This window comes from Serinus canaria, chromosome 20 (assembly GCF_022539315.1).
Source record: "Serinus canaria isolate serCan28SL12 chromosome 20, serCan2020, whole genome shotgun sequence".
Lineage (NCBI taxonomy): Eukaryota > Metazoa > Chordata > Aves > Passeriformes > Fringillidae > Serinus > Serinus canaria.
This window is the reverse complement of record NC_066333.1, coordinates 13549830-13691890: the sequence shown is the minus strand read 5'-3', so window position 1 is coordinate 13691890 and position 142061 is coordinate 13549830. Positions and strand designations below refer to the sequence as shown.

Genomic DNA, 142061 nt, shown 5'->3' with positions numbered 1-142061 from the left:
CCAGGGCTGAGGGCTGACTTTGGAGCCTCCTGGCTCTGCTTCTCCTGCACCTCACTCGGGTTCATTTCATTTCCCACACAGCTTCTGTGAGAGCAGCATCAGCTGTGGGTGATGCTGGCTCCAAGCACTGGCTGAGCCTCAGGGGTTCTGCAGGTGACTTTAAATCAGAATTGTGTGTGCTCCTTGCATCTCCAGGAATGTTCTCCTTCCTGCTGCCCCCTGCCAGGCAAGGCTGAGTTCAGGAGGTCCTGGGTGGGCTGGGGATGGGATTCCTGCCCCTCCTGTGCTGCCAGAGCTCTGGGGAAGGAGCTGCTCCTGAGGGATGCTGAGGGAGGGGAAGGTCACAGCCAAACCTGTGGGGAGCTGCCAGGCAGGAGGAACTGCAGCAGCTCTGCAGAGCTCAGCCTGGGCTTTGCAGGAGGATGGGAAGAGCAGAGCTGCTGCAAGGGGCTCTGAGGGAAGCCATTGCTCCAGGGGAAAGGCAGCCCTCTGGAATGTTCCTGACTTCTGACAGGCTGAGTGTTTCCCGTGGTTGTGAGGGGCTGGTTTGGCCCTTGTGGAGCTGCAGTTGACTCCTCCAGCACCTCTGCCTGCAGAGCACTGGCTTTGGGAGCCTGCCCAGCCCTCAGTCCTGGCTCCATCCTCCTGCAGAGGTGGTGGCAGTGCATGTTCATTGCCTGCTGATGCTCTCTGCAGCTCTGAGCTCAGACTGGCAGGGTGAAGCCCTTGTTCTGCTCTTACAGAACCTCCTCAGCTTTACAGAAAGCCCTGAAGTCTTTGGAATGATGGCTGTCTGAGCCTCACACCTTCAATAGTAATGAAAATCATTCAGAAATGGGTCAGAAACAAATAATATTCTGTTTGCAAGCTGCACTGGGTTATTGGATCTGACTTGATTCTGGGACTTGAGTAGCACTGAAGAGATCAAACCATTCCCACAGAGAATTCTGGCTGAAAACCACTTACAAGCCTCAAATCCAATAACATGAGTAGAAGTTTGTCTTTAGCAGGGGGTGTGTTTGCCAGCCCACAGTCCTTGCTGTGCTGCAGGGCAGCAGCTCCCAGCAGCATTGGTGTTTTCACCCTGACCCAAGTGCTGCAGGCTCTGTCACTGTGCCAGGGTCCTTCCTGCCCTCAGTGCAGGCTGGATCTTGGCCTGGGGTCTCCAGGGTGTGTTACACACAGCAGCTCAGTGTGCTGCCAGCCCCTCCTCTGTGCCAGGGAAGGCTCCCTTGGGCTCTCAGAGCAGATGGAATTGGGGTGCAGCTCTGTGCTCAACCCCTCTGAGTGTCCCCCTGGGTGGCTCCTGGCTGTGACAAGGGAATGCCAGCCTCAGGTGGGCTCTGGCTGGGAGCTCACAGTGCTGGCCTGTCCTGTGCCAGGAGGATGGGAAGGCACAGCAGTTCAGCCTCTCAGTTCATTTCCATGAGGAGCTCCCCCCAGATTTGGGCAGAACTGGCTGTTGTGTTTGAGACCCTGTCTGGAACTGGCTCTGGGTTTGATCAGTGCCAGTGCAAGGGGCTTCTGGCAGCATTCTGGTGGTGCTGGCCCTGAGCTCTGGAGCTGCCAGCAGTGAGCAGGCTCTGGGATGGCCCTGGCAGAGCTGGCTGGGTCTGGGTGCTGCTGGTGCTGTGTTCTGCTGGGAGGGATCGTGGCAGCCCCATCTGCTGCTTGCAGAGCCCTGAGCAGGGAAAGCACTGGGGTCTGCAGGCACGAGAAGGAAAACCACATGGCTTTGGGTTGGCAAAATCCTCTGGCACAGAGGAGTCTAAGGAGGAGAGCTTGGGCTGTCTGGAAACTTGTAATGAGATCTGTCATCCTGGGCTGCCACACCTCAGTGGGGCTGAGCCAAGTGACAGCACAGAGAGGCTCTGAGTGGGGAAAACCTGCAGAAACCAACAGCAGCACCCAAAGAGCAGCTCTGAAAGCAGCCCAGAGCTGGGACAGGGCACCAGGCAGGAGCCTGGCCCTGGGATTAGGTTCTAGCAAGCCAGACTAACTCAGTGCTCAGCACTGACCCTTTCCAGAGGACACCTGGAAAGGGTCAGTGCACACCAGTGCCCTGCAGTGCCTGGTGTGCAGTCCCTGGGTGCCACAGGCTCTGCCCAAGGTGAGGGAGGACCTCTGGCCTGGCAGCTCTCACTGTGGCAAGCTCAGCCTGGGCTCTGTAGGAGTTCAGGGTGCCATTCCAAGCCCTCAGAGCCCAGGGAGCACCCAGCACCCTTGGGGCAGCCAGCCCTGGTTCAGAGCAGAGCTGTCCAACTCCTGTCTCAGCAATGACAAAGGCATGTGCTCACTAACAACTTGTCTGGGCCAGGAGCCAGCGGAGGAGCTCCAGGAGCTGTGACAACAGTGTTGGGGCTCCTGGGGAAAAAATATCTCCTGAAAATGAAGAGGCTGTACCAAACTGAAAATGGGGAAGAAATGCAGTTGGAAAGTGAGGAATCCATTCTTGGATTCCTTCATCCAACCACCAGAGCTTGGTGTTTCTTGAGCACCTGCTCTGGCCCCTCCAAGGCCAGGTCCTGCTCCCCTCTGGTGACTTCCACACCTCTGGTGCTTGATGCATTCTGCCCTTTCACCATTCACCTGCAAACCCCCAGGTGTGTTTCTGAGCCTGATGCCATAGAGAAATGGGCAGCTTCTGTTGTGTAAATAACATCTGTTTATTTTTTAAGGAAATCCTCAGATGTTTTCAAAACCCAGTTTATTAAAATAGACATTCTGCACTCAAACTGAGCAGAGAGAAGGCTTGTAGTAAATTTCTTAGTGCCATCAATGAGTTTTGTGTCTTGCCAGGGCTTCACCCACTGTAATGTGAAACACAGTGAGTGTTGTACAGGGTGCAAGGCAGGGAGTGGTTTTGGATCCTGGGAGCAGCTGAAGCCAGGAGCCATCCCCCAGCTTTGGGCACACAGAAAGCAGTGCCAGCAGAGGGTTTCTGGGTGCTTTGGGCACGCAGAAAGCAGTGCCAGCAGAGGGTTTCTGGGTGCTTTGGGCACGCAGAAAGCAGTGCCAGCAGAGGGTTTCTGGGTGCTTTGGGCACACAGAAAGCAGTGCCAGCAGAGGGTTTCTGGGTGCTTTGGGCACACAGAAAGCAGTGCCAGCAGAGGGTTTCTGGGTGCTTTGGGCACACAGAAAGCAGTGCCAGCAGAGGGTTTCTGGGTGCTTTGGGCACACAGAAAGCAGTGCCAGCAGAGGGTTTCTGGGTGCTTTGGGCACACAGAAAGCAGTGCCAGCAGAGGGTTTCTGGGTGCTTTGGGCACGCAGAAAGCAGTGCCAGCAGAGGGTTTCTGGGTGCTTTGGGCACACAGAAAGCAGTGCCAGCAGAGGGTTTCTGGGTGCTTTGGGCACACAGAAAGCAGTGCCAGCAGAGGGTTTCTGGGTGCTTTGGGCACAGCAGAAAGCAGTGCCAGCAGAGGGTTTCTGGGTGCTTTGGGCACGCAGAAAGCAGTGCCAGCAGAGGGTTTCTGGGTGCTTTGGGCACACAGAAAGCAGTGCCAGCAGAGGGTTTCTGGGTGCTTTGGGCACACAGAAAGCAGTGCCAGCAGAGGGTTTCTGGGTGCTTTGGGCACACAGAAAGCAGTGCCAGCAGAGGGTTTCTGGGTGCTTTGGGCACGCAGAAAGCAGTGCCAGCAGAGGGTTCTGGGTGCTGGGAGTGCAGAGGGTTTGGGGCATGCAGAAAGCAGTGCCAGCAGAGGGTTTCTGGGTGCTTTGGGCACACAGAAAGCAGTGCCAGCAGAGGGTTTCTGGGTGCTTTGGGCACACAGAAAGCAGTGCCAGCAGAGGGTTTCTGGGGTGCTTTGGGCACAGAAAGCAGTGCCAGCAGAGGGTTCTGGGTGCTTTGGGCATGCAGAAGCAGTGCCAGCAGAGGGTTTCTGGGTGCTTTGGGCACACAGAAAGCAGTGCCAGCAGAGGGTTTCTGGGTGCTTTGGGCACACAGAAAGCAGTGCCAGCAGAGGGTTTCTGGGTGCTTTGGGCACACAGAAAGCAGTGCCAGCAGAGGGTTTCTGGGTGCTTTGGGCACGCAGAAAGCAGTGCCAGCAGAGGGTTTCTGGGTGCTTTGGGCACAGAGAAAGCAGTGCCAGCAGAGGGTTTCTGGGTGCTTTGGGCACACAGAAAGCAGTGCCAGCAGAGGGTTTCGGGGTGCTTTGTGCTTGTGTGAAGCTGCCTGCACCTGGCCTTGGCTCACTGGGGGTTTCTCAGCTCTTCTGGGTCTGGCAGGGCTGAGATCTGCCTGGGATTTTTGGGAAGAGCCCCAGTGGGCCCTGGCACTGCAGAAGCCCCCTGGGAGCTGGGCCAGCCCAGAGGGGGTGGCTCTGTCCCTGCCCAGGAACCCCAGCAGTCGGGGGGTCAGGAGCTGCCCACAGACCCTGCAGGGCTGGGAGAGCCTTTCCTGGCCCCTTGTCTGTAAGCAAACCACACATTTGGGTCTGGAAGGGAGTATGTTAAACCTTGATTCCAGGTGAAGCTGGATGCTTAAAATAGACACTGACAGACCCAACGTGTGGTGAGCTTCTGGGGAAGATTTCAGTGCCCAGGTACATTGGGCAATACTTGAAAAGTTAATAAATTCTAGTGCACGTCAGTGCTGCTGAAAGCCTAAGTAAATATTAAGACTCCACTTTCATGAATAACTCCTGGCTAGGATATTATTTCTAATTCAAGAAACCACCCCTTTCATCTCCTACCTAAACACTTTTTATATTTGGATCAAGGTTATGTTTTACTACACACTGCACAAATGTTTGAGAAGATAGAGTTTCTTCACTGAGAAGCTGACAGTTTTCTCCATAAATCCAGCGTTGCTAGGTTTATAGAAAAATATTTATCTGCTGAAGAGAACCTGAGCTGATCACAGTCACTGGCACGGACAGCTGTGGCACCATTAATAACCATTGGTTTAATATGCCAGAAAATTAATTGTCAGATAAGGCAGAGGTGGGGAGGGGAGAGCACCTGGCTGTGGTGAATCTCCCGGTGAGAGCAGCAGGGCTGGGGTGGCAGCAGGGGACAATGCCAGGCTGTGACACCTGTGCCCAGTGTCAGTGCTTTCCCCTCTGGCTGTGCATCACCAGAGCTCCTCTGGGTGTGGTATCGCCCACAAGGCTCCCAGGGTGAGGGAAGAGACAAGAAAATTGACTCCATCTTCAGAAGGCTGATTTATTATTTTATGATAGATAATATATTAAAACTATAGTAAAAGAATAGAGGAAAGGATTCCATCAGAAGGCTAAGCTAAGAATAGAAAAGGAATGAATGACAAAGGCTTGTCTCTGACCAGTCTGGGCAGGTGATCTGTGATTTGTCATTATTTGGAAACAACCAGATGAGACCAATCCCAGACCCACCTGGTGCATCCCACAGCAGCAGATAAGAATTGTTTACAGTTTGTTCCTGAGGCCTCTCAGCTTCTCAGGAGGGAAAAATCCTAAGGAAAGGATTTTTCACAGAACATGTTGGTGACACTCTGGGCCCAGGGCAGAGCAGAGCTGCTGGGGGATGCAGGCACTGCACGGGCCCTGCAGATGGAATTGTTTGTTTTCCCCTTACACCTGCACTGACCATATTGATCCCCAGGAAAATTAGGTTTCTGAAAGTTCAGGAGTGGTTGAATGTCCCAGAGTGCCATGGATCTCCTCCTGCAGCCCCAGCTGCTCAGTGACCACTCTGTGCAGCTTTACCCTGCAGCCAGAACAATCTGTGCTTCACCCAGGGCACAGTGACCCCTGGGGAAGAGTCAGCTGCACAAATCCTGCTCTGGCAGGGAAACTTTGGGCAATTCCTGTGTCTGCTTTATTTGCTCACAAGATATCCCAGTGATGACAGATCTGGCTGCTCATTTCGTGTTGCTGTGGCACAAGCAGCTGTAAAAACCAGGAAAACGAGCACGCTGCTTGAATCCTGAATTTTCTGGAAGAAGAGATCTCCTGGGGGGTGAGTGGGTGTTTCTGGGCCCCTCTGGTTGCTCCAGCAGGACCTGAGGCTTCTGGGGGCCAGAATAACACACTGGGAAGGACAGATGATATTCCATCTTCTTGAGACTGAATTACTTTTCTAAAAGTGGTTGCTAATGCTCTCTTGCTGTGGTATTTTAAGACTTACTCAGATGAATAACTGCTGTACTGCAGAGACTTAATTACTGGAAGATAATCCAATAATGATTCAGTGAATGACCTGTTCCATGAGATGGTAAAGTTCAATATGGTGAAAGATCTTGTTGGGTTTTTTTCCTCATAAACACAAATTACTTAAGGTTGGTTTCATGCAAATGAAAAATCACCAACAAATTATTGCCAGAGAAGCCTAATGTATGGATTTCCCCCATCTGTTAAGAAATAGCTTATCTATATAAATATATAAATGAGATTATACATAAGCAGCACAAGGTTCTTTGTGAGGTGCAGCTCTTCTTGATGAAACTCAGCCCCTGGATTTTCTCCTGGGCATATTTTGCCAGACATTGTGTCCTGCCTCTTGCAGAGCTTTGTGTCCCCAGGTGCTGGGATGATGAATGCCCATGGATTATCATCTGTCTCAGGTTTTGACACCTGCACTTTTTGCTGTAATATAAAAGGTAATTGTGGGCCTCCCAGGGCCTGTGTTAGTTGCACAACACTAAAACCCAACGCTGTAACTAAACTGGGACAAATCCTTTTAGATAATGAATCATTTTGCTGCCTCACCACACCAGTCCTGAGGCTGCTGTTCCCTCTCCTGGGCTGGGGCTGCCCTGGCTCTCTTGGCTGCTTTAGTGCCAGTTCTGCTCAGCCAGGGGCAAGGGTTGGGGTCCAGGGCACTGAAAATAAAACCTGCAACTCTTCCAGTGCCTCGTGTCAGGGGACAGGTCTGCCAAGGAATAAAGCTGGCCCTTCTCCATCTCACCTCAGAAGGAATCTCTGCTTGGGGCATGCTCAGCATCCCCTTTGTGCCATCACAAATTGCTCTTGCAGAGCCCAGTGCTCTGTGCATTTCTGTCCCAGTCATTCCTAGCTGCATCTGCTCTCCCTTTCAGCTGTTCTTCACCTCTTGGAATACATTTAACATTCCCCATCCTCACTCTGGAGAATGAACCTTTTCCAGACAATTGCTCCCACTCATCTCCAGAGCAATCGATAGAGCGAATAAACCGGGAGGCTGCCAGGGCTTTAGTTCAGTCCCATTTTCTAGAAAATGCTTGGAAAGTCAATAGAATGGCCCTCAGTGCAGGGCTGGGTTGATGAAGGGCTGCTGGGGCAGCAGGGATTTCCTCTGGAGCTGTCTGTGCCCTGGACCAGCCCAGGAACAGTGAGTGGGGAGTGGCAGCTGCCCCTCAGCTCTGTTCAGGTCTAGGGCTGGGTGGGGAGGGCAGGGGGGGCACCAGAGCTCTTTGCTGCCCTTCCCCTGCCAGGGAGAACTCCTCAAAAGGCCTATCCAAGAGCACCAGAGTTACCAGGAGTGAACTGGACTGGTGGATCATGGGTGACATGGAGAATTTCACCCTTCTGATGTCTCTTCTCCTGCCCTGGTGCCATGTGGGCAGCTTTTCATGGCCAATAAACACCCCCAGGAGAAAAAAGGAACGTGCTGTAAGGCAGGAAATCTCCTTCTGCAACAGCTCCTCTCCTTCCTCGCAGGAGTTTGGTGCAGTTTGGTTGCTGAGTGTGCCAGCTAAACTCAATCAGATGAATTATTAATGCTTTGCAGGCTGCCTCTTTCAAGTGGCTGAGCTTCGGTGGGGCGTGTGTAACTTCAGCTCTCAGCAGCAAAAATAGACTGCAGGCCTCAGAGGAATGGGAAGCTTAACAGACTATTTTTGTCAGCACAGTTTTAGTTCTATTATGTGTTATTTTGTCAGAGTGGATGGGGTGGATTGTTATTTTGGACGTGGTGGGTGCTCTGACTGAAACACCGCTCCTGTTTCCTCTCTATATGTCACAAGCTGCTGCGAGTTAGGAGCCCCACATTCCCATATTTCCTGGTTGTATCCATGGCCAGGAGGAGATAAACAGGATGCTGTGGCTGCTCTGCAGGTTCTCCTGCAGACTGTCTCGAGCAGCCACCTTTCCCAGGGAGAGGATTTGCACCTCATTAACGACTCAAGGTCAAGGTGGTTGAAAATCTTTCTCTTTATTTACCTTTCCCAGTGCTGATGTTTAATTGGATTAATTAATTTGAGCACACACCCCCTCCCCTAACACTCTGCAGTCCCTCTGCTGCGCCCCTGCCTGGGGGTGATGCTCTGCCAGAGCTCCTCAGACCCTCAGCCCAACGAATAAATGCAGGGTCAGGAGGAAAAATGCTTGTAGAAGGGTCCAAGGGTCTTACCAGAGAGTTTATTTGCTGGGGCTGTTTCCTGCACAGGACAAATGCTTGTCTGCACCCTTGGCTGCCTTCGTTCTGGCAGACTGGGGCAGGTTTTGTCCAGCTCTTTACTGAGATCACTGCCTAGGCTGAGGATTTTGCTGTTGGCATCAAGCTGGCATAGCAATGAATTCATACACATTTCCTGTGCTTCCATGAGTGCATGGAAATGCATTTGGCAAAGCCAGTGGGCAAAGCACTTTCTAGTTGCTCTGAATGGTGCATTTCGTGTGTGAATAAAAATCAATATTTGGGAATTTGTCCTGTTGGCAGTTCCAAGGGACTGCCTGCTCTGCAGCACGTGGGTGGGGGTGATGCTGAACACACTGACCTTGTCACACCCAGGTGAGCCCAGACTGGCCCTGGAGATTTCTTAATGCTCTGTTTTAGTTCATGGCACTCTTGTGCTCTGCCATGCTCGAGATGCTGCTCTGGAGCACTCCACCTCTCCTTTGGGCTAGATGGTGGCAGAGAAAATCTCAGTTTGTTTTGTCTTTGGTGCGTTGTATTCCTTTCCTTCCCGGGCTCTCAGATTTATGGGCACTGGTGGGATAATTTCCTGCCATGCTGTGCTTTGCCAGAGCCTTGCCCTTCTCCTGGTGCACTGCATCATCCCCTGCAGGTTTTGTGACATCTGGTGGCTGACATATTTTGAGATATTTCAAAATTCCACATGAATCATTTTATTTGCTTCCTTGTAATTTTGGATGTGCCATCTTGTCAGTGGTGCTAACATTTAAGCTCTCTTTTAATTTACACTATTAAGCCACAAGGAAAACAATCAAATACAGCAACTAAATGTGGATTGTCTTTATCTTCAGCTTCTGTGTTTGCTGATAAATTCACTTACAAGCTATTCCAGTCAAGACATGACCTTTTTCTTTCCCTGTGCTTATTAAATGGCACAAATAATAAAAGTTCATGAACTCCCAAAATACTGCTACAAGTAATTTTTTTTTTTAATGAATAAACAACTTTGCCCTGGATGGAGGGACATGGAGAACAGGAACTCCATTTTGCACATGAGGAAGCTCTGCACACTAATTTTAGTTATTTAATCTCCCTGTAACAGTAACCTGTCTCCCCCCAGGCAAGGACAACTGTGATAAAAATTAGAAAACACCTTGTTTGTTTCCACTTCCTGCGTCTTTATTGTCAGCTCCACCTCCCACTTTTGTTCTCCCTGAATTTCAAGGCTTCACATCTGGTCTTGTGTTAATTGCCCCTAAAAAAAAAAAAATCTGTCTTTATTGGAGGAATCACAAATCTTGTAATCCACCATAGCTGCTAATTAAATTACAGCTGACTTTTGATGTTACAGAAATAAACATTTCCCTTGCACTTTATTCTCTCTCTTCTAAATGAGCTATGGAGTAGTCCTGGCAGAGGCAGATTTCAGCTGCAAATGCTATGGAATAATTTTACATTGAAATTATTTCTTTCAAGGCAAAAATTATCTTCAAAGTTGAGGTGCAGAGAGAATTTGGAGAGGGATGTAACAGCTGAGTTGGGTTGGGTTTGTTTGTTGAGGGATTTTTTTTGTTGTTGTTGGTTGGGTTTTTCTCTTCTTTTTGGTAAGAATGAGCACTTTCTCTTTGCAGACTTTCCTTTCTTTTCATGGTTTCATGTGCCTGGCTTTCTTCTGCTGGGCTTGCTGTTCCAGGGGAGATGTTTAGAGCCAAATCAATATCAGAATATTCCTTTGAACTCTGGGGTCTGAGATGAGGAGAGCTCCTGTCTGATTACCAGGGGCTTTGCAAAATCCAGACCTGACATGGGTTGGACTCGTTGCTCACATTGATCTGGGGAAGTTTTTGTTTCTCTCCGAGCTGTGACCTGAAGTTTCAGAGCTGTCTCTGCTCCTCACCATCCTCAGATCAGATCTATAACCATTATTAGTCAGGGAAAATGCATCCCACAATTATAACAACATTTAGTCATGGTTTTTTCCTTTCTCTCCAAGAATGTTTGCTGATAAACACATGGTTTAACCACTCCCTTGGAGGGTTCATAGGCACAGCTGCAGCAGTGGCTTGAGCTGTGCCTTCCCTGCCCTGGAAGGAGCTGTGAGCTCTCAGGGGCCCTGGGGGTGCCTGCAGGAGCTGGGGGGATGGAGCCCTGAGCATTCAGGAGCTCCCCTCTCCAGGGAAAGCCCTGCCAGGCTCAGTGGGAGGAGAAGTTTGTGGCAGCACATCATCAGCAGAGGGCAAGGCTGGACCCTGCTGCTCTGGGGAGGCCCCTTCACAAAGCTCATTCCTCACCAGGGGGCTGGGGAGCTCATCTGGCCTGGGTGTCCCTGGCACTGTGCCCTGGAATTTGCTGGTTGTGTCCAGGGGAGCTGCTTTGGCCCTCAAGTGCCAACTTCCACTTGGGAGCATGCAAGGATGATCCAGGAACCAAAATGTCACTGCCCAGAGGGACAGCACTGCTGGCAGTGGTGTGCCAGTGCTCCCTGGCAGTGTTGGGGCAGTGTTCCCTGGCAGTGGTGTGCCAGTGCTGGGGCAGTGCTGTTCTGCTGGCAGTGGTGTGCCAGTGTTCCCTGGCAGTGTTGGGGCAGTGTTCCCTGGCAGTGGTGTGCCAGTGTTGCGGCAGTGCTGTTCTGCTGGCAGTGGTGTGCCAGTGTTCCCTGGCAGTGTTGGGGCAGTGTTCCCTGGCAGTGGTGTGCCAGTGTTGTTCTGCTGGCAGTGGTGTGCCAGTGTTCCCTGGCAGTGGTGTGCCAGTGTTGTTCCCTGGCAGTGGTGTGCCAGTGTTCCCTGGCAGTGGTGTGCCAGTGTTGCTCTGCTGGCAGTGGTGTGCCAGTGTTGTTCCCTGGCAGTGGTGTGCCAGTGTTGTTCCCTGGCAGTGGTGTGCCAGTGTTCCCTGGCAGTGTTGGGGCACTGTTGTTCTGCTGGCAGTGGTGAGCCAGTGCTCCCTGGCAGTGTTGGGGCAGTGTTCCCTGGCAGTGGTGTGCCAGTGTTCCCTGGCAGTGTTGGGGCACTGTTGTTCTGCTGTCACTTATTTACCAGTTTTCCACGCAGTTCCCAGCCCCCAGCCCAGGTTTCCCTGTGCCCAGGGGAGGATTTCTGCTGCTGAGGAGAGCAGGGCTGGAGGCTGTGCCCCCCATGGGTCGTTGTCCCCAGGAGCCAGAGGACGTGGGGCTCTGCTAATGAGCTCTTCCAGCTGCTTAGAGCTGATGGTTTATTTTTATCTCTCCTTACCACGTTCCTGTGGCAATGCAAGTGCCTTTTGAAAGTCCTGTGATATCACCCCTCCGACCCAGCACTGTATTTCATTGTAATTTTAATGCACAACATATTCTGCCCGCCCTTTCTAGGTTTCTCTTGCAGAAATCAAGTAACAAATCCCAGCCCAGAAGTCTCTCTCTTTTGAGATCCATCGATTTAGCTCTCATTATGTATCTTGGAAAAGCTCTTCAGCAGCCCTTGGGATGAAAATCTCTTGAATATATAGAGAAATGATTTTGCTGTTGCTTCACATGCTTGACTTCAGTTGGCTTTAAGCATCAGTGGAAGTTGCAGCTGCTTGAGAAATGAGGGTTCAGGATTTTCAGCTCAGTCTCCCTTGCTCCCACACCTGCACTCTGATTTTTTCCTGCCATTTTTCAGTAAAACATTCACATCATTCCTCGCCTCATCGACAGGAGGAGTTAATGGCATTGAATGCACAAGTGGTGTTGCTGTGGGTAAAGAAGAAAAAGCCATTTGTGGGCGTGCAGGGCACACAAATGAGGAGCCTCAGCATGTGCCAAGGTTGTACCCTCACGTGGAGGCCTGAGAGGTCCCAAATCAGAGACACAAATCTGGGAACCAGCTCTCTGCAGGTGGGATTTGGGAATTTACTGCCCTGTAATCACAGGGGTTTGTCATGATACACATTTATTTAGGCTCAGAATAAAGAAAACCAGATGAGTGAGGGGGCTGAAAACAGAATTTGAAGAATATTTGAATGAAAAATGAGATTATAAAAAGCTGTTTTTGTCAACTTCCCAGGCAACTGGAATATGAAATGGTCTAATGTCTACATGTATTAAATGAGATTAAGAGCAGAGTTTGAAATGGAATCAATAGAGATTTCAGGGGATAAAAGGATTATAATCAATGAAAAACAAAGCCAAAGGTGCCAAGTAAATAAAACACTTCCAAAAAACAGACTGAAATTTACATTGCTATGGACTTTCTGCCAGAGGGTTTTATCTTTTGGTTGGCTAACTGTACCCATTAATTACATTTAGAGGCAGTGGGAAATGCAGGGTGTTGTTCATTTTGAGGTTTAGCCCAGCACCAGTAGGATCAAAGCAGCTGCAGGAGCACTGGGGACACCCCCAGGTCCTTGGGAAGCATTTCATTTTTATTTCATTTTTATTTCCTGCATGTCTGCCTGCAGGACCTGTGCAGCTGAGAGGTCCTGGCTGGGCAGGGAAGGCAGCAAGGGCTGAACACCAGCAGTAGCTCTGGCATTTAGACAGAAAAACGGGTTTGAGGCCCTGGCAGGGTGTTGTGCAGGGGCTGGCTGGCACCTCTGCGGGCACAGGGGCAGTGGGAGGTGGGCAGGGCACCAGAGCCAACCCCAAAGCTCTGCTGTGATTTCCTGGTGTTCCCTCAGAGCAGGAGAGCTCCAGGGAGCAGCCCCGTGCCTGCCTGGTGGATGGGTCTCATTCTGGGTGTTATTTTTGGTTGTGTGCTTATTCTGGCTCTTTTCTGGTTTGTTTCCCTTGCCAACAGCCCCCAGGTTCCTGCCAGTGCCAGGGGCAGCTGACAGCAGCCCAGGCTGTGATGCTGAGGGGCTGCAGAGCTGGGCACGGGGATTTTCCTCTACAAATGGCTCGGAGGGAGGGAGGGAGGGAGGGTTTACTCTTGTGATGTGCTCCGAGGGGGAGAGAAAAGAGCAAATGATCAAATAAGGACTGCAAAGTCTCTTCCCTTTGATCCTGACACAGGCTGGGGCATCCTTGGTGTGAAACTTTCCCCTTGAGATCTTTTCCTGTGCCCTTTGCCAGGGTTTCTGATCGTCCTCTGCATGGGTGTGTGCCAGAAACACGGTCAGTGTAATTTCCCACTGCTGCTGCATCCCTGCCAGGGGATGCTGTGCCCATCCTTCCTGCTCCACTGATCCCAAGGCCCCTGGGAGTCTTGAATTCAATGGGGAGGAAGAGATCAGCAATGGAATACCATTCTGCTTGGGATCCAGGGACATCCAGGCTGCCTTTGGGCTCTTCTTTCTAAAAACAGATCAGCTGCCTGCTCCTCCCTTTCCTCCTCCTCCTCCTCTCCCCAGCTTGGCTGTTTTCCTCTTCCCTGTTTTGGAATGGAGATCAGGCTGAGTCAGAGTGAAGTTTCTCAGATTCTGAGGAAAATAACTCCCAGCAGCCCGGGCCTGGCTCAGGAGGGAACAGTGGCACTGAGGGGGAGAGCTGCTGGCACTGATGGGCAGCAGCCTTTGCTTCACCTCTGAGCCCGAGTTCAAACTGGATGGCACTCAGACCTCCCAAAGCCTCAAAAATCTGTGCCAAAAACCTGAGCTGCCCTGGCATCTTTCAGGCCCCTGTCTTAGCCAGATCCTTGTGGCTGTGCAGACTGAGCAGGTGAAAATTCACAGGGCTTGGATGGTGCTGGGGAGCAGGAGTGATGTTGGCATCACGGGCTGCCAGCCAAAACATGCCAGGAATGTGGCAGGTTTGAGGCTGGGCTTTGCAGCCAACGGGCTGTGAGGTTTCTGGGTGACAGGAGCCAGGCCAGGGAAGGGCCCTGTGACCTCCAGCCTTCTGCAGGAGATCCCTGATGGTTCTTAAAATACGGGAAAAACTATGTTTGACACAGACCCCTGGGATGGAGAGGCTGCAGTGAGCACAGGGTGAGTAACCTGTGTGCAGAGTAACTCCTGTAGCACGGTGTGAGTAACCTGTGTGCAGAGTAACTCCTGCGGTATGGTGAGAGTAACCCGTGTGCAGAGTAACTCCTGCGGTATGGTGAGAGTAACCCATGTGCAGAGTAACTCCTGTGGTATGGTGTGAGTAACCTATGTGCAGAGTAACTCCTGTGGTATGGTGTGAGTAACCTGTGTGCAGAGTAACCTGTGTGCAGAGTAACTCTTGTGGCACAGGGTGAGTAACCTGTGTGCAGAGTAACTCCTGTGGTACAGGGTGAGTAACCTGTGTGCTGAGTAACTCCTGTGGTATGGTGTGAGTAACCCGTGTGCAGAGTAACTCCTGTGGCACAGGGTGAGTAACCTGTGTGCAGAGTAACTCTTGTGGCACAGGGTGAGTAACCTGTGTGCAGAGTAACTCTTGTGGCACAGGGTGAGTAACCTGTGTGCGGAGTAACTCCTGTAGCATGGTGTGAGTAACCTGTGTGCAGAGTAACTCCTGGAGCACGGTGTGAGTAGCTCAGTGCAGCTCCCTGGCAGGGCTCTGCTGCTCCCAGGACTGTGAGTAGCAGCACACCCTCACGGCTGGGCTGTGTTTTACTCCAGTGTCCCCAGCTCCCAAGAGCAGCTGTGCTTGTGGCCACGCTGAGGCTCTCTGCATTCATTGAAAGAAAAAGCACTTCATAAATATTGGATTGAGCTGCTACCTGCAGCACGCTTGGTGTGTGATGGTGATCTGGAAATAAATTGGTAGGAATTAGGTGATTATCACTGGTGGTATTCATGAGAGTTTCCAGGCAAATAAATAATGGATAGAAATGTCACTTACTCAGCTTTAAACCTGAGAACAGCATCCTCATTATTCTGTTGACTCAGTAAGAGGGAAGAGCTGCATGAGGGAAGAAAATGGAAAGCTGAAGACAATCAAAGCATTTCAGAAGCCTCCTAAACTCCCCAGTCACAGCAATTTAGGGATGGAGAGCCCAGGAGGGATCGGTGCTGGCTAAGAGGTTATTCAGACTCTCGTCACAGCACTTGCATTGATCTGGTCTAAGAACAGAAAATATTGTTTCTCAGGTGGCAGACCTGCCCTCCTGGCCCAGAGCTGCCTGCTGCTGCCCCTGGCAGTGGTACCAGCCTCCTGGGAGCTGCCCCATCGCTGCCACCCTGGCACTGCTGCCCTGATGGCCAGGGCTGAGGTGCTGCACAAAACCAGACCCTTCATAACGCCCAGGGCTGCTGGTTCCTGGGGAGGAGACTGAAACCCAGGGCTGTGTTCTGCAGAGCAAAGCACAGCACCAGTTTTGGGGTGGTTTCCCTGGGTTTTGGGCGGGCACTGGGAGCAGCAGTGCCTCAGCCAGGCGTTTCTCAGGGTCTGGGGGCCACCAGAGGGGTCTGGCAGCTCCGTGGTTGTCACAGCATCCCTTTCAGTGTCAGAGTTTGGCCTTGGCCTGCTTCCCTCCCCGCTCTGCCTGCTGGGGAAGTTCCATTACTCAAACACTGATAAAAACGCTGAGCTCTGTAGCTATCTGCTGTCAGGTAATAGTTTTTGCTATCTCCCTTTCCTTCCACTGCTGATTTGTGACTCGCTTCTCCAGCTATTCATTTTCTGAGCCCTAGCATCAGTGGGACAACCTCTAGGACAAAATGAGGACAGTATTTGTGCAGTGCCATTATTTGTCTAAAAATCCATTTTAATGCTTAAAAAAAAAAAAAGTGGCACTAGATATTTTCCTTTGAAGTGTGTTTGTCCTTGGGAACCCCCCCCCCCCATTTCCAAAAGCATGTTCAAAGCATGTTCTCCCCCTGGCAGCGTGTGCTGAGTTAAAGTGAGGACAGGAACATCTCAGCATCTCTATTTGTGCAGCTCATGCTCAGTGACTTCCACTGGGCTGGAGGTAAAAGGCTCTGCCTGATGCTTTAAATCCCACTGAGGTCCTGTTGCAGCTGCATGGGGTCATTTGGGGTCAAACAAAATTAGTAATTTTCTCCTATTCTTTTATATAAAATGCCCTGTCCTCATTAAGAAGCTTATATATATATATTATTTTTTTAAAACCCTGTCCTTTGTATTTTGTGGTCAGTGGCTTTTCTTTTGCAGTGGGCGCTGAGATGTGTCACTGCTGTCACAGGCTGGGTGAGCTTTAGGGCTGGACTTTAATTGGTGGGTCACGTTACTCTCTGGAACAGAGAAAATAATCCCTGTCTCTGTGGCCTGCCTTACAGCAAGTCACGGAAGTACTGGGAATTCAGGGAGTAAAAGTGGCTTTTTTGGCTTTCATCACCAATGAAATATGAGTGATGGCACCGTTATTTCAGTGCAGCTGCATTCTCAGACAGTTGCTGGACTTGTGAGGAAAGGGTGAATTAAGGTGTTTGTCCTGTTGGAAATGCAGCATTCCAAAGGTGCCATTGCCAGGCTGGGTGTCCATTTCTCTGTAGAGGAAACCCAGGAGGAAATTCACCTTGCAGGTGAAGCCTCTGAGGGAGGGGTGGCTGTGCACTGAGTCAATCTCCTCGTGGTAAAATTCCAGAGTGAACCAGTTCTGTCTAGTTAATATTCCTCCATGCTTTCCTGCAGAAGAAGGATATTCTCAGTGTTCCAGCATTTAGCCTTTAATAGTGATGCTATTTTAGCACCTGGGAATGGAGCAGAGGGACCTTAAACCCCTCAGCAAACGGGATCAGCCCTGGCCCCGTGTGGAACCCCCAGACCCCGCAGAGCAGCAGCAGCAGCCCTGCTGGGCTCTGTGCCTGGGTGATGTGTGGGTGCTGGGGGCTCCCTGCTGCCCCTGGGGAGCTCTGGGGGGACATCTGGGTCACCTGAGCCCCGCAGTGGAGGGGACCTGGTGGGGCTGGGACAAACTGCCCTGCCCTGCTGGTGGCAGTGCCCTCAGGCCAGGTGAGCCCTCCCCTCCAGGTGTTGGTGTGGGGAGCTCCAGCAAAGGCAGTCGAGTAGCCCAGCTGGGTGTGATGAGTCCCAGCTCAGACATCTGAGCCCTGAAGAGTTTCAGAGCTTTCCCAGGTGCTGTTGTGCTGGCAGAGCTGGAGTCTCTCCTTTCCAAGGCGTAGGTGGCAGCAGGAGGGGGCACACTGCAGAAACCCAACCTTACAAACTGCTACTGCAGCTGGCTCGGAGCTGTGACCCCCCCAGACTTCAGCCCTGTCATTTGTGGGAGTTCTCAGTCCTCAGGGTGGCCTTTCCTGCTTGCCTGGGTGGGATATTGGGGTAAATGTCCCTGCACAGCCAGCACTGCTCCGTGCTGTGCGCGCTGCCCTCTGCAAGGGCTCGGCTTTCAATGCACTTGGCACTCCCAAACTGGGCCACTGAGAGATTTCCCTGCAATGAGACAGATCCAAAAGGGAAATATCTATTTTCTCCTTTGGTTTTGGGCCCAGGGGACACTGGGCACAGCCATCCTTTTTCTCCCCACAACGACGACAGTTGTTCTGACAATCGAGAATTTTCTCCCCCTCTCATCCTATTAAACAGCACAGACTTAGTTGCTGTTTTGGTTTGGTTCATTTCATGTTATTTTTTTTCCCCTGTCTTGAAAATTCCATTTATAGAGTGGCTGGCACAATTCTGCTGCCACTTATCACGACTAGCTGAGCTGATGGCACATTCACAGGTCTGGAATGCACGCTGAGAGGATGGAGAGCAAAACGCCCATGAGGGTTCTTGGTACCTCCTCACCCAAAGGAGCCCCTGGTGATCAGTTCTGATTTGGTGTGAGCTGGGGGGGAGCACCTTGCTGGTCAGGGAAAGTGGCAGAAAATCAAAGCTGCAGTTCAGAGCCAACATCTTAATGTGGGATCTCAGATTGCAATTTCTATTCTCACACGTGGTCATTTTTATCCCCATGGAGCATCTGATGGAAACAAGAGTTGCTGTAATTGGATTCTCTTACCCTTCCTGTTACTGGTCAGGAATTTAATTGAAATTCTGGTCTTTTTAATAACTATTGAGAAATCATCCTTTTTTTTCCCCGTTATGGAGGCTTCTAATGTGAACACGATGTTCATGTAAAAATTGAATTTAAAAACTCTCCTTCTGGAGCATGTCTGAGTTAATCAGTTAAAACTATCCTTTCATGCTGAGCAGAAGAAAATACTCTGCTGTTTAAGGGTAAAGCTCTGTCCAGCACTGAAGAATTAAATAAAGTAAAGGCTCTCAGTCGAGTGGAAGAGTGAAGGAAAGCTGGATACAAGCCAAGCATGGGGTCTGTGCCACGTGTAATTTTTAATTACTGAAACGTAGGGGATGAAGGCTCTGGAAGTCTGAAGAGGTCAGAGAGGTGGGAGCTCTCACACCACCATCAGGGGGTGTTTGTTGAGGTCAGTGGTTTAGAACCAGTGACACCAGTGTCACATTCTTAAAGGACAGTCCTGAGCTCCAGCTGGGGCACAAAAGGTGCCAGAAGTGGGGATTTGGGCTTTGTGTTCCTGGTTTCTGGTCCCAGGCTGTGCTGCATTCTAACAGCAATCTTTTGAAGGAGCGAGTGAAGGGAAAGGTGAGGAGGAGTCTCATCCTGCTCCCTGCTCTGGGAATGTCTCTGATGCAGCTGCTGAGGCACAGCCAGGGAAAAGACCAGGGTCCCTGGCCAAAACCCTAGAACACAGCCAAGCTCCTCCTCATTGACAGGGCTTCTGTCAGAAAACCATGGCTTTTAGGGAAGGTGACTCTCTGAACTTCAGCAGCTGTGGCTGGTCCTGTCTCAAGCATCCCCCAGCAGTTTTCCCTCCCCGAGCCCCCTTGGCACCAAGGGAGGGGAAGGGGCTGCTGAGGCACACAGGCAGCTCTCTCTTCTCCCTCAGGCGTGGCTGGAAGTGCTTCCTAGGGGTTGTCACAGCCAACAACCCCAGGGCTGAGCTCTGGGAGCAGCCCTGCTGCCCCAGAAGGAGCTGGCAGCCCTGGAGCCCGTTCCTTGGGCAGGCTGAGAGTGGCAGGGCTGAGTGTGGCACAGCCTCTGCTGGGGGCTGCTGCAGCTTGGGCTGAATCTCAAAGACAAGGGATCAGGAAGATGGTAGCCAGTATCCCAGAGTGCTGCTGCCAGAGCTCAGGCTGTAGCTCCCTGTAATCAAACACTCTCCAGGAGTTGGGCTTGAATAAAATAGGAACTGGTGACTCATGCCTTCATCTTAAACTCTGAATGAACCTAGGCGTGAAATTAAAACATGAGTAGCTTTTCCCCCTCCTTTAATTATTTCCACATTTCTCTGTAAATCTTGATTCCTACCCAGGCTGGAAGTGGAGATTCTCTTACCACAGGAAAACCTGTGCTCCCAGTGCATCTGGAAGCAGAAAATTCATAAACCTGTGTAAGAAAGTTTGTTCCCAGGAGAATCCTGCTCTGTGAAGGGCCACTGTCCATTTTCTTCTTCCATTGTGTGAAATATTTAATCCTACAAGTGCTACCAAGTTGTTTTTTGTAAGGACTAAAACCACGTGGGTAATTACACCTGGTATTATTAGAAGCTGATCAGAATTCGCCCATCATTTTTAATAAGGCTGCAGAAATCTCCGAGCCCATCTCAAGAGTTATTCAGGCAATATTTCTTCTGATTTCATCAGCTCTGTTTTCCTGATGAGCTCTGATGAAGGGCTGAGGGTGAGTGCAGTGATTGCAGGAGGGTTGCAAGGTGCCATTCCCTGGGCTGCTCCCTCTGCCTGTGCTGGCCCCGCAGCTGGGCTTTGTCTCCTGGGCTGTTTGGAGTGGAAGGAGCTTTGCTGTGAGCAGGAGCCAGCCCTGCACCTCTGCAGCCTCCTCCAGGGGCAGAGCAGACCACCAGCACAGATTTTCTGTGCCTGCCTGTTTCTCACTGCCATTCCTGACTTTCCTTCCCTTGGCCAGGAGTGCCCAGGGTCAGGACGCCCCCCTGGCCCACATTCCCACCTCCACAAGGTCCTGGATGGAGAGTTAGCTGTGTCCAAGGTCACTGCCCAGTTTTGGTGCCTAGCTGAGAGCTCAGGCCTTTCTCCCTGTGCTCCCTGTGCCCCTTCCATGGTGGATGTGCCTCAGGGATGCAGCCACAGCCTTCTCCAGGCTCTTCTCCAGCCCCACACTGCCCTGGCCCTGCTGCTTTTCTGCAGAGCCTGGGACTGTCTGCCTGCACACCCCTGCCCTGCTGTCAGGTGTAGGGCAGAGCCCTCTCCTCTGCAGTGCCTGATGCATGGGGACTTCCCTTCCATTGAAATGCCTTCCTGGCACTGCTTGTGATTCCAAATCTCACCTGAAAATCTCTTCAATTACCTGTTTAATTTCCTTTATTTTCTCCCTCCCCCCACCCTCTTTCGCTACCGTTACGCTGACTTTGTAACTCTGTTATTTAAGTCTAAAGAACATTTTAGGTAGAATTTGATGAAAGCCATGCCTTGGCATGCCTTTAAAAAAAAAAACAAACAAAGTCCCAAACGAGATTTGTATGTGATATGGAATTACAAAGATTACACTGCATCTAGATTTAAATTAAGACTAAGAACCTGTTGTTCATCAAAATGAACAGGAGCCAGAAAGTGCCAGAGGGGCAGAATGAAACCCCAGCATTGAGAGGAGAGGGTGAAGTCCATAATGAGAGCACAACTTTATCCTTGTGAACATTATTTGCTATTTCTCCTCTGGCTTTGCCCAATTTAATAAAATCTTGGAGAACTTTCAACCCTGCACAACGGCAGATTTTTAATGAAAAAAGATGAAAGAGATCAGGGATCTCTGTACTTGCAATCTCCTAAGTGAACCTCTGTTCATCAGAAACTCTGCCTGCATAAAAATGCCTGTGAAAGGTAATTTTTAAAGAAATCCCCATAAAGTTTATTCTTGTTTTATTGGATATTAAACCTAATACTCCCTGTATGCTCCTGGCTTCATGCTTGCCCTGGAAGCCAGAGGCTTTCAAGGCATCTCTCTTCATTTCTGGCTGAGGGTGGGGCAGTGTCCTGGGCCCTGCTGGGATTTGTGTCTGGGCACTGAGACCATGCTCAGGGAGCACCTGGAGCTGCCCAGGTTCCAGGTGGGCCCAAAGCCCCCAGTGCTCCTGTAAGCCCTGGGGGTTTGGAGGGGCCAGGCCGGGCACAGAAATGTCTGCAGCCATATCTTCCTCCTCTGGAGGCTGGGAAAAGCTGTGTTTGTTTGTTTGTTTGTTTGTTTGTTTGTTTGTTTGTTTGTTTGTTTGCTCCTCTCTGCCCCATCAGTGGAGCTCAGGGATGCTCTGGGAAGGGCTCTGGCCCTGCCTGTTCCTCATGGAGCTCCCCTGGGCCCCAGGATGATCCCAGCCCTTCCCTCCCTTCCCAGTTTTGAGGCTGGGAAGCTCCAGGCTCCAGTCCCTGCTCCCCAGCTGCTGGGCACCACATCTGGGCAGCTGTGCAGCCCTGGAGCCAGGGGGATGGGGGGGCTGGGGATGGTCAGGAGGGGCACAGAGCATTCCCACCCTCCCTGCTCCCAGCCCCAACCCTCCTGGCAGCTCCCACGAGCAGGGGGCTGCTCCCTGACAGCTTCCTGACCTGTACAGCAAATTCCTGCCTTGCAGGATCTCCCCTGGCTGGAGAATTGAAAATACACCTTGAGCCACCAGGGCTGGGCGTGGGCTGAGCTCCTGCTGGCCCCAGGACATTCCAGGGGGGCTCTTTGGGTCCTGCCCACAGGGAAGGGGTCCCTGGGACCCCCCAGCTCAGCCACCTCCAGGAGCTCTGCCCTTGCTGCTCTCCCTGCAGGGCTGGGGGTGATTCCCAGCTCTGCTGGAGTTTTTGACTTGCCTGTCCTTAGGGAAGAGCCCTGAGGTGTCCCAGGGACAGCAGGGTGGGTGTCACAGCCCTGGGGGCTCCCAGCAGCTCCCACTCTCCTCCTGCCTGGCCTCTCTCACACTCCTGATGGAATCCTGAACCTGCAGGCAGAGGCAGAAGTGTGGAAGTGAAGCGTGGAAATGCAGATTGCCAATTTCCGTGTTCCAGGTGTGGTTCTGCCTGGGAAATGTTTACAGCTGTAACAAACCCAAACAGAGTGGCTCAGGTTATTAAGCCAGAGGCAAATGTAAATGATGAAAGGCTGCTGTGTAGGAGAGCATTAAACACATCCCATTACATGATGCAAACCACATTATGTGGCTGCTTAAACATAATGCTCCTTTCATTCCTCTGATTCCTCAGCGATTTAAATTTCTATATTTTATGAGGTAGCAAAATAAGAAAATATTAATTGCACTTGTGCATGCTAATGTTGTGTTATCCATAAAAAAATGAGAGGTAATGTCTCCAGGAGGGATGCAGATCTCTAAATTTCTGCTGTCAGGAAGGGAGGATCTCTTTGCACCCTGGGCTGACTGAGGGGGTGACCCCACCTTGGTGTTTGCAAGTGTTCCAGAATGTTCTGCACAGCTCTGGGTGCAGAGATCAGCCCTGTTGGCACTGCCAGGCACCCAGGGCAGTGCCCAGGGCCTGGCCTGGGAGGGGTCAGTGCTCCTGGGGCTCTGTCAGGGCCATGGGCTGGCTCTGCTCTCCCTGCTGCCTTGCCCTGCCCTGCAGCACAGCTGGGAGAGCAGAGCAGGGCTGTGCCAGTCCCTGCTGCACCCCAGCTCCTGCTCCTCTCTCAGTCAGCTTTTCAGGGTGCAGAGGAGCAGAAGCCTCCAGAGCACGAAGGAAACAGTAGGTGGGTTTGTTCTGCCTTGCTGGTTAAAAACGGAGTTGGGAAGGAAATCGATTTCCAGCCCAAAGAATTACATTTGCTGTGGCATGAAAGGCATTTGGGCTGTGCTGGAGGGGAGGCTGGAGCCCTGCACAGCCCAGAGGAGAGCCAGGGCTGTGCCAAAGGTGTGGGCACCCCTCGGGGCTGATCCCCAGGGAAAAGGAGCCTGGCTGTGTGTGCAGACAGCCCTGGCAGCAGGGCAGGCATGGCACAGCCCCTGAGCTCCCTGAAAGCCCTCCCAGGGTCTCAAATGTGTCCAGGGATCCCTTTTCAAACCTGGATCCATTTCTCTGCTTTTTGAGAAAGTGGCACTTTCTGAGGGATGGGTTTTCTCCCCAGCAGAGCAAAGGCAATCAAATTCTGTTGTGCCAGAGCAGAGAGACTCATTTTGAAGAGAGATATATTATTTGTGGAGAGAAAAGTATTGCCATTTATTCTCCACTATTTATGGTGCTCTCACACCCTGGTCCTTGTTAGTGAGCATCCAGTGGAAGCCATCAGCAGCTCCAGGGATGAAGTGCTGATCCCAAACCCCAGCAGGGCACAGCACACATAACTCACAGCACCAATTAACAATATTTACTGCACTGCACTTCCTATGTGACGTTTAAACACAGCTTTTTCATCTTCTCAGGGTTCTGCTCTGCATAAATTTGATTACAGTTTGCAGTTCCCAAAGGCAGGAGCAGCAGTGATGCCTGGAATGTGCCAGAAGGGATTTGGAGGCATCACAGCTCTGTCCATTTGTCCACCTCTGCTCTCACCCCACACTCTCATTTTCCAGGCATCTGGGGCTTTGGCAAATACCCAGAATCACAGAATCTCCTGGGAGGGAGCCACGGGGTCACTGGTCCAAGGCAGGCCCTGCACAGACCCAGCAATCCCACCCTGAGCCTGGGGGCATTGTCCAAACCCCCGCTGGAGCTGTGGAATTCCCAGCCCAGGGGGGCAGAGGGAGCTCGGAGGAGCAGATGAAATGGAGGTTTGGGGTTTGTTCAGTTAGCACTATGGAATCACCATTTAAATTTTAGCTTGCAGAATTATGTGTTGAATTTTAATCTTTTTTTTTCAGAAACCTCTGCCATGGTGCAAAGGGCAGAGGAAAATGCCAATTTCTGAAGCTTCTTGAGATAAAGGACAGCACCAGGAGAGGACCAGGGAATGCAGAAACCCTGCTGGCAATCCACACCCACTTCATCACCACATCAGCTTGGCAGGCTATTTATTCTGCATCATGCTCCACAGAGGGGGCATCCCCCTCCCCTCTTGGGGCATCCCCCTCCCCTCCTGGCCATCCCCCTCCCCTGCTGGCCATCCCCATCCCCTCCTGGCCATCCCCCTCCCCTCCTGGGCCATCCCCATCCCCTCCTGGCCATCCCCTCCCCTCCTGGGCCATCCCCATCCCCTCCTGGCCATCCCCCTCCCCTCCTGGGCCATCCCCATCCCCTCCTGGGCCATCCCCCTCCCCTCCTGGCCATCCCCCTCCCCTCCTGGCCATCCCCTCCCCTCCTGGGCCATCCCCCTCCCCTCCTGGCCATCCCCCTCCCTTCCTGGCCATCCCCTCCCCTCCTGGCCATCCCCCTCCCCTGCTGGCCATCCCCTCCCCTCCTGGCCATCCCCCTCCCCTGCTGGCCATCCCCCTCCCCTACTGGCCATCCCTCCCCTCCTGGCCATCCCCCTCCCTGCTGGCCATCCCCTCCCTCTTGGGCATCCCCTCCCCTCCTGGCCATCCCCCCCTCCTGGCCATCCCCTCCCCTCTTGGGGCATCCCCCTCCCCTGCTGGCCATCCCCTCCCCTGCTGGCCATCCCCCTCCCTGCTGGCCATCCCCTCCCCTCCTGGGCCATCCTCCTCCCCTGCTGGCCATCCCCATCCCCTCCTGGCCATCCCCCTCCCCTGCTGGCCATCCCCCTCCCCTCCTGGGCCATCCCCCTCCCCTCCTGGCCATCCCCCTCCCCTCCTGGGCCATCCCCTCCCCTCCTGGTGCAATCCCTCCTGCATCTCCCAAGGAAGGGCTTTTCAGGAGAGCTGCCTGAGCAGTGAGGACTGAACAGTGCCACAGGCTCAAGCCCCCAGCCCCAGTGGCCCGGGAGCTCTGCAGAGCGAGGCTGTGTCCCCAGGGGAGAGAAGGGCTCTTGTCCCCCCTCTGAGGGTTCCTCTTGCTGAGGAGGGATGGGATCTCAGTGCTCAGAGCCCTGGCCCCAGCAGGGAGGGTTGGCACAAGGCCTGTCGCACACAGTCTGCATTCACACCCCTGCCTCTGAAGGGCTCTTTAAGGTTCTGTCCAGAATGTCAGGAACCTTTCCAAGAGCTGCTAACCTGCAGCGAGTTTTAACCTTGGCTGGCACAAACCACAGCAGAAACTTCCAGGAAGTTCTAGCAGCAGCTGGAGGAGCCCGAGGGCAGTGCTGCTCACAGCCCTTGGCTACATCTAAATTAGACTTGGAAACAGCTCTCCCTTCACTTTAATCCCCCTGTGTTTTATGGATGCAAATCCCTTTTAGGTCCTTTTCTGAGGAGGATCTGCACTTAAGCCTGGTGTAATCCTGGCTGGTCCTGGGCCCCAGAGGGTCCCACAGGGCCCCCAGCTCCTCCCTGCCCTTGCTGGGGCTGGGGGCATCCAGCAGGGACAGGGACCCTGAGCTCAGGGGGCCCCTGGGACCCCTCTGCTGTCTTTGCCCCCAGGATGCTGAGGGGGCCCAGGAAGGAGTTTGCAGAGGGTGATTTTGCTCAGCTCCTCTCAGTATTTTTGTGCACCTCCCATTATAGTCATTAGGCTTGTGTGCCTGTTCAACCCCTACATGCTCCACATTTGTGTTTTCCTCCTACCTTTTCAAAAATAGATATTTCGGTGATCTGCAGCATCACATTTGTTGCTGTGGAGACGATTGTGATGTTGCCAATGGAGATGTGACTTCACTGAGGAGCTCTGAGGAAGGGCAGGAACACGAAGTGGGCTCTGCTTCCCTCCTGCCCCGTCCCTGCTCACCCCCTTCCCTCCCCTCTTCCCCCTGCTGCACCTTGAGCCTCAAGTGATGCTCAGCTCCATCTCCTTCCTCAGCCTGAGCTGCTTTTGGCACCAGGATGTGTACGTAGCAGATGCAAATTGCCTCTAATTAGAGGCAGAACACAGGACCGGATTAATGATTTGTGGATTCTTGCCACACTCTTAACAACTTTGCCGACACCCTTTGGGCTGTAATTGTGTAGGAAGAGCCCTCCGAAGGTACAGGCACGGATCAATGGTCTGGTATTCAGGGAAATGGCAGCAATTTCCCGGTTCTTTGCGTGGGCAAGCCCGAAGCAAAGTGACAGGTTGGAGGGAGGGAAGGGGAGAGGGATGGGCAGAGTGACAAGCCATTATTGCTCCTGCTGCTCCTGCTGAACGTCTGGCAGGAGCACAAACGCTGCTCCCCACCTTGCTGCTGCCCCTCGGTGTGCCTGGTGGGAGCTGGTGGGAGCAGGCTGGGCAGCAGAGAGGGCAGGAGAGAGGAGGGGGTTGGCCCGGGCTGGGCAGGGGGCTCTGCGGGCTCTGGTGGCAGCTCTGGTGATGCTGGGATGCAGGGCCCAGCTCAGGGAGCAGCTGCTCTGGGAAGGGCAATGACCACTTTCCTCTGCAGGAAGTTTTGTAGAAAATTCCAGAACAAATTCCCTGCTTGCCCCCGGGGAGATGCAGGGCTCTGTCTCTCCCTGGCAGCCCCAGGCTGGCCCAGAAGTGGTTGGTGCTGTGATGGTAATTGGGTTTCAGCTGATTGCAGCAAAACTATGAATCAACTGCAGCCCGTTTTTAATAATGAAAAACTGAAACATAATCAGAAATATTCACAGTGCTACAGCTTTCAGTGATTATATGCAGCAACTGGTGCCTGCAGCCTCTTTTTGGACTCATATTCTATTTTTTTTAAATTTTTTTTATTAAGTTTAAGCATCAGAAAAGAATCCAATATTCAGAGCAGCTGATTTGGCCTGAGATGGAGCTGAGTGCAAGGATTCACAGTGCTCCATTCTGTGCTCCAGTGCAGGCTCAGTTCTGATGCCCTGCCCGGGGGCAGCTTCCTCTCCCTGCCCCGGGCCCAGGTCCTCAGCAGCAGAGAATTTGGCAAGGCAGGGTGGGCTCCTGAGATCACTTGTGAGAGTGGTGCAGTGACCTTGAGTGCTGATAGGGGAAAGTGGATTTTCCCTCTGCTGAGTGCAGCCCTGACAGGAGGATAAGTTACTATGGTGATGAAGGCTATAAACCAGATGGAAATAAATATATGTACAATGCCTTTTAGGAATGATCTGACAAAAAAGTGGTGCCCTGGCTCCGTGGGACTCGGTGGAGATGGGAGTGTGCTCCCACTGGTACTTGTGGAAGTCAGGAGTGATGGATGAGGGCCTGTGATTTCTGTCAGAACAGCTCTGCCAGGTGCCAGGGCTGCAGCAGCAGCTCCAGGATCTCACGTTTCTCCCCTGGTCACTGCAGGCCTTGTCCCCTCCCCTGCAGCTCTGGGGCTGTGCTCCCAGCACTGGCAGCTCCCCATCCTGCACACCCTGGGCTGTGCTCCCACCTCCCCATCCTGCACACCCGGGGCTGTGCTCCCAGCTCCCCATCCTGCACACCCGGGGCTGTGCTCCCAGCTCCCCATCCTGCACACCTGGGCTGTGCTCCCAGCTCCCCATCCTGCACACCCTGGGCTGTGCTCACAGCTCCCCATCCTGCACACCCTGGGCTGTGCTCCCAGCTCCCCATCCTGCACACCCGGGGCTGTGCTCCCAGCTCCCCATCCTGCACACCTGGGCTGTGCTCCCAGCTCCCCATCCTGCACACCCGGGGCTGTGCTCACACGGACAAATGACAGGGGCACAACTCTGGTTCCTCACAGCCCCGGCTCTGGAGGCTTCAGGTCCATACATTTTCTGGGGGAAAAAAGGGAATTCCTTTCCCTGCCTTCCAGCTCTCCCTGCCCGCAGGTCCCTGGATCGTTTCCAGCTGACCCGCGGTAATGGTTTGTTTTTCTCCTTCCATAATCTCTCCCAGCCCGAGGCAGAGTGGCCACTCGGACTCTCTGTGCCCCTTATCTCCATCAGAGTGAGTTACAGGGAGAGCTTGGCCAGCACCAGGGTGATGGGAGCATTACACAGATGCGTTTTGGAGCCTGTTTTGCTTCCAGAGTTTGGTTCATGACTCATGTTTGTTCACAGGAGGTGATTACAGAAGTTTTTGGAGCAATGGCATGTGTGCATTGGGGAAGGGCTGCTTTAAAGGGGACCTGGCAGAGGAGGAGCTAAAGGTGGGCTCTCACAGGAGACACAGGAGTTTGGTTTTCTCCCAGCTGGCTCTGTGTGCCTGCAAGTGCCATTCTTCAGAGTGAGCTCTGGCAGGGATGCTGGGCTGCTCCTGGGCTGCAGGCTGGGATCTGCTCCTGGGCTGTAGGCTGCCCTGCAGGCTGGGATGTGATCCCTGGGCTGCTCCTGGGCTGCCCTGCAGGCTGGGATGTGATCCCTGGGCTGCCCTGCAGGCTGGGATGTGATCCCTGGGCTGCTCCTGGGCTGCAGGCTGGGATGTGATCCCTGGGCTGCTCCTGGGCTGCCCTGCAGGCTGAGCAGCTGCAAAAGCTGCTTTGGTCAGGAAAACCCAGGGAGATGAGTCAAGGGGCAAAGCAGGAGCTGAGTGAGCTGCTCTGCTGCCCTGTGGCAGGGTTTCAGGTGGGCTGGCAGGAGCAGTGATGCCTGCTGAGCCCTCACAGCCCCCTCACACCCCCCACAGCCTGCCCACCTCCTCCCCAGAGAGCAGCCAGGGCTCACTCTTTGGAGCAGTGGGTGGTTTAAGGGAGCACAGCAGCTCCCAAAGTGCTCAACTCCAGCCCTGCTGCTCCAGGTCCAGCACACAAAAGGCAGATATTTATCTGGGTTTTAGTTCCCCATTCAGAATTTTGTTCTCCCAGAAAAGCTTCTGGTAGGCTGTGCCACCAGCATTTCATGGGAGTGCTCCAGCCTCCCTGGCAGTGCCAGCACAGTGCCCAGTGCCTGGCTGGGAGTGCTCCAGCCTCCCTGGCAGTGCCAGCAGTGCCCAGTGCCTGGCTGGGAGTGCTCCAGCCTCCCTGGCAGTGCCAGCACAGTGCCCAGTGCCTGGCTGGGAGTGCTCCAGCCTCCCTGGCAGTGCCAGCACAGTGCCCAGTGCCTGGCTGGGAGTGCTCCAGCCTCCCTGGCAGTGCCAGCACAGTGCCCAGTGCCTGGCTGGGAGTGCTCCAGCCTCCCTGGCAGTGCCAGCAGTGCCCAGTGCCTGGCTGGGAGTGCTCCAGCCTCCCTGGCAGTGCCAGCACAGTGCCCAGTGCCTGGCTGGGAGTGCTCCAGCCTCCCTGGCAGTGCCAGCAGTGCCCAGTGCCTGGCTGGGAGTGCTCCAGCCTCCCTGGCAGTGCCAGCAGTGCCCAGTGCCTGGCTGGGCAGCTGCTGGCACTGTCCTGCTGCCCTGGGTCCCTGGCAGTGCCAGCAGGGCTCTGTGCCCCCTGTGCTGGCAGAGCTTGCCCTGGGCACACACCCAGAGCTCTGTGCTGCCAGGGGGCTCTGCCAGCCCTGGGGGCAGTTCCAGAGGGTGCCAGGAAGACAGGGAGGGTCTGGCTGAGCCCAGAGCAAGCAGGAGCTCAGTTTGCCCAGCAGTGCAGAGCCTGGCTGCACCCGGGGGTTGGTTCAGCTGTGCCTGGGCATGGTCAGTGCTTGGGCTGACCCCGAGCTGCTGTGGCCTGAGCCAGCTCTGATTTATCCCTGCACTGGCACTCCCTGGGCAGATGAATCAGAGGAATGTTTGCATTCCCTAAATTTAGCGTCTGCAGCTCTGTAGCCAGCCCCTGTGCCTGTTTTCATTTGCATTTTGTCACATTTAGCTGAGGGAGGTGCAGAACATTTTGGGTTGAGCAGGACCCCTCGTGGCCACTCCACCAAAACCCGGCATTCCCAAACCCCGCTCAGCCTCCCCTGGGGTTCGCTTGCAAGGGAAAACTTCTCCAGTTGTGCCAACAAAGTTTAAGAAGTGCATGAAAAGATCCCAATTCCCCAGAGTTTACAGCTCAGTTCCCCTCCCCAAGAGCTGCTCTGGTGTAATTGCTCCAGCCTGAATCCACAAACCAGCTCAGCAGAGTTTCCTCTGCAAGCAGCCTTTAAATCCCTCCAGTGCTGCTTCCAAACTGCCCATTAGAGTTTGCTCCCACTTCCACTAAATGTCATTACTGGGTATCAAACATTGCCCAGCCAGCAGGGGCCTCCCGTGGAGCCACCCCTGCCCTGGCACTGTCCTGGTGCCCCTGCCACGGGCACAGCTGGGTCCTGCCTGAAGCTGGCTGCTCACAGTCCCTGCTGCTCCTCCTCAGGGGGCAGCAGGCTCTGGATCCTGCTGGAGGCACCAGGGATGCACAGGAGGAACCACAACAGGCTGGGATGTGATCCCTGGGCTGCTCTGCAGACTGGGATGTGATCCCTGGGCTGCTCTGCAGACTGGGATGTGATCCCTGGGCTGCCCGGCAGGCTCCAAGTCCTGGAGCTCTCATCCCCCATCTCCATTGGCACAAAGGTTTTATCTCACCATCTGATCTCATTTTCGGTCCCGAGGGTGGAAGGAGGCTCACAGGGGTCTGGGCTGTTTTTGAGGAAATTAATTCCCATTTTCATCTCTGCTCACTGCTGTGATCTGAAGTTATTGAAGCACTGGCAGAAGAAATGGCAATGTTTGGGTGCACCAGGAATGTACCCCACTAAATGAAAGTTTCCCTTTCCAAGGGAGCCCAGCAAGTCCTGCTCCTGCTGCTGGCTTTTGCTGCTCGCTGTGTTCTGTTTGCCACCCTGGCAGAGGAGCTGAGGGGTGCCAGGGTGCTGGGCACATCTCTGGGAGCAGGGAAGCTCACTGGCCCTAAAAAAGATGTTAATGAAGCTTGAAATCACATTTGCATTGCAAATGACACAATTTGTTCTGGCTTTATAGGGAATTAGTGCGAGCTGTTTGCTCTTTGTTCCAATTGTGATGTGAATAATGCTGCAGTTCCGTGGCTCAGCATGGTGAAGATCTTAGTCACAAACAAGGCAGGGGAAATTAAAAATATGCTGTGTTGAACAGATCAGCTATTCAACTTCCTGGCTTCTTTTTTATCAGCCACCTTCAAATTACCAGGCCACAAAGGAGTCCTGTTCTCCTCAGAGCCTGAAGGACTGATGCTGATTTGCTCGGTTCCAGGCAGATTTTTAATTACAGCTGCATTAGAGATTACCTGAGGGGTTAATCCAAGCTCCTGACGTGGTTCATGAGCTCCCTTGGGCAGACAGAGCAGAGAGGGGTGAGGTTTGCCAGGCTGGGAGCAGGTCTCCCCACGCAGTGCATGGACAAAGCTCCTGTCTGCTCCTCCTCAGAAGTTGTAATTTCATGGCAAATTTCTCTCTGGGCATGTGGAGGGGCTGAGGGTAATGACTGGGTCATTCCCCCTGCTGAACAGGCAGGGAGCCTCGGGAGCAGAGCTGATCTGGGCCAGAATCTCAGCTGGGCTGGCAGAGAAGCCAGGGGGGACTCCTGGGGCCAAGCCCTGATCCTGGTGCTCTCATTCCAAACGCCCTGGAAATGTGGAGATGGCATTTGCTGGGTGTTTGTGGGTCTGTGCACACAGTGCTGCTGGGGCAGTGAAGCCCTTTGGGGGTGGTTTCCTGCCCCGGGCAGGTTTGGGAGGCACATTTGGGTCAGAATCAGCTGGCTGTGACACAGAGCAGCCCTGGAGAGCAGGCTGGGGGCTTGGCAGAGCCAGGGGAGCTGCAGCAGGCTGCACAGCTCCCTGCCAGCCTGGGGCTGCCTCTGACAGATGGGCAGCAGCCCCTGGAGCAGGCAGAGCCCTGAGCTGGTGCTCAGCAGCTGGGGAGGCACTGGGGCCCAGCAGGGCACAGACCTGGGGGAGCCTTTGGCTTGGTCTGAGCTTTGAGAAGTCCCTGAGGGCTCAGGAGCAGCTCCCACTCTTCCTGAGAAGGGATGCTGCTGTTCAGGGTGTGTTTCATGAACTTGGGCAGGAGGGCTGTGAGTTCAGGTGCTGGCATGGTGACAGCCCTGCCTTCCTCTGCTGGGATGGGCAGAGGGGGAGGCAGAGCTGGGGCTCTCTCAGTGCCTCAGCACAGGGAGCTGCTCCCTCCCCTCCCCTCCAGAGCAGCCACCCCTACCCAGGCAGGAGAAAAGCAGCCCAGGTGGTCCCACAGTCAGCACCCACCCTCTGAAGTGCTGCCTTCCTTTCCCCCCACTGCTCGAGTGTGCTTTTTCCTTTTAGTGCTATTAGTTACAGTTTTGTTTTAAAGGGAGCTCTGTGCTGCCTCAGCCTGACAGCAGGAACACCTCAAGGCTTCGCTGTGGTTCAGCTGAATGCCAGTGTGATAAATGTTCGCAAAGTTGTTTTCAAAAGGGTGCAAAGAAAATCTATTCCATCTCCTCGTGCAGGAGGGAGTTGATGTCAGTGGATTTCAGATCTCTCCATCCTTTAGCAGCTGTAGCAAAACGTGTCCTGAGTCTGTGGCCTTCCCAACCTGGTGCCTGTCTGCCTCAGTTGGCATTTCCAGGACTTTCTGAAGAGATTTTTGGGCAGTTTAGAGAGGTTCAGCTTCCTCTGCATACAGGGACATTGCTTTTTTTGGCTCTCTGCAAACAGAGGCTTCAGAACAGTCACATCCACAAATTATTTAACTTTCAAATGCTCATTAAATCCCTGGCTCTTTCTGCAGGCTCTGCAAGTGCCACAGACAAAATTCTGGGATGAAGAAGGCTTTTCCTCCCCTCTGCTGAGCTGGGCTGTGCTGCTGCTCTGTCCCTCAGCTCTGGGGTCCCCCAGTGCCCAGGAGAGCTGAGGCAGCTCCAGCAGCCCAGAGCTGAGCCCAGACAAAGCAGAGGGGCTGGGCAGCTCTGAGGAGGATTCTGCTCCAGCTCCAGGGGTTCAGTGTGCAGCAGAGCACCCTGAAACAGAGCTGGAGCCTCAGTGCCCTGATGGGCCTCACCTGGTTAAAGCAGAATTATTCTGATGATAATACACTTCTCACACTTTTCACCATCTATGTCTTGTTTTCATTCCTGCTGCGTGGTTTCAGCAGGAAAAATGAAAGAAAAATTGCCGTCATAAAAGCCTCGTCTGCTTGCCACTGACATTTAAGGATGGCACACATTAAAACACTCCTGTGCACTACAGAGGAGCCTGGAGCTAGAGATCTGGAAAAAAGGGAGATCTGGTGATCCAGCCACCCTGGGTGGGGGTGAGGCAGGCCTGGCATGGAGAGTGATCCCCCTGCATGGCACCTGTGCCTGAGTGCCAGGGAGCCCAGCTGCAGGGCAGGGCTGTGCCCAGAGCAGCTTTTATTTCCCCTGTGTCTGTGTTTGCAGCCCTCAGGCAGGGCTGGGCAGCACCAGGGGCAGAGCACTCACCTGGGCCAGGTCTGCAGTGCCCTCTGCCCTGCCCTGCAGTGCACACCTGCTGAGGAGCTGTTCCTGGGAATTGGGCAATCCAGTGCCTCCCTCCCCTGGCACCTGCCAGCCCCTGGGCTCCTGGAGCAGCAGCACTCGTGGCAGTGGGGTTGGTGCTCTGGGTGGCAGGTGTTTGGGAGCCTTTCCTCTGGGCACTGCCCAGGGAAAGGAGGAGCTCTCTGGGGTTGTGCATTGCACACTGCAGCACTTGGGGAGCCTGCAGAGCATTTTGCAGCTTGCATTGGTTGCCCAGAGCATCGTGCTCTGAGCTCTGAGTGGTTTGCTTCCCAGCTAGCTGGATGCTTTGGAGGTGGGTTCTGTCCCTGGCACTGTCCCTTTCCCTGCCAGCAGTGCTGGCTGCAGTGGTGCTGCCTGGTGGGATTATTTGGTTGGAGGCAGGACAGGCTCTCTTCTGCTCTTTTTTCTGTATCAGGGTCATCTTGGACCCCTGTCATCCCAGCAATCCAGTGTAGTCTGTATATAAATTTGGAATAGATATGGAAAATGTCTAACTCCAAAGCACATGGACTTGGTTTGGACACAGGATGGCTTGGGATAAATAACATTTATGTTCTCTACAGGAAGATATTTTTAGTATTTTATTAATGTCTTTGTCAATCAAAGTTTAAAAGTTATTTTTATAGGAAAACCATCCTATGCTAAATGTTTGAAGCTTCCACAGTAAGTAATGGTGTGCATATTGCTACTGCTATTTAAAAACTAATTGCTAAGGTTTATTGGAGAACTGTGAATATTAAAGGCCAGAGTTGTCCTGTCTCATACCATGCAAGTCTCATTAAATCTGTGATCAGAATCTGATCCAATAAAGAAACTTTTCTCCACTGATCCTGAGCACACCTTTTAAGACAATTAACTTGGCTGGGTGTTCTGATTTGATCTTCAACAGGAACGTGTTCTTTGAAAACGATTTATTGCATCCATTTGAATCAATAGTGCTGCTAAAAGAACACTGGGAAAGAAAAGCACAAATGTCATACCAGGTAAAGCAGTGAAAGAGGACAGTAAATTTAATAGAAAAATGCAGGAATGACAATTGACAGTGCCAGTCCCAGCCAGGGCCTGGGGTGGGTGCAGACATGGAGAGTCTGAGGATTAATCAGAACAGCTGAAACCCTCCTGCAGGACACAGAGCACAGCAGAGCTGAGAGCAGGCAGTGAGGGGAAGGAGCCTGGCAGCTCCCGAGCCCTTGGAGAGCTCTGTGTGCTGCTCAGGTGTGAGAGCAGAGCTGCCCTGGCAGGCAGGCTCACCTGCCCTGGCTCCTGGGCCACAGGGGACAGTCCCTGGTGCCTGGCACTGCCTCTTGCTGCCAGCCCTGGGCAGCTGGGGCCTCACCTGGCTGCCCCACCCAACCTCACTGATGGCTTCCCACCCTCCACGGGAAACACCGGAGATCATCGAGCCCAGGCAGACCCGAGCAGCAGGAGAGGAAGGGAAAGCAGGAGGGGAGGGAGGAGGAGCAGCAGGGCCAGGAGCAGCAGCAGGCTGCCCAGGTGTGCTCTCGCAGGGCTCAGCCCAAAAGGAGGTCTGGCAGTGCTTTGGGGGTGCCAGGCTGGGCTGTGCCCGGGGCTCTGCTGCTGGCAGGTTGTCCCATGGGGCTGTGAAATTGTCCTGCTCCTGTGAAATGTCCCTAATGACTGGAGCAGCACGTGGAGCTGGTTGAGCTGCGGGTGGAAGCCTCATCTCTGAGCAGGGAGCTGCTCTTGGCGTTATTGTCAACAGTTTCGTGCCAGAGTGACCCCTTTCCTTCAGGTGCCACCATCAGCCCCATGCTTCCCTGGTCCAGCTCTTCTCCCTGCAGTCGTGTGCCCCTCAGGCACCCCGGGCACCCCAAGGTGAGGCTTTGGCACCACAGATGTGCTGAGACTTTGGGCAGAGCTTCCCTGGGCACCTCCAGAGCACGCGGAGCCCTGGCCAGGCTGAGCACAGGAGCTGTGCCCCCCCAAATTCCACACCACGCTGAAAGCCCAGCCGGTCTGTGACTCCAAACAGAGACAGCTGGCAGTCTTTGACTTGCAGACATCAAACAGCCTTGTGTTTGCTCGGATTTCCCCTCCAGCTAATCAGTTAATTGGAGTTAAGTACTCGAGACGTTAGACATCCCTCTTCTCCTAATGAAGAGGCGCTGCCAGCCGGGCTCCAGGGTCCAGCACTCCTGCCCTCCAACGTGCCTGGAATGGCAAGCTCAGGAGACACAGACAGGACAGGGGCAGTGCCTTCAGCCTGGCACAGAGCAGGCTGAGGGCAGGGATTAGGAAGGAATTGTTCCCTGGCAGGGTGGGCAGGCCCTGGCACAGGTGCCCAGAGCAGCTGGGGCTGCCCCTGGATCCCTGGCAGTGCCAAGGCCAGGCTGGACACTGGGACACCCTGGGACAGTGGGACACCCTGCCGTGGGTGATGCTCAGTGTGCCCTGCAGCCCCAGGCTCTGTGAGCTCCTGCTCTGTGCCATGCCTGAAATGCTCTGCAGCTCCTCTGAGGCTGCCGTTACTTTCTTATGAAGACCAAATTAATTCAGAAATATGAAAAGAATGGAAATAGGCACAAATATGCCAATTTATGCATTTAGCTCCCCCCAGCATTTTTGATTTTCCTCTCCTTCTTCTTTCCCCCATCCCCTTGAGCAACTCAGGATGGCTGTGTCTCAGTACCAGCTCGAATGCCTGTGAATTCTTCCAGAGCAGCCTCATAAATTCTCATCCTGCTCTTCCCAGATGCACAACTGGCTTTTAAGTGCAGTATAGAGGTTTATCCTCATTTAACCACTCGTCTCTCCATTTCTGATCTCTGAAGGCTGAGTTTTCAATATTAAACAAGGTTACAAACCTTTGTTTTTCTGAGCTTTCCCAAGCCCCAAACATTTGCTGCCTTACCATTGCACAGAGACCCTAGACCTTGCTGGAGATCAGTTCCCAAAAGCCAAGAAAGTTGCTCAGCCAGTTCTTTGAGAGTTGGTTCTTTCATAAAACTTTATTTCTAGAATTCTGTTTGGGTTTTTTATTTTCCAGTTGAATCCTGGTAGGATGTTTTAGGCAGCTGCATTTTAATCTTTAGCATTAATTAACTTGGTAAAGTATAAAGTAGCAGAAGCCTGGATGACAATACTAATGAAAGTAATAAAATCAGAATAATGGCTAAATCCAAAGAAACAGAACCCTCTGTCTCCCTGCAGACATGGATATTAATGAGATTCCCTTTGTTTCTCTTCAAGGGTGGGCAGCTTCTCCCACCCCACAAATCTCTGCAAGTGCCAAAGTGTTTTGATATTTTGTGCCTGGTTCCAGTTAGAGCTGCAGGCAGGAACTGGTAAAGACAGTGAAATATTGTTAGAAACAGGGCTTTCTGACCTGGCAGCAAAAGTGCCAAACCAATAGCATTAATAGGGCTCTCTCTTCTGTCTGGAGCTGACCAGAGAAGAAGAGGGGCTTTGCTCCTTGGTGTTTGTACAAAGTGAAGTTCTGAGGTTGCTTTGCTGGGGTGGGAGAGAAAAACATAAAGTGAACCGAGAGCGCTCAGCACACATCGATAACTAGTGCGGGTATGAGCGGGCCGGATCGGTTTCAATGGGCTGCGGGAAGGCATCGACTGGCTTGGGAAGCGGGGCCAAACCTCCTGCTCGGCCGCGGAGCTGCCTCTCCCTCTGCCAGGCTTCCCGTGCGCTGGCCAGGTGAAGAGACTGTCCCGAGTTTACAGAAGGAAAAGGCTCCCCTCTCGCGGCTGCCAGGGAAAACGGCATTTTCTGCACCGCGCTCTGCACTTCTGAGCTGCGGAGAAACAGAAACCAGTGACAGAATTCTAACTATTCTATTCTAGTCTAGTCTAGTCTAGTCTAGTCTGGTCTGGTCTGGTCTGGTCTAGTCTAGTCTAGTCTAGTCTAGTCTAGTCTAGTCTAGTCTAGTCTAGTCTAGTCAATATAATATAATATAATATAATATAATATAATATAATATAATATAATATAATATAATATAATATAATATAATATAATATAATATAATATAATATAATATAATATAATATAATATAATATACTATAATATATATTATATTATATAATATATTATTTTATATTGCATATTTTATATTCTATATATACATATATAATATATATTAACATTATAATTATAGAATATATTATATATTGCTTATATTATATTATATTCCATTAGACTCCATTCCATTATATTCCATTCCATTATATTATATATTATATTCCATTATATTCCATTATATTCCATTATATTATATTATATTATATTATATATATTATCTTATATTATATTATATTACTATTATATTATCATTATATTATATTATCTTATATTCTATTATATTATATTATATTATCTTATATTATATTATATTATATTAATCGTTCCCAGAGCCTGCCAGCTGTGCTGCAGCAGGGGCTCAGCAGCCTCTGCCCTGTTTGCTTCAGGGAAAGGGAAATATTTGAAAGGAGTTGACTGAAGTTATTTAAATGACAACTAAAAGTCATGATCTATATCAACAGTCAGAAACATTAGAGGTGAAGAGCAGATTTAGAGCTGTTTTGCATTTGCTCTTCTAACATGCTTTCTTGGTAAATGTTGACTTTTATGTGTTGGATTTATTTTGCTCTATAAAGTCTGCTCTTGGAGAGGAGACCTGATAGATAAATGTTCAATCCGTTCTGTAAATCAGGAGGCACCCGTTCAGACGAGCAGATTTCCTGTTTTTATTAGGTTAGAAATGCTGGAAAGCATCTGTTATTTACAGGACACCTGGTTCCACTTCCAGTTGGTGTGAAACTGCTTTTGAATAAAACCTGAAACTCAATTTAAAAGCTTTAAAAACAGCAGCTTGAAATTATTAGTTAGAAGCTGTCTTGAAATGCTCTGGCTGCATCAGGAAGAGAAGCTCACACAGGCACGAGTTCCAATTAAAATCAGGTTTTATGGAGCAAGGGAAGCCTTCCCCAGGAAAGCCAAGTGCTTGTTCCTCATCCCTGTGTCTGTCAGAGGTTTGGAGCTCACAGACTCGGCCTCTCACGCCTCCTTTGTGTGCACAAATGGCAAGAAGAAGAGAAGTTTCCTTGCTTTTCCAGTTCCTTGTTGGTCTCTCAGTGTTGAAGGATCTCTCATGGAGCACAGATGTACTGGAGCTCAAATACACTGAATTTCCTTTTCTCCCTGCTCCTGCTCCAAGTAAAGCTCATTTAACTGTCCAGCTTCCTGGAGAATTACTCCCTTGACTTCCTCTACAATATCAGCAGCAGTGATGCACTATCTGAGAATATAGAAATAGCTCATATCAAATTTAAAATAGCTGGTGTTTAATTTATGCCCCACTCTGAGCTGTTATTATTTCATATTTCCTCTTTAAATTTGCATATTCTTAAAACCCACAGATTATATCAAATAATCTGAAGGGTTTTTCTTGAATAAGTATTTGATCTATTGCAGAGACACTTAAATTCCAGGGAATAATTTGATCCTTGGGATTTGATGCTGGACCTACAGGGAAATAGAAAAAGGTTTGGATTCAAGGCTACGATATTGGACAACTCTCAAAAGGAAATATAGAAAAATGTAGCGTGCCGCGCTGCTGCGTCGAGTGCACTTCACTCCCCTGAGAGCGGGGGAAGGCGGCGCCGGCTAGCTGGGAGCACAGCAGCAGCTGGGGGCACTGCCTGGATGCGTCTGGGACGTCTGGGCAGCGCCTTCGACCGGGCAGCAACAATCTCGAGAGGAGCGGCAAAGGCGGAGAAGCCAGAGAGAAAAGAGGTCTTAACTCGCCTGGTGCAATCCAGAGATTTATTGTCTCATTGTGTCCAGGGGATCCAGGCGGGAAAAGGCAGAGAACAAAGGGCAACAGCAGTATATAGTGGAACATAGATACAAGAACCAATGGGGGAAACTGAGGAGGGGAATTGAATATAACTGACATGGACAAGAACTAATGATATAAAAGCTAGGGAGGGGCTCGAGGCACCTGCCCAATCACTTTCTGAGGAAGGGAGAAGTTTCTGGAGAAATGGGCAGGGCCCCGAGAGATGGACAGGGCTCTGGAAGAGGGGAAAATGTAACAAGTGGGGTGGCTGCTAAGGGAACGGGGGTGGAGACAAGGGCTTGGCAGCTTTCTCAGAACAGCGGGGAACCAACTCAGGGAGAGGGGGAAACCAGGGCTGAACCATCAACATAGGCTTAGGGATGCAAAATGGGGAGAACAACATCAACGGGGAAAACAATACAAATGGAAACTGAACCCACACCACAACAGTAGTGCAGGAAAGAGGCAGCCTGAAATTTTTGGGAACTGTTGTTAACACAAATAGAACAGATTTGGATCTTGGTCCTTACCCTGGTTCTATTTTTATACTAAAAGCAGGTTAAAAAGGGGAAGTATTTTATCTAATGAAAATCCAAATAGAAACAATGCTTTTTTGATTTCTAGATTTTTCTCTTGAGGAGATTGTATGATTTTCAAATAATTAAAATCATCAAAATTAGCATTATCACTGTTACTACTGTTATTTCACATGGGCTGTACTAGGCCCAGTGCTTTGACACACAGCAGATCTGTTCATTTTTAATTATTGCTTTGTGGAGCTGAACCCTGTCATTTTTTCCTGATGTTGAGCAGGTCTGTTCAGAAGACCTGAAAATGGGATGGGACTGGAGTTGATCTCAGAGCCAGAGCAGGACCAGAGGAGCTGCCAGCCCTGGTGTGAGTGCCACGTCTCAGAGCTGCTGAGAATCTGGCTTTGCTCTGCCTCGCTGCCCTGCCTTTGGCCATGGTCTGCCCTGGGGCCCTTCAATTCCAGTTTGATTTTCACTGGGCTGAGGCAGGGCAGGGCCACGGGGCCCTGAGTGCTGCTCTGTGTTTGCCTAACAGAACATCTGGAGCTGGAAACACCTCCAGATGTGCTTGCTGTGTTCAGCCCAGGGGCACTGGGCACGTCCTCAGCTCTCTGGGGGCTGCTCAGGAGGTGCAGCCAGGATCTGTTCTCCCCCTGAATGCCAAACACAGCCAGGGAGGGCACAGCCAGGGAGGGCACCTGCAGCCAGCTCAGCACCCCCAGCAGGGAAGGGCACCACGGAGGACTGGGGAGCTCCTGTGCTCGTCCCCTGCCACCCTGAGCAGGATTGCAGCAGGAATTCCCCCATGGAAAGGGGGCTCAGGCACTGGCACTGCCCAGGGAGGGGTGCAGTGCCCATCCTGGAGGTGTCCCGGGAATTCCTGGGGGTGGCACTCAGAGCTCTGGGCTGGGGACAGGCTGGGCACTGGGCACAGCTTGGAATGGATGGGCTGGGAGGGCTTTTGCAGCCCAAATGATTCTGTGATTCTGAGAGCTTTATTTATTGAAGAAACAACGTGCAGAGGACTCAGATCCTCTCTGAAAGTGGAAACCAGCAGCCTTTGGGCATGGGAGAGGTGGGGAGGGCTGGGTGCTTCCCTTCTGCCACAAACACCCTCCCCACCCACTCCTGCTGCTCAGCATCCCCCTCAAAACCTTTTTGGGGGTAAAAGTTGTATTTAAGCCATCCAGCTTGGAGATCTGGGTTTGCCCCTTCATGCTTTGTGAAAGGTGAAACCTGTGCTGTGCTCGGTGCTCACTGCTGTGCTCAGGGACACACGAGGTGTGGCTGGGGCTCCTCGGGGTGAAATGAGCCACAGAACACAAGCTGCTCTTCTGCTCTACACTGAAGCAATAATTTATGATTCTAATTAGGCTCTGGTTTGCAAGAATTATGAATATTCACATTTTAAATGGCTGAGAAATATTAGAAATGTCTGACAGCTTTATTTGTGCCAGCTCTGAGGGCTGTGGGGGAGGTTTTCCTCAAGGTGCTCAGCATCCCTTCTGCCCCATCCCTGGCACTGCCCAAGACCAGGCTGGACAGGGCTTGGAGCAGCCTGGGACAGTGGACCTGTCCATGGCAGGGCTTGGAATGAGGTCCCTTCCAGCCTTTGAGCTCCTTCAAAAGGGTTGAGCCATCTCTGGAAAACATTTTCTGTTGGCCAACCCCGTCCCAGGCCGGCTGTCCCAGGCTGGGGCAGGACAGCTCTGAGCTGATGCATTTTCCACCTAAGTGGATGAGACAGACCAAAGGGGAGCGTGAGGAAGTGTCATTATCCCTGCTCCATGGGCTGGGAATGGCAGGCAGTTGCTCATTCAAATCACACAATAGATGTGTGGGTGCCAGATGCTGGAGATGCCAGAGATGGGATTTCAACCCAGATGTCCTGAGTGCCAGCTCAGCACTAAATTCGTGGTTATCCCTCCTCTCAAATATCCAAGAACCTTTCTGATGCATCCAGTACTCAGAACACTTTGCCTGCTGTGGGGACACCTCAGAGAACTCTGCAGTTACTAATGTGAAAGATGCCTTGCTGTCCTTTTTATCTTCTTTAGATAATGGAGAGTTCATCCATCTATGAGGTAAGAGAGGAGCAAAAGAACAACTACAGAGCTTTTCAGAAGTTGCTGTTCCATTGAGTCTGAAATCACTTGCCAGTAACAGCTGAGAATTCTTTGTTAGGAGAAATGAATCTGGTCCCACTTGATCCTGTAGTGATCTCAGGTACCCTTCTGTAATATTCTGTTCCTCGCTTTCCCTTCATCCTTTGATGCATTTTTAAATGTTGCAGATCATAAAAATCATATTGTTTTCAGATAGATCAAACCCCTTCCTTGGAGCAGAATAAATGGAGCCTCTCTGGTGGATGCAATTGGTCTGATGCACAGCAAAGGAGCAGCTTAGAAAGGAAACCACTACCTCCAAAAAACCCAGCAAGGAAAGGAGGGGCAGTGTGAGTTCTGAGGGCTGTAAGCTTTGGAGCATAAATTACAATGGAAGTTTATGGAGGCTCTTGGATTAAACCAAAAGCCAGCCCCATTAAACCAAATGGAGCATTCCTAATCTGACATGTTGACAAGGACAACCCTGCCTCTTCCAAAAGGGAGTTTCAAATGAATCCAGATTTATCTGATGTTCCCAACAGGGGCTGGGCTGGCTCCAAAGGAAGTGATCCAGGCCAAAAGTAAACAAGATGCACATGAAGCAGTTTGTGCCACAAGGAAAACTTCCAGGGAATATGCAGGGAGGAGAAGGGGAGCCAGCAGAACCCCAGCCCAAGATGTCTTTCCTGTCTCCTCCTTATGTGCTGTTCCTGTTCCTTTGGGCAGTGTAAATCAGAGCTTCTGCCCCAGGAGATCCCTGCTCCTCCTGCTCCCTCTGCTCCTCTTTGCTCCCCCCAAGGAGGCTCCATGTGAGTCTCTCCCCCTGTGCTGCAGCTCCAGGGAGCAGCCAGGGGTGCTCCGTGGGAATGGGGTCATGCTGAGAGCACACCCAGCCTTTTCCAGCTGCTCTCCCTGTGGCAGACACGTGGCACAGGCACTGCAGGGAGCAGGGCAAGCACCTTCTGCATTTGCCTTTTGTCCAGCTGGGACCAACCTCTTCATTTTCAGAGAGACCCTGGGAGAGCTGTCCTGGAGGTTTGGGGTTGTTCAGCCTGCAGAGGAGCAGCTCTGGGGTCACCCAGTTGTGACCTCCCCGTACAAAAAAGATGGACAGAGACTGTTTACAAGGACCTAGAGTGACAGGACAGTGCTTTGGAAGTCAGACATCTGTTCCAGAGATGCGTGTTGCCTTCCACCCCTTTAACATTTAAATTTTGTGTGTGTCACATCCAACAGCAGCAGTGCTGTTTGTCCCTGAACTGTGTCACTTGCTGTCCCCAGTGATAACTGGATGATAATGGCCATATTCTGGGCGAGTGTGACACTATAAGTAAATACTCTAAGAGACTTAAATGTGAAAAACAGATTACTGGTGCCCCTTGCAAAGAGATGGCACAGGATATGGCTCCAGAATGGAAAGTGGAGACGCTGCTCATAAAGCTGAAAAGAGACAATCAGTGATTTTATGTGTGTGTTCCCCACAGTCACGTTTACTTTAATGGCAGTTTTAGGTACTGCCAAGAAGATTTTTTTATCATATATTCCCAAATAGCTGTATTTATAGATCTCCATGTACATGAGCAGAGAGATGTGTGTGCATTTGTGTATAAAACCCCACAAAACCACAGCTGCTTGTTCTGTCTGGGGGAGATTTATTCTGATAATTCTACAGCTGCGTCTTCCAAGGCATTTTTGTTTGTTTGTGCTTTTTGTAGGTACTACAAAAGTAGCTGGATTTGGGGATTCAAGCAGATGCAAAAATCTGAGGTTGGCCAGATCAGAACTTCAGCTTGAGAGGTGTGAAATAGAGAGAGGATCCTTCCTTCCTCAGCCTTGGCAGGAAACTCCCATTGGAGGCTTTGGCTCTCCTTCCAGGGGGGAATGTTGAGGCCAGCACGGACACTGGAATCTCCCAGTTCCTGAGGAGCCAGCAGAGTCCTGGGTGTGACTGGAGGGGCTGTTTTGGAATGGTTTAGAGCAAGGGTGCAGCTGGGACTTGGGGTGGGCATGCAGGGACAGCAGGGACCCCGAGTGCCCGGGGAGGGCAGCTCCTGCTGGCCGGGGCACTCTGCAGAGCCCAGGGGTGCTGGCCTTGGCCACAGCCCATCAGCCTCTCCCGGGGAGGGGATGCAGGCAGGGAGGGATGGGGTGACTCACGCAGGGTCTGAATCACCGGGGCTTCCCCGGGCGAGGCAGGGCTGGGCTCGGGATGGACGGGAGCAGCTCTCAGCCCCCCCGGGAGCAGGGACAGCCTCCCTCCCTGGGGCTGGCAGCGCCCACCGGTGACAGCAGGGAAGGGAGCTCAGTGCTGCACCACTTGTGTGGTTCCTGTGAGCTGTGCTCGCTCTCCTGTTCAGGGCAGGGCAGGTTCCCTGCAGGGTCTGGGAGCTGCTCTGCTCTCCTGGCATCACCCCCTGCTTCCACCCACCCCTGCAAACCATCTCTGGCCCAAATTGGAGCTGTGAGCTGTACCACATGCTCTAAATGAAGTGCTAATTAAATACTTGTACTTAATGTAGACAGCATTTCTTTGAGCAGGCTGTAATGCAGTGCAGATGTGCCAGTCCCTCTGAGAGCAGCACAGAGCAGCGTGGGGGACACAGCGAGCTCCTTGTGCCCCTCTGAGCCAGGGATGAGCCCGGGGGGCTGGGGCTGGCACAGCCCTTGGCTGACCCAAACTCCCTCCCACGGGGACCTCGGGACAGGAATGCTGCAGGTGCTGCCATTGGGGGGGGGGCACACCTGGGGAGGAATGGGGCAGCTGCTGAGCCAGAGGGGCACTCGAGTCCTGGGGGGCCAGGTGAGAGCTGCTGGGTCCTGGGGGGTCCAGGTGAGAGCTGCTGGGTCCTGGAGGGGCCAGGTGGTTCCTGGCTGGGGCAGCCCCAGTGCAGACAGAACTGCACAACAGAGGAGCTGGGAGGTTTTGGGTTCAGCACTAAACCCTTCTGGCAGCAGGAGAAAGGCTGAGAAGGCAGCTCTGCAGTAGCTGGAGGGCTCTGCTGAGGTTCTTGCCCCTGGAATCATGGCTGCTCCTTGGGTTCCAGGGCCAGCAGGCCCTGGGCTCAGGACAGCCACCCTGCCCAGGCTCTGGGGTGTGCTGGGCCATCAGAGGACAGTGTCCAAGCCCATTTCCAGCCCAGACTGCCCCTGCAGCTGGTTCCTGTGAGGGCTCTGCTGGGCTGCACTCCAGCTCCAGCTCCAGCTCTGTCTGCAGGGAAGGGCTGGAGCAGAATGGGAGCCTTTGTGCAGAGCCAGAGGGGCTCAGTGGGACAAACACAGGGCTGTGTGTGCAGGGCTCCACTTCCAGCAGGGGTTGTGCTTACTGTGCACCGTTAGACTGTTGGGTTTGATTTGTTTATTGTATTTATTGTTATTATTTAGTGGAGCCAGCGTGTTCCTCGCTGGAGGAAGGACCAGCATGGGCTGTGCTGCACTGGGATCCTGCCTCCAGAGCCCAAGCCTGCAGGTCAGAGAGTGTAAAGAGGTAAAAGCTGCTCCTGTTAAGATTCCTGGACTATGTCCTCAGTTCTTTGAGGATGGTTCTGCAGTGCTGGGAGTGCTTTTCAGGGTTCTGTGCTCTCTTGGGAGAAAAGAGGCAGAAATTCAAGGTGCTGCAGGAATGAGAGAAAGGGGGAAGAGAGAGCAGATGGTGAGGTGGAGAGTTCCCCTTAACCAAGTGTTGCACATCGAGGATGGGAATTCAATTGCCTGTTGCTATTTATTGTGACCACATAAAATTCAAAGTACTTGGGTATTTAAATCACTGTAGATTCAGAGATGAGTCATGAAGCAGAGCTGATGTTTTATCTGGGGCCATGGTGAGTGGTTTCTTAGCAAGAATCTCATTCCCACCTTCTCTCTTTTAATGGCATTGCCATTCTCAGATTATTTTATTTTAGAGAAAAGGACAAAATGAGTAAAACTAATGCTCCTGAGGCTCTCTGTTGTGGCAGGCTCCCACCCTGCTGCCCAGTACTGCAGAGATATTCCAGGTTTTCACTGTCCAGAGAGAGCTATCAGAGAGAGGGTCACCTCCTCCCTCTGCTTCTGTGGGACACCTGTAGGGGAGTTTTCACTGCTGCTGGTGAGCAGGTCTGAGTCAGGCCTCCTTTGGCACAACTTTGGCCAAGAGACAAAGAGTCATTGGTGTGGTGGGCACTGCAGGCATCCTGCAGCAGGGGCTGTTTGGGTGGCAGTGCAGGGGAGTGCTCCCAGTGCTGAGAACTTCAAAAAAAAAAAAAAGCAAACAGAAAAAAGAATCCTGCAAAGTTCAGTTCTGCATGTGGAAGGGGATCTGATTTTCAAGGTCACTTCTAATATTTCTGGGTAGGGCAAGCTGGAACGGGCTGAAATTCGTGCTGTAAATGGGATCATTCACATGGGATGTACTGTGACTCAAAACTCTGTCCTGCCCAGAGGCCAGGCAGCCCCTCAGCCCTGGAACCCTTTGTCGTGGTGCTTTTCTCTTCCCCCAAGGAAGAGTCACGTTTGAGAGAAGACAGATCCTTGTCCCAAGGATGATCCTGGAGCCAGGGACCTCGAACAGAGGCTGCTTTTGGAGCAGGGATGTGGAGGGTTGTTAATGCTGAGAGGGAACTGACTCATCACATCATCAATTCTGCTCCTCTGCCAGCACAGCACAAAACCTCTTTTATCATCTCACTTCTTCTCCAGCTCTCTTAAAGGAGTTTAGAGCTGCTCAGTGCTCCTCCTGCCCAGCCTGTGTCAGCTCTCTGCTGGCTGGCTGCACTCTGGGGTGATGCAGCCCTGAGCAGGAGGGCTCTGCCCACCCTGGCACAAGGCAGGGCTGAATTTCAGCTGCTCACTCTGTGGGCACAGAGCCCCTCTGGGCAGGAGGGCCCTGCCCACCCTGGCACAAGGCAGGGCTGAATTTCAGCTGCTCACTCTGGGGGCACAGAGCCCCTCTGGGCAGGAGGGCTCTGCCCACCCTGGCACAAGGCAGGGCTGAATTTCAGCTGCACCCCGACCCCTCAGGTGTAAGGAAACTCAGCTTGCCCCTGAGCTCTTTGGCTCAGCCCTGCTGTGTGAGCTCAGCAGGCTCTCTTGGGGACAGCAGGGACACAGGAGGGTCTGGCCATGGGGTGGCCCTGGGGCCCAGCCCGTTCCCTTTGCTGGAGATTCTCAGAGTGTGCCAGGGACTGCTGGGAGAGCTGGAGCTGCTGCTCTGCCCTCACATCTGCCTTTGATTTTCAATCAGAGCTGCCTGGGGAAAAGCCAACTCATCTACAGTGCTCAGGGAGGGTTTTTGTTTGGTTTAAAGGGGCTGCTTTGAGCCAACTTCAGTACCACAGAATTAGTTTTTAATACACTTTTTTTCCCCCCTGAATTATAAGTACTTTTGGCTATAGGGTATTTCACATGGATCTTATGGGGGAATTATTATTCACCGTGATTTGTTTGTATGTTAAAAAGGGCCAAGGCCTCCTGTACCAGGGCACAGCAAAATGGGAAACCCAGTGGTCCCCATGGTGCCAGGGATGCTTCTGGGGAGGTGCTGCCTCTGCTCCTCCCTCTGGAGCCAGGGAACCTGAAATTTTCACTTCTGTGAGAAGCAGAGGAGGAATTGTCCCAGGTTTTATATGAAACTTCTGGCACTTTGTTGGGGCTGGTGTCACATCCTCTGCCATTTGTGCTGTTGTGGCAGATGAGGAATTGGCTTTGTACTGAAGATCCATGAAAAGTCACTGTTTAATCAGGAACTTCAAAGGAGCTGGAAAAGGATCCATCTGGGATTCAACCATCTTGAGCTTTAGGGGACAAGTCTGGTACCAAAAAGAAAAACAACAGAAGGTCTCAGATCACAGAGTTTTCACTCTTTTATGGCAATTTCTCTGTGAATTGCAGTAACAGAAAGACTGGCCTGGAACTAACCCAGGCTGCAGAAGGACCTCTGGTATTTCTTGCTGGCCTTTATTTATCCAGGGCTTCATTTGATACTTAACACAATTTGAAAAGAATTCTCTGAGTGGAGCATGCAGTAACTGCTGGGAATGGCTGAGCAGTAACCCTGGACAGGAGCTGCCCTGGGTGTGGGGCAGGGAGCACATCAATCACTGCCCAAGAAGGAGCAGAGCAGGTACAGCCAGCCCTGGGGCACAGCAGTGGGCTGAGCACTCACAGTCACACCTCTGGGCTTTGTGCCTGGCTTTTAGTGTCAATTAGGGCAAACCCAGGGGGAAAATCCTGCACCCTCCCAGCCTTGGTACTCCTGGACCCCAGCACCATTTTACCATGGATAAATGTGACCTTTCAGTCTGCTGAAGTTACACTCCTTTTTTTATTTTTTTTTAATTGTTATTACTCTCTAGCTGGTGATTTATATTTTCTGTAGCTGGTGATTTTTTGGCTAAAGGTGCAAGGTTTAGTGATGAAATCCCAGCCTTGCTGGGCCAGCAGGTGGGGCAGGCAATGGCTTGGCCTGTCAGAGAACTGGTTTCAATATCTGAAAATAATGACTGTGCTTGCAGAGCAAAGCCCAGCCTGCAGGAGCCCCCACCTCCTTCTGCTGTATGCAGAAGCCTCAAAGGGCCCTAAGTAGTGGACAAGCTAAAAATCCATCATTCCTTTCTTGTCTTTTTGTCCTCCAAGGTTGTAACTGCAGGGGCAGGCTCCTCTCTGCCTCCCGTGGACAGTGGGACACTCAGAATTTCCATCCCTGCTTGGTTCAGCCTTTCTGGGGCATTTTTAGGGAGCTGGGATGGCTTGGCCTGTCTCCTGTGCTGTATGGGGTGGCATTACCAATGTAAGATGAGCAATTTTAGCTTTTTAAGGTTCTTAATTGCAATTTAAGGTTTTTTATTGAAATTTCTTTCCTTCCTCCATGCTTGGCCTTCCGAAAATGGGTTCCTTTTTAAAATTCTTTTTTTAGGAAGGAAGGAAAAGCGTTGAGCTTGTGTCTGGCCCATTCTGTTTGAACAGAGCCCTGTGTGTTACCCCCCAGCACACAAAGGGGCTCTGTGCAGGGAGAGCTGCTGAGAGGCTCCTTGTTCAGGATCCTCCATCCCTCGTGCAGATGGGGCAGATTTGCACCAGTGGAGCTGGGGAAGGGAGCAGCAGGCCCTGCTGGGAGGGAGGGCTGGGGCTGTTGGTGAAGGCATGCTGAGCAGCACAGGAAGATCTGCCAGGCTGGCTCTGCAGGGTCCTGGTGGCAGGTGGCAGTGTCAGGGCTCAGTGTCACAGCCCAGAGCTCCTCAGGTGTCCTGGACACTGGAGTCCCCTTTGGAAGATGGGACTTGGGAAGGGAATCCAATGGTGAGACACTTCTTGGACAATAAAATCACCTCAAGGAGATAATGCTCTGGCTGCACCTGCTGATATGAAGCCTCAGGACCTTCACCAGGCCAGGAAGCCATGGGAGCAGTTTGAGATCCCACCTGGCCATGGGGGCAGTTTCAGATCCCACCTGGCCATGGGAGCAGTTTCAGATCCCACCTGGCCATGGGGGCAGTTTCAGATCTCACCTGGCCATGGGAGCAGTTTCAGATCCCACCTGGCCATGGGAGCAGTTTCAGATCTCACCTGGCCATGGGAGCAGTTTCAGATCTCACCTGGCCATGGGAGCAGTTTCAGATCCCACCTGGCTCATTTTCAAGCAAAACAAATGCCAAAGGCATCAGGGGGGACGCAGGGATGAATGGGGAACATGTGTTGTGGCCCAGCAATTCCTCCTCCTCCTGGAGGGTCTCAGACCTTCCCCTTCCCTGGTGGCTGTGCTGGTTTAGTGGAGCCCAGAGCCAGGCTGGGGTGAGCTGTGCCAGGAGCAGCCTGGGCTGTGCTGTGCTGGGCTCGGGGTGGGCAGTGTCTGCTGCTCCCCCCCAGACCTGCAGTTTTCCTGGCAATATCTGCTCAGCAGCCAGGTCATGAGGAAGCCTCTCCCACTCGCTGTGTCCTGGTGGTTTGTGTTAGAGGAGGAATTGCAGCTCTTGGCTCTGGTGGAGAGGAGCTGCTCTGCTTTCCGAGGCGTTGCTCCTCGGTGAGTGTCTCCAGCTGCTGCTCTCCCCTCAGCCCGGGCACTGACTCATGCTTTTTGCCATCACAATAAGTCTGTTTTCATAAACAAAATTAAGTGTGCTGTGTTTATTCATTAGGCAGATTTGAAGTCTCTCAGCAACCAAGAAATATACTTCGTGGCATGATCTCCTCTCCCTATTCCCCCTTTTGTCTTTTAACAGCTAAGTTGGAAAAAAAGCTTTGGGAAAGCCCTGTGTGAGGCTCTGTGGGTCAGTGTGTGCTGCTGATGTGCAGGGAGCCTCAGTCACTGTCAGCTGCCTCTGCACAGCTCAGGACTCGGGCTCCAGAGAGGGACATTGCAAACGGCCCAGAGAAATGGGGCAGTGAAAGAGGCAGTGAAAGAGGCAGGCTTTGAGCAGCCCTGCAGGTGAGCAGTGCAGGGAGGGTCCTGGGCAGTGCCAGCTGCTGCCCACGGGGCTGTGCCATGGTTGGGCCAGCCCTGCTCCCTCAGTGTGGGAAATGGATTTGTAGAGAATTGTTGAAGTCTGGCAGAAGGCTCACAAGGTGTGTATTTGAATGGGAACTTCAAGATAAGAAATGGTAACTCAGAAATGCCATGGAATAGGATAGGGATTGTTGAGAGAGAAATGGAACTAGAAACAAGTTTCAAAGATGTAAATAAGAGTGGATGCTTTGGAGAATTGAACTGTGAAAGATGCATTGTGGTAGCACCCATGAGGGGCAATTTTAGATGATTGGCTTTAAGGCATCTACAGCATGGCCTGGCTAAATATAGGCTGAGAAACACTTAAAATGTACTTAGGAAATAGTTGGGTTTTGATTGTGATGGTGTGAATTATAACATCTGTATTGTCTCACCCTTCACAGGAGACTGGAAATGGAATCAAAGTTTTTAGAACACCTCTCAGTTGCCCCATCTCTGGGTCAGAAAAGGGCACAATCCAACACCCCAGGGTCCCTCCATGGCCAGGCCAGCCCTGCTCCCCGGGGTCCCTCAGGTGGGCTCCCCGCCAGGCTGTGGCTCAGCTCCCTGCAGATGGCACTGCCACCCTGTGCTGCAGCAGCCCAAGGAAATGCATCCTTCTGCTGTTTGTGGCTACGGCTGAGCAACAGAGAATGGTTTTGTTTTAGTGGCTGCCCCCGTGCCTCCTGGATTTGGCTGTAGAATAAATAAATAAATTTGGTCTGTGGAATAAAGAGGTGCCTTTGGGCTGCAGTCACCTCCGGTGCCTGCCTGTGACCCACTCGTGTGCAGGGCAGCTCCTGCCAGCCTCTCCCAGCCTTTCAGGGGAAGTGATCCCTCAAACCTCAGCAATTTTCTGTGCAGTCTTGCCCTTTGGGTCAGTAGGAGCTCAAAGCCTCTGCTGGGGCTTTGCCTTCCCTAAATAAAATGAATTCAAGCCCCTCCACCCCAAGAGATGCTGAGTTCAGAGGAGCAGCAGTCCCAGTAAGGCACAGGAGCGGGGAAGGTGAGGATGGCGTTGGGTGGGAGCTCCTCTTCCTTGGGAAGCTCCCTTGGAGCAGCCCAGTTGAGCCTGGCCACCTGAGCAAGCCAGTGATGATGTATTGAGAAAAGAATCTGCTCTGAAGCTGAAAGGCAGCTCCTTAAATTGCCTAAATTACATCTGTATTTCAGGGAAGAAAAAGAAGCTGTAAATCGCATATTTACACAGCCGAGCACGCGAGTGCTCATACGAGCCCCAGATGTTCATTACAAACATGGGGTTTTCTGCCTTGCTGCTGAAAACTTCCCTGAAACTGGGAAAAAACTCAGCTATGTTGAAGGGTTACAAAAGAGCGAGTTAAGTCTACAAAATCCAGGAAATTTCCCGTTAAGACGAAAAACCTGGGGTACTGTTGTAGTCCTTTAATTCGGCCCCAAGATGTAAATTAAAGCCAGAGGATCGGGTCAGGTGCTCAAGTTCTCAGACCAGAGCTGTGGAATTTCCAGGTTAAGTTACTTAAATTTTCCTGTTGCTGAATAAAGCTGAAGTCCTGTGTGCCATATATTTGCTCATCATAAAATGTTCTCTCCTAGCCAGTAACAGCTTCTTTGTTGGCGAAGCCTGTCTGGTTCCTGAGGCTCCCAGCCTTTGTGCAGGGTTTGGGAGCTAAGAACTTCCACATGGCCCCTGCTCTGAGGTTTTTGTGAATAAGCAAGGCAAAACACTTGCTCCACGGCCAACAAATGCATGGAATATGGTTTGAATTCTCTGGGTTTAAATGCAAAGGATAATATTGATTTTGTTAAGGTAAATGTCTTTAATTGAATGTTGCATAAACTCGACTCTCACTGGGCCATAATGGGCTCTGGGCATCCCTCCAGCACAGCAGTATGAAAATGTCTCTTTTAGTGTCTCCAGCAGAGAAATGCAGAATTAAGATTTAGATGAAAAGAAGTGAAATGGAGTCCATCCCCAGACTCTAAAAAAGCATCTACTGCTGCAGAAGGCCATTTCCATAGGTGGAAATGACTGCTTCATTCAGGTCAAGGCTCTGCAGTACCTGTGGGTGTGGATTGTTTGGGGCTTTCTACTGGGGTGGTGGGGATAGGAAATTAAGAGGGAAATGAAGAAGTGTCAGTGCAACCAGCCTCAGCCACAGGGCCTGGGTGGGGTCCTGGCCCAAAGGGCAGCTGAGCAGCTCATTGGTGAGGAAAGGCTCCATGCTCTGCAATCCTTTTGCACAACCATTCCTGAGAATTTCTGAGGCAGACAGGACAAGAAGACAAGTCGGTGACTCAGCCCCCTGATATTCATTTATCAAAGGCAGGAAAGGTATTCAAGAACAGACCAAACACTCTTGCAGCAGATGATGCCCTTTCATTTATTGCTAATCTACCATAGTACAGGCAATATATAAAAATACTTTACAGATAGCAAAAAAACATTACATTGGAAGTTAACAACGTTGTTGTAGGAATGTGAATGATATAAATCCCTTTTCAATTGTGAGAGCTGGGTTTTTGAACAGGCAAATTGATTCAAAAGACATCTGTAAGGATGATGTGAGTGACAAGTGCTCACTCGTGTGTCTACTAAAATATGGCTTTACCTGACTATCCGGGGCAGGGAGGGCTGACTTTGGGGGGAATCACTTCATAATTACACACTCAGACAAACATGGGAGTGCCAGACAGGCCAGCACTGGTCAGGCTCTCTGTGCCCAGGTGCAGTCCCTGCTCCGAGTCCATCCTGCAGTAACTGCAGCACATCTGGGACCCCTGGGCTTTGCAAACACCATTCCTTTCTGAGACTCACTCCTTCTGGAGCTTTCTGCCCAATGCTGCTATTTTAGGAGTGACAGAAGGAAACTCAACCCCCCAGGTAACTTTTTGCATTTGAGGACATCTTTTGCAGCATCAGCACCTTCAGGTGAAGTTGATTGCAATGTGCAGGTACTAATTTATATTTTTGTACCGCTGAAAGAACACAAATGGCTAAACAAACCTGGAACAGACCAGGCTGGTTGGACACTGCCTGGTAGCTGGAGAAGCTGGTATCAGCTGGGAGCCCTGCAGTTAGAACCAGCAGATATTAAAGACACAGATGCCAATCTGATGTCAAATGTTCCCAGAGGTGATTATTCATTCTGAACTGAGATGAGTAAAGAATTACAATCTTCCATGTGTGATGGCACAGTGCTGCCTCACAGGTAAGAAACCACTGCAATGTAAAGGATGAGGAAAAGAGTTGGTTTCTGGAGAATTTTACAATTCACCCCACCGAGACCCAGCAGTGGCATCTCTTCCTATTGCACAGGAATATGGAACACAAATAACAAACAAACAGAATTGCAGCTACACTGGAACATCAGATCATTTTAAGTGGTGTAAAAATTATGAGGATCTGAATCAGTTTAAAATTTTAAATTAAGACAGTCATTTTCCTGAGTCCCATCTGGCAGATCGTTGTTCCCTATTAAGTAGCAATTTGGAAAGAAATGCAGGGGAAAAAGTCAGATTGAAATATTTAGAAACATATTTCTGAAGTGTTTAAAGCTGTCTTTGAAGTCTTTGGGAAATTTATCAAATACATTTTTTTTTTTTTTTTTTTTGTTTTAGGACAACAGCAATTCAACAACAATTGCATAGAAAAGTAAGGCATTCAGAAAATGAAAACTGATCCTTTATAAATACAAACCTTAATCCAAAAGTTGTATTGCATATTTGGTCAGACAAAGAGCACAGTCACTTCTGTTGTAAAGATACGGATTACAAAATACACTTTAAAAAACATGCTAGCTACTTTGAGGACTGGTCTAGATATGTAATGAAGCAGCAGCTTTTCATACAATGGAGAATAACATAGTGCTGGTTTTGGAAATCCTCTCCATTCAGGAAATGCTGCATTCCTACGGGGAGAATGGAGGGATACGTATTTACATGGATACAAATAAAGCAAGTGCAAAACCCATGACTCTTCTACATTCTTTCTCCCAGTAAAAACAACATACATGAGACACTTCCACTCCACTGTTGCTGCTCTGATCTTATTTTTTGCTCATTCTCATGGAGAAAAACAAAACCAGGACTTTGCATTTCATTGCAAATATCTTCACAAGCAATTCCTCTCCTGGCAAACTCGACTTCCAACACTCATAACTGACCAAAAATAAAAATCTTCCTGATATCTGCCCACTCCATTCCACTCTCAGACTGTTTACATATCATGAAAGATGATTTTTATTCTACGTATATTTGATGCAGCGTTTAGAGATGCTCATCCTGTATTTGCAGCCAAAGCTCGGATGGAAAAATGGAAATTAAAAAATCACACACACACACACCACACAAGACAAATAAAAAGAGATGAACTTTTGAGTTCCAACATGAATGTCACATGGTGTAACTTTGATGGAAAATGCATTAGAGTTGTTCACCCTGCAGACAAGATATTTGTAGGCCTTTGGTACAATGGCAGGAAGGCACTGTGGTGAAACATTCAGATAACTGAGGAAAGACAGAGTTTCCTCATGTGCAAATATGGCTATCTTCCAGATAAAGTGAGAACAAATTGCTCACAAAATGCTATTAACTCTTCAAGCTTAAGCTGGTGCTTCTACAGAGAGAAAGTTGTACTAAGTAACAGAAATACTAATACTGGGAAAAAACTCTGCTCAGCAAGAACAGGAAATAATTTAGTACTGTATATATTGAAATTCTTCAGCCTAGCTATATATTCTAACATATCAGTTTCCTTTTTAAAGAGACAACACTACGCCTGAGGATGCTCCTTTTCTCTGGAAATAAATACAAAGGTGGTGAAGCTGGATTCTTTAACTACTGTTGCATGGAAAAGCAGATGGGGCAGCAGGGCCTGAGCTCATGCAGGTGTGGCTGAACCCCTAAAATTCAGAATACATGGGGTGAAGCCTCCACGCTGAGCTGCTCCAGTGCTGGGAGCCAGCACAGGAGGGACCAGCTCTGCACGGGGTGTTCATTTCTAACATGGATAAAATAATGCACCCACAGAGAGCAGGGCATGGCCTGGGCTGGCAGGGACTTCACCCAGTGCCACCCCTGCCATGGCAGGGACACCTCCCACTGCCCCAGGTGCTCCCAGCCCTGTCCAGCCTGGCCTTGGGCACTGCCAGGGAGGCTTTTTACCCTAATTTCTGATTGAAAGCAATTCTCTGTCAGTTGGAAGCCATCCCCCCCTTGTCCTGTCACTGCCAGCCCATGTAAAAGCCCCTCCCTGTGTGGGTGTATTGTATAAATGACATTGTGCACTGTACATGTACACAGATTAATACCTATGCCTTAAAGAGGAGGAGGGAATACAGTCAATGCAAGCATGGCTAGAGCACCTGTAGCACATTAAAAACCCTTCCCCCAAAAAAACCCCAACAAAAAAAAAATCAGCCCCAAAAAACGAAAAACAACAACCAAAAAAACCAACCTAAAAAACCCCTCCAACCAAACAAAATAAACTGAACAAAAAAAAAAAAAAAAAAAAAAAAGCAACCCCACGAAATAAATCCAACAAATGAAAACCCAAGCCTCTGTCCCCCTCTATAGCAAAGGGCCTGAAGAACACATGAGCACAGTGGAAATCTTGTGCATTTTGGCTGCAGGGCTGTGCCTGCCTGGCTCCCTCTGGGCCCTGAACAGCCTTTGCTCCAAGGTTTCAGCTACTCCTTCCTTTGGGGGATGAATTTATTTAAAGGACATTTCAGCCTCAACAATCCAGAAGGCAGAACTTAAACACTGACCTTTTCCTTTGCTCAGATCCAGCACTAGATTTTACTTCCAATCCCCTTTTCTAAATTGATATCATCTAAAAATAAATATGCAAAAAATTATTCTCCTAAATTGATGAGTAGCTGCTGCAGACAATCACCAGAGCAGCAGCAGCAGCAGCACATCACAGGTCTGAAAAGACCTTCCTGGGCTTCTTTGAGCTTCTGTTTAAAATCCAGCAAAAGAGAAGGTCCTGCCAGTAATCTGAGGATTTTTTTTTTCTGTGGATGCATTTCTGGGTTGTTTTTTAAATTTCTCCTATACTTTACAGGTTGGATCATGGAAAACATTTGATACATCCAAGTGTGAAACTGGGAGATGCATTTGGTCTGTTCTTTTACTCAGCTACAGCACAGAACTTCTGACAAGGCAACTTTTGGCCTTTAGAATATGTCAAAATTGTCTCATTCATCAGAATGCACTAAAAACCCCTTAATGTGTGTCAGACTCTGGCCCACTGACAGCTTTTAACAATCCAAAATAGCTTTTTGAGGCGTGTGAGCCAGTCAGTCCTGCTGAGTGCTGTCTAACAGGAATTCCCCTCTCCAGCAAGGCCGGGCCTCACTTTTGTTTCTGTAAAAATCAGCAATTAGAAAAGGCCATTTTCACCTCTGCAGGTCCAGGCTGAGGCTTGGCCAGGGCACCTGCAGGGCAGAGCTCACCAGGAGAGCACCAGAGAGGTGCACCAGAGAGGCCCCCCAGGAGTTCTGGGTGTTGGGATACAGGGAACTCATTTTGGGCTGAAAGGTCTGAGTCTCACAAAGCAGGGATGGAAGCCAGGGGTGCCATTAATGCCAGGCTGGGATGTGCAGGGCTCTGCTCTGCTTCTGGATCTCAGCTGGGCTGAATCTGCAGTTCAGAGCTGCTCTTGTGACATCCAGATTTCTGTTCAAGAGCCAAATTTTAGCTGAGCCCCAGGTCAGGGGTTCTGAAGAACCTAATGCTTCTGTCTCCCACTCTAACCCCAAGAGCTTCCAGAGTTTAAGCACCAGTTTTTAGTGGCAGAAAATATATTCTTCCTGATAATCCTGAAGAGATTTTTGTTGGACCGAGCCATGCTCTGCAGGGATTGTGCAAAATCTTTCTTGAGACACTGGGGAACCAATTTTGAGGCTGCTCTGCTGTATTCCCATCCCTTCTTTCCTGCTGTGAGCAGTGGACACGCTGGTACTCTGCCAAGTTTACTGTGACACAACTGAAAACTGGATTAATTTCACTGTGCTCTAGAGCAGAGCTCAGGCTCTGCATTCCCAAAAATATCAGCATTCCTTATTTATAAAACCAGGAAAGATTACTATGGCATTCCTAAAATATTATGGCTATCTTTTACTGTACACTGGTTACCCACTCAGAAGCCTTTTTATCCCTGACTCCCCTAAATATTCTAACTTGTACAACTGCAGGTGGCAGTGGTTACCTGGAATGTGCAAAGCAGGAGTCAGGACAGGATATTCTAACACACGAAGCAAAACATAACAAAATACTAACTCCCATGGAAATGGAACCTTTCCAGGAACTGCTGGTAGCTTTGCAAAGCTAAAGAGACCAGGTGAATATAAATAAGTGTCTATTTTCTCTGGAATGTATGGCTTCTGTAAGATGCAATTATTTTCCTCTGCAGCTCGGGTGAGTAAATGTTCCAGCTGCTAAATGAAACAAGTTATGAGACAAGAGCAGGTTCTACATGAAAAGAAACAGCAACAATTTGTTAGAGAGAAAATATCTAAGGTGTGTTCATACACTGCCTAAATACTAATAAGGATCAATCATAAAATCTTTGGATTTACTGTGACTCCTATATATTAATCTCTGCTTTACCTGGGTTTATTTTACCTCGGGGCAGGCATTGCAACTGCTGAATTGCTCTTTTCACTGGTTGGTTATGAGAATCCCTCTCCTTCAAATTCCTATCCAGTCTGACAAGAAAAATGAAGAAAACTCCTGGATTCAGCTGAGATCTCCTGTCTGAAGATCTCAGCAACCCCAGTGCCCAGAGCAAACTGGCTTTGATCCTAGACTGGATGAAGGCTGAGCGAGCTTGGCTGCCTCAGTTTCCTACAATAATAACATTTCTCAGGAGGGCTTTGAGACCTGGAGGGCAAATCATTGTTAGTGACCTGCAGGATGGTGTTACTGTCCCATGAATACATGACTCTGCTCCCCTTTGCCCACCCCCAGTGCCCAGCCCAGGCTCTGGGCCCTGCCCAGGGGATGGCTCCTGTCTCCCCTGATGGATGGATGGATGGATGGATGGATGGATGGATGGATGGATGGATGGATGGATGGATGGATGGATGGATGGATGGATGGATGGATGGATGGATGGATGGATGGATGGATGGATGGATGGATGGATGGATGGATGGATGGATGGATGGATGGATGGATGGATGGATGGATGGATGGATGGATGGATGGATGGATGGATGGATGGATGGATGGACACACAGACAGATGGGTTGCAGCAGGCTTGAAGTGTTTCCTCGGACAGATGCTGTGTTCCAGGAGAACAATGTGATCTCTGGATGAAAGGAAGGGTGTCCTGTGTGCTGTTTACACACAGAGGTGGCGAGGTGCTCAGCCAAGGCTGTCGCTTGGTGCCAATTCATTGTTCCTTGCACTGAGTCTCTGCCTGGAGATGAACTGCAAAGGAAGCCAGAGGTTGCAGGGGCACTGGAAGGATCTAAGAGGTCACTTGTGGAAGGATTCGGTAAAAGTTGTCTCACAAATCTCTTCTATGTCTGACTTCTGGCAGGGAGTCCAGAAAATTCCTTCCTGATAATTTCGTTAACTGGGAAATAAAAGAAAGAGGAGGAAACATTAAAGCACTTCCAACATCAGGACAAGTAAAAAGTAAAAGCAATCCTTGGGCAGTCAAGCTGCAAACACCCCCTCTGCACTCATAACTGAGTTTCATTAAAATCTAAATGATAACTCATGGTGCTGCTTGCCCAGATTACAGTTTTTGGAAGGCAAGGGGAAGGAGGGGAGAGAAGGGGTTTCACTGTATTCAACGTGATCCAGGTGCCATAAAGCAGAGAAAGGCTGCAGCCAGTGCCCAGGGCCTGCCACATCCTCACACACACCCCCTCTGCCACAGACACTGCCCTTACCCAGGGGAAAAAGGAAGGAGCATCTCTAGGGAGCTAAACAACTGAATAGTTCCACTAGGCTGAAAGAAAAATACCTTCAAGAGAAAAAGGCCAGGTTTGGAGGAAATATAGCAAACAGTGATGAAAACACAGAGACTGCAATTCAGGTGAAAACGTTTGCTTTTGGGTGGTTTTTGGTTGGTATTTTTAATCCCACTCTAGACTCTAGCTGCTTTACATCTTTCCTATCACTTGTTTGCAGAGTGGAGCACAAACACCCTGCCTGCAGCACCAGGGTACTGGGAGAGCCTGGGACAGGCTTGTCACTAAAGCTCAAGGGAAGACACTGAAGAGCTCTGCTGTCTGTTTAAAAGCCAGAACAATATTACTTTATTTACAACAGCCAATGTCTCCTGGCAACTTTTCACACTCACTTGCCTAAAGCACCCTCTGGCACCTCCTGGAACAACCATTCTCTCTCTAGAATTCAGGTGCTCCCCAGAATTTAAGTGCAGAAATCTCTGCACTTTGATTAGGAGAGACCTAAACCATGAGCATTTTGATGCAGAACTCCAGAACTGCCCTTTTGGGGCTCCATTTCACTGCAGCCCCTTGGTGCTGTGTTCATCATGGTGTGGAAACTGCTCAGTTACTCTGACTAATTTGCCTTAAAACAAGAAAACTAAATTTCCTAGGTTTCAGACCCCAGATCTCAATGATTTCTCCCTGCTGGTATTTAAGGGCTGAAACACAAACTAACTAAAACCACAGCAGACCCTCACCCAAGACTGATTAATCCTCAGGTTTGCAGCTGTAAGACCCTATATCTATCCAATTTCTAATAAATGTTTATGGGAAACATTAATTAAAATAGACTTTCACCACTTCCCCCTATCTAAAAGACCTGGTGCCCAGTCTCTGGCAAGTCTCTGGGAAGGGGAACACATGAATTAATTTTTAGTATTTACTATTAATGGTTTGAAATCTCCTTCCTCTCTGCATGCTGGGATTTGTCTCTGAGGCAGTAAAATCAGTATTTTTTCAGACCTCCGTGTTGCTGCTGCTGTGGGGGGCTGTACTCCAGGAACTCCATGCTCAGAAATCCCACCAGGACCAGCCCATGGCTCAGCTCTTCCTAACTCCCGCTGGGAGATGCCTGATTTGAGTCAGACTGGAGCCTCCTGGGGATGATTTGGGCAAGAGAAGCAGAACTGCTGGCCAGCATCCTACCTGGCACTGCCAGCTGCTGGCTCTGGGGGACTTGTGGCAAAGAAGGAACGTTTGGTGAGCAGGGAGGGCTGCAGTGCAGTGCAGGGAGCAGCCAGAGGGAGGGGAGGTTGGTCCAGCCTGAGCAGAGCCTCCTCCTGCTCACTCACAGCTTCCTGCCTGCTCTGCCCAGGAAATGACAGGAGCAGGTCTTCAATGGAAAGTTTTCACAGCCTCAGCTAAAAATAGCAGTGAGGTAAAAGAAGTGGGCACCCACTCTTAGAGGGTCATTTCCTTTTGAGAAACAAGTGGGCTGAGGCTGCAGGCAATTTATTTATCAACACACTTGTTTGTGCTACCAAAAATACCACAGATGAGCTTTACCTATTCCTTTTATCTGATAAGTCATGGAAATAGCAGAGCCAGCAGTCATCTGCAGCTAGGAAGGGTTAAATACAAAGTGAAACACGAACAGATAATTCAGTGGGGCTCCCTGAAGAGGCTTTGAGGGGTCCAGCTTTGGTTATTCCCTGCTTGGGGCTGGCTCTGGGCAGGTTGGATGCTGTGGTGAAGTGCTGACTCAGCCTGCAAGCTTCACTTTCCCTCCCCTGAGGTCAGCAGTGGCTTCTGTGGGCTGAGGTTACAGGGGGCTGCAGCCTGAGCAGGGCTGAGAAGCTGCAGGGGAGCAGTGTGAGCCATTAACCCCATGGACAGGCACACCCAGGGCTGCTCCCTGCCAGCTCTTCCACGTGGACAATTGGGGTTTTTGTGAGAACCTGAATGTAAGAGCTCCCTGTTATCAGCTGGCCTGAATGTCCCACAGTCCCCCTGAGCTTCACCCAAATGCAGGTGCTGAGAGGAGTGTCAGCTGCAGGTGAGGCTGGGCATCACTACAATGTGTCAGGGCTTGTCCCAGCACTAAAACCTGCAACCAGAGTCCCTAAAGCCAATCAACATGTAAATGAACAGGAGTGATCCCAAGGCATGGCTCCCTCTCCAGGCTGGAAATCACCTCCAGCCCAGGGCCTGTGAAATCACACATCCCTGGGGATCTGCTCCAGTGTGAGCACTGTGCCCACAGCCAGGGCTACCCAAGAGACCTGGCCTTCAACAGAAGGCTGGACCAAAGCAGCAACTGAGCCTGACCCAAAGCAGCAACTGAGCCTGACCCCAACCAGAAACTGAGCCTGACCCAAACCAGCAACTGAGCCTGACCCAAAGCAGCAACTGAGCCTGACCCAAACCAGCAACTGAGCCTGACCCAAACCAGCAACTGAGCCTGACCCAAACCAGCAACTGAGCCTGACCCAAACCAGAAACTGAGCCTGACCCAAACCAGCAACTGAGCCTGACCCAAACCAGAAACTGAGCCTGACCCAAACCAGCAACTGAGCCTGACCCAAACCAGCAACTGAGCCTGACCCAAACCAGCAACTGAGCCTGACCCAAACCAGAAACTGAGCCTGAACCAAACCAGCAACTGAGCCTGAACCAAACCAGCAACTGAGCCTGACCCAAACCAGCAACTGAGCCTGACCCAAACCAGTAACTGAGCCTGAACCAAACCTGCCTGAACCAAACCTGCCTGAACCAAACCTGCCTGAACCAACCCAGCAAACTGAGCCATGCCTAAAGCTCAGAGGGAGCCCAGAGCATGTGCTGAAGCTGCTCTTCTGAACTCCAGCTATCTCTTTTTGGCAGTGTGGTTAAAATGTATCTCCAGTATCAGCTCTCATTATTTGCTCATTTCTAGCTGAGAGGAACAGGAGATGATGTGACTAATAAATAAAACATTGTTAAGGTGCCTGGCACTGGTTGCTCTGGAGCACACCACTATTGATCTGGTTAATGAGAGAACTGATTAACTGAGGCCACAGGCACATGTGCAAAGATAATGAAAGATTAAATCAATCACAGCTGCCAGCAGCCATGCAGGCCAAGGAAACCCCTGCAGGGCACCCTTCAGTGTGTCCTGTGTCACCTCCTGCTGCTGCAGGAGTGGGACAGAGCCCTGGGAGTGCCCAGGGAGGTGACCCAGAGCTGCTGGAATTCTGGGGGCAGTCTGTGTCCCTGGTGGGCACCAGCCCCTGCCCCAGGCCCCACTGACAGCCAGGCCTCCCTCTCATCCTCCCAGCTGGAAACTGGGCTGTGTTCTGGGGGGTGACACTGGGCTGTGTCCCAGCAGCCCAGAGACCACAGGACCCCCTTGAGGTGGCAATGTCACCCTGTGAGGGTGCCACACTCACACCCCTCTGCACCTGTGCCACCCCACAGGTCCCCCTGGGTACCAGGGATGCCATGGGTGTTCCACACCGGTGGCACTGACCCTCTGGGGACATTCCCACGGGTCCCCCTGGGTACCAGGGATGCTGTGGGTATTCCACACCGGTGGCACTGACCCTCTGGGGACATTCCCACAGGTCCCCCTGGGTACCAGGGATGCCATGGGTGCTCCACACCGGTGGCACTGACCCTCTGGGGACATTCCCACAGGTCCCCCTGGGTACCAGGGATGCTGTGGGTGTTCCACACCGGTGGCACCGACCCTCTGGGGATCCTGCAGCAGGGAGGGGCTCCTCAGAGGAGGCACAGCTCAGCCCCAGGGGCTCCTCCCTGCAGTGCTCCATGGCCAGCAGGAATTGGGACATGCAAAGCAAAGCCCTGGGCAGGAGCTGGTGCAGCAAAGCTGACCCTAGTTGGCAGAGTGCCCTCAAACCTGCCCTGCCTGGAAGGAGGGGATCCTTTAGATGCTTCAGCCCAGCATGCACAGCCCCACCTCTCCTTCCCTGCCCACCAGGCCCCAGCTACCTCAGGACAGCTCTGTGCTACACAAGTGGGGAAGAAAAAGAATATTAAAATTAAAAAATTAAATAAAATTAAGTATTTCAAACCCTCTATGCCAAATAAAAAGGGGCATGACTTCTTAATTGAAAAAATAAATAAATAAAGGTTAAGAGAAACACACAGCTGGAGAAAAGGCAGAAAAATACCAATTACCTTTCTTTTTGATTGCTTGGATCAAAGATCACAGTCATTCTTTTTCATATAATGTTTTGTATCCAGCTAAGGTGTGTATCTATCAGCTCTGAAAAAGATTTGCAAAACCATTTTTGAGAAAAAAAGGTACCCTTTGACCTCTGCTGCATGGCCAAGTGTTACAGCTTTCAGCTATTCTTCCACTTTGTGGCTTAATTTCATAGAAGGACATTTCAGCAAATACAACACACAAGGCAGAATTTAACCACTGACCTCTCTGTTTGCTCAGATCCAGCACTAGATTTTACTTTTTATCCCCTCTTTTCTCAACTGATATTATCTAAAAATGAATATTCCAAAACTTACACTCCCAGATTGGTGACAAAAGGTGAAAAGCTGATAATTTGTCTGACACTGCAGAGGCCAGGGGTCCCTGTGACCTGTGAGTCAGGTCAGACCCATCACTGCCTTTGCAAAATTCACTTCTGTTGTCACCCCAGTGCCCAAATAAGATCCAAAGTCAGTCCCTTTTAACTGAGAGATCCAACCACAGTGACTGTGAAAATCCCACTTTGCCTTAATTGTACAGAACAGGAAAGATCTGGGTAAAAAAATCATGAAATTTACAGTCTTTGCTTCAATTGCAAATAAGGTGAATTATTTTCCTCAGGAAAAGGCAGTATTTAAAATTTTCTGCCCTTTTTTTTTTTTTTATTATTTCTTAATCTTTGTAGATTTCTTTTGAATTCACCAGGAAAGCATTTGGCACTCCTGCAAAACCATGTGGAAATAATAATTTAAAAAATTGCAATATTAAGGAGCAAAAAGTGCTTCTTAAAAACTAAGTTTTGAGTGCAAGATTCAGGAGTGTGTTTGCTGCTGGATTTCAGGTGACTATATATAGAAAAGAAGTATTTTACTTGGCTCCCCAGGATTGTGCAGCCACGTATGATGCCCTGGAACCTCCCTCTCAGTACACAGCCCATTTTATATTCTGCATCCTGGAAAATCAGCTTCTGCACACGAGAGCACAGCGACTGGGAAATACCAGCTTGGGTGCACAGGCACGAGGAGCCCAAACCAACCAACTGTGCTGGGGAAAGGTACTGGCAGTGTGTGGGGCTGTTGGAGAAATCAACAGCAATTAAAGGCTTTTTTTCCTGGAAAATGGGGATATACAACCTCTGGGATGTTCTCAGCTGTGAAGCTTTAATTACACATCAAAACCAGGGCGTCCTCCTCACTGAAATAATGCCAAGAGATGCACCCTGCATCTGTCTTGTCAACTTTTCTGTCTTGTCCTGCTCGTAACCCATGGAGTCTGTGTGACCTGTGAGCCTCCTCCACACCCTCCAGGCCAGCAGCAATCAGCTCACCTCCATTAATTAAGCAAACTCTTGGAAGAGGTTGCTGACCTCAAACTAAGTGGCAACTCAAGTCCCAGGATGCATTTTTGCTGTAGGAGTGTCAATAGACTCCAAAGCCATTGGCATCTTTCCATGAATGCAGCAACATAATACAGATATCTGATGGAAAACAGAATCTAAATAAAATGCATATTTTTGGCTAAAGCCCATCCCAACTGACATCAATATCTGAACTGCTCTGGATTTACAGGATCTGGATTGCACAATGACATTTAAATATCCTGCCCTTATATTTCAGCACAGTGCCAGAGTGAGGGGTACAAATCAAACAATTGGTATCTCTAGTATTGTCCTACCCAAATTTAACAGGAAGCTGGGTGTGCCTGCAAGAAAAGAGCAAAAAATAAAGACAGCATTTCTGCTAAAAGAATTCAATGCCCTAAATGCACTGTAGATCAAAACTAGCAGGAAGGAAGTACTCAAAAAACAAATCTGTCTGTGACACCACCTCAGAAACACTAAGGGTTCTCTAAGCACTTTCATTATTGTCACTGTACTTCCAGAAAAGATTGACAGTCTCAAAGCTGGCAGGAAAAGTGACCCAGAGGGGAATGGGAGGACTCCAGGGCTTGGAGCTCTGTCATCATCCTGCCATATGAGCCTGGCCAAGCATCCCTGAAGGACCAGACCTGGTACAGATCTGCTCTGGGCTGAAAAATGCACAAAGGCTGTGAGGTCACACTCCTGGAACTCCAATAATCCCTGCTCAGCCAAGAGAAAACAGCCTGAGAGGATGAACCCTCCACATGAGCTACACCCTCAGCAAATCCACTCTGCTGCGTGTGGGATGGAGCAGAGAGCAGCATCCCCAAGAGCCCTGCAGGAGTGTTTGAACATCCTTAGGCAGGACTTTGGACCCTTGAGATCCCAAAGCACCATCAGCTGCTGAGCTCACTCAGGCAGGAGGAGAGTTAGAGCACAAATGACACAGAAAAGGGGCAGAAGGAGAATCACAGCACAAATGACACAGAAAAGGGGCAGAAGGAGAATCACAGCACAAATGACACAGAAAAGGGGCAGAAGGAGAATCACAGCACAAATGACACAGAAAAGGGGCAGAAGGAGAATCACAGCACAAATGACACAGAAAAGGGGCAGAAGGAGAATCACAGCACAAATGACATGTTCTGCTGCAGAAACAGCTGCCAAAGGCTGCCCTACACGAGCTGAAGGGAACAGTCCTAAAGCTGATGGGTGCCATTTGTGGTGCTTTCAGTTTTCTCATCCATTTGATCCCTGTTTGAATCTACTGAGTTAAGTTTTCGAGGCACTTTTCCATGACCCAGGGAATTGTGATATTTGCAGGACACACATGCACACACATGAGCTGGGATTCTATCCTGGCTGCTGGCTGCAGCAGCATCACAAAGAGCAATTGTTGCTCCAGAGTGTGATTTCCTGTTTGCTCGATGCATTTCAGTAGTCACCACTTTTTTCATCAGGTGCAAGCCCTGCCTACACATGGACTGCAGGAAGAAGGGGCACCTTCAGGAATTATTTCATGCCCCTTTCCTCCTGCCCCAGCAGGCTGCAGCAAATGCCTGTGGGCAGCCCTTGGAGCTGTTCTGCAGGCTCAGAGCTGGGTTTAGAGGGTTGTTTCAAACACTTAGAGCAGAGCTGGGAGAGGCTCCTCAGCAAACTGGGGTGTTTCTGTTTCTTTGAATCTCACTCTCTGCACCCTTTCTCTGCCCTCTCCAGAGCACTGCAGACACTGACACAAACCCAAGGATGGTGCTCAGGGTGGCACCCAGGGCCAGGCACTGCCCAGGCCCTTCCCAGGTTACTGACCAAGGACTGGCTCTGGGTATCAATGCCAGAACTACATGGGCATGAAACAAAAGCTCCTGTATTCCTGTTGGCTAGGATGGTGATAAATATCCTGTGCTTTATCAGGTAAAGCCCTGAGGTCTGTTCAGTCCCCACAAAGGAGGCAGAAAGGGACTGCAAGGAGCTGAGCTGGCTCTGTGCAGCTCCTCCACCAGTGTCAGCAGCTGCTTTGGGAAGAGTACCTTGAAAGTGGAAAACTAGATCAGCCTGGGTGTGATGAGGAACTCCAGGCCACCGTGGATTTGGTTTGTAGTAGCTTTCCATAACAAAGTCTTTTTTTAACTGACTTTCTTTCTGCTCACATATATTTAGATCTGACTTTCATTCTGCAGCACTCTGATGCCAGAGAGTTTTGGCTGCAATTGCAAGGGAAGGGACACGTGTTTGAGTCATGGAGTTGGCTCTCTCTCATTGATACTTGGTGAGTTACTGAGAAAAGATGAAGTTTGTATTTAGCTTTAGTTTACATGCAACAAGACCAAGTAAAATATTCCAAGCAGAATGAGCACATAATAAATAAATACACAAAAACTTATACCAGAAGGGGATGGAGTTCATTTTATAAACCATGTTACTTGGCTAAGCCCATACAGCAATATTAGGCTGATGGACTGAAGCTTAGGAAACACAAGGCAAGAGTCCTCACTTTGTCACTGCTATCTCTTGACTTGACTGTGCTGCTGCTGCAAAGCACAAGGGTGAAGCTGCTCCTGTCTGGTTTATTGGGCTTGGTTTGGACCCCAGGGATTTAATCCAGAGCTGCTGACACAAGCAGTGCCATTGGTACTAAGACACATTTCTTTTAGATCAAAACCAGCACAAGCAGAGGAGGTTGGTGATGCCTTTTCCCTGCAGCAGCACCTCGTGGTTTAAAACCTGATGAAATTGATATAGGATACCACAACAGCTCTAAACCAGCAACTGCAGCGAAAGCACACGAGCAACAGCTCTCTATCCACATGTCACTGTGCAGTTTCATCATTCTCCTAAAGTAAACCTATTTACTGGGGCAGGGTGAGTCATTCAGCAGAGTGATTCAAAAACAGAGAGAGAAAAGAGAATGGATGCAAGAAAGCCATTTTTTACAGGAAATAATTGGGGGAAGGACAGAACAGCTACAGCATGTTCAGGATTAGCTGAAAGTACAAGATAGGCAATGCTGCTGCTTTTTCATTTCTGTCACAAAGGAACAACCAGAACAAATATTTAATTGAGGGAAAACAAACCATGTAACAAATATTTAATTAAGGGAAAACAAACCATATTAAGCCTTTACTTTAGGCAGTTTTGCAGGGGATGAACAGTCAATAATGGAATCTGTTTCCCTCCCCTGAGCTCTAGTGCTTATGTCTCTTAATCCACAAAACTATTCACTGGCTCTAATTCTCTGGCATCTTATCTTGGGCTGTGTCTTCACTCTGCAACATCCCTCTGAAGGGCTGTGAGTCCTGCAGAGCCCCAGCCTCTCCCCACTCCAGCTTTCCCTCCTGACATGTCTAAACTGAATTCTGAGCCTGGTTCTCAGGGGAAAACAGCAGAAAATCCCCGTCCTAAGGTAACAGGCAAGATGCACAAGTGGCCTGTGAGGAATTCTGCCAAGCAAACCCAGCTCCCCTCTGCCCAGACATGCAAATCTCCCTCTGCCTGCAATTCCTCTGCCTGACAAACAGCCCCAGCCCAGCCAGCCTGCACCAGGCATTTGCTCCCATCTGTTGGACTGTCAGCAGGACCATGGGCAACAGGCACCACACTGAGCAGAGGAACACACAAAATCACTTTAACACTTGGATTATTTTTTCTATCATGCCTCCACATCCTTCCACAAATGAATATTTGGGGGAAGATTCTTCCCCCCTTCGGGAAGTGCCTCCAAGAGCAGAGATGGGCAGCAGCTCTGCAGGTCCTGCCAACAGCAGTCCCTCACTTGGGGGCTGCAGTTACTGCTCCCAAGGCAGCTGGAAAGCATCCAGACCATGAAATATTTAACTGGTTACTGACAGAGTGTTACAATTCACATCTAATAATGTCAAGGAGGTGCCACATACAAGATACTGTGTGTCTGCCACATCCAGCTGTTTGCTCTTATTTTGCACTTTGACTGGAACTCCTTTGAGGGAGGAACTGCTTTTTTTTAACTTTGGAGTCAAAGCAGCATCTGCCACAACAGAGGGCTGGGGTTTCTACCATAAAATAATGTACTAATAAAAATACTATACAATACTATGAGGTATATGAATAAATCAGAGGCCACGAGACAGACTTAATTATAAGAGACAGGGATAGCTGGAAAAAGGAGTGCAAAAGACCAGGGGAGCAGATACTGTAACTGCTTTTACATCTTGCCTCAAGAAGCCCAGGAACATCTGACAGTAAACAGCTTGAGAGAACAAGAAAATGTTATCTGCATCATCCAAAGGCTTCAAAATTTCAATCTGAATCAATGGCATGAATAAGAAAACTTTTGTTTTCAATACTAAGAGAAGATGAAAGAAAATAAGAAGGATTAAGGGAAGGAGAAAAGAAGGGCTATCAATTACCAATAATAGAATGAGCTCCTCCATGTCCAGCTGAGGTTCACCTTTAGCTGAAGTGCAGCCCATACTGCTGAGGCTGGGCAATTCCCAACCTCACCACAACAGAAATAACCTACATTTGTTCAGAAATTAGCCCTCAATTATTTCCAGATCTCCCTCAATTAGTTCAGATATCCCAACTCCAGATCAAGATGTAGGAACCACCACCCAAAGAGACTGCCCCAGGGAATCCTTCCTGGGAATTAATGATGAGCCATCCCCAGTTTTCCAGCTGTGAGGTCTGGGAGCTGTGTGGATCCCCAGGCCAGGCAGGCAGGAGGTGAATCCTGTGCTCAGGCAGTGTCCCAGGGGCACGCTGCAAGGTCTGGGATGCCTGGCAAGCCATCCTGATCTCTCCCCAGCTGTGTAACCACGTTCTCCTTTAAACACAAGTGTGCTCAGCCAGCTCAGAGCTCTGTGTCTGTGCCTCATATTGAACCTATTACTTTGCATTTAACCATGCACTGCTGCACTTCCTGGGAGAATTCCAACCCAACAACAGCGGCCTTGGAACCACAGCATGATAAAACACCCTCCTGCCCAAGAGAAAGATCAGACTTGCTTAGGTTTGACATGATCTCATCGGAGCCCAGCACACACTCGGCAGCAGTTGGCAGGCTGGGAATGGGGATTCAATGGGAATCTGTCTGTCCTGCAGAGGGAAGCAGCCACAGACAGCTGGAACACACAGCAGCAGCAAGGCCAAGGGCACATCCCCAGCAATCTGTGTGAGCAGGGCTGGCAGGAGAGGGGCTGCCAGCAGGACAGACATGCCCCGGTCACACACACAGAGCAGGGCCACCACACGGGGCCTGCAGCAAGGCCACGCTCCTGAGGGGACCTGGCAGCTCACTCTCAACAGGAGCCCTGGGGTCACACACCCAGGGACAAGCACACGGCACCCTCGGGATGGGGCACGGGCTGTGCACAGCACCTCTGGGAACACCACAGAGAGTCCTGAGCAGGACTGGGAACGGCCTTGGGATGGCCTAAGGGAACGGCCTTGGGATGGCCTAAGGGAACGGCCTTGGGATGGCCTAAGGGAACGGCCTTGGGATGGCCTCAGGGAACATCCTTTGGGATGGCCTAAGGGAACGGCCTTGGGATGGCCTAAGGGAACATCCGTTGGGATGGCCTAAGGGAACATCTGTTGGGATGGCCTAAGGGAACAGCCTTGGGATGGCCTAAGGGAACGGCCTTGGGATGGCCTGAGGGAATGGCCTTGGGATGGCCTAAGGGATTGGCCTTGGGATGGCCTAAGGGAACATCCGTTGGGATGGCCTAAGGGAACGGCCTTGGAATGGCCTAAGGGAATGGCCTTTCGGATGGCCTAAGGGAACGGCCTTGGGATGGCCTAAGGGAACATCCATTGGGATGGCCTAAGGGATCGGCCTTGGGATGGCCTAAGGGAACAGCCTTGGGATGGCCTAAGGGAACAGCCTTGGGATGGCCTAAGGGAACGGCCTTGGGATGGCCTAAGGGAACAGCCTTGGGATGGCCTAAGGGATCGGCCTTGGGATGGCCTAAGGGATGGCCTAAGGGAACATCCGTTGGGATGGCCTAAGGGAACGGCCTTGGGATGGCCAGCAGAGGGGGGAAGTCTCCGTACTGGTGAGGCTGGCTTGTGCTGGGGAGCCATGGCTGACAACTCACAGCATCACCTGAGGAAGGCTCCTGGGACCTCACCACCATCACCAGCACAGAGTGACAGCACTGCCACAAGCTCTGGGACAGCCCTGATGGCTGGATGCCACCAGCTGCTGCACTCTGCCACAGGCTCAGTGGAGGGGAGAAACCAAAGAAAGCAGCAGGACGTGTCCATCCTGAACTGTGCTCCCCCCAGCTCGAGAGGCTCACACACTTGGCCATGGGCTGCAGGCCATCTGCAGAGCCCGTCCCAGCCAGCTCTGGCCGTGCCCTGGCACTGCAGGCCTGCCTGGCAGGGAGCACATGCCATGCTTCCAACCACACCGGAGTTGTGCCAAAACAGGCCTGGTGAAGGGGAGGGAATATCCCAGGTACTACAAAAATGCCACATCAAGAGACCTAAACATGGAAGTGATGGGAAAAACCAGACTATTCCCGAGGCTGTGTGTTCCTGCTCTTCGGCCAAGAAGCTAAAATTTGCTCAAGCTAAAGTGGGTGGTTAAGCCTTGGAAACTTCAGAACAAGTTCATGCTACTGTAGGTGCTGGGAGACGGCAGAAGGAGCATCACAGAACTGGAAACTTCCCCTGTTTTGAACTGACAGCAACCAGAGGCCTTGGGAGAGCCCCCTCAAGCAGAGCTGGGTTATGTCTCATGGCCAAGTCAGCAGCCAACATCCTGTTGGTGGGCTGGGAGAGTGCTCTGCCCTGGCTGGGTCACACATGGGTCACACCACGGGGCTTTCCTTGGGGTCCCCTTGACAGCACTGTAAGCCACCCCACAGCATGACTAATCAACACTGAAAATCATCACACAGTTTGTCTTTGGGCTGGAAATCACCACGGGGAATGGACACAGCCAACAGAGTCTCCAGAGGGTTTGGTCACTGCTGACCCTGGCTGAGGGTGGGATGACCCCCAGGAGAGACAGGCTGCAGCCTTCTGGCCACAATTCCTGTGACTCAGGAGGGTGACTGGCCCCACTGGGGACTCCCCCTTCTCATTTCTAGGTGCTCAGAAACAGCCACAGCTGTTTTCTTTTCCTCCCACTGGTGTGAGGTGCCCAACCTGGCCCTGCCATTGCCCAGCATGGGAAGGGGCCAGAGAGCAACTGCTTTGGGCTTAATTTGAGAATGCCATCTGCATCCAGCTGTTAGCCTTTTGGAAATCTGCTGGCCTTTGTCTGCCTCGTGTGGCTGATGCTCCAGCTGCACACCCGTGGCAGCCAGCAAGTTTGCTTGGAGGACCCAGACAGGAAAGCCTGTCCTGAGAGCACCCCGGGGCTCCTCTTGGGCAGCCCCCTCCTCACTCTGGTGGGAATGAGGCTAAACTCCCCTGCAGTCACACCAGGGAGTGGGGAGACTGCACAAATATGTACTCATCAGAAATAAAACTGCAAACCATTACAGCATTGCTACCCACTTTCTGGTTTTCTGTTTTTTTACAGTTGTTTGTTTAAAATCCCATCTTGTGATGGGAAAAATCAATGCTATCTATGATTGAGAAAGAGGACAGGCTGGATCAGAGTGCCTTGAAAGGGCAGGGCAGACTGCAGAGTTATGAGGAGGGTGAGGCTTGCTGAGACTTATTTCCAAGGAACAAATCTTTAACGGGGTGTGGGTTATACATGTGAAAACAGGGTGATTAGATTAAGTTAAGGGAAAGATCTTTACCACCTGAACAATTGCTCCATTTGACAGCTGAGTATCAAATCCCCCATTTTTATCCACAACAACTCCATTCCACACTCAGTTACTCAGGGACATGGACAAAACCATCCATCACTGAACAGTCAGGTAAATACAAACCACCACTAACTGCAGCCTGAGCACAAAACTGGCCTTCACCTTTCCTGAGCAACCACAGGAACCATGTGGGGTGATTAATAACTCCTCATTATTTACTAAGCTATAAAAGAAGGTCTAAGTGACAGGAAAGTGTATTTGGAGCAGTGCTGGGGGTGCTCCCCTGGCAGGGGCAGGGTGGCTCTGGAGGCAGCGATGCTGTGCAGGGTCCTGGGGGGAGAAAGGGAGGCAAAATCCTCTCTAGAGAATCCCCAACTCCTGCAGATGCTAAGCACATTGTACTTAAAATTAAACAAAGTAGAAAAGAAAATACATAGTGTGGGCAGCCTGTAAGGTCACTAAGCCAGGGAGAAGGGACTGCTTTAATTTCCCTTTTACCTGGAAAGAAAAATAAACCGGAGAAAAAAACCCAGCCCAACAAAATAACCCCACCACCTCTTCTAAGGGCTGGAAAAAACCTGTCTGAGAGGGGAGATGGGTGCAAACACCTCGTTGAACACGGGCTGTTTTCCATCCCCCAGCAGAGGCCTTGCTGTGCTCTCAGCTGGGCTGGACCCAGGCGGAGGGCCGGGCGAGGAGCAGGAGGACGTGAAGCTGGCTGTGCTGTCCAGAAGATGAAAACACTACTGCTGTTTATAGAGGGAAACCCAATTCGTCAGCCCAAATGAATTCCTGGGCTAATCCATGCAAGCTTCATGTTTTCCACCAGCCCCAGCCACTGTACAGACTATCTTTAGGAGGCACAGTGTGTTTGGAAAGGAGCAGCTGGAAAGAGGGGACGCTTATGCCAGCTTGGAAGGCTCTCTGGTATGGAAAAAGAGGAATGCTCTCTTGGGTCTCCCCACAAAATTAAAGCATCTTCATCCAGAGCAGAGCGATGCCAAGCACAACAAACAAAAGCGGCTTTCCCCAACTCTCCTGGGCAGCCTCGCTCAGGGCTCACAATGGTTTCCATAGAACTTGTTTTGCTATCATAACAAATTCGAGCTGTCCAGGCTCGATGGCCACGCTGTTTTCAAAGACAAGAAAATTCATTTCCTCACTTCTTGCCCTGCCAAAGCATTTCTGCCTCCGTGCCACAGACAGGGGCTCCCCAGATCACCAAGCATCTGAGCTGTGGTGGGAGAGAGACCCCAGAGGCTGTGCCCTGGGGCACTCAGGGCTGGGCAGGCTAACCCTCATCCTGCAGGCTCCCATCCTGCCAGCCTGAGCTCGGGCACTGCACCCACGTGGGCAACAAACCCCGGGCAGCAGCGTGTGCTCACTCAGGAGGACACCAGTGCCTGGTGCTGCTCACACAGACTGCTGAGACCCTTCACTGCCATGAAGGGCTGGATCATTTGCCAGGGTACTGGTCCCAAGGGCTGCACTGGAATTTCCCCATAGGAGAGGCTCCCTCCAGCCCCTGCACTGACACTGGTGCTCAGCAGTAGGCTCTGAGAGCAGAGATGTGTTTCTGCATGACAAACTGGAGGAGCATTCAGTGCTGCATCTAAACCAGGACTGTTATCTCAGCAGTCTGAAATTCTCTGAAGCCATAATCTTGATCTAAAAGTTTACGTTAGTTTTGAAGAGCTATGAAGGGTAACCAAGAACAAAAGAAAAGGCCAGAGACACTACAAAAATTGTCCTGAAGAAAAATTTATATAAAAATCAATGGCATGTTTAAAAGTAGGAAACCTAGCTTACAACACCACTAAGTTATTTGAGGGTATGAAGCTGCAGGATGGCCTCAAAAGAGCCCTCATGTAACCCAGCCTAGCTAGCTGAAAATCAGGGTCTACTTGCTGGATGCTGCAATCATGGACTCCTTTCCAAGGAAGGAGACAGCACCCCACTCAAAGCAAATGAACAAGGGTGCAGAAGAAATCAGATAAGAGAAAATGTGATGCAATTTTAAGGAAGAAAGATACACAACCCAAACTACAATTTAAAAATGCAGCTGCTAAAAGTTCGCCTCTTGTTTGCCTCAATCTTGATTTAATCTGGGTCTGCCCGGTTCCTGGTGTGTCCAGACTATTTCCAGCCTTTGCAAACATCATTTGTACAGAATTATAATGACTTCATCTGCAGTGACTTGAACTGGGGCACTTCCCTGAGTCCAAAGCACAGGTTCCTCTGCTGGTGACCACTTCAGCAGGGCAGCCCTGCTGCCTCCTGGGCTGAACTGGAGGCCCACCAGTGGCTGATGAAAACCCAGTACTGGGAGGTATCTGACCCCAAAAGGAATGCAATGTCTGCTCCAGCAGCCAGGCCTCTGGCCCTGTGGCTGTGGAGTCTCCTGGAAGCCAGATCTCACCAAAGAACTGCTCATAATGACAGATGCTGAGCCCAGGGAGGTTTAAGTGGCACAGTACTTTCACCACTGACCCCCACACTCATGAAGTGGTTCCCCTTCTTTTAGTCACTCTCACTCTTTCCAAAGAAACTCAGAAACCACCTAAATAAACCAGCACCCATCCATTGCAAATGTCACAGGAGTCATTCCTGTGTCTCACTATTTGTCCTACATTTGACTCCGTTCATTCAGGGCTGATGAAGTCATTCATCATTAAGAAACCAAACCAAACCAAACCACACCACAATTTGGGAATCTTTGACTAGACTGCCCTGGCAGAGCTGATCACAGGGAATGATTGCAAACTCACACTTCTCTAATTCACTGCTGCTTTTGCCCTGGCCAAGTTACTCCTTGCAGAGCAAGTCACCACTGAGGAAGGACCACACTGCTGGCACTTTGCAGGGACATCACCCCACAGCTTGTGCAGGGCCTCAGGTTCAAGCAGAGCTCAGTGTTTGGTGCACAACCAGCCCTTCCCAATGCCCAGCCAGGAGCAAGGGACAGCCCCTTCTGACCTTTACTTCCACACCTGACAATTATCCACACGGAAGAATTCCCCCTCAGGTACAAGCCCAGCACTCCAACATCCACAGGCAGAAGTCAATAATCCTTTTCTCACTACATCTACACTGTAATCTCACTCTAAAGAGGCAGTGTTTGTTCACCTGAAGGCAGAGGTTAGATTATGTTTTGGAGTGCAAAGTTTCCAAACTAAAAATCCACAAAAGGACACGGCTTGATTAAAATGGGAGCTGTGTGGATGAGGAGAACTGTAAGAAGATGAGGAGTGTCAGCCTTGTTTGTCACTGGGTCACAAGAGCTGCTCATGGTGAAGCTCTGTGATCCTCACTGCTGTGACTCCAGTTAACACAGCTGAAGATTTAACTCTTTTATACCCAACACTGCTTAAATCCAACTGAGACCAAGTTCTCGGTCATTTGCAGACCATTAGTCATGCAAATTTGTAGAGATCAGAGTTTTAATTCCAAACAGACTGCAGCATCCCTTGGAGATGTGCACACAAACTGGAGGATATGAATGCTTGCAAAATTGGGAATCCTTGGATTTCAGGTTTTTGCACAGACCCCTCTTAGAGCGAGGAGTCATCTGTGAAATTCCCAGCTGGATGCATGCCCAGATTTCTGTGCTTGCAAAACTGAAGCATGGGGCTCGGTGATGATTCAGACACAACTGCATTGTTTATACATTTTAGGTTTCTTCTTGGTAAACACAGAAGTTGCATTACAGAGTGAGAGTGTGAAAGCCAGCACCTGCCTAAAAATCCAACCTAGCAGCTCAAGTGCTGCAGGGATTTTAAGGTCTCCAAGTATTTGTTCTTCCCCCATCCCTGACTCCTGGCACAGGCAGGGATGTGCTGCTTGCTTTTCACATCAGAGGAGCTGCAGTGACCGAGCAGGTCATGGAGTACCTCTCACAGCCAGTGCAGGACTGTCTTGTACATTTACTTTAAAAATGCCTCTGAGCACTCACTGCATCCCAATGTGGGCACAGAAGTCTCTTGGAACTAGTGAGGAAACAGCAATAAAAGGGTTGGGCAGTGTAAGGCCATACCAGCTTCTGCTGGGCAGAAAAGCAGCTCTCACTGCTCTGGGTTCTCACAAGAAAACTAACTCAGGTGGGAATTTCAGATGATTCCTCCTCATTTTCTTAATTTAAAAATAGCCAGAGATTTATCAATAACTACTGATTATAAATTATTATTATATTTCTATATGTGTAGTTAATTATAAATAAATTACACTATTATTTATAACAAACTATGAAAAACAGGTGGAAAAAGCCCAGATTTTAAGCTAATCAATTCTAGGTCTCCATTCTTGTGAGACAAGAGGTCTATACAGACAAAAAGTCCCCCAGCAACTATTCCTGCTCCTTGGCAGGAGGAGACCTGAGCTGAGAAATCCTGCTTGTGCAAGTAATGCTGAGAATCCAGGCCTTTTTCTACAGTAGAAGACTTTATAACTGCCTTTCAGTTTGCACCATAAAAAGCTTGTAGATCTTTAAGATGGTTATTCTTGCCAAGCATTTTATTTCACAACAGTTAAAAAAATGTGCAGATGTTTTCCAAACTTTTCCAAGCAGCAAGGCTCTCTGCAGCTGCTCCCAGCATTTCCAAGTGCAGCACAAAAAGGACCCAAGTTGCCTTTTGAAGAGCCATTGCAGGAGGAGCTGAATCCTCCCAACTATTACATCGAGCTTGAAGGGGAGAAAAGACCTTTCCCCACCTCTGCACATTCCTAGCATTAACTCAATTTGTAGCAAATGAAGCTGAGAGGAGCAGCAATGCCAAACCCAGGCGTTCAGGGCTCATGAGTCAGGCTTCCAGCAATCATGAGACTGGTTTTTCAATCAGGCAATCAACCTCCCGCCCCAAAGTTGCATCAGTTTTGTCTGTCTGAATTTTGAGAGCCCAAACCATGCCATTTTTATTTTTAACATTTTGGTTTTTTCTTGGATAGGACCTAAAAAGATCAGTAAGAAAAGTCACCTGCACAGAGACTTTTAAATTGCTATTAATATTCCAAGAACTGCAATGAAGTTTGCAAAGAATTAGCAAAAGCCTCGAGCTGCCATGTGGATGTGAGCTAATTCACTGATTAATATTCAATTACATCATGCTCATTCTGAAGGGAGCTCAAAGGATTTCATTGCCCTCCCTCTCTGTGAGGGCAAACACTCCCTTGCTGCAGGTCCAAGGTCCCTCAGCAAAGCCTGCTCCTGGACATGAATGCAGCTCAGTGCTTCACCTGTGCTGGGAGTTACTGGGATTCATCCTGACCAACAGACCAAGCATGCTGAACTCTGCAATCACTGGCACAGAAAAATCCCTTTTATTTCCCCACCTGTTCATATTTACTCTGTCAGCTACCCCAGCTGAGCAGGAACAAGCCCCCTGCTCATGCACAGCCACCCCAGCACAAACCCCTGCAGGGAAAGAGCTGCTGCTGTTCCCTGACTGTGCTGATCCCAGGGTTTGACACCAGCAGAGCTGTGTCTCTACAAGGGTTTTCACCAGAATAGTTGTGTTAGCAAAATAAAATTTAAAAAAAAACCAAAAAAACACCCCAACCACCTTAACCAGCACAGCTCTGTGGTGAGCTGCTGGAGTGTAACACAAGCCCTGCTCAAGGTTTGCAGAGAGCACTTCCCTGGTTCAATGCAAAATGGAGAATTCAGCACTAGAATGAGTTCATCCCCTTTCCTACTTCACATGGTTTTGTTATAAAATGTTTTCTAGCTGCACACCTCTCATCACCAAAGTTCCCATTTTAAAAACTGCTGTCAAAACTGTTATGATTTTAACTGCACTGAAAGAATTTCTGTGTGAAGCACCCAGAGTTTTCCCAGCTTGTAGCAAGATCCCTTTTCCTCACACCTGCACTTGCTCACACAAGTTCTGCTCAGTCCAGACTCGTCCCCAAGAATTGAGAATGTTTCTGCAGGCTGACCCCAGTGCCAGTGACCTGCAGCCAATGCTCACTGCTGGAATGCACCTCCAGCTCTCTGACAGGTACAGCATGAAAGGAGAGAAAGGAGACAGTCCCTCCCTTCAGTGCAGCATGATCTAACCACCTACAGCACAGCCAGTGCTGCTCCAGCTCCTGCACACCTGGGGGGACCTGCAGGTCTGGGATTCCCCAGGAAAGCCACAGTTTCACCACTGACTTCTTACCTCAGCTGGAGCCAAGTCCCTCAAAAGCTCTGATCCTGCTTCACCCCTCTCTGAGAGCTGGGGACAAGCCTGTCTGCATCCTTCTGCAGTGGAATCATTTTAATTCATTACCATTTCTCTGCACTGGAGTGAAAAATGTTATTGTTATTATCCCTTTAAATTGAAAGTGGATTGAAGGAATAAAAGTAAATGTATGGTCTATTTTGGCAGATGCCTCCCAACAGATGGGTGTCTATGGTCTCCTTTGTAAGAGCTGTCTGCTGCCTGTGATTCAGACTGTCTAAGGAATGCCATGAGCTTGGAGTAAATGGACAGCAAGTCTGGGAAAGGACTTTATTGTGGTTTAGAAGCTTTCAATTCCCAACTGCACGAACAAGTTCTTTTTTTCAAGTAACTCTTTGCCAGTATTTCAAAACTATCATTGCAAATTGCCTGATGCCTCCCAAAAGCTGAGTGCTTTCAGCTGATAACAGCCAGCCTTCAAAGGGGGACGTGCCTTCCACCTCAGATCCCTGAACGGGGCTTTGCTGCCCACGGAGGAGGCAGCAGTGCCCCCGTGCCCCCCTGGGCTCCTCATGGGCTCTGCATGTTCCTGTGCTCCTCCACAGGAAACGCTTTGTGACACAACTGCCTGTGGGCACTGCCTGCACCAATTAAAGATTCCTGAGCTCCAGAACAAAGAGGTGCCAGTGCAGCGATGGTTTTAATCACTCAGTTCATTTTCTTCCTTCCTCTACTGCTGATTTGGGATGTAAGGGTTTTTCTTTTTCTCGCTTTGTTTTGCTTTGCATGCTTTGAGGCTGCTGGGGAAAGGGCAGCCTTCAAATGGGGCTGGATTTGTCTGAACTTTTAAACAGTCAATTTTTGCCAGAGGTGAAGAAGAAGAGCAGATGGAGCCTGCTATAACAATACAAATACTTAATTCATATGCAGGTATGCAAGTGTAGGGTTCTTTCTGAGAATCCATGTGTGTGTTACTAACACAAATTAATTAATGCTTAACTGAACAAGAGGGAAGGATAAGGTACTTTTTAATAAAGGTAAAGTGCAGGGAAGTTGACTATTTTGCTGAAAAACCAAGCTCAGACTGAACCCAGACCTTCCTCCTACCAGACTGATCCTTCTACTTCCTGCCAACAGACTTCAGGGTTTTGGGATAATGATTTTTCCTCTTTTTATATTGCCTCTAGAAAAGCAAGGCACAGGACAGGGCACGGAGATCCTAACACAAACCCACAAGAGCAGTGGTCCAAAAATAAAGCTGCAGTGTACCGAGGGAGTGCTGCAAGGTCCCAGCAGAGAACAGAAAATCTGTAATAATGTGAGTCAGAGCTTCAGGAATGAGCCTGATGAATACATAGATTTGCTAGAGTGTTTGAGCAAAATGTTTTGGAGAATATACAGGCTTCACTCTTAGTCAAACTCTGCCTGAGCAGAAGTGACCACACCTTCTATGAAAAGGAGTTCTAATTAAAACCAGAGCATGGCTTTTTTAGATGCAAGTTGTTGCTTGAAACTGAACCTCAGCCCACTTGCAGGACTCAAATTCACCCCTGTCTAAAATGCCAGCAAACAAGAACATTCCCCTCTGCCCTGCCTTGCTACTCGACTCTGTGCATGGACACAAGATGGAAACAACTACAAACCAACCTAAGATCTGCCCCTAGAGCCACCAACCTCTGTGCTGTCTGTGCACAGGCTCAGGACAGTGTTTAGAGAGAAAAGCAGCTGCTCTCAGCCAGGCAGGACCCCGGCCCTGCCAGAACAGCTCCAGAGCTCAGAGAGGCTCCCTCTGGAACCCCCAGCTGGCAGGAGCTGCCTGTGCCACCCCTCCACCCAGGGGCAGGGCTGGGGAGGGCCAGCAGGATGCTCAGGACATGCCACAGCCCCCAGGACTGGCTGGCACAGGGAGCTCAGTCCTAGAGCAGCACTCTGGGCTCTGACAGGGTTTGCTGCAGGTACTCCCTGCCCAAGGAGAACAGAGCTGGCCAGAAAAGAAAGCTTCCTGCTGAATGTGAAGGAAAGAAGGGATGTGAATTCCATGTCACGGCACCGGGGGACACAATGAGGTTTTTTTGTTGCTGAATGAAGGAACACAGGAAGGAAATGCAGGGATGTAACACTCTGATGGTGCAGGATGAGCAAAACTGCCCAGTGAACACACAGCTTGTCATGGAGGGGATCTGAAGTGCTGGCTGGTGTGAGGACCGCACTGCACATCCTGCACAGCTGCTTTCTAAAGAAATATCTGACGTGTCTCCAGTTTTCTGCGAAATACCTGAGCTCAGTATAAAACATCTCTGCTGATCAGCAGCCTGATAAACCACTACACAGCATCTGCCTTGCTCCTCTCCTCCCCAAAGGACATCACTGTGCACCAAAAATAATTTAGAGCTGCTGTATCCAGCAGCCTTGGGAGTGTCAGATGTGGTTAGGCAGTTACTATTTGAATAATGACAATCATTTTTCTTTGCAAAGTTCAGCCTGACAGCTGAACCAAAAGATCCCAATCTAAGGCAGGGTAGCTGATAACACTCAAGCTACACAACCATGATCTGTGCATGGAATTGAGCCTCGTGTCTGTGTCCCAGAGGGGAAAGTGCCCATGGCAGCTGGGCTGCACTGGAGCCCAGTGGCTCTGCAGGAGGAGCACAGTCAGTGCCCCAGCCCTGGGCCACCCCCTCGACCCTGCCCCACCAGGGGATTGCAGACAGGGCTGCAAAGAGCTACATTTTGGGCTGGGTTGTGCTTTAAAGAGTTAATCTCAGCGCTCTGAGGGTGCTGGAGGAACTACATTCTATTTGTCAACATACTGATGTGGTTGTTTGGGTAACTTTTACCAGCGTGGGCGGTTTGGTTATGAATAATATTAAGATGAGGCCTCAGCTGAAAGGAGCTTATCACTCTGTCACCCCATGGCTTTCACTTGCATTTGAGGCTGGTCCCTGCTTGCCAGCACTAGCCTGGACACCTGATGCATCCCCAAGGGTCTCCTGGCACTCAGGGACACTCCTGCCACTATCCTCACTCCCCACAGCAATGAATCTCTGAGGCAGAGGTGTGTAACAAAGGTTCTCTGTCACTTTTTCACAAACAGCCCCCTCTTCTTGGGATTCTTCCCAGAACTTGCTATCAGAAAGTTACAGAAACATCTATTTTGAGACGTCTATTTCTATTTTACACAGAAATATGGAGGGGTATGTGTGTCAGCTGCAGGATGCTCTGCTCTGGTCACTGCCAGGACAGCCCCAGCACACCCAACGTGCCCACTCTGAGAGGCACCAGCTCCAGGAAGGAGGAACTGCCAGAGTGGGCCATGCCCAGGTCACTCCACAAGTTTGTGGCACAGCTCAGGACAGAAAGCAAGCCCAGAACACCGAGGCTGTGTGCTAACCATGGAGGCAGTGGGCAAGGGCTGCTGAGAGGAGGCGCGAGAGCAAAGGGACGAAAGCTGGATGTCAGCAGAACTCTGGAGAAAGGAGAACAAGGCAGGGCCAGGAGGAAGATGGGGGAAGGGAGGAAGAGCAAAGGGAAGTGAGACACCAGCAGTGATTGCCCAAGAGCCTGGGCAGCAGCAGCAGCAGCACTTGGCTCGTGCCAAGCCTGCCTGGGCCAGCACCAGCTCCGTGTCTGTCCGTGAAAATCACTGCAAGACCTCACAGCTCACTCTGTCTCTGAGAGCTTTCTGGATAAAAGGGATTTAAGGGCAAAGCCTCCATAATCCTTTGGGCTTGCTTTCTTTTAATACTATAAAGCACAAACCCAAACTTTCTAGTCAGGAAAAACATGGCTTTTGTTATGTTCTGAGTCACTTTTCCCCAGCAGCAAACAATGTGGCTTTTCAATTCAAGTCCTCAACATTTCAGAATGAAATGCTTTGCAAAGCCCTAAAGTAAATCACAATTCTCCAAGTCACACTTCCAGCTGATATAAACTCACTGAGGTCAGTAAAGAGACTGCATGTGGCCTATCTTGCCTGGCCTGGCTTGGGTGGCAGGATTGATAAAGCAGTCTCTAGCTGAAATCAATTGAAGATGAAGCAGCCAGCCCAGGAGAAGCCTGGGATTTCATTATTAATTGCTGCAGTTCTGCCTTAGCAGGAAGGCTGAGTGCATCCTGGGTGAGCTGTGCTGCCCTTGCGTGTCACTGGCCTGATGCAAAACTCAGCAAAATTAACTTTGCAGTCTATCTTGGGAGTTCTGTTAAGTGGACTATAGCTTGACTTTGAAGATAGAATCTCGAAGTAAAAACTTTCTCTTCTCTTTCTTTTACAAGGTGTGTAGAAAGTATTCTTAGAAATGTGGAAGAATCTCTCAGCCTCTCATCTTAAAATTACCCTAAACAACAGCACTTTGTTCTCCTGTCAGAAAGATTCTCCTGCTTTGTTATCTTGCCCAAGTCCCTGACTGAAAAGTGAATCTCCCAAGTTAAATCCAGGACTCCTGAATCTCCTGCTCAGAGAAGGGAAGCCATAAAAACTCTCCAGGTTTTACTGCAATGGCACCAAGGCTGCATCAGCCACTCAGCAAGCGCAGTAACAGAGGAAACACTCCAACCTCTGCCCACAAACCCAGCAGTGGAGGCTGCACACAAAACAGAGCACTCAGGACCCAAGCTGAGGAAAGCAAAACTTCCACAGACACAATTTCACAATTACTCCAGGTAAGTGCAGTAAAAATCCCAAACTGTTGGGTGCTTGGAGCACATCCTGGTGCACACCCAGGAGATCAAGCCTGCCACTGCCTGCACTGAGAGGAGAGCAGAGCCACCATTTGTGGCAATCAGGTCTGTACTTCCTGCACAGGAACATCCTGCATTTGCAGCAATATTTCCAGCAGCCTCACTCTGCTCCCACCAAAATCAATGTTGGGTTTGCTGCTGCTCTCTGTGATTGCCTGTCCAGCTGCACTATTAATTTTGCATTGACTTCCTCCTGCCAGAAACATGCTTTAATAAAAGAACCAATCAACCAGACTGCCAATAGCTGCCTACCTAAGAATAAGCAGGATATGTTCAAAGAAAGCTTTACTCTAACTTATGTTCATTCCTAAAGGCTAAATCAGCTGGCTCACAACAAAGGAACAGCATTGTTTAACTTATCAATGTCCCACTGTTCATCTAGAACATCTGCAATGGTTTTGCCTGCAGCACTACCCCATTCATTACAGGCCTTGATAGATTGCTCAATGGGCTTTTTTTTTGGTACAAAATGTACAAGAGCATTTTACAAAGTGGACTTTGCCCTGATATGAAAAAATATAATAAAATAATGAAAAAGTAATTTCAGATCCGCCATTTTCCAAACTGGCGATGGAACTTTTGGCAAAAGGAGACAAAATGGGACCAGCTCAACGTGGCACAGAGCAAGCAGAGGGGTCCTGTGGGTGAGTGGCCAAAGTGCTTTGCCATCAACCAAAAATACACCTGATGAGGGGCCCCAGTCCAGCCTGAAAGCACAGCAATGTCCACAGCCACCAAGGGGGCCACAGCAAGCAACAGGAGCCTTGGGAACTCTAACTCACCCCCTCCCTCCAGCAAGGCAGCCCTGAGAGGGGCGCAGCACTTACCATCGTCCAGGTAGGCCTGGTCCAGGTTCTGCTCCTGCTTGATGGTGACTCCTGCTGGCAGCACCTCCTTCTGCTGGCTGCCCGGGGACCCGTTCTTGGCCGCCCGCGCGCCCGGGGCCGCCTGCTGCTGGATCACCGTGGGGTAGGAGCTGGGGCTGAGCCTCTGCGCCTGGCTGGACCTCGACACGCCGGACGGGAAATTCTCACAGCACATGATGTGCTGGAACTCCTGGTGGCTCCCACACCTCAGCTGCTGGTTGGTTGGAGAGTAGTGGATGACAGGAGAGGACTGCTGGTGGCCCGGGGAGTGCTGCAGCACGGCCGAGCTCTGGGCTGGGGAGCCAGCGTGCACCAGCACGGACCTGTGCCCGTCCCCAATGGCAGCTGGCGTGGCCATCAGGCCGGGCTGCTGGTAGCCCAGCTGGCTGGGGCTCAGGCTCTTGCTCCTTTGGTAAATCACAGCCGGGTTCTGCTGCTGGTACCGCGAGTCGGGTGAGGAGAGGCCTGAGCGCAGCTGCTGGCAAGGAGCCATGGTGGCCACGAGGCAGGAAGGGGACTCGGTGGCCATTGTGTGCTGTGAATAGTAAGGCTGTGTTACTGTCCCCAGAGCAGTGTGCACTGGATTGCAGATTAGGGCTGGATCATAGTCATCAATGGGCTCTGTTTTGATTGATGGTACTAGAATAAAGCATGCAAAGGACGTTATTCGTAACCAGCTGAGGAGAAACAGAGAGGTTTTCCTTGAAGCAATAGAGATTTAAACCTTTTACAAGATTTGTGCGTATAAATTCATATGTAACAAGCACTGAGTTTAATAAATCACCTACATGCAACCATGGCAAAGATTCTTCAAAGCACTCTGTGCTAAGAGGTTCTTGAAAAATCTTAAATGCACTAACGAACCACAAATTGCTAAAGTTGAAAAATTCAACATTTCAGCTCCTGTTTTAATTCATTTAAGGGCCATTCTGGAATACAGACAAAGTAATAAGTCATAGATAGGTATTTCATGCAGTACTTCCATCTCAAAGGAGACTGAATCAATAGAAATCCCAGGACATCAACAACTGCCCATCTTTCTATCAAACATCTAACAAGTGACCAAAGACAGAGCTGAACTATTCTAGAGCTTTTGTCTCTGCTGCACAAAGTTTCCTCAGTGCTGAGAGCTGAACACCTGTCTGGCACCATCATTTAAAACACCATGATTCAGTAAGAGTTGTGTGAATCCTGGTGGGGTAAATGATGGTCCTCTACATTTCCAATGATTTTTTGGTCAAATCTGCCCCAAAACTCACTACAGAAACACCATACAATGGAAACCATACAGTGGTCATGCAAAATTCCTGTCTGGAAGTAAAGCTTCCTTCTCCTAAGTGGTCTGTTTTAGGGATTCTGTTGAGAGAGAAGTGTGTTTCTCTCTGTACTGTTCCAGAGCAGAACAATTTAGCAGCTGTACAAAGCCTTCACACTGGTGATACCCTATAGAGTTCATAAATTCAGGGAGAGGACCAGAGATTTTCAGGCTGGAGGAGACCAAAATAAGAGTCTGAATGAATGTTTGCCTTTCCTTAGAGATGAATCAAATTAAGACATCATTTGAAGCTTGCATAAAATCTGGTGCTGTTATTTTATGCTTTCTGCTCTCCATAGCCACAATACTCTGGTTTTCTCACAATATTTTGCCCCCAGCCAAAGCTGAGAAATTCTGGGAATCTCATTAGTAATCCTGTTGCATTTATTGTGACATGGCTCACCAATCCCCCAGAGGAAGAACATCACAAAAGCATTCATATTTTCCTCAACTAGCCTCACTCTGAAGAATATATATTGCTTGCCTTCCTCCATCCCAAGCCCTTTCCCAGATCTGATGTTTTCTTATTGCTGGACATGTCAGAGAAGGCAACACTCATGGTTTTCAGAGGGTCACACTGTGTCCCAGACTGAGCCTGTTCCCACTTAGGCTCTTGGCAAACTTCCACCAAGTGCATGGGGCAGCATCAGCCCATTGCCAGAATAACAGATAACTGACACCCCAAACTGATGGAAATTCCCAATCCTAAATCACAGGCATCTTTTAAACCAAGCAGCTGCTGAGTGCTGAATTAAGTTAGCAACATTTAGATCCTCAAAGAACGCCAAGAAAACAACAGAGCAGAAAATCAAATCCTGCTCATGAACTTGGATAACAAGAGGCTCTGTCCCTGAGAATTACCTGGGTGATAGGTGAAATGCTGGGGTTGGCTTCTTTTCCTTTTGCCATTGATGACATAGAAATTCACCTTCACGGCCGTGCGGATGTGCTTGTTCCTGTACTCGGGGATTTCCACAAAAAGCATGCTCTGCAAGAAATAACACAGGGGACAGCAAGGGATCAGCACCTGAGGCTGCTGCCCAGGGGGTGCAGTGCAGCTCCCCTTGCTACACCCCCAGCCACGACAAGAGGAACCTCCCCATTCACCCCTATAAAGAAGGGCATGGGAAAAAAGGGGCAGATGGTGGAAGACCAGAAGATTTTTGGTACTGACACGTTGGTTTCTATGGACTGTATCCCTCCTGCACTTGGAGAGAAGTCTCAGCTACAAATAAAACATGAAATGGCAACAAATGCAGAAGCTCTGCTAATCCCACAGTGCCTGATAAAGGAGTGTACACTGCAGAATTCCCTCTTTTTGTCAGAGTAACTCAATTATTCTGCAGGCTTTTGGTTTATCCACAGGCAGACCCTGCTGCCTCCTGGGCAGGCACGGCCCATGGCAGAGTCACTGCTGGCTCCTGAGAGCTCTGCCTGCCCAAGCAAGGTCCCAGCAAGCCAAGGGAGCAGAGGGGCTCCTTCCCTCCAAAGAGCACTGGAAACCCTGCAGGACAAACCCTGATTTGGACATTTGGACACAGCACCCAGGGCTGGCCCAGGGGCAGCATCCTGCAGAGCCTGGGCTGGCACTGTGGGCGTGCAGGACAGAATGCAGCAGTGGCTCCCTTGGGGGGGTTCTGCTGCAGGAATTGACTCTTCCTGCAGCACATGCACTGCTGCAGCTCTTTCTGCTCCTGATCTGCTCCTGGGAAGCTCCCCTTGAACACAAGGTGCTGCCCAGCAGCTGCAGGAGAGGACACCCCGTGTTTCATACTCACAGGCTGGCTCTTGTCTTTGTCCACCGTTGCCTCCATTTCCCAGATCTGCTGCCCATCTACAAGAATATCACAACATTAACCTCACTGTGGGTTTTCTTTTTTAATCATAGAACTCATTAAAAAAAAAGAGAGAGACAAATCGAGGGAATTAAGCTAGCACAGCTCTCAAAATGGACTTGATTTCAAGCACCTTCCCAGTCCTAACTGAAAGCACCAGCATTGCATTGAAACACATCACTGAACACTTTTCTCACCAGGAGAGAGTTCACATCCATATTAAAATCCAATGTTTATGTAGAAATTAGCCAAACTGAGGAATGAAATGGTGCAACATCTGCTTTTTACCAGGCCTGAGCCCAGCCAGCCTGGCTGGTGGAGAGCACCAGAAGGTCACAACTTGTGAATGGTCAGCCTGGGTCAGCAGCTCAGCACACTCTGCTGCTTTAAGCCAAGACCACTTGGATTCCCACAGAATGCTCCTGACAGCCCTAAAGCCATGGTAAAGCACCAAATACTGTCCTCAGTGCAAAAGCACTTCACTGCATGTGGGACAGCCTCTACCCTAAAACCTTGCAAGCTTTGCTGCCCCTAATTATTGCATCCATGCAGCTTGTCTCCATCCTGAGTTACACAAAAGTACATTCAGAGAGGAAAATAAAATTTGATCCCCCTGTATGGAGCAGCACCACAGTAACCCCTGTGCTGTAAGAGTGTATCAGCAGTGACAGGACATTCACTTACAGACTGGGTGCTTCCTCTGGTTACAAATATCCCTTAAATATACAAACATTTTTGCAGTGCTTTCTTTCTTTTTTTTTAGATTTTAATCTTTACCCCTTTGATTTTCATATTCCATTGAGCCTTTTAGCCAAGCAATTTGCAGAAGAAAAATACTGATGGGAGGGAAAAAAATTGCCTCATACCTTTCTGAAAGCTTACTTTTAAACTGGCCAGGGGACACGTATCCCAAGGACCTGTTGGACTGGGAATGCTGCAGCCAGGAGCTGCTGTCTGCTTTAGGGGATCAGCTCTGCCTGCTCTGGGGGCTCCCCACACTGGGCAGGACAAGGGGGAAAATCTCCTAAACCCAGTCCTTCTCACAGTGCTTTTTATTTTTCCCAGCTCTTGGAAGTTCTGCAAGAGCTGCTTTTGTCCTCTGTTATTTAAGCACTTCTGCTTCTGGCAAAAAGGGAAATGAAAGAGTATTTTTAAATGCATTTTGCATTTCTTCTGTTGTTGTGCTCTTTGTTCTGTGCTGGGCCCAGACAATGAGCTGACAGATGTGTCAGGCTCTCAGGCAGCCTCTTCCCAGCTGTGGCCAGGACACAGCCCTGGGGTCCCTTCTGGGACAGAACCTCACCTGTCCCACACCTGCCCAGCTCTGCTCACACCCACTGGGGACAGGCAGCTTTTCCTGGAGCTCACAGCTCTCATCCCTCCCTTGGGATGGGCTCTGGGGGCTGCAGGTGGGGCAGGGGGCACCAGCCCTGCTGGGCTCCCTCACCCCAACCCTCCCTGGGCAATGGACACAGCTGGGAATAGCTGGGAGTGTGACCCATCAGGAGATCCCAAAGAGCTGGGAGTGTGACCCATCAGGAGATCCCAAAGAGCTGGGAGTGTGACCCATCAGGAGATCCCAAAGAGCTGGGAGTGTGACCCATCAGGAGATCCCAAAGAGCTGGGAGTGTGACCCCATCAGGAGATCAAAGAGCTGGGAGTGTGACCCATCAGGAGATCAAAAGGGCTGGGAGTGTGACCCATCAGGAGATCCCAAAAGGGCTGGGAGTGTGACCCATCAGGAGATCCCAAAGAGCTGGGAGTGTGACCCATCAGGAGATCCCAAAGAGCTGGGAGTGTGACCCATCAGGAGATCCCAAAGAGCTGGGAGTGTGACCCATCAGGAGATCCCAAAGAGCTGGGAGTGTGACCCATCAGGAGATCCCAAAGAGCTGGGAGGTGACCCATCAGGAGATCCCAAGAGCGGGAGTGTGACCATCAGGAGATCCCAAAGAGCTGGGGTGTGACCGGAGTGTGACCCATCAGGAGATCCCAAAGAGCTGGGAGTGTGACCCATCAGGAGATCCCAAAGAGCTGGGAGTGTGACCCATCAGGAGATCCCAAGCTTCCAGCAAGGAGGGAACACTGAACAACTCCAAATTTTCTCTCTCTTTTTTTGGAGCTGCCTCCTGTGAGTCAGCTGTATTTCCTACCAGGGCTGAGTGGCTGCTGGGCTGGGATGGCCTCAGCAGAGCTGTGTGTCACTGCACACCCCCAGGGACGGCTGCAAACATGGAAAAGATTCCATTATTTAATGTCATCCAACATCAGCACCCACTTTGGCCAGGGCTATATTCCATCTGTACCCCTGTTAATGCAGCCAACTCCTTGCTGCTGTTGAGACAGAAACAGGGAAGGGGGAGCCAGAATCCTGGGGGGTTAATCCAGCAAATCCTTGTCTGATGATGAGGCAGCAAATGCTCAGTGGGGAGATTGCTCTTTTAGGTGAGCTTTGAGAAAAGAAACCATCACAGTGTGTGTTAGGGAACCTCCCCACAATCCTAAACATCCCAAAGGATAATTTTTTATAGTTCTCTGAGGAAGAGGAGGGAAAAGGAAACAAGAAAATACTTCATAAAGGGAGAGCTCTGATAGAGACACACATGGGAGCTGTCTCAGCAGTGCCACATGAAGATGTCCTGACAAGAAGGACAGCCAAGCAGAATATTTGACACTGGTTTTGCTCCAGGCACAATGTTTTCATCTTTGTTTCTGTACTGCTAAATTCAAACAGTCTGTGCTGTGATACAACAGCACTAACTTCACAAAGAAGGTGGAAATCAAAAGGAATTGCTGGTCCAAAATGCATAAACTAAAGTAGAAACGGGCCTCCAAGTCATGTGCCACATCCAAGGAGCCTGTGGAACACATGCAACCACAACCACAGGGGACTTGATTTAGTAACTGAGCCACTGAAATTGCACTAAAAGCTAATGAAGCCAACCATAAAAGTCAAATGATGTTCAGGCTGAGTCCAAAGTCTGTGTGGGTCAAAAGTAAGAATGAGAAAAGGCAAACAAGAAGTAAATGCATTTGGGGTCATCATTCCAACAATGATAGATGCTTCTGTTTGGATATATTCCATATTTGTGGCAGCTAAACAGGTCTCTAACAAATCTGTCAGCAGCAGCAGCAATCCCTGTTCTTGGAGCCCTGTTGAATTTAAGCACTCTGCAGTTCACTCCCTGACCTTTCTGCTTCCACATGATGATGTGGCTCCATCTGTCTCACTGCTTCACTTTAGCTCGAGACAATCAATATTTGCTTTTCCTTTAACTGCTCTGGATGTGCACATTATGGGGAGCTTTTGGCAGGAGGGTGAGGGAGGCTGTGAGGAAAATGAAAAATACAACTGCATTCACAAGTCTCTCTCTCTACTTTAATCTATTCTTTTTCCTGGTAATGAAAAGAAAGCTTTTGATTATGCACACCCTGGGAGCTAATGGAGAGCAGGAGGAAATAAACTGAGAAGTGTCAGGATCATTTCAGGAAATTCTGAATAGAGAAAACCTGCACCAAACTGTCAACACATTTATCACCTTTACAATGTGCATAAATGCAAATTTTTAGGAGTAAATTAAAGTGGGGGTTTGGAGAAAGTCCTTGACAAAACCAGGATTCTGATTGGAAGGATGTACTAAAAATCCTAAGGCTGATGTGACAGTGGAGCACAGCCCCAGGGCAAGACCTGCCACACTAAAGGCCCTTCCCTGGAACCCAGGTGGTGCCTGGGCACCAGAAATGTTTAGCTTTGAGCAGGAGGTTGTGCTCAACCCTCCAGAGATCCCTTCTGGCCTCAATTACCCCATCCATGCCACAAACAGGACAAACAGCTCCTGCCTGGAAACACAGGAGACTAAACCCCAGCTTGATTAATAACTTAATCCAAAGTCTACAAGTGCAGATAGCTGCTTCTTGCATAGAATGAGACCTGCTTAAACCATAGACAGAACAGAAAGCTGCAAAGGATCACTGAGGAGTCCAGGGCCAGGCCTGCGTGTGTGGTGCCTTTCAAGCTGTGCCTCCACCACAGGGAATTCAACCCCTGCCTCTGGAAAGGGCAGCAGTTGCACTCAAGATGATAAAATATTCTTGGATTTGGACCCTGAGGTCTTACCAGCCATGGCTGCCTCATGCAGTATTTTTACTGTTGTGGTTCCCCGCTCATTTAATGGTTTGTCTTAGTTGGCAAGTCTTTAACACCACAGGTCAGTGAAATGTTCAGGAAATAGAGATTTTTGTGCTGCTTCAGGGCTATGAGACTTAGCATTAAACCCTGATGAGAGATCTGATTGTGTCAGCACTCTTTGGGGGAATGAATGAGTTGTTGGAAGAAAGTAATTCTACCCTTTCTAACCCAAACTGCCATCATACCAAAAGTCCTGCTTCAAACTGGGGGAAATCAAAATGTCAGGCTGCATTAGGAACATTTTGGGTGATTCTCTGCAGCCCCTTATAGGATCCTTTTTAATTAGCCAATTAAAGGTTTTCTGAACCAGTTACAGCCTTTACACATTATTCAGGATCCCTTACTCATGACTTTGGGGTCAGTAACTAGCAGGGAAACAAACTCACTGCTTTATTTGAACAAGCATGACTGATGGACTGAGAGGCTCAGGAAATGTTCTTTGCAGTTCTCTGCAGCTGAAGACTAAATATACTATTGTGCTGATTCTGGATGGGATTCCATGCCTGCATGTGATTTCAGGGCTGCAAATGTACACTGCTTTTCAGTCAAGCATTACACAAATTACCTAATGAACAACCTGTTACTGGTTCCCCAGAGAAACCAGCCTGGTGACCAGAGGGGCAGGGCTCTGACTGCACAGCTCTGCACTGTTCAGTTCTGCACTGTTCAGCTCTGCACTGTTCAGTTCTGCACAGCTCTGCACAGCTCTGCACTGTTCAGTTCTGCACTGTTCAGCTCTGCACTGTTCAGTTCTGCACAGCTCTGCACTGTTCAGTTCTGCACTGTTCAGTTCTGCACAGCTCTGCACTGTTCAGTTCTGCACTGTTCAGTTCTGCACTGTTCAGTTCTGCACTGTTCAGTTCTGCACAGCTCTGCACTGTTCAGCTCTGCACTGTTCAGTTCTGCACAGCTCTGCACTGTTCAGTTCTGCACAGCTCTGCACTGTTCAGTTCTGCACAGCTCTGCACAGCTCTGCACTGTTCAGCTCTGCACAGCTCTGCACAGCTCTGCACTGTTCAGTTCTGCACAGCTCTGCACTGTTCCCCCGGGCCTGCAGGGAACTGTCCCCATGCACTCTGATTCTTGGAAGGACTTCCAGAAAAGCACAATTATCTCTGTCAGCTTGTATCAGTAGATGACAGGCATCTCTGGAAAACAAAGAAGGGTTTTTAGAGCCATCCCAAGAACAAAGGGAGGGCAGTGAATGGTTTCCAGCAGGACAAAACCACTCCAGGCAGCAGAAACCTTATGAGGAACCCTCACTCAGAATCTCTGCTACTCTGGACAAATTCCAGACAAATTCAGGGACAAATTCTGATTTCAGCTGGGAAGTTACTCTGCTTCAGGCCAGCACAAGGCTCTCAGCACCTGGTCCTGAGCAGCTGTCTCCTTCTAAGGTCTTACTTCAAAACCATTTTCAAACTTTACAGCAAACACAGCACGAGTGTATTTAAAACTCATGAAAAGTAAGACTATTAAATTTATCCCTGAGCTTCATTTTCATGGATTTCTTTTTCTTTCTGAAGCAAGAGTGCCCACTGCAGTTAATGGAGCTCTGTTTGTTAAGAGCAGAGGCCAATGCCTTCATTGCACTGAGGACAGAAGTTTGAGTCACCAAGGCTGGAGATACAAGACAAGGTCTGGGAGGTAAAAGGGCAATGGATTAGTCATCCACCAGCCAGCCCAGCCCCAAAATTGACATTTTGCACAGTGAGAACAAGTCTAGAGGCAAATTCTCCCCATCTATTGTTGAGGAATTCAATTCCCATTAAAATTACAGTAGTTGATCAGTGAAGAAGGAGGAACAGTATCTCATTCCAGAGCTCTTCCAAAGGATTCCTTATGCCAATTCATCAGAATAGATGTGTTGTTTTTTTTAAGATTATAAGTGTGTTTGTGTGTGTGTGTGTATAAATTATTAAACAAAAGCTTCTCTCAAAATAAAACCACTGGGAACCTCCATGTAATAAAATGAGTCACACCAGGATGCGATGACTAAGTGGGAGAACAGGGAATTCCACTCCCCATGCCAGCTTTCTTCATGATCAATTTTCTGTCAACAGGTGATGGGAGCTTGTCTCTCTGCCTTTTGTTTATGCCAAGAATTATGATTATTTTTTAATATTCTCCCTAAACAATTAAGCTGAATAATCAGGACCAGGCACACTTCCATCAGGCGCCCCCATAGTAAACAGCGAGCCAGGGAATCCAGGCCAGCAGTGGCTGCCTGTGTTAATAAGGATTTACCAGCTGTAAAATTCCAAAATCTTGTGTCATTCGGGGAAACCTTCCAAAACACTGGATTCCACCCTGTCTCGCTGAGTCTCCAACAGCTATGGCAACTCCATTTCTGCAGCCACACTCTTCTGCATTTTTCTCTGGGTGAGCCCTAGATTTTTTCCTGTTTTGCAGTGTTTTTTTGGAATGCCCCGTAGGATTGCAAGAACACCTGGGGCAGGCAGCACATTCCAGCCAGGAGGAGACCTTTGGGGAAAAAGGTTTGCTGGCTTTCAGCAGCTACAGCAGCAAGGAGAGGCACAAGGTGCCCCATTACCCTGAAACTTTCTCATTTGCACAGCAGAACCAGGCAAACCAAACCTCCTGATTAGTACTCATTACCCTCACATTCAATAGTTAAAGTTGTTTATTTGCTCAAGTAGCAAACATCTCTTTTGAATGAACCTGGGGAAACACTGAAAGTTTTTTAAAAAGCTTTTTGTCTATTTTATCTTGAATTTGCCTGAGAAAATTGCATCATTAATGTTGCATTATTAAGTTCACAGAGTTAACTGCTGAAAATAGTTTGCTATTTTCTGCACTCCCCAAGAGTTTTTGGGTCATTCATGAAACTGTCAGACTACAAAAAGGGATTCAGCTCCCTGTTTGGAGCACGGTGAGGAACTGACCTAGCAGAAGAGGGGAACACTGCTGTAGACAGAGTTGGAATTTCCTTTCATCTCTCCCACGGAGAACATGATCCTACCATCAAACCCACAGAGCAGCAACCTTCTCTCCACATTAAACCTGCCCTGATGGCATCCCACCACCATGTCCTGCAGTGTGCTGTCCTGCAGGACTCCTGGGACCCCCTGGCACACATTCCATGGCTCGTTTCCAGCACCTGGGGTGCAGCATTTAGGGCACTGTGCAGACAAAACCTTAACCCAGCACCCCCACACTCACACCCCGGCCTGAGCCAGCCCTGGCTGAGCTCTCCTGCAGCCAGGACACATCCAGGTGTGTCCAAGCACCGCTGCTGGGCTCCAGAGCTGGGCAGATTTATTTTGTCACAGGGGCTGTGGATGTCCACACCTGGAGGCCCTGGCAGCTGCCCCAGTTCAAAGGGCACAGGCAGCACCTCCTCTCCTCAGCCTGCCTGGCCCAAGCTGGAGATTTATGGTGGAGCCTCTCCAAGGATGGACGTTGTGTTTGGGTTGTTCCTCCACCACCCACATTGTCCTAGAGATGATTCACGATGTCCATGTGGCCACCAGAAGAGTTTGGCAGGGGAAATCACAGCCCATTTGCACTTTTCTCCCCGAGAAACACGAACCTCCTCTATCACTGACAGCTGAGCAGCAGTAACCAGTACACAACTGGGAGTAAACACAATGCAACCAGCATCTGACTTGCAAATTATTACATGACAATTAAAATAAATAAAAGGGGGAATTCCAAATCTCATCTTTTTTTAACTGCACTGTAAGATCTGGGCCCCAACCAAACACTAACACCCTCGACCTTCACCCTATTCCAAGTCCTTGATAGCTCCAAGACCGCTTTTCAAGCTTTCTCTTCCAGATCTAAATTACAAGAATACAGTCCAATCTAGTTACTTCCCTGACCTACTTTAACTTAGCTGGGCTCAGTTACGTGTCTCCAAGTTCAGATCTTCAAACTCCATCAGCCAAAGTCTGCTTTTGTGTGCTGGGCTTAGGGAATTCATGACCTCCCTTGGCTCACAGCAGCTACAGTTTATGATCTTGCATCAGCAAGAGATAACCGTAAGAAGAACTCAGAACTCTAAGCCTGCATGTAGATAAACTTTAGCATTCAGAAAATTAATGTTATTTATTTATGCATCAGCATTTCAAAGACAAGCACTTTTTCCCTCCGAGCACGGAGCTCCAGCCCCTTCACTGTTTCCTGCTGCCATTTCCTGTCGTGAGCTGAGCCTGTCCCAGCCCTGTCCCCAGCTCCCTGCCACCGCCTGCGGCTCGCGTGACACGACACTCACTGCCACAATGCCATCCCCCACAATGCAGGGAATTGTCCTTCTTTTCCAGGTATTTCTATGGACAAATATACTACCTGCACTTCTGTGAAAAGACAAAGAAAGCTGTTCATTACTGCTTACGGAGACACGTATTTTTGTCACAAATGTGACCAGTTCTACATTCCTCTGCCTTCCTAACGGTGGGTGAGGAATCGTCTACAAGATCCAAAGGAAATGGAAAGAGTGTTCCCCTGAGGGATGAAACCTAATTTACAGCTGTGACCCCAAGCAGCAGCTCCCTCAGCTCTGTAAAGCACGAGTGACACCCTCCCAGCACGGCTTCACCCAGATCCAAGGGCACCCGGAGTTTGGAGTGCATGGAACAACGAACAGCAGAAAATCTGGATGCACAAAAATACTTGAAGATTATTTTTTGGGGGAAAAAAGAGCCTTGCCACTCTCACCCTAAACCCTGGACACCCAAACCAAGGAGCTCTGTGGAGCCTGGTGTGCCAGAGCTGGGGGAGGGTTGCCTCCACCGCTGCTCTCACCCTTGTTGTTACCAGCACAGCTAAAACTGGTGGCAAAACTGGGAAATCCAGCACCACTTGCTAGCACAGACAGGGCTTGTGAGCTGTTAAAATGAAACTCTAAGCAAACCAAGCTTCCCCTGCGAGCTTGCTGCATCTTCCTGCCCTGACAGAGGTGTGATTGTCTCACAGGCTCTGCGGCAGCGGCGCGCTCTGGCACAGACACAGCCTGCTGCAGCTGGGGTCAGCAGAGCTGGGCTGTCACCCACCCCAGCACGGTGGCTGTGGCTTCCCCAGCCCCTGAGCAACTCATCAGCACTTTCTGCACGGGCTGTGCAGGGCAGGGGAGCCGTGGGTGGGTAAGCTGCTCCTCCTTCCACCCAGGCACCGCTCCACCGACGCCTGGGGCTGCACAGCTGGGCTCACTGCTCTGGGCTCCTGCAGCCCAAGGCAATGGCAACTACCAACAGACATCCCAGAGATATTTAGAATTGTCCACAGTGCAGAATGAAGGAGGCCGAAAGCCTCAGGTGCACAAGATCCTGATTTTCAGGTGAGCTGGGACACTCATCAACCTCTGACAAGCCAGGCACAAAGCAATTCTCAGTTTGCTGCACTCAGCCCATGCAGGACCTGCACATCCAGCTCAGCTTCTTAACCTTCCTCACCTTAGGCTACACCTATTAAACAAGGCAATCTTGATTTAAAAGCACTTCAGGGCACCTCTGCCAGAGGTGCTGCTGCATTACGGAACACACAGAGAAGCACTCAGCATGGAGTCCCCCAGATAACCCACTGCAAACCACAGACCTCTGATTCAGGCCAAGGATTTGACTCTGGACCTCCCATCCTCCAAATCCCCTCCTGCCAGTCAATTATTCAGAGTCCAGCAGACTGAGACTGCCTGCAGAGGCTGAGGGCTAGGCAGGATATGGAACACCAGCAAGCAAATCCCTGCTCCAGACTGGGCACTGCTGCTGGGATAAGTCCTGTCTCTCCCCTACCAGGGGGGGAAAAAGAGTTTTTTCCTCTGGGGAAACCCTGCAGTTTCCCCAGCAGCGAAGAAAAGCTTTAGATTTAGTGTGGAAAATATTGTTGTTCCTTTTACTTTCTAACCTCTCTTGCAGCCAGAGCCCTCTCTGCTCTCCTATGGAAACAGGGGCAGGGCTTTTGGGATGTTTCCTCGAAATGGCATCAAGAGCTGCCTCCTTTGAGTGGATCATCTCCTGCAGCTACTGCAGAGCATTCTTGGGACAGGTAGCACTGCAGGCTGCCAACATGTTCCCAAGCACCTTCCCGAGGCGCTGACATGGTGGAACAGTGGCAGCCCAGTGGGAAGGAATTAATCCATGGGCTGAAAGGAAACAGAGTGTGCCAAAAGAAATCCTCTGACTGCACAGGCTCATCTGAGCCTCCACAGCTCTTCAGAGCCTTCCATACCTGCAAAAACAGCCTGGCTTGCTGCTGCTGCTCTGGGAAGGAGCTGGGAAACACAGGATGCTTTTCCCCCCGTGTCACCAGGTGTTCATGAATGAATGTTCATTTTTGGCTTGATTCTCACTTTTTTCCACTGGCATTACCCCATACATCATGCACATGCTGCTCACTTGGGCAATGCAATCTCTTAAACTCCTTCAAGGCACTGGATCTATCACTTAAGATACCTCAGTTCACTGACAGAAAACTGCCAAGCACCAGCTTTTCTTAATAGCACAAAGGGAACACAAAGTTTACAATCAAAAATACGGAAGGAGAAGGGATGGATTCTTGGATCTCATTATGTATAAAAATAATTTTATATAAAAAGACAGATTATGTTTGTTTTTCCTCTACAGATTTCCAAAGGGAAGCAAACACAATCTTTGCCTGTAGTTCACATCAATAAAAATGTTCATTTCAGTGATGATTTCTACGGTAGCATTCACTAAACATGAGATTAAGCAAGCACAGAGGAACACGTAGTGCTCATCTCCTTTCTTTGATAACAAATCTGTCCCTGCTGATTCCCAGTGCCAGGATTCTTGTGAAGCAACAACACAAACAGTTGCTCTCAAGTCTAACTTTACTCACATGGTTTTACTTACATGAACTTGAACGGGACTACTCACTCGAGTATCATGAGCACAAATCTTACAATGAGATTTGGCACTACAGATTTGCCTTATCCCATTAGGGAAAGTTAGGAAAACCTGCCTTACCTGATGTTTTTTCTGTGAACACCACCTTGGACTCTGCTGTGAAATTCTGTCCAGTGAGGATCATCTGCTGTCCTCCATAAACCAGGCAGCTGTCTATGTCTTGTCTTTCGACCATCGGAAGCTCATGAGCAGACCTTTGGGCTGTGGACAAATTGCAAACATGAATGAAACCAGCTCTGTTTTACCAGGACTTTCCAAATCTTCCCAGAACTATCCACAGATTGATCTTGTCATCGTTACCATCCCCTGACTGCCAAAGCAGCTTCTCCAGGGTGCTAAATTTAGGTCCGAGAGGGAAAAATAAACTTACTCAAGGCATTTTATTTGGAAACATTCAGGAGTTGGCTGCAGTGGTTCAGCTGTGCTGGCCCTGCTCCTTGTCCTTGAGAAAGGACAGCTTGGATGAATGAGCTGAAACTTGCCCATGCCTGTTTCCAAGTCAACGGCCAAATTTTCAAGTGCAGGCACACTACAGCCCTAGAGCCCAAAAATTCCACCTGCACAGAGGATTCCACTGAATAACACTGAATTCCTTCAGAGGGGGAAAAAAAAATCTCTTCTCCAAAATCCCATTGCCTCCCACAGGTCAGGCTTGGCACAGGGGTTGCCAACAACAGCCCCAGCTCCAGCCCCATGTGTGGGCACCAAGCCCTGGGGGGACAGCCACGAAGGCCCAGTTGTGAGCAGGAGGGGTCACACCAGGACTGCTGCAGCCCAGGGTTTTTCCATGCATGTTCCCCAGAAGCCTGAACATCTGAGGAGCAGGTCCCTGTGTCACAGACTGAGTCTGACTGTGAAAGGCAAGGGAAGGAAAGGTAGGGTGGGATCCAGATGGACACGGACGTCAGCAAGGCTTTCTAAGGTCTTTACTGTTCTTGGCCACGAATTTGGAGCGTGACTTTAGCAAGTTATTCTCTCTTTCCCCAGCCAGAAAACCAGGAGAGCACCATCTCTCCACATGCTTTCCTCTGATGCCATTAAAACAGCCACTGCACGGACAGAAAAGCTCTGGAGAGCCCTGGGGACCGTCCCTGCAGAGCCATCCCAACTGCCTGCCACCGAGAGGTGAGAGCTGAAGGAAGATGAGAGAGCTCTTCCCTACAACACAGACAGCTGGAAAACATCAGGAGCTTCCCTGTGAGCAGAGCAGGTGGGCAGCAGCTCAGGGCTGGTGAACTGCGAGTTCATGACCTGCACTCCAACTCCTCCAGATCCATCCACCCCAACTGGAAAGGCCTCCAGAGGATCCTGCTCATCTCTTTCCCAGCTGCCTTGGCTGGATTTCAGCTCTCCCTGACAGAGACCCTGAGCACTTGTGTCTTCACTGAACACCGTTGGCTGCTGAGGCAGAAATGAGGAAATGTGATCCTGGATGTGCAGTGCTGGCCCTGACTCACACCCAGGCAGGCTGTGACCTGACCTGGCACTGCTCTGCTGCTCTGCAGCCCTCGCAAAGACCGAATTCTCTCGTCACCTGGAGAACATGTTGGAGTGTTTGGTGAGAAAACTCAAGCATTAAACCCTTCACGGCAACTTTTCTAGCTCTGCTGAACCCTTCAGTCACAAGACAGGGATTTTGCTCTTATTAAAGAACAGAGTTAATTCAATAGTTGTAACTTTCTTATGCCATTTTTTAAAATCTATTTAAAACTACTTTAGGACTCTTTGTTCTTTTCAAGTGTATAACATCTGGGCTAATATACTGCCAGTTAAAAAATATATATTCAGATTACTCTCAAAGACGCTGATAATTTCTTTCACATGGCTGTAGGATTAATTTATTTCCCAAAATAGTAACATTTTTGATGAGTTCCTAATTAGATTTATCACAAAGACAGATCTGTAACCTCAAAGGCTTAAGAGTAAATAGCAATCATCAAAAAGCATGTCTACAACAGTCAAGAGAAAACATTTAAGTATTTAAGCATTGCCCTGGACACGTTTTATTCCTATTCAATCACCAAATTTCACTTCCAAAACATCCTAAATCATCAAAATTCCAGATTAACCTACATCTCTTTCCAGCTTTGTTGTGTTAATAGAGAGCTTGGTGCCTGCCATCCCACAGACCAGCAGGATCCAAGGCTTTTTCAGCATGAGGAAGGACAGATTTTAGCCTGGAAGTGACACCGACCCATCTCAGTTACATTTGGAGCTGCTGCACCTGGAGTGGCTTTGGGCACCTCCAGAGCTGTGCTCCCCAGTGCAGACAGCACACTGAAAGGTTTCCCCTGCCCTGATTCACCTGAATTCTCCTCCTCCCTTTGGGTGGTCTGAAATCCTTTTCTAATAATAAAAACCCCAGCCACGTTTCATTTTCCAAGGTCTCTTTTTTCCACCCAAGCGTGTAAGGAGGCTTCACCCCCTTCCCCATTTCCACCAGTACAGAGCTTCAAGGTTCAGTGTGGAGCTGCCTCAATAGGATTATATTTTTTTCCTCTGCAAGAAATATTAATTGCTAATAAATCCCCTTCCTCTAAGGCTCATGATGGGTGCACTGCATGCAATAATTTCACACTATTCCTTCTCTTCCCCCAGGGGTTGGCACTTCATAAAGTGACCTACAGCTACTGGAGTTTATGAGCTTTGAATAAACAAAACACTGTTGATTTAACCAGTTGGGGTGTTTACTTTCAATAGCAACAGTTACTGACATAAGGCAGCAAAGCAAATGCTATAGAAATACTCACACTTGGCCTGAAGCAGTGTGTCAACCTATTAACAGGGGACATTATTTTTCTATTTTATTTGACTGTTTGCAAATCAAGATGTCATGGATTCGTGGTGCCAAGAAATACAACGCATGCAGTGACACAAGACAGAAAGGGAGCCACTGTCTGAGAGCCCTGCAGCACCTCCAGGGAGCTCAGCCTGCAGGGAGCAGGGGCTGCCCACAGCCCACCCAGGCTCCCCTGCACCCACTGCTGCCAGCAGCTGCAGAGAAGCTGAGGATGGGCAGCAGGCTGAACAGCTCACAGGAAATGCACAACTGACCAGGGGAACTGTGCCAAGGCAGGCAAGGGTGGGTCTTGCTTCCCCACCTGGCCACAGCATCCATCCCTCTCCTCCTGCAGCAGAGAGGAGATCTGGCTTTCAGGGGAAAAGGGGGATTTTGAGAAAACTGATGACCTGGAGAAGTCTGTTGCAGCTCTAAATGTCCCCCATGAGGGTGTCACCCATTGCTGCTGGGAGGTGACAAGGGACAATGTCAGCTGGAGCAGCCTGGTCTGGTGGAAGGTGTCCCTTTCTATGGCAGGGGGTGGGACTGGAGGAGCTTTAAGGTCCCCTCCAAGCCAAGACATTCTATAATTCTATAATTCTGTGATGACCTCCTGCTAGAGTGGAGCCCTCCACACTCTCCCACACCTGCAGACTGACTCCAGATCTCAGGTTCTCTCTTGTCCCGTCTGCTGACAGTGACAGCAGAGATTTGATCCTTGTGACACCTGATCAGGAGGAGCAGGACTGAGGCTGATGTGCAGCTCAGGGAGGACAAAGCCACTGCTACCTGTGCCTAACTCTCAAGCCAATAAACCAGAGATGTGGCTGTTTCAGAGGGGTGGGGTCACCACTGGCACCCCAGTGCACTGGCCTCACCAGAACAATTATTCAGATCCTCTCTGGACACCTCTGTCCTTACCCTGCCCAGAGCAGCCCCAGCTCACCCCATCTTGCTGGAAACCTTCGAGCTGGGACTCACCACCCCTGACATGTCTTCCCAAACCTCCAAAGGCTCTTGATCCAGCCACTGGTTCCTGCTGGGCTTGAGAAGAGCAGCTAGAGCAGGATGTCTGCTGCTAAAGAAACCCTGACCCCTGGAAGCAAGAGCAGAGGTGTAATTTGTTATGGGATTAATTCTTCCACCTCGGTGCAAACCTCAATGAGCCAAAGAAAATATTTCATTCCTGCTGTCACACTGGGTTTATTTACCACGAGCTGCCTGTGGTAGGATTGATAGGAGCAGAGCTGCTGTGCTCAACACTCATCCAACTCATTAATGTTTGAGAGAGTTTGATCCCCTCCATCACTCCCTGAAGCATCCTGAGCTCTGCAGTGGGAGCAAAGACAAAGGCTGGGCAGCCATGGGAGGACCAAGGGCAGGAGACATCTCCAGCAGCCAGGGAGACATCAGCAAGGCACCCTAGAGAGAAGCAAATTTCTGATCAGGAGGACAGGATAATTTCCCTCCCGGGAGGAGTATGGAGCAGTGGAAGACGTACAAACCAAGTAAATAAAGCTAATTTCCAGCCCTCGTGGGGAAACCTTGAGAATGTGGTCTCAACACTCTGAAAAGAAGAACACAGTGTGACTGACAACAGTTTCTAATTTGCTGCCAGCAAGACTTAATCAGCAGTTTGTGCAGAGCCATCCAAGCAAAAAGCACCAAAAATAGAGAGCTTTTCTCCACCTCCTCCTCCGCGGATAATTTACGATGTCCTCGCAAAGGAGGAGTGACAAGCAGCCATGGCAGCAGTGTCAGATAAGTGTGATACTTTCTATGAACTGCAGCCAGCTCAGCGAGCCAGTGTGTGATGAATGACAGGAAAGCCATGGCCTGGGTTCACTTCTCTGTCACTCATCTCTGTGGGGATGCACAGCATTTCCCTTCAGCCCCTGGTGCAGGGATGTGCTCTGCTGAAATGCTGCTCAGCAGTCCATGCTCTGTGTGCTGGGCTGTTTGCTTGCACCACAGCAGCACTAAAGACAAGTGAGCAGGGGCTGACCCAGAGCAAGGCTGGCAGCCTGCAGAGGGGAAGGCATCCCCTTCACTCTGACTCCAGCTTTAAAGACTGAAATAGTTCAGTTGCATTTTCAGAGTGGCAAACGTTGTCAGAATTCACTTTTGCATCCTGTGCTTCAAGAGAGAGAAGATGTTCTTTAGAGAAAGCACCAGTTTTTCTGTCAGCTGCACTTGCAGCCAACTGTGTGACTGTCTTAAGTTGAAATGAAAGGGGGAAAAATTCATTTAATTCAACTGGAAACCATGAGACTCCCATAATAATCATGGTTATGGTTAAACTTGCAAATAGGTATCTCCCAAGTGCAAAGAGACCATTTGTTTCTGCTTTTTTATCTGAATAAAGCAGGGCTCCTTCTTGCTTGCTGCTGTGTTCCAATAGCACAACTCCCAGCTGAGGAAAAGCACTCGCTGCCTTGCCAAGACAACATTCTTTTACATGACTAGCTCTTTCCTCTGTAGTTATTAATGTGTCACAAATCATAGGCTCAGATTGTCTAATATTATGGGAAAATCTACTAGAAGGAGAGAAAAATAAAGGAAACTTCCAGGGAAATTGATTAAAGGGAAATAAGAAATTTGACCCGATTTAATGGAACAAAATACGGTCAATAATAGAAACTATTTACATTCCTCTAGATGGACACACGGTTCTTTAGCAATAAGTTTTGTTTGTTTTGCTTTTTTACCACCTCGGAACAGCTATTATAAGAACAAGATTTTAGTCTCCTTCTCTCGTGCCAAGTGCAATTTAAGTTTGCATTTTAAGGGATTCATGAGCACAGCTCAGAGTCAGCAAACATGGACTCTGCAAAGCAAGAACTGTGGCAGACTTTGGGAAGGTTTAACAGGATTCATTAGAATAAAAATGGGGCCCAGTGGAGGACACTCCAGAGCCTCACACTCAGACATTTGCATGAAGCAGATTTTGGTTGCTGACAGCACGGAGCACAACAAGCTGCCCTACTACCCTGGATTCCACCCTGCCCCTTCTCTGCTCCAGCATGCTGCAGTCAAGGAGTGCAAACAGAATTGGGGCACTCAGCCTGACTCCCAGAGGTGATGACAAATCTGCCTTGGAGAGGCAGCTCAGGGTTAACAATTTCTGTAACACCAGAGCCCACCCACTCCCCAAGAAACGAGCTCCAGCTCTTGGTGGAAGGCAAAGGAACGGAGCTGATGTTACAGAAATCGTCCTCATGGCTCAAAAATAACAGGCTGCAAGTGTCAAACCTCTCTGGGGGTGATTTTCCACGTGGCTGTGTTTGAAGGGACAGGTGAACTCAGTCACAGCCCTGCTGGCCCAGCAAGAGCTCACCCACCACCAGCTGGTTCCAGCCTAGAGCAGCGAGCTGTCCCAGCAGGGACACGTGGGGACACGGCCAGCCCTGAGCAGGAGCAGGCCAGGCAGGACACAGGCTTCCCACACCTGCCTGAGCCACAGCCTGGTGCTACAATTCTCAGAGGGATTTCAAACGCCTTTGCCTCCCCAGTGGCTTCAGGATGAATCAACAGGCAGCAGCAGAAAAAAGCTGCTGAATGGTGCAGGCTGGTGTGGGTCTGAGGTCCATTGTAAGGCACAATCATCTAACAACACATCACCCCTCTCCTCCCACACGCTGCCTGGGGAGGAGCTCACTCCGGATGATGCTCTGAACCTGTGAAATCCCCTCCGAAAATCTGTCAAGTGCTGAATGTGACACAGATGAGGTGGAATCAAACAGCCCTCTGAAAAGCAGCTGTTTCACAGTTCTTGCTTCACTGCAGCTAATGATCTGCTGACACTGGTGGGAATTCCTCGGGATCAGCTTCTGGGGAGGAGAGAGCTCGGATACTCTGTTGGTAGCAACAGTGCTGGGGGAGCCCTGGGAAGGGAAATGGGCCGTGATCCTGGAGCTGCTGCTCACCAAGGCTTCCCCAGGGGGACATCATTTCTGCTACCAGACAGGAGGGATCCTGAGGAGAGCCCCTGGGATTAGGGTTCTCAGGTGGCCGGGTCAAAAACCACCCAAACAAACCAGAAAACAAAGGGGAAAAAAGTGAATCCCAGCAGCACAGAAGGTGGGACAAGAAGAAAACATTCCCCAGCCCCAGGGCCCCTTCTTGGCAGGGCACCTGAGCTTACCTGGACTGGCTGGGAGCTCTGCAAGGTGTGCAGATTGGCTGGGACGAGCTGAGGTTACCACCTCTAGTGAGATCTAGGCTGCATTGCTAATGCTGGCTGAGCCCCTGATGTTTTTAACTATCTTCCCAGAACCAGGCTGAGATAGCAAGTGCTACTGAAATGCAAAACCAGTGCTAAATATGCAACATACACACTAAATGGCAGAGGCTTTGTACTCCAGGTCAGTTCATTCCCTGCATCCTTGAGTTCAGAGAAGCACAGTCCTTAACATATCTCCCCAAACTGCCTGTATATCCACTATTTCAAAAATAAAACTTTCTCATTTTATTTCCTTGGGGATCAAATACATTTTTTTTCCTTGTTTTGCTGTCTTCTATGCAGCCAATATTTTAATACTTTAATTATTAAAAAACCCCACTAACAATAAGCCACTTATACTGGTATCTCCACCCCTGGCTTTTTAATACCCCTAAGACTCATCAATGCAAAGACATCTCAGAATAAATGCTTCAACATCTTAACCAAGGCTCTGACCCAGCAGTCACTGCACAGGCAAATTAGGTGTGTGCATACAGCTCAGAAAAATGTGATTTATTCTGCAAACCGTGCCTGGATTTCTGCTTGAAATGCAGTGATGGGCACAAACACAACGTGCCATTGTGGAAGGGCCCCAGGAATGCCTGGCTTACTCATGCTTGCTTTTCCTGAGGAGAATTTGAGTAGGTGGGGGTGATCTGTGGGGCTCCCTGCAGGATCCAGGGCCAGCCTCCCCTGCCCTGGTGCTGTTTTCCTGCCCACAGGGTGTAGGAGTTACACCTGGAGCTTCCCCACCCCAGGAGCTCCTCTCTGAGTGCTTCCTTTAGCAAATGGACCTTTGTTTCAGCAGGGACATGTCTGGGGTGGAGGCCACTATTGTTTCAGCCATCTGCTCCCACGGAGGAACGGGACAATTTCCTATGGACAGAGGTGGTGGCTACTCCCACTGCTGTCCCTTCCCCATCACAGTGCCCAGAACCTTCACTCAGCTGCTAAAACGCTCTGGCCGTTGGCACCTTCTCAGAAACACTGCCAAGAGATCATCCATAGCCATCATCCTCTCCCAGCCTTGCCTGGGTTATTCATTTGTACTGCTTTTTAAAAAGCTGCCATCAATAATTCACCAGCCAGTTTGACTTCCCACCCAGAACTGACTCCTCTCATTCTAAGCAGCTGTATTAAAGTAATGTCTGCATCTCAATAAATACAACTCACACATCAGACACTCAATGGCTTTCTTCACATGACTTATGGCAAGACAGGTTCTGCTAAAGGGGTGAGTCATTCAACAAAGGCAGAGGAAAACTGTTCATTATGTATTTGTGAAATCCCCAAACCACCAAAGAGGCACCATTTAACAACAAAAAGCATCACAGGATGCTCAGGAACCAGTAAAGTGGGCAGAGCCCTTACAGAAATGACTGTGACACGGGGGGCCTCATCAGAGGCCTCTCTTTCTCAGGATCCAGTCAGTTATAATGAGTGGGAGGTGCAGGTTCTGAGCGCACACATTTATGGGATTTGCACTTCAGAAATCAAAACTGCCAGTTCTCTTCTGTCCCTCAGGGGAATACCAGAACCACCTGCGCTTTCCCTGCTTCAGCATCCTGAGCTGTGCACCCCTTGGCACTGACAGCTAGAAAAAACAATGACCAGAATGCACCTGAGCCTCAGAATCAGAGCTGCCCTCTGTTTCAGCTGTGCTCCTGCCACAGCTCAGACCACAGGACTCTGGTCACTTCTTTGGCACGGGACTGGCCACAGTGCTTGGAGCCAGCCCAGTCTGAATTCAAACCTCCAACCACCTGCCAGTTCGTGGAGGAAAAGTTCTGATTGTGCTCCACTCAAAATAAAGCCAGGAAAGCAAACAGCTTGCACACTTCACCAACAGGGACAGTGCAGGTGGGTCCCTACACACCCCCACGCTGCCCCAAGGAACCACCCGAGAGCCAGCAGGACCCAGCAGCAATGCACTGATAAATGAACTTTGCAGAAGCCTGCAGCCTTGCAGCACGGAGCTTGCTGCCCTCACAAGCCCCAGGCACCTTGAAGAGCCACCTGCCCCCCAAACCTCTCCGAGGACAGGGAGTGCCTGGAGGAAGGAAGAGCCGCAGCCCCCGCACGGGGGGCACAGAGGGCAGAGCTCAGCGGGGACTGCCGGCCCGGAGGCAGGGCAGGGGAGGAGCAGTGCAGGGATACTCACAGCACTCGATGGGGTTGGAGGCCGCCTGCAGGGACACGACCCTGCCGCTGGGCTCGGGGATGTGCACGCGGAACACCAGGCGCACCCGCGTGTTCTTGCGGCCGATGTCGGTCTCGCCCTTGCGCAGCTCGATGTCCGCGTTGCGCAGCTTCAGGATCCCCGCGCAGTCGATGCTGCAACACACACACAGAGCCCCGGCTCACTGCTCTGCCCGGGACCTGCTCCCTCCTCTGGGCTCAGAGCAGCTCTAAGGACGAGCTCTGCTTGGGATCCAGACACTCCCGGACACGCAGCACACGAGGGGTGCTGCCGGACCTCTCCCCGCTCTCTGGCCACAGCAGAAGCTGCTCTCCAAGCACTAGAACCCCAAATCTTGTTTCCCGGTGCTAAGCACAGGAGAGCAGAAGGCAGAGCGCTCCCCAGGGCAGGAGCCCCCAGCAGCAGCTCTCCCCAGAGCCCAGCTCCCAGGGACTGCCCAGCAGCCCTTCCCTTCCCACACCTGGGCAGGGCAGCTCAGCCCCGTGGGGAATCACAGCAGCTCAGGCAGCTGGTGACAGAATCCCCACTGCCTGCACCAGCCAGGCACATGGAATTCAGCTCCACAGCAGGGACCAGACTGCTGTCTCCTCCTGACTGCTACAGCTGGGCTCTGCAGCCTGGCCCAGGTCACTGTGCATCCTCCAAAGCCCGGGGACATTGAATATCTGCTCTTGCCTTGCCTGGGAGCATTCTCCCTTTCACTATGTCCCTGCACAAAGGGAGGGTGCAGGGAGCAGGATGGGGCTGAGCAGCAATGAAAGGATTAGGATTGCTTAAATCAGCACTGCAACTTAACATCTGGTGTAAGTGCAGACTGGCTTCTCCAGAGTCCAGTGTAACCTTGCAAACATGCCTGTGTTAGGAAAATGTGACAATTATTTGTCAAGCTCAGCAATAGTTCTCAGAGCAGGCAGTGAGCACTGCTATTAAACAGGCACTGCCAGCCTATTTTGATATCAGTTCTAAAAACACATCATTTCTCTTCTCTTGATATGAATTAAAATCACGTTTGGGGAGGTATAAGCCCCAAGCTGCTTCCTACACCCACACTGTTCCTTGCCCTTGCATATGTGCAGGGGTTTATTATTCCAGGGTTCCTTGTTAGGAATGAGGTATATTTTCTAAAAAAAATATGAAGAAAGAATGTGGATTTTGCAATGAAGTAGGGGGGCTTAAAAACATAACTGCTCTGCCAATTTTGTCAGGCTCCTCTGAAGGATGGAGATACAGCTCTTCCCTCTGCAGAGCAATCACTCTCATGCCTGGCACACATTCAAGCCTGAAGTTTTCAGACTGGTGCCCACTCCATCCCTCTGCCTCCATAAAACTGGAAGAAGTAATACAGACAAGATGTGCCTGCACTTGCTTTTCTGTTAACCTATTACAAGAGCAGATCTCACAGCCAGAGCACTTGACTGGGTTCAGAAGAGGTGCTTTGTATTCCATTAAATGTTGAAAAATGCACCTCACCCCTGTTCCTCACGGTGTCCCAGCAGCACAAGGACCTGAGATTTGAGTCTTCTTTTCCTGAGTGCACTATGAACCCATCCTGACTGTGAGATGATGGATTAATGAGACACTGGCTGCCCATCCCTGAAGTGCCCAAGGCCAGGCTGGAAAGGGCTTGGAGCAGCCTGGGACAGTGGGAGGTGTCCCTGCCATGGCAGGGGTGGCACTCGATGGGCTTTAAGGGTCCTTCCAACCTAAACCCCTCTGTGGTTACAGCACAGTCACTGCAGAAACTGGAATATAGAGCAGAATGCCTGCATGGTCACCTGCTGGATGGGAACTCCCCCAGGTGTTTGTAGCTGGTTTTGTGAAAGGCTCTTGCCCTCACAAACCACCCCAACGTGCTGGAAAGGGGAGTCCCTCCAGAGCATCGTTATTCTTGTAAGTGACTCCTTTCCAAAGAGAAAGAACTTCAGCGCCAACTTCATCCACCTCAACTTTGCTAACAAAGAGAAATCTACTTACGTTGCTTTCATGTTGTTTTTGGGTTCCAGGGGGATCTCTAACACCTTGGTGTTGCCAATGATCTTCTCGTAGCTGGTGGTGGTGACGGTTTTGCCCGTGATGCGATGCACCTGGTAGAAGGCGTGGGGCTTCAGGATGCGCTCATCCGCCGTGCCAATGAAGATCTGCAGCCCCAGGGGCTTGTTCTCCATGTACCCGTGCAGCTGGCAAGACATGGAAAACTGCTGTTACACGCTGGGCCTGCAAAGCCTCCAGGAAACCAAGGAGGTTTGCAGACCTGTGTAGATAAATGTGGGTATCTGGCACTGATTCACTGCTCTTGGAAGCTCATCCTTCCCCCAGTCGTTGGTTCACCTTCAACCATTCCTCTTGCACTATATTAAAGCACCACCTGTACAGGTAGAGATGGCACTTTGGGTCTGGGACTGAACAGCACAAGGATGTTTAGTTGAGCCTGGGGTTTCTAGGCCTCAAGGACACAGATTCTTCTGGTTTTTGGGGGTTTTTTATATGCTGCAAGGAAACCAGAATGCCTCCATAGAGCAGGAGACAAGGAAATTTCTCCTTCCTTATTAACATTCAAAATTACAAATCAAACCATTCTAAATTTCTCACATAACCAAAAATGAGAACCAGACATTTATCTACCACATAGCCAGGGATCGAGCTGAAAGGGAACTTTATGGTCTGAGACATGCTAAATTTGTTTTCAATTACTCTGTCCACATACAAAACCTTGATGAAGCCATACAAAGCATATAGTACTGGAAGATCAGAGAAAAGGAAGATTAAGCTAATGGTATTCATGGCCAAACCAGGGTTTTTATCCTTTTTTTTTTTTTCTTTTCACCAGTCAGCAGGAGGTATCCTTGCACAGAAGGATTAATTCCCCCCTGGAAGGGGACCACATGCAGCATCCATGCAGGGCTGGCAGCCTTCCTCCAGTATGGCAGATGTGACACTCACTCTCCAGAGCCATCACTCCTCACCCAGCACACATTCTGGAGGCAACAAAGCCAGGGGCTGTGCCCTGGAGACCCCCCAGCCAGGGCTGAGTGAGCAGCCTCCCCTGGCATGAACAGCTCCATTGAAGGCACCAGGCCCTGGGCAGGGGCTGTGCAAGAGCAAACTGCAGAGCCCAGCCCAGGCACAGCGCAGACCATCCCACACCTTGCTAGCAACAGTGTTCTGGAGATGGGGAGGAGGGGAATGGGGCAGGAGGCTCTGTGCAAACCTTCAGCTGGCTCTGGGAGCCAGGGGAGGAGAAGGGAGCCAGGCTCAGAGCACCAGGGCTGGTACTGGAGACACAGAATGGCCAGGAATGTGAGAAATACAGCAGCAGCCACAGTTAGAAATGGATAAATGGGAGATGAAAGGCACCAGAGGCCAAGAGGACAGATCTGCTGGGAACAGGCACTGATGGAGGAGTCAGCCCCTGCTGATCCACAGCCCAGATCCACTGGGAGCCACACGGAAACTCACCCTAAGCACAGGGCTTTCAAAATCCAGCCTTTCCTGGCCTTCAGTGCAAAGCCCTTGTATCACCAAAAGCCATCCTTCACAAGGGGTGAGGGGAAGAGCAGTTTTTAAGCACTGAGTGTGTTTATTGTCATGCCTGACAGAGTAATTCTGGTGGAGCCAGCTACAACAACGAGAGCATCCCTTGGACAGGAGGGGTTATTACAGTGATAGCAAAGCAGCTTTTGCTCTCCCCTCTGTCCTGGCAGAACAAAATCCCAGAGTTATGGGTGGGAGACTGAAATGGACCAAAACAGATAATAAATTACAAAAGAAAATCTGCCCCCAGTGAGCACAGTCAGTAGCAGCTGTAACAGAACTGGCTACATACACAGGGTTTCATACTGGCCACCTTTAAAAGTAATTTTAAATGTACAGAATGAGTTCCCAAGACAAAACTGCTCATGGTTGTCCAGTAATGTGCATGCCTGTGGGTGTGTGCTGTATAAATGCATACAGACTTAAAGAAGAGAGGAATTGATTCCCTGTTCATATGGCACTGTCTGTATTATCTGCTGGCCCAGGGGCATAAAACACACAGTAAAAGGCCTCCTGATCCTCCACAGAACCAGATTTTAAATCAGTTGTTTGGTCAGTGGAAGAAAATTACTTCTTATTTTTGTAATTTGTGGTATTATGGCAATGCTGTGGGATGATGTAATTGTAAAATCAGAATAGCATTATAAAATGCAAATACAAAGAGAAAAAACATATGTAAAAGAGTCAAGTGTCCCCATTTAAAAGGGTTTATCCTTGAGCTAACTGATTGCACTTTCAGGGCTAATAGAGGTGATCATTTACCATAACCACTTCCATCTACCTTTCACTTGCTATGAACACAGCAGGATGACTTAAGAATAAAAAACCAGAGATGAACAGATCACAGAAACACTCCTGAAGATTTAAAATGAGAGTTTTACACTCATCTTCACCATCAATTTAGCACAGCTCTGGTCATGTCACACCAGCTCTCTCTTTACCAGCACCAGGGAACAGTGATGCTCCCCACGCCCAGCAGGGACAGAGTGTCTGCGCTGCTTTTGTGTAGAGAAAATTCTGTGAGCTAGAATGGATGAATCCATCAAAGCTATGCTTCAGAGATATGTCTCTTCTCTAAACTGAGCTGCTGAGGATTGCCACTGTCAATAAACACTCACCTCCACTACACCAGGCAGCTGCTTTAATATTTAACCAAAGTGCCGATCTTTTCTTTGGAGAAGCAAAGGAGGAATAAATTTGACTCTTAAACAAACTTTGAGAAGTGAAGATTTAAAATGCTTTTTAAGATACTAACTTTGAAATTCGTTTTTTCCTCCCTTAGAAACAACCAAGCTGCTCTAAAATCCCTGTGTTTCAGTGTTGTGCTCATCAGAGTTGCTCCCTCCAAGCCCTGTCAGGAGAGCACCAGCCCCACACCAAGGTGTGCCTTCACTCTTTTTCACTCTTCTTTCCATGAAGAAAACAAAATCATCTGGATTTCAGTTTCAAGAGAGCAAGGATCAAGAAAGATTTATGAATACAGAACTCTGGGAGGAAATATTTTTGTGTATTATAAGGTGACCTATTCACAATAAAACTCCCCCAAACTGTATACAGATCGAGTTGGAAAAAACCCAACTCCTTTGAGTCACATTTGCCACAAGGGGAAAGAGAAGCCAGACATGATGTGTACCTTTCCATACTCTATTTTGGGACTTTAAGATCCTATTTCTTTCACTTGAAGGATTTTTCTTAAACTTTGCTTTTGCCTAACTCTTACAATATTAACACAACCAGACATGGGCTTGTCTGTGACCTGAGGAAATGCAAAGCACTTTGGCAGATAAACAAATAACATCATTCCAAAAACAAGGAGACTTTTCTTGTTTGGTTTGCTGCTATGATTGGGTTTCTAAACAAAATGGAAATGTGTGGCACGATTAAAAGCACCATCTCACCTCTGCAGAAATCAAAGTCATTCTGCACTCCATCCACGGATCAATACCAGTCAAATCTGGGAAAGGGGGGGATTTGAGTGCCATTTGCAGAAGGCACCTGTGCAATTCTGCATGCAAAAATGAGCAGATGTGCCCTTAGCTGCTGAGTTTGTTCAGTTACACACCCAACACCACCCCGTGATGGCCCTGGCAGTGCAGCCATGGGGAGCACATATCAGGCACATGAAACACTTCTCCTGCCCTGTTCCAAACCTCAGGTCTCCTCACAAACTCAGACCCCAGCTCCAAATACACAGCACTTAAAGCCCGAGGTGTTAATTCCCTTCTAAACCATTCCCCACCCAGTGCAGAGATGACCCAAACCCTGCACCCAAGCAGCTGGCAGTGCCCCTGGCCTGGGGGATGTGAAACACAGGGTCACTGCTGTGCTGCACAAAGAGCAGAGCTCTGCATGGGTGAAGGCTGCAACACTGCTCAGTTGGGCTGAAATCAAGGGATACACTGACAGCAGAGTCAGAAAGCAAGGCAAATTCTTTAAGGATTCTGCAGGTGATCACCTGTAGATACAACATATCTATACAGGGGGAAATCAGTGCAATTTTGAAATTCAGATCTTTCAACCTGGGATATGCTTTCTTGAATTTAAATATTATTATAATTATGTAGAACTAGATTATTAGCAGGAAGAAGTGAGATTCATAGGAAAGAAATAAGATCACTTTTTTATTCTTACCCAGAAGCCAGGCCAGAGATGGGCAGTGATTTCACAGGTCCTGCAGAGGATGAGCAGCCAAAGCCCAGTGAGAAACCCGTGGTGCCCTGTGCCCTGCTGCAGGGAATGCTGACCCTGTCCTGCAAGCACCCCAAACTGGCACATCAGGCACCACTCAGCAGCTGCAGCACCTCAGTTCCCAGCAGCACTGCAAGCTTTGCCTTTTCACTGCTGGGCTGTGGAGCCAAATTTTCTTGGGGATTTCTGGTTTAGCCACTGCACATCAAAATGCTCCGTGCAGTGCTGGGCTTTGCAGATGAAAGCAGCAGCATCTGCAACTGGTACTGGTGTGTTTGAAGAGCCCCAGTAAGAGCCTGTGTGAGCCCAACTGCTCTAGAGAGTACAAGGGAGTCATTTATTTCCTATTCACCCCAACTGAGCTCTGCCTATCGGGCATTTAGGTCTTTCTCCCTGGGATGGACAAAGCTGCATCTTTAAAGCACCTTCCTGTCTAGACAACGCAAGCCGTGGCCAGGAAGAAAGAATAAACGTGGGGAATGGATTCTCAAGGCTTGGGGGTTTTATCTGCTCGAAAGCACTGGGCTCGCCGGGTCTCTGAGCTCAGGGTAAGCCGGGCTTTGGTCCGTGACTGTGGATCACCGGCTGTGTCCCCTGGGGGACATGCACCGGGGGTGTGCATGTGTGTGGCCAGCTCGGTGATTCACACTCATCCCAGCCGGCAGCGACAGGCGGGAAAACAGAGCCGGGCGAGCAGCGCTGAACGAGAAGCGAGCACAAAGCCGTGAGAAATCGCTTCCTCCCGCGGCTCCCTTCCTGCTGCCCTGCCGGAGATAAGCGGGGCCGCCCGGCCAGCGGGGCTGCGCTGCCCCCGGCCCGCCCGCCTCCTCCGCCCCGGCCGGAGCCGCAGCCCGCCAGCCAGCCCCGCACCGGCCCCACGGCTCCCTGAGCCTTCCAGACCCTCCCAGATGATGGTCTGGGCCAACAGTCCCGTTTCTGTCCCCTCTTCCTGCTGCAAGCGGCTCCAGCCTTGGATTTGGATGGTTAATCCCCATCGTTAATACCCGCTGACCACAATGATGTCAGGGATTTTTCTGGGGAGGTCTTTACTCAACAATACTCATGTCACTGCATTGTCTCAGGGAGAGTGGCATATCAATAACTGTCAGGAATTCAACAAAGACCTCGTCCAGCCACTGTATCATGTAGCAGCTCCTCTGCCTGCTTCACTTAGAGCTGACATTGAGCAACAAAGCCCAATATTCTCACATGGTTTTGTTCAATTTAATGTACTTGGGACACTGCAAAAGAACGCAAACCAGAAGGAAATCTTTGCCTTAGTTCCTTTTGCTCCCTACCAAAGCTGTCTAAAAAAGCCTCTGTACATAATCCTTTGAACATCTGATTCTGCTAAATTATTATGGTTTTGATACTCAGTTTTAAGTGTTCCTTATTTTGGTGACAGTTTAGTCAAAATTCCAAGGGCTGAATCTCACTTGCTCTGCTGTTCCTTACAGTAAATGACAACCAGACTCCCAGTGTCTTACTGGGATTTCTGCTTTCAGATCTAGTTAATATAATAATAATTAATGTCTCTGTCTGGGACAGAGACAGAGACAGCAGCTCTTGGAAGAAAGCAGTCAGGAGGGTTTGCTCTTGACTGACCCCACACCACAGTGTAAGCAAGTTGCTTCCTCTCTGGGCTCCAGTTTCCCTGCCCCTGTGAAGAGCTGCTCCTGTTTTCAGGATGCTTTGACTATCTCAGATCATTTTCCCTGAGCAACAGCAAGCAGGAGAGTCCTGTCCCCCCTTAACACCCTGAACCTGGTGAGCAGGACACCACACAGGAGACCTGGCTGGGAGCCCTCACCTGGCACGGGCACTTCCAACTGCACAGACAGCAGTCTTGAGAGAGCAAGGGAAGCCCACGAGCAGAGAGCTCTGGTGGGAGTTTAGAGGACACTGCCCATCCTGGGGTGAGATCTTTGCTGGGAAGTGCCCACATCTGAAATTCCAGTTTTGTTTTACAGCACACTTGATCCCCCATGGACAGTCCTGCAGTGAGAACCTACAGGAAATAACTCTGTCTTGCATCTGCCTCTTCCAGGAGTATTTCTAGCCCACAAAACCTGCACAGGCATCCCCTTCAAACCAGCTGGTACATGCTGCTTCCCCTCACCTCTGCCAAAACTCCTCTCCATCAAAAGCAATGTATTCTCAAGTAGGCTCAAAAGTTTCAGTGAGAGCTTTTCCTCCACTCAGAATTATAGCCATGCTTGCAGCATGGCACAGGGGCTGCTGACCTACCCTTACATTTGATGGCATATTGGTTCTGAAGAGAATTTCCCAGAGGCAGCTGAAATCTCTGGCTTGGCCACTGCACATCAATCCCTGCAGCAGCACGTGGAACAGCAGTAAATAAATCTAGGGCCCAGAGCTCAAAGCTCAAGAGGCCCCTACAAGGATCCCACTGTGCAAACAAGCCCTGTAGCCCTGCAGGTAAATCAGGTGCGAAAGGTGCAAGTGCTTTGTCACACCAAAACCTCTGCAAGAGCCAAACCCAGCTCCAGACCAGGCGAGTGGTGGCACAAGGATGCTGTGCAGCACCAGGCAGGTCCAGCACAGCCTGGCCTTGCCCTTCCCAGCACAGGGTCCTGGGGAAGGTGGGGAAAAGGATAAACTCAGCTGCTGGGATGTGCCCTGGGCAGCAAACCCCCCTGGGAGGGCTGACAGAGTTTCAGCAGCACAGCTCCAGCTCGGCCCCACGTGTGAGAGTGCGAATCACCCCATGAGCTGTGATTTGGTTTTGAGTTTCCATCAAAGGCTCTGGTTTCACTAACACACCAATGAATTAGCTGAATGTTGGAAGTCACATACAGTTAAAAGTCAGAGCCCCATGGGAAGCCCAGGCTAAGAAACAATGTCTCCTTTGACTGCGAAACCACAAGAAAACACAGACGGCAAAATTCAAATATAAAAGGAAAGTGGAACATACGTTTGTTATTGTAAAGCAGCTCCTGTGAGCTCCACTAACAACTCTGCCATTCCAGCTTCTTTTTAATAAGAAAAATAAAAAGAGGCAGTGAAAGTCACCACAATTTTTAGAGTTAAACCCAGGGGAACGTTGGGCTGGCTGTGCTGAACAGGAGCCCCTCTCTGTACAGCTTTCCTGCTCGGGAGAGGAGAAGCAAGGGGGAGCCAGGCACACAGGGGTGGAGGGGCTGGGGGTCCCTGTGCCTGCCCCTGCCCTCACCTGAGCACTGGGGTTTGGCAGGCCTGCTCTGCACTTGGATGTTGTACCAAGGTAAACAGCTGGGTCGTGGATTTAACCTCTGCCATTCCACTCCAGGGTTCTGTTTGCTCTGCCACATCTATCCCAGTCACATCCACAAGCTCTTTGCACAGGAGCAGCCACTGCCTTTCCCAATGGACAGGCTCTTGCCCAGCCTTGACTGGAGCAGCTGGGTACAAATAAGCAGCTTTGGGAAAAAAGAGCTGGGAACCAAATGTGCCTCTTCCTCCTCTGTGGTCTCAGTGACTGGGGAGACCTGCAGGATGGAAGGAGCAGGAAACTTCAGCTTTGTCCTGGCTACAAAGCATCTCCTGGCTATTCTCATCACCTTAACATCCAGGGGATATTCACATCCAACTCACACCCCTAAAACCTGAGCTCCCCTACAGTTAACACGACCTGTGGGCTCCTCCCAGGAGTGACTCAAACACCTGAGCTGGGAGCCTGTGCTCCTCCATGGGACTCTACACAGCCCTGAAATCAGACATGGGAACATTCCATGGCATGCAGGCCTTCTCCCCCTCCTCCTGGCACAGCCAATGTCCCACTCCACCTGGCCAGCCTCCCTGAGGCTTTGACCACCAGGCCCTTCTCCTGCCATGCTTGGAGTGCACCACGGCTGCAGAGCCTTGAGCACAAACTCGAGGCGTGACACGTGAAGAAGAGGAAGCAGCATCAGAAAGATAAACCACAAGATAAGGCTTGGAGGATATGAGATCTGCTGGTCTGTAGCTTCAGAGCACCCAAAAGAAGAAATCTGCATGCAAAACGCATTTTCCAAAAAATAAATATTGCAGGGCAGCACTGTGCTGCAAAAAGCAGCCAAGATCTCTTCTGCCAGCAGGGTCAGCTGGGTAATTAGTCATGTGGAGGGTTAATTGAAGGCTTTTTTTAAATCAGATTTGTTTCAAAAGAGATTCTATTTTAGAAAAATACTGTTTACATCTAACAAGAACACAAAAGTTAAACTTCACAAAGGGGAAAGAAAGAGAGGGGGAAAAAAAGTTCCCTTGAAGCCAAATAACTTCTGACATGAAAACTTTGGATTTTACTAGCCTCCCCCAGTCTGAGATGTCATAAAGCATACAGGTGCAACTATCTCATTACTTGGCATCCATATGAACCTGGTTATGTTCAAGTGAACAGAAATTCAACAAATACTTCCAGCTTTACGAGAAACCTTCAGAAAGAAACTGTCCATATTTTCCCCAGATGCAGGCCCAGCTGTGCAGAGGCACATCTGCTCAGGGAACTCAAGTGGACATTTGAATTTATAGTTTTAGATCCTGAAGCCTGATGGCAAATTATGATAAAACTAGCAATATTGGTTCCTGTCCTCAACAGAAAATATAAATGACTCTTTGATTGATACTGATTGCAGGAAGGAAACAAATTCTATTTCCCCATGTCACAAGAAACTCCTCCACTGCAATAAGGGCCCTGTTGATAGGAATACCTGGGGAGGGTAAGTGATACTGTAGTTGCAAGCAAACTGAGAAAGGAGCAAGTGCTGATTGGTATCATTCCTGCTTCTAGGCAGCTTCAAACACACCCCAGGAGGCTGTGAGCTTGTCAGACCCAAACCAAAAAGCCTGCATTACTGAGGTCTGGCAAATGGGACTGCTGTTTATTATTACCCTGCACCCTTTACTCAAATACCCAGGCCATACATGTAAGTCCAGTTCCATCAAAGCAAACAAATTCATTGATTTAACAATTTATGGCTTGATTTTAAAAGGGGGTGAGCCTGCAGGGGAATACTGAACATATGCTTGAAGTTAGGCACAAATCAACCCAGTGAAATTAGTGGTATTGATCACATGCTTGAAATTACACATAAATGTTAATGTTTTCCTGGTTCCTGCAAGCCCTGAGCGTGTCAGGAACATCTGTGGGATGCAGCCAACTTTGTTTAGTGAGGGCTGAGGCTGTGGCTGACCTGTTCAGCTTCCACACATCATTCCAGCACTCTCCCACTGACACAGCACAGCCCCGACCCCAGCCTGGCTTTGGCTTTCCTTCAGGAAACATGGGCTGAAAACAGGGGAAATGAGGGAAATGACTGATGTGCCCCCACTTGGCTACAGTGCAGCTACTCAGCCAGTATTTTATACCACCCTTTGAAAGGTGAAGGAAAAGCTGTTCACACTCCAAACAGAAGAAGGGTTCAGCTCATTCAGCTCTCAGGTCAGCAAAGGGACGAATTTGTTCTCTCCACCACTGGCAGCCTGAATGTTGCTCACTTGTTTCAGCAGTGACTTCCCAGGCACCTTATGACAGTCGTGACAGGGGATCACATGAGGTTTATGCAGCCCAGAAAAGGCAGCAAATGCATTGCCCACACTTCTGAGCTTTCAGAAGCCAATCCAAACCAACCCCTCCTGAAGTCCTCGACTTCACCACGGCTCAGCTCACACCCTTTAAGCGCATCCAAAAGCTCACAGGGTGCTCCTCTTCCAGGGACAGCCCCCAGCAAGCATTTCAGAGATGAACTTGCCCCCCCTTTTCCTCCAGGAGATCCCAGGCCTTACCTGGACCACGGGGTGTCCCCCGGTGGGAGCCTTGACGGCACCACGGCTGCCCTCGGTCTCGTAGTGCGCGCGGTGGTGGGGCTTGGGCTGCACCTCGATGCGCAGCTCGTAGGGGCCAGACTGGCTGCACAGGGGCCACTCCAGGGGAGGCAGGGACTGCACGGGCAAGCTGGGACACAGAGAGAGAGACACACCACCAGGGCAACTCCTGAGAACCTCATTTCTCAAAGCCTGGTCCCTCCTTCCTCCCACCTGCAACATTCAGGAGCCTGCTTGAAGGCCCATGAGATTCTGCAGAACTGCTCACACCTGACTGCAAGCTCTGCTGAGAAGACAATTTCTGTGGGCCCATCTCCTTGCAGAAGAGAGTCAGATATTTCTGTTTCTTAAACAGAAATATCTGTAGCAGTTACATTTTTTCAAAGACCCCCCCTCTTTTACCCAGCTTTTGTTTTTTCAAAGATCCCCCTCTTTTACCCAGCTTTTGTTTTTTCAAAGATCCCCCTCTTTTACCCAGCTTTTGCTGTGTGTCTCCAACTTGGATCAAGCATAGGTATTGTGAAATATCAACTCCATTTGCCACTACCTACCAGTTGTGTAAATTAACAGTTGTAAGATTTCCATAAATATTAAAATGCACATCAATAAAATGCTAAGTATTCTTACCTGGAACTAGTTTTCCTGTTATGAGAATACATAAGGGTTTATGACAGGAAATGAATACACTGCAATGTACAACTAAAGCTTGCACTGGATTTTAAACCACTCTCACTGTGAGTACAGGCTGCTCCAGGACCGGTCTGACAAGCCAAGGAAGTCACAGCCTGTGCTCTTTCACTCACAGTTTGTGTTCAGCAGGTCAGGAACACCCTGGGACAACCTCAGTGCCAGCAGGATGGCACTGACAAGGTGCCAGCAGGGACTGTGAGCAGAGTCACACCCTTGGCACCCTCGGTCCTGGCAGATGCCACAGAGCCAGCCAATGGAGGGCTGAGATTTGGGCTAAGGACAAGTGACAATTAACAACCAACACTAAGTCACCAGCGCTGACTGAATGCTCAGCCTGGCCTGGAGCAGTGAGCTCTGCTTGGAATCAGGCATTGCTTAAAGCATTTTCATCCTTGAAGGAAATTTGTAAGTGACTTTACAAAAGCAATCCCACCATTTTAAGAGCAGCAGGATGGCACCAGAGTGTTCAGCCTTTGTCAAAGGCTGTTTGCAATCTGCTATTTAGACAAATAATTTCAACTTTTGTAGTGCACTGTGCTATCAATGAACCTCTTCGGTGATGCTTCTTCAAAGCCCTGACTTTTTCATCTCAGAATCCTAATGGACCAGGCTCCCATCAACCAGTGCTGTCCCTGAGCACTCAGCTCTGGCCTGCAGCAGGACCTGCCCCAGAAGACACTCCCTAGGGATCCTCAGCTGTGACAGAGGACACCAAACCGTGAAAAACACGGAAAACACACCCACGGGGAGGATTACATACCTGCAGATTGGTATTGCAGGCACCAGCTGCTTCGGCCAGGATGGAGGAACCAACAGGATGGGTTCTGGGGCTGAGTTTCTCCTGTCCTCCTGCTCACAAGGCCCGTGGAAGTCGACAGTCTGAAAGACGTGACACTGAATGCTGTTTTTGTGGGAAGACATGGATGAAGGATCGGGGCTGGTTTTCCAGATCTTCGTGGGGACGCCACAGGAAGGATCCGTGGGAAGGCTGCTCATAGCATCCATGGCAAGGGGAGCGCTGGCCAGCTGCGTGTAAGTGACTGCAGAGGTGTCTTCTCTCGGGGGGAGGCGAGGAGAGGGCTGTGGAGAGGGGCTCCGTGAGTGCCGAGGAGAGGAGCAGGGCAGCTGGGCGCTGTAGAGCCCGGTGCAAGAGAACCTCCGCTTTGCACCGGGCGACGAGGACCTTGAGTTGGGACAGGGAGATGGTGAGTGGCGTCCCAAGCAGGCTTCCTCCGTGGTGCTTGTTCGTGGTGACATTATTGGAGAGGTTCTAGGAGAATAATGAGTATGGATGTTTTGAAACTGTGGACAAAGGTCATCACTAGGACCATTATTTGGTGAAACACATGGTGACGTGCAAGGAGATACATTTGTCTCTGAAATGAAACTTGCAGAGGAGCCGCTACTAGCTGGGCTCAGACACAGTGGTTCTCTGTAGCCCTCAAAGCCAGGGACAGGCAGGGTAACCCTCGGGCTAGTGGTGGCTGAGTTTGGCTGATGTTCTGCCAACAGAACATCTGTGTCTCTGCTGCGGAAGGGACCCCCCGAATGAATCAGTTCATGATATGGAGTTATTTCAATCCTAGGGCTCGGAGCAGAGGCCCCTGCAGCGTTGGCAGGGTGTGTAGGTGTTGGCCCTATGCTATCTGGCTGTCCATATCTGCCCATGGGGTCTGCAGGAAGGCTAGGAAAAGGCAGGGGGCATGGCTTGAGGCCACAGTCCAAGACATCATGAGCGTATGTAACTCCAGAGGGTGGGCTGTTGGTTTTATGTGGAGTCGGTTCTTCTGGAAAAAGAAGGGTCTCTTTAAGACTGTAAATATTGTTACAGAAGCTGAGCAATCACGGATTAAAAAATGCATATTTATAAACTGTTTGTGATCTGATATTAGCTTATTATTTAACTCTTTTTCACTGCAGTTAATGCCTGTGAGAAGTACTGGACTAAGAGCCAGGGAAGCTCAAGTGCTCAGGGCAGGTGCAGTATGGACAGAAGCACTGCAAACACCTCCAGCCAGGCTCCTGCTGCTGGAGCCTCACCTGAGGGTTCCCCTGGGCAGGTCAGCAGTGTGTCAGCCCCTCTGTCCACAGCCTCCTGCCAAGGACACCCCGGGTGCTGTGACTTCGGTCACGTTTTGCCAACCAGGAGCTGGACTGAGACCAGCACATCACAAAATCCCTTCCAAACAGGTCTACATAAAACCAAACGTTGAGGAACAGCTTTTGGAGAAGGGAGAAACACCTTCCTTACACAGCCAAACCCAGCCAGGAAAGGCTTCATGAACCAAAGCTGAGCTCAAACTCTTAAAGTGAAAAGTCAGTTCTGTGTGATGATTTGTTTGGCTCTGTATCATGACAGCAAGTTTGGTGACAAACTCATCTGAGTCAGAAACACATTCACAAATATTTGCTAGGGAAGAGAGAGAGGGAGAAAGAATCCAGCCCTGTGGTTAAGGGCAATCACATTCCAATTTCAGCCCAGGGAACATTTTCAGACAGGGATTTTAAAATACACAATAACAAGTAAGTGTTCAGTAGAACTCCCTTGCTGCTGGTACCAAAAATCCTCCATTTGCAGAGATTCCCATTTTGCAAACTCTGCCCAGGTTGCAGAGCACAGGGATGATTCCAGGGAACACAGAATTCCCACCAGCACTGCAGAGCCCAGCTCCAGTCTGGTCCCAGCACCCAAGGGTGTGCAATGGCAGTGGCATCCCAGAGAGAAGAACCATGGCAGGTATTCCCATGGACATCAGCTCCTGGAGCTGCCCCAGCCTGGGAGCTGAAGAATATTTGTCATCACACAAAAACATGCAAAACATTACCAGGATTTGTATATGTTTTAAGGATTTCAGTGTATCCAGCAGGAAATACCTGAAACAGCTCCACAGTTTGGGATTAATTCACCCAATCTGCTCGCTCTGGGCACAGATCAGTGCATGTCATAGGCAGAGGGTTTCATTTAAATATTTAAATTACTGTTCCAGCATTTTGTCTAACTCCTACATGACATTAGACAGCAATTCCCATGAGAAAATACTATACAGAAAGCCAGGCAGGAGCTGACTGTGCTTTCTGCAAAAGTAGCAGAAGTTCCCAGTGAAGCTTCTACATGCAGAGAGATTTTGACTTATTTTCAGCAGGCTTCTGTTCATTTTTAGGAACTGCTGAGCCTTTGTGTTCAGTGGGAAACCCCCAGAGCCGAGCAAACAAACCAACACACAGAATGGCTGGGACAGGAGGGGAGCTGCACAGGACAGTCCAGCTTGCACATTTCTTAAGGTTCCCTCTGGCTTTTAATCCCAGCACACAGCTGTTTTGGGGATAGGAAAACAGCAACGAGTCACCCAATTGTGAGCCAAACATATTTTTAGCGCTGTTGATTTCAAAGCTTTGGCATTCAGGAGCAGTGTGTCATCCCCATCACTCAGGTCTGACACATCAAGCCTCGAGATTCCCTTTGAACAGAACTCCTCATGTCTGCACAATGAGCAGAGAAACACACCCCCCAAAGCCTTTAAAGCATCGCTCTGGGGACAACCACCCCCATCCCAGCTGATGCCAGGGGGCAAAACCAGCCCCAGGCAGAGCCAGGTTGGATGCCAGGCTCGAGGCAGGATTTGTGCAGTGACCAGCAGGAGCAGAAACCTCTCCAGGTTGAACAGCTTCACTTCAAGGAACAGGTGAGCCTTTCAGCTCCCCATGCAGCACACCCACAGCTAAAGCTGCCCCCCATCCACACACCTTAAACTGAATTATCTGTGCCAGGTACAGACAACAGGTACAGATCCAAAACTCAGCCAGCAGCAAAGCCAGCGGGGGGAGGCTCATGTTGGATATGGGAAAAGCAAATGTATTTGTATGTACACGTGTCATTTTAAAAGTCTGCTGAATAAAAAACATACCCTTCATTCACAGTGACAGCCCACCGAAACCCAGGCTTCAGACAGCCCACATTTTCTCAGTTACCCCTGAAACACTGTGTCTCCAAGAGCACTTTCGCCCCGGCACTGCCCCTCCCGTGGGACCCACGTTGCAGGTGTGAATAACAACGTTCACACACACACACAGCAAGCCCCAGCCTGCCCCTGCCAGCGGGACACAGCCCCGGCCGAGCAAACACCCACAGCTCCCGTGCAGCAGCAATATTTACTTTCCCCGCATGGCAAGCTGTCAGTGCACGGGCCCGCGGGCACGGCTGCACACAAACCCTGCCCTCCCCGAGCCGCGGCCGTGCCGGGGAGAGGCTGAGCCCTGACTCATGCAGGAGCCCGGCTCGGGGCTGCGGGAGCTGCAGAGGCACAATGCAGTCACTGTCCCGGCCGCTCCTGCCCACGCCGCTGACGCCGCGGTCTGTCCCCATGGCAACGCCGGGGATGCTACAGCGGCTCTGACCTCACCGGGGAGGGATGCGGGGCACCGCGCTGAAGCAGCGACTGCTGCTCCCACAAATAAACGGCTCTTCCATGGAAATCGGCTGGAATTCTGCTTGTTGCTTCAGCAGGAGGGGACTGGCTGCTCCGCTCCAGCCAGCTCGGCTGAGGTCAGGAATCTGCTCGAGGAAAGGGCAGGGCAGAGCCAACAGCCCCTGGAGAGGAGCATCACCAGCAGCAGCTGCTTCTGTGAACAGTGTCAAGCCCTGCCTTTGTGAGGGGCAGAGGATGCTGGCCAGCAGCTCAGCTGCCTTCCCTCTGCCCTTGCAGATGCCAGCAGGGACACAGAGCCCAGGACACAGCAATGGCTCCAGGCAGATGGCCCCAGCACCACTCAAACTTCTCCCTGAGCTGCCAAGGTGAGCTTGGGTAGGGCAGCAGCAGCTCAGGGCAGCAAACCTCACACTGCTGGCCCTCTGCCACACTGGGATGGCAGGGAACAGCCCTGCCACCCTCCAGCTGGGCTCCCCAGGGAGGGAGAGTCCTTTCAGAGAACAGGTACGGGATGGATCAGCCCAGCAAAGGTGCTTTCCATGGACTGAAGAGACTCAGAGATCCAGCTTTGCTTCCAAGGCCGTGCCACCATCCAGAGTTCATCCATTTCTGCATACTGCATCCCAGAACACCGACTGCAATACTCCAGCTAAGGACTGTCCTCTCCACTGCTGTTCTGATGGATATCTCACAGGCAGCTCCTCAGCACGGGCAGCTCCAGCACTTCTCCCCTCGCTGCACTCCAGCATTTCCCAGCCTGAGGTTTCACTGCTGATTCACCCTCTGATTCAGTACCAAAAGATCCTTCTGCTTTCACAGGGGGTTAAAAGAAAGCGAGTCTCACACCCAGGCAGCACGGGCACCTCCTCATGCTCTCAGTCAGCTTTGCTGTCAGCCTGTGTCACTCAGCTCCTCTTCCTAGAGCAGTCTGGCCTAAGCCCTCTGGGATCCCACCCAAACTGCCCACAAGCTGCCAGCTCTCACTGCCCCTTTTTCCCACAGGTCTCACCCCCCTGACTGTCTCTCACCAGAGCACAGAATGAAGCAGGGGTCTAGATGCTCCTGTACTGCAAATAACCACCAAAGGACTCCTCTGGCCAGGCCCAGGAAGGGTGCAGGCAGCTCCACCAGCCCTGGAGAAGCCAGGCAGGCTCCCCAGGGGGAGACCCTCAGGAACCCAGGGAGAGTTGAACCACAGGTGAAGGAGATCAAGGGATTTCTGTTCCAAAGGACTTGACCCTTGATTTACCAAACTCCCTTTCACACATCTCTGAACAGCAGAAAGGAAAAGGAAAAGGCTCCCGAGGCTCCCTGTGGCCAGGGCCACAGCAGTGTGAGCACACATGGCTTGGGCAGGGCCACCCTGCACTGGTCTGAAACAAGGCAGTGCCTTCAAAGCCAGCCACTCAGCCAAATGTGACAATTAGCATGAAATGAGGGAATAAAGGCCCACCCAGCAGCTGCATGCCATGCTGGGTTTATCCAAACCATCCTCTAGGAAAAGCTAAAGATAGCCCTGTGCAGGCCAGGGGCACAAGCTGGGTTCTGACCTCACATCCGCTGGCTGCAGCTCCCGGGATTTAACTGGAGTCCCTCATTTGCATAAGGAAAAGAGTCGATTTTCTTTTTTTAATTAACTTGCTTATTGTCATTTGAAGGGGCCAGTCCAGAGCTTCTTTGCATTTTTCAAAAGCTGAGATGTCTCTTATTTACACTAACTGCTTGGAAGCTCCAAGTGAGAGCTGGTTTCCTGAGTGAAATCTGGAATTCTCTGGTAGATGTGCAGATTTGTTTCTTTATGGCAGTGCTGAACACTGCCTCCTGTGTTCCTGAGCCAGCCCCAGGACCCAACTGCATGCACTTTCAGTTTTTTTTTTCCTTTTAATAGCTTTGCATCTGGGAGAAGAAAAAAGAGGAACGAGGCAAATTATTCAGGGCTTGACACCTACAAGACGTGGCAATGTCCCTGGGAGCCTGTCTACATACAAACAAGCATTTGGAGGAATATTAATATTTATGGATGCTCCCTGCTTCCCCTCCCTACACTCCATACACATAGACCTTGTAGATCCATAGCACCAGAGGCAGTCTCAGAGTCTAACGAGCTACAGCAAGGGCCTGAGCCTCCAAAAAATACTCCTTCCCATCTGCATTCTTACCTGCTGTCAGGGCAGGGCTTCATCTGGAATCTTATTTAAACACAGGCTTTGTTTGGATTTGCAGAACACCCCTCAGAGCATCAGCTCCCAGAGGGGTTGACCTCAAGCATTAAAAATGATGTGGCAGCTTTACCTCTCAGCAGATCATCCCCCAGTGAGCCCAGCAAACCTGAGGGGAGCTGCTGGAGCAGAGCACTGTCTGCAGCTCAGCATTTTGTCTCTCAGCAGCCAACAACAGGTGTGAGGGAAGAGCACACCCAGCAGTTATCAGAACTCACTCCTCTGGGAGCCTTATTGTAGGAGCCCATTTGGAAATGCTCATTAACTCACCTGGCATGTTTGGAACGAGCTAAAATTTGGGCTGTCACTGATACCACTCCCAACACCTGCACAGGAACTCTGCAGGGAATGTATCTCACACTTTTGTGCTCAAAGGACACAGAAAGCATCCTCAATGGCCAGATGAAATCACAGCTTCCACCAGAAAGCAGTGGATGCCTTGCCCACACTCCCCAAATCCTGTTCACCTCGGCAGGCCCCTGAGTTCAGCAGATGTTTCTTTGCAAATCCTGAGAAGATTGCTAATTAAAGTCTGGCAAGTAAAGGTAAAAAGCACTCTCTACAGCACTGCTGCTTTTGGAAATGGCTGGCTTCAAGAGGAACATCTAATATTAACAATATTGACTGCAGGATTTCTGTTGACCCTTCTTTTCCCTGTTGTTTTACATCAGCCCATGTTCCTGTTGGTCCAGGCACACACAAGCACTACTGAAGGCCAGATACTTTCAGGAAGGATATTTCTGGCATCCCCATGACAACAAGTTGTGATATAGGTCCTACTTTTAAAACACAGCTTTGGATGGATACTGCCAAATTCCAACCTTTCAAAAAACTGTTAATCAGGAACAAACATTCACTCCAATTCATTCCTAGAGCTCAAAATTTACATTCTTCCGTATATTTCAAATTGAAAGAATCCCTTTTAGCATGTTTATAGATTTGTTATTTCAGGACTTGTCATGAGCAGTGGGTGGAGCAGCCCAGGCTAGGAGGACTCCAAATGCAGGAACCAGACTGAAGAGCTGGGACCCACTCGTTTGGTTTTGGTTCCACTTTGAATCCTGCTCTGCACAGGACTTGTTTGCCCAAGTGCAGTTCAGATGAGGCCAGCACTGCACATGAACAATGAGCATCAGTTACCAGCAGCATGTGGACAAAGCCCTTGCTCAGAAATTGACCATTTTCTGCTCTCATGTAAACATGCTTTAATCTTTTGTACATTAAAGCTTGCGGACGTATCCCGGATTGCTTACAGACTGGAGCTGCTGCCTTTTCAAAGCCAGGGAGAATGTTCTCCAGATTACAATGCTCATATATATGGTTGGGATCTTTTTTTTGTTTTAATGCTAATGATTTCCATCTTTGGAACAAAATTATTACTAATTATGGTTTCCAGTCATTCAAAAGTGAAGAAAAAGCAGGCTCAAGAAGGAAGTTACTTCTACAACAAGAACACACTGCTCTGCACTTATGTGGTTTCAAGATTAAACTTTCTACCCCCACCTACGTATGATTATATTCTGTAGAACTTCCCACTTAAGGCTTCACAGCAGCACTATCTACTGTCAAGATGTGAACACACCATCATCCGAAGCTTTCACTGACATTCAGTGTATTTTCATTAAAACCATTACCCCTCCCCATCGTGGATTTATTGCAGCTTATTTTGATCTACATGAAACCTTGAAAGAAAATTCAGCTTTGTCTACCTGATGGCATGAACCATCCCCAGTCAGTGCACATCTGTACACTTAAACCAGGACAGAGAGAATAAAAGTCAGCAATAACTCTCCATTTATCTGATGACACCACGACTCGGGCCTCAAAGGTCTCCTCCTTCAGAGGAACACAACATCTCTGAGATGCCCCAGGGAAACACCAGCTCTCCACGGAGCAGAATCCAAACCAATGTATCTTAGAGACAATATCCCAACAAATCATTCCTCTGGGTCCTCTCTTTTGGCTTTGTCTGGTTTTCACAAATCTACATTTTATGGGAAGTATCCCTGTTTAGTACCATCAACAGACAGGATTACCATTTAGAAAGTCAGGGAACACTTATCACTGCACTTTATAAAGTATCAGAGTATAAGCCCAGAAAAGCAGAACAGTCTGCAAACCTTTCCTTTTCCCTCAATATTAACATAAGCTGGCGCTGTTTGTCCCCAGGCTGGAGCCATCGCTGCGGGCGGCTCGGGCTCAGGGCGGGCAGCAGCTCCGAGGGCTGCACGCCCCAGCGCTCCGGCTGCCCGGGCGCTGCCTGGGCACCATGCGGGACAGCGAGAGCCCGGCCGGGCTGTGCCCAGCGCCTCCGCTGCCCTGCAGCAGCGCTCACTGCCGGCTGCACGGCACGGCGACAGCGGCGATGTCCCCGGCCGGCCCGGCACTGCATCCCGGCACACTCCGAGCCGCCGGGCTCCATCCCGGCACACTCCGAGCCGCCGGGCTCCAGCGGCCCCGGGCAGGCACCTGCCGGGCCAGCAGCCCCCGCCTGCCGGGCCGGCCCCGAGGAGCTGCCGGGGGCTCCGCCGCGCCCGGGCGGCCCCTCACCAACCTTCGATCGGCTTGTAGTCGTAGTCGTCGTCAAAGAGGATGGAGAAGTCGAGCTCCTCCTGCGGGCTGTCCGGCCGGGCCGGGCCGGGGCCGTGCCCGGGGCCCCCCTCGTGCGGGCCGGGGTCAGGGCCGGGCCCGGGCCCGGGGCCCGCGGCGCTCATGGCGGCCCGGGAGCGGGGCTGCCCCGAGAGCCGCGACCCGGCGGAGCCTCCGGCAGCGAGAGCCGGGCGGTCACAGCGGGGAAACGGAGGGAACAGCGCGAAAACACCAAGAAATGCCCTGGCTGAGGAGGCTGCGGCGGGCGCGCTGCCCCGACGGCGGGTGCGGGCGGCGAGCCCCGGCTGGCACGGCCCGGCCCGGCCCGGCTCGGCTCGGCTCGGCACGGCACGGCACGGCACGGCACGGCACGGCACGGCACGGCACGGCACGGCACGGGCGGCAGCGGGGCAGCTTCCTGCTCCTCGCAGCCACCTGCGCCGGGGCCGCCCCCGGGGAGGAGCCGGCACCGGCCCGGCAGCACCGCACGGGCCCCGCGCCGGCAGCAGCGGGGATCGCGGGCCTGCCCCGGCCCGGGGGCTCCAGAAACGGGACCCTTTGGCCGAGCATCTCCGCCCTGGTGCCCCACGTTCGGCGGGACCGGCTGTCTGCCCGCGGCCCCCGCCGCTCCGGCAGCGCGGCCGTGCCCCTGCCTGCCCAAGGCTTCGCGCATCCCGCGCCATGTGCTCCGCTTGCAGAGCTGGCTGTGAGCGCAGGACAGCCTCTCCTAGCTGGAGCACCTCTAGAGACACCGAGCCCACCGTGCACAAGGGCTCTGTTCTCCTCCTGCCTCGCTCACAAGCAGCGTTTCAGAGGATGGGCGCTCGCCGCGTTCCCTGCTGACCACAGCCGGGTGCTGCCAGCTTCCCCAGGTCCCCCAGGCACCTCCACCACATTGACTGCATTCATCCCCTCTGCCCTGGCCCTGCACAGGGTGCTGGCCGCTGCCCCACGACAGCCTCCTGCCCCTGGGAGGGCTGCTACAACCAGCAGTGGCTTCACTCGTGGGTGACTGGGGACCCTGGTTTGTGTGCTCAGAGCATCTGCTCAGAGGGCTTACCTGTTTGTGTGGTGCCCTTTATGAGTTGGCTGTCATCAGGTCTGTGAGTTTGAAAAATGCTCCTAGTCTGTAGACAGGGCAGGAAGGCAAAGGCAGAGGGACCAAGATCATTAAAAAAGTATTTTGGTGTTTACTTCAGCTTGTTTTTATTTGCTAAGCCTGTCAGCACGGCGGCATTAACTGCAAGACAAATCTTTAAGTTACATTACCTGTCTAAGGACACAAAGTCTGATTTAAAGCACACATGAACCAGAATCTCTGCAGTTGAGTTTATAACCTACTGCCTTTCTCATTAATGTGTCCAACCAAGCAATGACAGATCATTCTCATCACACCCTTTTGCTCCATCCTGTGCTCGTCCAGAGGACAAGAACTCAGACTTTCCCTGCAGTTTGCAGTCAGGTTCTTCACTGAGTTTTGAGGAAGCCCAGGACTGGCTGGTCCCTCTGCAGCTCCTGGGTGGCAGCAGGGGCACCTCTGCATGGGCAGAACCACCACCCAGTGCTGGGGCTGAAAGGGCACTCAGGGAGCAGCCAGACCTGCAGGGAGGCTGCATCAGGCCAGGTGGGCAGCACTCCCACCAGAGTCAGGCCCTGTGGCATTAATTTGTTACTGGAAGGTGCAGGGGATAGGGAAAAGTGCCTGTCAGAAAGGGCAGGTGAGCCTGCAGACAGAATGTTCTGAGGTATTCACAGACACTGCCAGCCCTTTGGGGAACCTGTGCTGCTCTCTCTGAGAGCCTGGTTTGTCTGAATTGTTTAAACATCTATTAAATTGGATTGTTTGTGTCTGTTGTCCAGTGATCCTTACCGTTTGCTGAGCACTGGCCTCTTATCATAGCCTCTTCTATTTAAAATTCATTAGAAAAACAAAATATACTTGCTGATCTTGGCTCAGCACTAGAGAGAGCTGTCATCCTCACAGCTGACACCACACGGGGCACGACTGGAGAGCATCAATTGGATTAGCCTCAGAAAGAAATGACACAAAAACATTGGGCTTTTCAAGTGAGATGCAGGAGATTGGCAGGAGGGCGTGGGGAGACGACCCTGGCTTCTGCTAAAGCTCTATCCCATCCTTTACTTCCCATTAGGCATGTGAAGCTTCAAACTTATCCTCAGCTATGCTCGGATTAGTAATAGTCCACAAATGGAAAATGTACCTTTTGCTTTCCAAGAGGAGCGTGTCATGCGAGAGTCTCGCTGCTGACACACAGCATCATCAGTCCTGCCTCTGCCCAGGAACCAGGGTGACAGGACAGCAATGAGAAAAGTGCTAGAGAAACGTAGGAATTAGCTCAGCTTAGAGGATTCAAGGATTTTTGCCCAGCAGAGAACTTGACAGATGTCAGGGAGCAAGAGGCACCGAGCTGTGGTGCAGTGTGTCCCTGCTGCTCCCCCCAGCAGGGCACACCAGGACACCAGCCCATATGGTCACTGCTCAGAACCTGCAGGAACAGTTTCCACATGCTCTGAGAGCACAGAGATGGGAGTTGGAACGCTCTGTGGGCTGGGTTTGCACCTACCTGTGTGTTATTTCGAGCAGAAACGTTACAAATGCACAAAATACAGATCTGGCCTAAATGTTAGAGGGGCATGAAGCCGTTGGTAGGTGCAGGCAGCTGCAGAATCCAGCCCAAGTGACAGCTGTCATTTTTGGAGCTGAGTGGAGTTTAGTTTAGACCCAAAACAGGCTCTTGATCCCACAGTGAAAATAAAACAGTATGGATTAAGTTTTAGCTGTTAATAACTACATAACTGACAAATACTGCCCACAGTCTGTCATTGATAATTAGTGGTGAAGGAAAGGCAGGGAAGCTCCTAGACTTAAATAGACTGTGGGCTCTTCAGGTCAGCATATACACTCAGAAACATCAAAGAAAAAACCCAAACAACGTGACACACACTTCCCAAAGCTTGATTTTCACTGGGGCTGGAGTGAAAGGCTGGAGTGCAGTGCTCAAAGAGCAGAAATACTGCTTGGTTTTCCTAAATCTCAATCTTTTTCACATCAGAGCCTTCCTTTCCCCAAGGATCCCCCCTGCATTTCTCCTGTGTCCAGGGTCATGGAGACTGGTCCCAGCTCTGCTCGGGCTCTCAGCACCAACCCTGAGATCCAGGAGTCAGCATTAGCTCTGGGGTTTTTCTATAAAGCTTTTTCATGAGCCAAAAAGGTGTTTGAAGGACTGAAGCAAAGCCTGTCCTTGGCAGCATTAACAAAAATTGCAGCCACGTATGCTTGCAGCAGGCTCCACACAGAGCAGGGCTGGAAATCACTGTGCTGCCATTTCAGGGAACTGCAGCATGGAAGCAGTCCTGTTCCACATACTTGGATCCGTGCTGCCCTTTGGCAGGGCTGCCCCTCAATAAAACTTCAGAAAAATGTGAATACTGGACTACCTCGGTACTGGGGGACGGGGAATCCAAAAACAAAGCTCCAAAGAGCACTCCCAGTGTAATACTGACAGGGAGTTAGAGAGTACTTCACCTATTTCTCAGAGTTTAAATGCACTGCCAATGTAACTTCTCATTTACTATTTTCAGTTTCTACTTGTACTGCCCCACTGCATTCCCTGCACCAATAACTTCACTAATGCAAGGGAGCAGAGGATGCTCTGAGGTGAAGAAATTTTATTTGATCCCAGAAATATCTGTGTTAATTATTATTTGTCCCATGATACATAATTTAATCTGGATCTCTAATACTGCAATGCCTTCACATTAAACTTTTTAAAAGAAAAAGAGGTAGAAAAGAGTGGATTAAGAAAGCTGCATGTCTATTTAGCTGCTAAAACCCAAAGAAAATATGAGTCAATGCTGTCTTAAAAATCTAAGTGTTCTAATGGTGTATGTGGCAGGCATTAGAAATTTAACAGGCAACTAAAACTTGCACATGGACTTAATCCAAACTCTTTAAAATGAGCTCAGCCTGTGAGTGACTGGTTGCTGGGTCTGGAGAGTGGGGAGTGTTATTAGAGAAAAAAAAAGGAGGGAGAGAGAAGGGAGAAATATCTGGTAGTTCCTTTCAGAGGCACACACACTACTTTTCAATTTTGGGGTCAGCTTGAGTCAGAGATATTACCCCCCAATTTCAAGCTTAAAGTGGTTTGGCAAGAAAGGACAATGGAAAAATTGCTCATATCTCCACGTTCCCATTAAGTTCTGAAGTCTGCTGGGCAAACCAAAGGAATGCACATATCATAGTTTTTTTAAAAAAAATAGATTAGACCAGTAGTGGAAAAGAAGTTCTAGGATATTATTATCCTTGGCTATTTTTTAAAAAATGAGTGATGAAATTTCACTTAGAATATCTACTGGCATATTATAAAAGAGTGCTCCAGTTCTGACAGGGTCCCATCTGTGAATGTGATTCCTGCCCTGCACAAAAGACTCTGGAATCATTTTCTGGCTGTAGCTGGTGTCCCACAGGACAGGCTGGTGGAGAGAAAGGTCAAGTGACAGAGAATTCACAGCCGTGGGACCCCAGGGTGACACAGGGACCCAGGGGCACCTGGGCAAGGTCTCTGCCTTGGCTGAAGCCCAGCTCAGGGAGAAAAGCCACCAAAGCAGCTTTTTGCTGGCAGGGTGTTTGTGCAGAGCCCTCATTCCTCATCCTGAGCCTGCTCCAATCATAAAAGGGGATAAGGGCTTAAAATTATTCACACATCATCATTTACACACCCTGCATTAGTAAGACTCTAACACTTTGTTGTGGGTGCAGGAATCCTCCCAGAGGCAGGGACTGATCCCAAAAATGCCATTTATTATTAACCCCTTGCAGGTTCATGCTGCTTTTCCCTTTTGGAAATATTGGGAGCAGCCTTGTGACACAGAGGCAAGTCGGGGGCAGGGACTGCTCCAGTCACTCCTGCATCACTGACAGGAGCAAGCATTAGGCAAAAATACATTCTGGGCCCCAGGAGCACGTTCTTCCTGGAGCATCTCAAGGCTCTCTGTGCAACTGATTGCACTGCTCCACTGGCTGCTGTGGTCTCAGCTGTTCGATCTGGAAATAAAAAACAACTTAGTGCTTTCCAGTCTGGCTGTGACTGCAGGGCCCTGGGGAAAGCAGCGCTGCCCAGCACTGCCAGGGGTTGTGGTGCTGCCCCCGGCGCTGCCCTGTGCTCTGACGCTGCTGTCCTGCAGCAGGTGAGGTCCCTGACAGGAGCACGAATTCTCCTCGTTCTCTTTGCTGCTCTGCAGCAAAATAACTTCCACGGGCTGTTGTGAGAGTGACTAAGAGCAGCTGGAGCGCTCAGGAGACAGGGAGTTATGTCTGGAGAAAGCCGAGGAGACACGAGGCAGGGCAATGGCCTGATCCTAAGGCGGTATAAAGCCACTCAAGAGTCTTTCCATTGGCTTGTCCGAGAATCGGAGCTCTCGGATGATCCCCTTTGGGTGTAGGTGTTAACGACTGTGTTTTGGCAGGTGCCCGGGGAGCTCGCTCCGGCAGGAGAAAACAAACAGCCGCTACTAAGGGCCCTCAAAGGCGGCCGTGCCGCGCTCGCCCCGTCCCCCGCAGCCCGCTCAGCCTCCGCGCCTCTGACTCAGCTCCGAGCGGCGCTGCCAGCGCGGGCGGGGGAATCGAGAATCGAGGATGGAGCGGCCCGTGGAAGAGCCCTTCCCTTGTGCACCTCCTGCCCCTCCTGCCCCCTTTCCCCGCAGCGGCAGCGCTGTCACAGCCGAGCCCACCCGCCCGGCGGGCTCCGCGCTCCGAGAGCCCGGGGGAGCGCCCGGGCTCGCTGCTCCTCGGCTGCCGTGCGGGACGGGGCTGCGGGCGGCCAGGGCTCCCCCCGCCCCGAGCATCCTCCGCCGGAGCCGGAGCCCCCGCCCGGCACTGCCCGGCGAGGTGCCCCGTGCCCCGCTCCGTGCGAGTCCGAGCCCCTCCGCCTCCGCACGCCCGGCCCTGCCCGGCCCGGCCCGCAGCCCGGCGGGGCAGCACGGAGGATGCCCGAGGGAGCCGCAGCATCCCCGAAGGCTGCCCCGTCCCCGGGCGGCGGGACAGCCGCGCTGCGGAGCGCCCGGTGGCTCGGGCCGGGGCTGACAGCGGGGCAGGCTCCTCCTCTCGCCGCGCTCAACTCTTAACTCTTGCCGCCTCCTTAACCCCGCACACCGCCCCCAGCCCCGACCCCGGCCCGGCCCGGCCGCGCCCCCGCCCCGCCGGCACCGGCCCCGCCGGGACCCTCGCGCACCCCCGGGCCCGCGGCCGCCGAGCCCCGGGCCGGCCGCGCTGCCGCCGCCTCCGCCGGGCCCGGGGCAGCGCCCCCAGCCCCCAGCCCCCGGGCCGGGCAGGCGGCGCAAGGGTTAAGCGGCCGGGTTAGTCAGCGAGACTCCTGGGGTGATGGCTTGGAAGAGGAGAGTCCCTCTGGCTGGAGTTTAAAGGAGGCTGCTCCAGACGGATTTGTATCGCCGTGGCGGATCGCTTCAAAGCAAACCAAACCTAAAGGCAGCCCAGTCCCTTCCCCGAGGGCCCTTCTGGCCGCGAACCCCTCCTGCCCACCCGCCTGCCCGCGGGCCGGAGCCGCGGGACGGACCGAGCGACACACACACAGCCCCCGGACACGCAGCACTCACACCCTACCTTGATCCATAGACCTCATGATGTGGTGGTAGTGTACCAGCCTGCAGGCAGTTTCTCGCTGCATCAGGAATTAAAAAAAAAAAAAAAATCTATAGCAGAAAAAGAAAAAAAATTAAAAAAAAAAGGAAAAAAAAAATCTCCTTTAGACCATCTTCAACCAGTGCCGCCCGGACAGAGGGAACCCCTCTTGCTCGCCTCCTCAGTAAGTGTTTGGAGGTGCAAAGAGGGATCCGAACTGAGCTGAGCGTGTTCCTGAAGTGAAGTCAGTTCTCTGCTCTGAGATGAGGGTTACTAGAGAGGGAAAGGCCACTTCCTTCCCTGCTCCGAGTGTTTATAGTCTTTGAATGCTGTAAAATAACGGGATTCCCTCACTGTTTCCTCCTGTTTATCCCAGTGCCATGGAAACCCCTGGATCGGCTCCATCTCCCAAACTGAGGGCTTTCCTGCAACTTCACACTCAGGAATCCATGACGTCTCCCAGCTCCGGGCCAAGGCAGCTCTGCGGCTTTCTCAGTCTGCAGCACAAGCACTTAATTGTTGAGCAGAAAGTTAGAGAGCGAGTAAGAAAGAAATATGGATGATGTTAAAAATCCCAGAGTGTGCTTTTTAAACAAAACTTGCAGGAACTGCAAAGCCTTTCAAAGCAACGGGGCTTCTGTGCAGAAGTTTTCCTTCTTCCCAGCAGAGACAAACTCAGGCTGCTGCTGCTTTTACCTTTGAATAAATCATTCAGAAAAGCGAAGCCCCCAGCTTATATTTATGTCTTTTAAATTCAGCAGCACTCTATTAATACCCATCTTGTTACTGGCACAGGTTTTGGCTTCTAATTACCACTGGCTCAATTCTTCATACAAAGACGAAAAGAAAAATTAGGACTCGGTGAATTTGTTTAGTGGCGTTGCACAGACCTCTCTCTGTTCCTATTTTTAGATCAATTTAGGAGAGGAGCAACCCCATGGATTTCCACTGATACACGTGGAGCTTAGCAAGAACGAAATAGCCAAGGAAGCCTCCGAAACCAAGACAACCCGTGTGTGTTTACATGTCCGATGTATAAACAGGAAAATAAAGCAAAAGAAAACAGGAAAATAAAGCCGGGGATGTCATGAACTGCGGCGGTCTCTCAATGTATGGTTTTCACTGCTGAGCGAGGAGCATCTGCCCCTCTCTGCGCCGCTGGGCTCGGTATCTCCGTGCGACTGCACTTGCCCAGAGTTCATTCCAGCAGGGATGCAGAGGTCACACATATAAACGATCCTCCGGGGAGGGGGGCAGCTCTGCCGCCCCTCGGGGAGAGCGGCCGGGGTCAGCCGGAGCCCCGGTGAGTCACGGCAGCCGGGCTTGGCCGGGTGAGCGCGGAGGGCTGCCTGGCACCGGCCCCGCATTTCCATTTTTCACTCCCTCGCTCCCCAAATCGACTCGAAGGAGGTATCGCAATCAAACTTTCTGCTGCTCGCGTTTGTTGTCCTGCAGGCTAGCAACTGCAGGCAGCCCAGGGAAACTCAGCGCACCTCACTTTCCTATCCTTTGTCATCTTTGGACACGTCGGGGCGGAAATCCCTTCTCCGGCCCCGCGGGCCCGCTATGCAACCGGCCTCCCCCGGGGAGCGGGGCAGCCCCGACCCGGGGACCCCGCCGGCCACAGCTCCCCCCGAGCCCCGCAGCGGGACCCCTCCACCCCCCGGGTCATCCCGGGAGCCTTTTCCTCCCCGGCCGCAGGGCTGAGTCGCTCTCCCGTGAGGATGCTCCTGCTTGAGCCCTGGCACGGCGGGGCAGGGCCGAAAGGTTGCACCAGACCCTCAGGCTCGTACCTGGAGGCTTTTCCCTTCACAGCCCTCTCCGCCAGCAGCTTCGAACCACGGGCGAGGTCCTGCAGAGCCCCAGCGCTGCTCGGCAGGCGGACCCGGCACAGGTATCACACCTGAGCTACCCCCACCCCCACAAAGATGGCACACCTGACACCCCCGCACTCCAGCACAGGTGGCACACCTGAGACCCCCGCACCTCCCAGCACAGGTGGCACATCTGACACCTCTGCATCCCCCCCCAGCACAGGTGACACACCTGACACCTATGCATCCCCCAGCACAGGTGACACACCTGAGACCCTCGCATCCCCCAGCACAGGTGGCACACCTGAGACCCTCGCATCCCCCAGCACAGGTGGCACACCTGAGACCCCCGCATCCCCCAGCACAGGTGGCACACCTGAGACCCCCGCATCCCCCAGCACAGGTGGCACACCTGACACCCCCGCATCCCCCAGCACAGGTGGCACACCTGAGACCCTCGCATCCCCCAGCACAGGTGGCACACCTGAGCTCCCCCGGCTCTGAGCGCATCCACCACCGGCAGCAGCACAGTCGGAATCACCAGATCCCTGTTTGGGAACAGTTAAAGGAAACCGAGCTTTCCCAAAGCTGCTGCTTTGCGTGGAGAGCAAAACGAATTTAATTAAATACTAGTCGGGAGAAATAAGTAATTAGCGCAGGCTCCAGCCTCGCTGCGCTCTGAGCAGCGGCCCCAGCACCCCCGGTTAGAAGTGCCCTGGGGAGCGCAGGGGGCAGTGGGGACGGGGCTTGGGGCGATGGGCGCGCTGAGGCAGAGCCGGGAAGGGGCAAACTGGGGGCGAGCAGGATGAGGGGGGCACAAGCCGGGGGCACCTGGCCAGGGGGATCCCGGAGCGAGCGAGCGGATTTTGGGCCACCCCGACGGAAAGCTCGGCCTGGAGCCTCCCACGCGGAGCTGCCGCGGGGGAGCGGCCCCGGCCCGCGGCTCCGGGCACGCAGGTTGGCTGCCCTAGGCTGCACCGTTTAAAAATACAATGTCTTTCTTTTAATAGCCCGGTTTGATCGGCTCCCGCTAGTTCACATGACAGGCTTTTCCTAAAATATCTTCTTCCACTAAGTTTTTTCCAACTTAAAACTGCTGAATCCTGCTACCCAAATTAAACTCAGTGCAACGCGAAAAAAAAAAAAGGAAATAAATAAATAAAGAAGTGAAAGAGGGCTGGCGGCTGCCTCCGGACTAGCATTCCCCAAACCAGCATATGACACAACTGTAAGATTTCCAAGGCTTTTGGAGAGTTCAGCGAGAGAATCGTGTCCTCCACTGGCTGCATCTTCCCCGCTGAGTTAAACTTTCCTGACGGAACCTTTCTCCATCTGGCCGCGGCTCCAGCGCGTTGTGAGCGGCCGCGGAGGAGAGGGGGATGTAGTTCAAGTCTTATATAACTGTGCAAGCTGGATGCGGGGGCAGAGACTTTCCCTAGAAACGAGAGATTTTTATATATATATAGTTATTTTTAGCTTCCTTTTTCAAAGGAAGGCCAAATACCTCCGACTTTCCTTTGCTTTCTTATTTTGGTATCACTAAGGGATTTTATTTTTGGAGGTAGGGAGCTATTAATAGCTAATATTTTTAGCTATTTATTCCCTCTTTAGGAGAATACTTCCTCTTCCTTTTAGGGGCACATTCTGGACTGCATCCCTACCCCCCAAAAACCGACCCTGCTCCCCCCCATGCCCGTGGCACCCTCTGGGATGTGCCCAGCGGGTGCCTGGCTTTGGGGACAGGGGAGAGATGCATCTGCTGGCCCCGACCCCAGCAGCTCCCTGGCTCGGGGGGAGGATTTGGAAGCTGAACTTGTCCCCGGGAACAGCCCGGCCGCTGCTCAGCGCCGGGCTCACAGCCCAGGAGGCCGAGCAAGGAGCTCTGTGCCCGGCCGGCGAGAGCTGCAGGCAGCCCGGGGGGAGCTGCAGGAGAGCCGGGAGAGCTGCAGGCAGCCCGGGGGCAGCTGCAGGAGACCAGGGAGAGCTGCAGGCAGCCCGGGGAGAGCTGCAGGAGAGCCGGGAGAGCTGCAGGCAGCCCGGGGGGAGCTGCAGGCAGCCCGGGGGGAGCTGCAGGCGCCCCGGGGGGCTCTGGGGGTCCCGGCCCCGGGAGGTCCCTGCCTTCCCCTGGCAGCTGCCCACAGCATCACCCTGCCGGAGGATGAGCCTCCCTGCCCGGCTCCACGCAGGCATTTGGCAATACAACCCATTATTTTTAAAAATTATTATTATTTCTCATGCTCTTTAGGAGATAAGGCATCAAGGCTTCCTGAGGATGTGCTCTCAGGCCATTGGGGCAGCTGCCTGGATTTTATCATCAGAGACTTCATGGAGACATCTCTGTTTTCCACTTGCAAAAGGTATTTAAGTCTCACAGCCACAATGAGTATTTTTGACAAAAGCTGCTGGCCCTTCCAAAGTAAATAGTGCTCTCCCCGAGTGTCCCTCACACCCGAGGCTCCCACAGCAGCCTCCACAAATCCGTGCATGCTGCAGAGTGGGGCTGAGAGGATTCCCACCCTCGGCTGTGCCCTCACTGCCCTCCCGGCTCCCACAGCCCCAGCAGTGCAGCCCTGGAGCATCCTGACAGCCTGGGGCTGCTTTGGGCTCATTCCTGCCCCTGCACCGTCTAAATTACCTCTTCACTCCCTGGGTTGTCGGATCTTGACTGAGCTCTGGCACAGGGAATCCACCCACACAGAGCTCTCCAGGTCTGGAACCAGAGCTGCTCGAATTCCTCCACATCAGAGCTGGCTTTTCATCTACCATTGGACATTCTGCTTTGGGAAGAGGTCTCCAGCCAAGAGCCATGAGTGAGAGGTGCCAATTCTACTTAGCCCTGGATTTTCAGGCCCAGCTACCTGGAAAATTCCCATTATTGGTTACAGCAGGACTAGAACTGGCTTGCGAAGCTCCTTCCCTTTGGATGGAGCAGGAGAGAAAGGGAGAGGAACAAACCACAAGGCCAGGCCATGCAGGTGCAGAGGGAGATGCTGGATGAACCCACAGCAGCCCAGGAGCTACAGCTGGATTTCTGCCCTGCCTGCTCTGCCCAGTGGAGCTGGGCACCTCTGGGATCTGTCCCTCAATGTCACTGCATACAGCAGCACAAGGGAGATCTGCTCCCTTTGGTACCTTGCTCCCATGGAATGAGAGCAGCATCATTCATTAATCAACTTTGTTTCACATAAATTCCAAGAGAATTGTAATTTAGAGTGATATTCTTCAGTCTAAAGACAGCCAGCCACCCACTGGCAGGGCACTGGCAGAAATGTGTATAAACTGATAGCATTTATTTCAGTTACATTGAGACATAAGTTGGTTTAATAAAAATAAACCCACAAATTAATGAGGTTAAACACCTGCGCATTAGGTTCAGGATGGAAACACTGATGCAGTCATTCATTATATCATATGATGGCTAAACTAAATAAAGACAATAAAGAAAGGTTATGACTGTTTTGAAAAGGTGCCTTTAGTTCTTTCATATCAGCGCCAGGGCAAGGGAATCTGATATTATATCCTGAACAGAATTCACAATTCATTACTGGGGCTCTGGCCACACCCGGCAGCTAATCTAGAATTTCACACATTTAATGAACTTCATACTTGAAATATGTGGTCTGTAAAATCTGATTTACACTGTTGTTAAAATAGCTGGCGTTTGAAAGAGAATATATTTTAAACTATGTATTAGTGCACAAAGTTTGTTGTGTTTTTTTTTTCTTCCCAAAAACCCCAAACCCATTCATTAATTCACCCCAACACGTATAAAACCTTCCCCACAGTGTAATTTCTGCTGCAGTATTTCTTTCAGCACCTCAGATTTACTCCCCCCATTTCTTTAGGAGCCAACTGCATCCAGTTATGCCGAGGGGCAGAGAGCCCCCGAGTGACCAGAGGCCCTTCAGTCCCCGGGCTGAGCTGACAGCCAGCCCGTGATGGAGAGCAGGCTCTGGAATTAGTCCTTACCTGCCACCTCCACAAAGCCCTGCATTAGGTCAGG

The 142061-nt window shown here is 50.5% G+C and overlaps 1 protein-coding gene across 6 annotated transcripts; it reads right to left on the bottom strand.

Moving 5' to 3' along the window:
* Nucleotides 1-52590: 52590 nt before the first annotated feature.
* On the bottom strand, nucleotides 52591-136692 carry NFATC2 (nuclear factor of activated T cells 2). 6 transcript variants are annotated; one of them, XM_030233263.2, is made up of 11 exons: nucleotides 129552-129915; nucleotides 121112-122138; nucleotides 119623-119791; nucleotides 109615-109817; nucleotides 107602-107774; nucleotides 98500-98640; nucleotides 87310-87365; nucleotides 86393-86519; nucleotides 84178-84855; nucleotides 63320-63407; nucleotides 52591-58815 (listed from the first exon to the last, which is right to left on the bottom strand). In XM_030233263.2, the coding sequence occupies exons 1-10, from the start codon at nucleotides 129709-129711 to the stop codon at nucleotides 63364-63366; spliced, it is 2778 nt and encodes a 925-aa protein (XP_030089123.1). In that variant the 5' UTR covers nucleotides 129712-129915; the 3' UTR covers nucleotides 52591-58815; nucleotides 63320-63363. The 6 variants fall into 6 exon arrangements, with proteins under 6 accessions (XP_030089123.1, XP_050838126.1, XP_018772966.1 ...); XM_050982169.1 differs by lacking the exons at nucleotides 63320-63407; nucleotides 129552-129915 and adding an exon at nucleotides 136227-136692; XM_018917421.3 differs by lacking the exons at nucleotides 63320-63407; nucleotides 129552-129915 and adding an exon at nucleotides 136227-136692 and having other exon boundaries at nucleotides 121112-121621.
* Between the last annotated feature and the right edge of the window lie 5369 nt (nucleotides 136693-142061).

Bases quoted from the DNA above. Each gene is read 5' to 3' on its own strand.
- NFATC2 (XM_030233262.2), bottom strand. From the start codon at position 129,711: ATGAGCGCCGCGGGCCCCGGGCCCGGGCCCGGCCCTGACCCCGGCCCG. The intron at 109,818-119,622 runs GTAAGGCCTGGG...ATGTCTTGCCAG, and splicing joins GGGGACACCCCGTGGTCCAG to CTGCACGGGTACATGGAGAA. The intron at 86,520-87,309 runs GTGAGTATGAAA...TATTTCTTGCAG, and splicing joins ACAAAGACAAGAGCCAGCCT to AGCATGCTTTTTGTGGAAAT.